Genomic DNA, 136,705 nt, shown 5'->3' with positions numbered 1-136,705 from the left:
AGGGTCATATCTTTTTAGTGTTCACAGGCCCCATTACCCACTCCTCTGTAATTAATGAATAGTCCCTTATCAGTTTTTAAAAAAAAGTGATGAAATACGATTTTTATCTGACAATATAAATCAATTTTAAAGTGAAAAAAACTCTTTATACCAGAATGAATTTCATTGAAATTAGGACTTTTACAATAAAGATGATCATTTGTAAAGCACAAAATATGATTTTTTTATCAAAATATAATGGGAAGTTCATGGAAATGTAATTTTTGCCAGGTCACATTGATGACATAAACATAATACAACATAACAATGATATCCTCTCCTACAAAAGCAGGGAATCATGTAATATAACTGTTATGATCAGTCGTGAGAAGAAAGATCAGATTTGAAAAATAACTGCCGGAGATAGAACAGTTTTGGAACCAAAGCTTACCACCTCAACACAACATGACATTGCACATGGACCAAGCAATTCCTTTGTGTGTAGGGTGGAGTCATTCTTGATTTCGAAACTTCAGTGAAAGGTCGTCAAATCTCTCGGAGCCATTAGTACTGTTGATGCTATTGTGGAGGGAAAGATGGAGGGAGGTAGGTAGGGTGGTAGGTAGGGAGGGAGGGAGCACATTCAACGTGTATTGAATGTGAGATCATTCACAGGTACCCAACTCTCCCATGTTACTCATGTACCGTAAATAACATGTAAAATCATAATACATTACAAAAACAAGTAATAAGAGTAAATAGTTAAACACATAGATGGTGCTCAAGGTAGTTGAGGTCAGGTAGCTAGGACAGTTCACCAGGTGAGAAAATCGCATTTCCAATCACTCATCTGTGGAGAATCATTCAACAGACTTTATCAATAATTACAGGGTACTACTGATATTCTAAATGTTCCTTCCTGCTTCAGCTGTTTTCTCAGCTCTGACTTCACCCACTGTGGGGTCCAGTGTCAACTGTCTCCAGGCAGGTGACAGAGATAGGGGGCTTATACATAGGACCAGGACAGGGGCCAGAGACAGGGGACAGAGGCAGGGGTCAGAGACAGGGGCCAGAGGCAGGGGACAGAGACAGAGGCAGGGGACAGAGACAGGGGACAGAGACAGGGGACAGAGACAGGGAACAGAGGCAGGGGACAGAGACAGGGGATAGAGGCAGTGGACAGAGACAGGGGACATAGACAGGAGACAGAGACAGGGGACATAGACAGGGGACAGAGACAGTGAACAGAGACAGAGACAGGGGACAGGGACAGAGACAGGGGACAGAGACAGGGGATAGAGGCAGTGGACAGAGACAGGGGACAGAGACAGGGGACAGAGACAGGGGACATAGACAGGGGACAGAGACAGTGAACAGAGACAGAGACAGGGGACAGGGACAGAGACAGGGGACAGAGACAGGGGATAGAGGCAGTGGACAGAGACAGGGGACAGAGACAGGGGACAGAGACGGGGGACAGAGACAGGGGACAGAGACAGGGGATAGAGGCAGTGGACAGAGACAGGGGATAGAGGCAGTGGACAGAGACAGGGGACATAGACAGGGGACATAGACAGGGGACAGAGACAGGGGACAGAGACAGTGAACAGAGACAGAGACAGGGGACAGGGGACAGGGACAGAGACAGGGGACAGGGGACAGGGACAGAGACAGGGGACAGGGGACAGGGACAGAGACAGGGGACAGAGACAGGGGATAGAGGCAGTGGACAGAGACAGGGGACATAGACAGGGGACAGAGACAGGGGACAGAGACAGGGGACAGAGACAGGGGATAGAGGCAGTGGACAGAGACAGGGGACATAGACAGGGGACAGAGACAGGGGACAGAGACGGGGGACAGAGACAGAGACAGGGGACAGGGACAGGGACAGAGACAGGGGACAGAGACAGGGGATAGAGGCAGTGGACAGAGACAGGGGACATAGACAGGGGACAGAGACAGGGGACAGAGACAGGGGACAGAGACGGGGGACAGAGACAGTGAACAGAGACAGAGACAGGGGACAGGGACAGAGGCAGGGGACAGAGGCAGGGGACAGAGACAGGGGACAGAGGCAGGTGGCAGAGACAGAAACAGGGGACAGAGACAGGGGACAGCGACAGAAACAGGTGACAGAGGCAGGGTACAGAGGCAGAGACAGAGAGGACAGAGACTGGGGTCAGATGCACATATGGGACAAGGAAAGAAACTTCAAAGAGATCTGAGGGCAGAACAGCAGAAGGGGACACAGGACTATATCACTGTGATAATGTGGCTACTTGCTGAGGCTATAATTTTGAGGGCTCCACTTCACACCTGACACACATGACACAATACGATACTTGTGTCTTCCATTTATAGTGCAATCTGCCTCATTATTGCTGAAGATCCCCTGTCAGGGTTACCATAAGAAATGGCCAATTGTCTCACCCGAGTCAGGAAATGGCTATACCCATGAGTTGTTTTGATGGGATGTAGTTAGTGCACTCTAATCCCTTAAGTAGGCCTCCCTGTCACTCTTATTTTGCATCATGTGGTTTGAAGGGTAATTGAGGAAACTTATGTATTGTATGTCAGTTAATTAAAAGATCAAAGCATTGTGGGTGCAAAATGTTAAATGTGTTCTGCATCCACTGGATTAACGGGTAACATGTAACAAAAATGACTATATTGTCAGGTTTAATTTTGAGTTCTACTGGATTAACAGGTGAAAAAAACAATAAATATTAAAAACTTATTTTTTTCTTCTTGTATTAGCTTAACTATACAAGCAATAAAACACAGCACTTAATATTTTGGTCTTTTGCAAACTTTAGGGTCATAAAATATACTGCTCAAGGGCAACAAGAAAAAACAATGTATAACATGATGTGTCAGGATAGGGTAAGGCTGAGTTTGAGCAGGCTTGGGGTGGAATGTAAATGTAAATACAGAGTTACCTACCTTAGTTGTACCAGAGTCCTAGGATTGTGGTTAAAATTAAACTCAGATCTGCCCTGATTATGAGTATTGGTTTGTAATCAGATAGGTAATCATCTAAGAGCTGCATCACTTTAACTTGGGCATTATTCCAACATTGTTTGTTTGATAGGCATTTCTTAGAAGTTCATGGATGACAACTTAGTACTGTTTGATTGGCATTCTAGAAGTTGGTGAGTGAGTGAGAAAATGTACAACTTTGTGGATAACAACTTCTGTTTTTTTGCATATAGCGATGTTTCGATGTAGATTCAAATCAAGCAATAGACTATTTTAATTAGGATCCAAACAGCTTGTCACAACTGTTTAACCCTTTTTATCCTTATCCTTACTGTATATCTGGCTTCATTACCTGTGTGCTTCATTACCTGTCTGCCATTTGTTATCCTTACTGTAAATCTGGCTTCATTACCCGTGTGCTGTTTGTTTTCCTTACTGTATATCTGGCTTCATTACCTGTGTGCCATTTGTTATCCTTACTGTACATCTGGCTTCATTACCTGTGTGCCATTTGTTATCCTTACTGTATATCTGGCTTCATTACCTGTGTGCCATTTGTTATCCTTACTGTAAATCTGGCTTCATTACCCGTGTGCTGTTTGTTATCCTTACTGTATATCTGGCTTCATTACCTGTGTGCCATTTGTTATCCTTACTGTACATCTGGCTTCATTACCTGTGTGCCATTTGTTATCCTTACTGTATATCTGGCTTCATTACCTGTGTGCTTCATTACCTGTGTGCCATTTGTTGTCCTTACTGTATATCTGGCTTCATTACCTGTGTGCTTCATTACCTGTCTGCCATGTTTGTTATTCTTACTGGGTACTGTACATTTGGCTTCATCTAATTATCTGTATGTCAGGCCCGTGAAGATCCGGGGTAGAATAGGTCTTCAGCAACCCATGCTTGTTGTAAAAGGTGACTACGCTGTTGTAAAAGGCGACTAACGGGATCAGGTGGTCAGGCTCGCTGACTTGGTTGATGCATGTCATCGATCCCAACTGCGTGGATCAATGCTCATGTTGTCAATCACTGGATTGTCTGGTCCAGACTCGATTATTTACAGACCGCTGTCATATAGCTGGAATATTGCTGAGTGCGGCGTTAAACAACAAACCAAACCAAACCAAAATATGTGTGTCAATCTGCTGCTTACCACATCATGTCATACTGTTAACCCTTTACCTTCCATATATATTCTGTACCATTAGTCAGACTTGCTTGACAATGGTATAAGGATCTATACCAAGACGTTGCTATTACAGTATAATAAAGAAATTGTTTAACACCACACTCAGCAATATTCCAGCTATATGACGGTCTGTAATAATTGAATCTGGACCAGACAATCCAGTGACCGATACTGCGGGCGACGGTCCATGCCGACGAGCACGATGACACACAATCAATCAAGTCCCCGAGCATGAACACCCAATCCATTAAGGTGTCTCTTACAACCAGCATAGGTTGCTGGGGAGCAATTCTAATCCTTAGTCCCAACAGGTCTCCAACATTAAGCTGGCACAATGATGTATCTAAAACACTGTAAAACAGCTGGTCATAAACACAACTCACTCACTTACTCACTGTATCAGTAATCAATGAACATTACAATACACGGGAAGCGATTCAGCTAAAAAGTATTGCATGTTGTATTATTCTTATATTCCATACCAAATATCAACTATTGCTGTCACTAAATAATATATGTCCCGTATAAATATTACTCCCATGTAATAATTTATAAATGAAAAAATCGATTAGTTGGCCTTTTATGTAGGAACTTCTCTCTTTATTTCATGTTATATCACGTTTTTGAATTCAAATTTATTAAAAAAAACATGTGTGGAGGTTAGTCATTTCCTGTGCCCTGGATTTGGGTTGTCATTCATAATCAGACAGTTTCAGCTGGCACCCGGCACCCAAGTGGAGTCACTCGAAAACTTGTACAACTTACAACTATCATGTCAGTAACATTGTTTGGTAGTCATTTAAAGGTGAAATTTTAGGGCTGCTTTTTCCGTACATATTTATTTATTTTTTTAAATGCCTAAATAAGACACACATTATCTTGTTCTGTGAAAAGGGGCACTCCCAACACAGATTTCAGCTAAGAATGCATTAGATGTATCAGAGTGTGAGTGAGGTAATGCTTTACGTCACATCGGCAAAATCGTGACGAGGTACATGTATCAGAGACCATATACCGATATATGGTCTCTGCATGTATCATTAAACAGGAATAGACTACTTAAAGAGCCCAAACTTAACATAAAAGGAAAACCACAGAGTGCAAAGAGAGACATCACTATATATTTTTTAAATTTCATATAAATAAAAAGCTTGCATTACATTATCACTACTCTTGACAGTGTATTGAAGGAGGTGTCCATGTGAGGAGCTTTGGGAAATGGCACATGAAATACAACTTCCCACCTGGCTTAGCAGTATATCATTTCCAGTCTGATTTTGTACCTTTAACAGATGAAACACATCTTCCTGAGGCAAGGGAGTTAACTGACTATTAAAGTCCAGTTTCCACCCTTGCCAAACTTGGCTGGGATTTTGGAGTTAGGTTTTGGCTGGACTAATAAGTCTATGCATATTCAAATCAAAATCGTGTAATGAAATCGCCATCGGGTTGGTAAACTGGCCTATAGATTCTGTTAATTGCAGGATTGGCAAGGCATGTGTACGTCCGACTTGGCGTCAGGATATATTTTCTCAGGGAATTTGTTCAATGTACAATTTTTATCTGTAAAATAAACGACAAATATATACAGAACTTTCTTATTGTTCCTTATAAATGGATTTATGTGTGATGTCTGATGCAATGTTCAATTTAAAGCCCATGTAAGTTCTAGTTAAGTCCCATGTAAGTTCAATGTTTGTTCTATGTAATTCCTGTGGCATTTCTATTTAAGTACTTGATAATTCAGTGTATGTTCTATGTAAGCCATGTAAGCTCTGATGAAGTACAGTGTTTGTTCAATATTGGAATAGGCCTTCAGCAACCCATGCTTGCCGTAAGAGGCGACTAACGGGATCGGATGGTCAGACTCGCTGACTTGTTTGATGCATGTCATTGTATCCAACTGCGTAGATCCATGACCATGATGTCAATCACTGGATTGTCTGGTGCAGACTCGATTGTTTACAGACCGCCGTCATACAGCTGGAATATTGCTGAGTGCGGCGTTAAACAACAAACAAACAAACAGAGAGAGAATTAATTAATGGATATCAACTTCCATCATAATGAGATACACAATGTTTTGGAGTTTATGCTCCAAAATGTTGTGTTCCTTTTAATAAAGTTGACATCCATAAATTCTCTCTCCCATGTGTATCTCTTCTAAATGCCATTCAAAGACTTGTCAGTTCTGTTTAAGTACTTTTTAATTCTGGTTCAGTTCTACATAAATTCTGTATTATATCTATATATGACATGAATAATACGCTATTTCATTTCTACAAACATACACGATACAAACATCTGCAGTGGAGTCTTGGGATGAGGTCAAGATGAAAAGGGTTGTACCTGTGCTTGCAGTCTGTCTGCACATGCAGTGGTTCTATATGGGCCTGTGTCTACCTGTATTCTCAATAAGACACAGGTAATTTATACCACCTTGGCAGAGATGACTCACCTGTATATCTAAGTAGGTAAAACACTGATGCTGTGATCAGATCAGGTAATATTTACCTTTGCCAGGTACGACTGATTCATGCCGCCTATGAGAAGGGTTTTAAGTGATCGTCTTAATCATTTTCTGTACAGCTGATCATATGATATTTAAAGGGATTTTTTATGTTGTGATTTATAGAAATAATGAATATGGATAGCTTTGATAAAAGTGTTTTGTGTGTTTTGTTGGTGTGTCATTGTCACTGCTGAGTTATGGTGGCCAGACACCAAGTCTTCCTCAGAAGTGTTTAACAAGGGAAGTTTTTATTAGTATTTACTGTGGAATAGTAAGGTGAATCATGACATGACATCAATAGGTGTCTGGGGGTGGTGTTGGGGAGGGGTGTGTGGGATGGGGTGGGTTGGGGGAGGGGTATGTGGGTGTGGGTTGGGGAGGTGGTATGAAGGGTGAGTTAGGGGACGTGTATTTGGGGTGGAGGAGGGGTATGTGGTTTGGTGAGGGGGTATGTTAGTTGGGAGGGGGTATGTCTGGTGGGTTGGTGGAGGAGGTATGTGGGGGGAGGTGGGGGAGGGTTATGTGGGTTGGGAAAGGGGGTATGTGGGGGGAGGTGGGGGAGGGTTATGTGGGTTGGGGAAGGGGGTATGTGGGGTGAGGTGGGGGAGGGTTATGTGGGTTGGGGAAGGGGTGAGGTGGGGGAGGGTTATGTGGGTTGGGGAAGGGGGGAGGTGGGGGAGGGTTATGTGGGTTGGGGAAGGGGTGAGGTGGGGGAGGGTTATGTGGGTTGGGGAAGGGGTGAGGTGGGGGAGGGTTATGTGGGTTGGGGAAGGGGGTATTTGGGGTGAGGTGGGGGAGGGTTATGTGGGTTGGGGAAGGGGGGAGGTGGGGGAGGGTTATGTGGGTTGGGGAAGGGGTGAGGTGGGGGAGGGTTATGTGGGTTGGGGAAGGGGGGAGGTGGGGGAGGGTTATGTGGGTTGGGGAAGGGGGTATTTGGGGTGAGGTGGGGGAGGGTTATGTGGGTTGGGGGAGGATTCTGTGAATTGGGGGAGTGGATATGTTGGGTGAGTTGGGGAGGGTTATGGGGATTGGGGAGAGAGTATGTGGTGGGGTAGGGGGTATGTCGGATGGGTTTTTGTAAATAGTTCAGTTGTAGTAGATATTGGTTTAAAGTGTTATATTTATTGTGAATAGTATTGCAACTTTAAATGTAACAATATTTGTCAAATGAGATATAAAACATATGCAATTTGATCATAAAGGATAATATACTCATATGTTCATGTCATGTATAAATGTCACCACATTTCACATTAAAATATATTGTCTGGGTTAAATATAATTTATATCGATCATTATCTCCTTATTGAGCCAATAAATACAGGTACTTTATATTATGGGTGCACCATTCAGAAACAGTAAACAGAAACAGATTGGTCCTAGGACTTATCATAATTTGCTGTAATTGAAAAAATAGTTCTGTGTCATTTGCTCAAGCAACCCCGAAACCCCCAACCAGAAATAAGAATTGTGTAGTTTAATATGAGATTGGTCTTCGGACAGTATTCTAATTTGCTGTATTTGAAAAAATATGTCTGTGTCATTTGCTCAAGCAACACCCCAACCCCCACCCCTGAACCCCCACCACCATCCCCTATCCCCCATACTTATCATAATCACTCCTGTCAACATTGATATCTTTTCTTATTAATTAATCCCAACTTGAAATTGGAAAGTATGATACTTTCAGTTGACTAAAGAGGGACATTGCTATACACATGATACCCTGCCCTGGCCTTGGGAAATGTTATATCAGACATGAACACATTTCTGAAGACATGGGGAAAATTAAGTTGCAACTTCCTATGGCATTTGTGGGTGTTGCAGTCAGCTCTAACAATAGACGAATGCATGGAGATGTAGATGTGTGAATATTTCCACGATGTTGTCACTGTCATGGGTTTATTGGGGTTTTCCTCGTTTGGCCCCACACAATGGTTTACAGGAAATGTAGTCATCTCCGGCAGGGTCAGGACAGTTTGTTGGGTGGTTCCATGAGATCTTATCTCAGGTGACAACTCATATCAAGTGCTCTTGAGGAGACCCTGTGACGAGGATGTGAGTGGTATTTGCATCAGGATGCAACTTTAATTTGATGTGTGTAAAACAGTTATATATGAGCTCTAGAAACTGATAGGATTAAAAGTAATTTATGTGAAAGCAGTGCCATGTGTCATTGTCACTGTTGTAGCTTCCTTGCCATAGTGAAATCAAGTTGATTGTCATGATATTTCAACTCTCGAATCTGTTTAAAACAGACTGATCTGTTGTTGAGATTCTGTCTCGTTTCAGTTTCAGGTTTTAAGTTAAATGTTTTTAATCTACCAAATCAAAATCACAATAACAAACAAACAAACATCCACCATACCCAGCTCCCTTAGTTCTCCTCCCCAACTCCATCGGCATCTATTCCAAATCTAAAAATTCCCAAATTCTATATAAGCAACCCCTAAAGCCCCCTCTTGGGCTGCACACACCACTTTCGCCCCTTTCGGAAACACATTATATGGCCTGGCCGGGCCCGTGTGCGAAATACGCATCAGTCGGAAAGCGCACGTTAAATCTCCAAATTAAGTAAGTAAGTAATTAGTTAAATGTTTATCATCCTATGGAGGCAGTGGTGTTGCCTAGCCTAGTGGTTAAAGTGTCTACTTGTCATTCTCTCTATATTCTAATACAAGGGAGTTTGGGAAAATAAAACTGTTTTACATGTACGCTGTGACACATGAATAATATCTCTCTCTCTCTCGCTCTATCTCTCTCTCTGCTTCAAGACATACGATTCACTGCTTCAAGACATACAATTTAATGCTTAAAGCCAAACAATTCAATGCTTCAAAACATACAATTCATTGCTTCAAGACATACAATTTAATACTTCAATACATACAAGTTAATTCATCAAGACATACAATTTAATACTTCAATACATACAACTTAATTCACCGAGACATACAATTCAATGCTTCAAGACATACAATTTCTTTTTCTGTAAAGAGAAGCCTAACAACACATCCGCTCACTCTTCCTTGAACACTTGATAGCATCACTATTTGTTAGTGATTCATGAACACATTCATATGATATAGTCAGAACTGTATAATGAACTCTGCTTTTAGCAGACATTTTTTATGATTATGGAAATCTTTGATGAAAATCCAGCATGTCCATTGAACCTTTTTGTGTATAAAACTTGATGACAAATTATTTTTTTCCGGAATATTCTGGACCAATTAATTTTCAAACACATCTCAGGCCCTTCCCTGATATCCAATAGTCAGTCACTAAAGCATTTTTATTATCCTACATGTATTTGTGAAAGGAAAACTGGCTCATACAAGGAAAAGGTTGTACTTGTTTGATAAACCTTTCAATAAAAAGTATTGACACAAGAAAATAGGTCGGTCATGTACTCGTAAGTACTTTGTTTTTGTGTGTTTAACAGTTTAAGCTTGAATTATTTTATTTGCATGATAATCAAATAAGATTTGACTGCACCAAAGTTTAATCATACTTTCCTGACAGGAACACAAATGAGATCAGGACGTATGATAAACATGTGTTTGTCTACAGTTCAGTTATACATTTGACTTACGGGCAACTGTTTTATTTTTGTGATTTATCTAATCCTCATCTAATCCTTATCACTGCATCAGAGTATGTGTCAGCTATAGAGAAAAGGGAATACAACAATTATACTTCCTCTCGTGTGTTTCACCAAAGTGGAAAACTTCTGAGACCCACATCACTTTGGCTTGTCTCCAACAGTAAGCTGACTAGACACTGACACAAATATATCAAATACAGCCCATGCAAGTCTATAATGTTTGGCAAGTCTAGATTCCTGCAGTATCTGAAAATGAAGAGTCTGGGCTCCTTTTTATTAAATTTTTATTAAGATAATTTAACAACTGTTGGTTTTTTCTGTACGATATGTTCATTTCAGAGACTAGATGTTAGTCTATAAGACATGCCGTGATAAAACTGGAATACTGTTAAAAGTGGTGTTAAACCCAACTCACTCACTGATGAGTGTCATCAGTGCATTGCTTCAAACTACTGAACTATTGATGTCACAGACAGATTCATGTTATGTTATTAGAAAATATGTTAGCTTTTGGCTATGTATACATTTGGCCAACAAACTTACAGTTTTCTGCATTTTCTTTCAAAAAATGTTTTAATTATAATACAGAATAACATACTTAGAATCATAAACTACTGGCCTGTCATGAAATCTTGTTGGCAGATCCTAAATATACTGCTCAAAAGAAGTTGAAAAACACCTGTCATGACAGATAAACTATAGTAATATGTAAGAATGGGATGCTCCTTAACCTCTTTTGAGTAGTATATATTCCTTCAGAACATATAATCTATATTCACTACGTATTTGAGTTATTCAGTACGTATTTGATCCAGTTACCAAGTGGTTTGCAGATTATGTCCACATTCAAAACAAAGGCACAGGTAGCTGAAGCTGCAGATGAAGTTTTTTCAAAGGGCAGTACCATTAATCTTTTTTTTAAATTTGGATTCTTTTGAGTTTAAATCATCTGGAATAAAGAACATATTGTCAACAATACAGATACAAGTCTTTGAATGGCATTTAGGTGAAACACATAAGGAAGAGAATTTATGAGTGAGTGAGTGAATATGGTTTTACGCCGCTTTTAGCAATATTCCAGCAATATCACGGTGTGGGACACCAGAAATAGGCTTCACACATTGTAGCCATGTCGGGAATCGAACCCGGGTCTTCAGCGTGACGAGCGAACGCTTTAACCTCTAGGCTACCCGACCGCCCCCAGAATCTATGGGTGTCAACGTTTTTATTATAAGAAACACAACATTTTGGACATAAACTCCAAAACATTGTATATCTCATTATAATAGGTTGATATCCATAAATAAATTCTCTCTCCGTTTGTTTGTGTGTTGTTTAACACCACACTCAGCAATATTCCAGCTATTATGAGGAAAACAATGGTTCAGAGAATGTACTTACTCCTTCATCAGGTGACTTAATGCTATGAAGCACAGAACATATATGTACCTGCAAGAACAACAAAAGTAATAAGATAACGAAGATGGAAACTTAATAAGGGAAGCCAACTGGAGCGAATCACCCATCAGTTGTGTTCCTCATAATAAAGAAGTTGACATCCATAAATTCTCTTCAGTTAAGATAGTTGATCAGAAATACAGTTATGACACTGTGCAAAACAGTGTAAAAGAAGATTTCTTCTTTTTTAGGGGTGGTTGGGTAGCCTAGTGGTTATGGAGTTCGCTTGTCTCTCCGAAAGCTCCGGTTCGATTCCCCAAGGGTACAATGTTTAAAGCCCGGGTTTTTGTGTTTCCGCTGTCGTATTGCTGGATTGCTAAAAGCGGCATAAAATCAAATTCTCTCACTCTTCTTTTTTACAGCAATCTATTCTTTTATGCCACTGAAGCATGGCAACGTCAAGGATTTCAACAACTACGTGAGTTCAAGGTTTTCCTGACAATTTCTGTATCACCTTGCCGGTGGCAGTTTGTGTTGATCCAGCCACTAAAACCTCTGATTTGATTGTACGTCTTAATTACACTGGTTTAATAATGATCGGCTTGACCGGGCTAGAGTTCACATATTGTGTTTCCACCTATTGAGTTGTATGACAAGTTTGCACCTATTGTGCTCCTGTGATTGTGTGGTCAGACTAAGTGAAAGTCTACCTGACAGTCGGAGAAATGTGAATGGGGTGGTTCGGGTTGAGGATAAAGGGATTTAGGTGATTAGTAGATAATTCGCTATCAGATATTGATAGGTAAATCAATAGATATTATCTTTTATGAGAATACTGATACATAAATATGTAGTGATTTTGATTACTGAGTGATAGGATTATACTGGTGTGTTGTGTGATATAGAAAGGTGTAGCTTTTAGCCATTACTTGTCTGTAGACTTCAAATCTGGCTTTTGTAATTTTGGTAAAAGGTATTTTCTTTTTATATTTCTGTTTGTGAATAGTGCAGAAATGTCTTGTGTAACTTTAAACAGGATCCACTCACTCACTCCTCATTTGTAGCAAACTTGAAACTTTGAGTACTGGTTCTGAATTTTAGCCCTCAAAAGCTACTTGTCAATGAGGGCTACCATCATTGGACTTCACTTGTCCTGAGAACAACTTAGCAGTCTCGGTCTAGATTAGCATGAATTACAAAGGCTGCTCACAAAAGGGATTTCGAAGGCTGGCCAATAAGCACTCTACTGGTCACCAACTCACTAAACTGGCCACTCACTCAACCAGTCAACCATTTATTGAACAGGTCAACCACTCACTCCACCGGTCAACCACTCATTCAACCAGTCAACCACTCACTCAACTGGCCAACCACTCACTCAATCAGTCAACCATTTACTGAATCAGTCAACGACTCACTCAATCAGTCAACCATTTACTGAATCAGTCAACGACTCACTCAATTAGTCAACCATTTACTGAACTGGTCAACCACTCACTCAACTGGTCAACCACTCATTCAACTAGTTGAAAAGCACTTAACAAGTCAACCACTCACTCACCTCTACCTTATGAAACCCCAAATACTAACAGAATTAGACAAGGAAGTATAACTGTAAAATCCAAAATTATTTTCCAATATACCAAAGCCTATTTACTATCATGTTTAATGCACAGATTGAGAGAGGAGCACTTAAACCATTTAGAAAGTACTTCCTTAATACTTCTATGGTTTCTCTTGGTTAGACACAATGACTCACTGCGGACAAAAAGCTCAACAGCTAGCATGGGTTTGTGTCACCAACTGTCGTGACGATCACAAAACATCACAGTGACACAGGTTCATATTGTAGTTAGTCAGTTTAACTGTATGGGACCCTTGAAGAGCTGTGGTAGAATAGCTGTAATAGGCGACTATGCTTGTCGTAAGAGGCCACTAACGGGATGGGTGTTCAGGCTCGCTGACTTGGTTGATGCATGTCATCGTATCCCAATTGCTAGAATCGATGCTCATTGTGTCAATCACTGGACTGTCTGGTCCAGACTCATTTATTTACAGACCGCCATCATATAGCTGAAATATTGCTGAGTTCAGTGTTTAACAACAAACAAACAAGCAAACTTTAACTGTATGGCTACAACATTGTCTGTCAGTGACTGCTATGTTGCAACACCAGTGTATGAACTACAGTACTTTAAGCATGGCAGCATAGGAGGACCAGAGCTTCCTACTCCTGTTGCTAACACCTAAAAAGCCTATAGAGTTAAGCCTTGTTAGTCCAGAGCCCTTGAACTTCACCACAGATGATTGCTTTTCAGAACATCAACATGCAGGAATTTGTGAGTTTGGAAATTCATAAATATGGATGTCCAGAACAAGAGGCACCCTGTGTTGGCCTGAGATTACTAATCCACCCTGATTAGTTTGTATCTACCCTGATACATTCATTGATTTCTTATTAAATGTAGGGAAAAGGGCGGTCGGGTAGCCCCGTGGTTAAAGCGTTCGCTCGTCACACCGAAGACCACACACAATCCCATGCCATCAGGTCATGACGACACACACAATCCCATGCAATCAGGTCATGATGACACACACAATCCCACAGCATCATGTCACAATGACACACACAATCCCACAGCATCATGTCACAATGACATACACAATCCCATGCCATCAGGTCATATTAACGACATGATCCTCACTTGTTGGCTGTTTTGATGAGCAACAGGGATGTTAGTGTTCAAGGGATGTTAGTGTACAAGCAATGTTAGTGTTCAAGGGATGTTAGTGTACAAGCAATGTTAGTGTATAAGGGATGTTAGTGTTCAAGCAATGTTAGTGTTCAAGGGGTGTTAGTGTACAAGCAATGTTAGTGTATAAGGGATGTTAGTGTACAAGCAATGTTAGTGTATAAGGGGTGTTAGTGTTCAAGCAATGTTAGTGTTCAAGGGATGCTAGTGTTCAAGGGATGTTAGTGTACAAGCAATGTTAGTGTATAAGGGATGTTAGTGTACAAGCAATGTTAGTGTATAAGGGATGTTAGTGTTCAAGCAATGTTAGTGTTCAAGGGATGTTAGTGTACAAGCAATGTTAGTGTATAAGGGATGTTAGTGTACAAGCAATGTTAGTGTATAAGGGGTGTTAGTGTTCAAGCAATGTTAGTGTTCAAGGGATGCTAGTGTTCAAGGGATGTTAGTGTACAAGCAATGTTAGTGTATAAGGGATGTTAGTGTACAAGCAATGTTAGTGTATAAGGGGTGTTAGTGTTCAAGCAATGTTAGTGTTCAAGGGATGTTAATGTACAAGCAATGTTAGTGTTCAAGGGATGTTAATGTACAAGCAATGTTAGTGTATAAGGGATGCTAGTGTACAAGCAATGTTAGTGTATAAGGGATTTTAGTGTTCAAGGGATGCTAGTGTACAAGCAATGTTAGTGTTCAAGGGATGTTAATGTACAAGCAATGTTTGTGTATAAGGGATGTTAATGTACAAGCAATGTTAGTGTTCAAGGGATGTTAGTGTATAAGGGGTGTTAGTGTTCAAGCAATGTTAGTGTTCAAGGGATGCTAGTGTACAAGCAATGTTAGTGTTCAAGGGATGTTAATGTACAAGCAATGTTAGTGTATAAGGGGTGTTAGTGTTCAAGCAATGTTAGTGTTCAAGGGATGCTAGTGTACAAGGGGTGTTAGTGTACAAGGGGTGTTAGTGTACAGGGGGTGTTAGTGTTCAAGCAATGTTAGTGTACAAGCAATGTTAGTGTACAAGCAATGTGAGTGTTTAAGATATGTCAGTGTAAGGCTTCCTTTATGACCAGCGGCGATAGTTAGACCCACAATGCCTCTGTTCTTGGTGGAAAGCAGAATATGGTGTAATCATTCAAGTCATATTTTAATATTTTTCATTACTCTTAGGCCTGAATTACGTATTTCAGGTGTGTATTACCAAGAAAAACCATATCAGGTTTTCAAAGTCACAAGGCCTGATTCCTGTGTGTGGCGTATTCCCATTGTTTACAACACAAAACATAATATTTAGAGAGCCGTACACCTGCTTTCCTTTTCATGCAAGTGCAAACAGGGAATAAGAAGGTTTTGTAAGATCTAGTCATGTTTAGGTGATTGCTTCAGATTTAAAGATATGTTGTGTCTGGCAAAACAACTGCTTCACACACATAATGTGCAGTCTTAAACGTAGTTGTCAGTGATATGGCACTCTTCATATCACTGTACCTGGTACCTACCTTCACCCTCACCCACACCCTCACCCTTACCCTGGCCCACACCCACACCCTCACCCTCACCCTTACCCTGGCCCACACCCACACCCACACCCACACCCACACCCTTACCCTGGCCAACACCCACACCCACACCCACACCCACACCCACACCCTTACCCTGGCCCACACCCACACCCACACCCACACCCACACCCACACCCTTACCCTGGCCAACACCCACACCCACACCCTTACCCTGGCCCACACCCACACCCACACCCACACCCACACCCACACCCTCACCCTCACCCTTACCCTGGCCAACACCCACACCCTTACCCTTACCCTGGCCAACACCCACACCCACACCCACACCCACACCCACACCCACACCCACACCCACACCCACACCCACACCCTGGCCCACACCCACACCCACACCCTTACCCTGGCCCACACCCACACCCACACCCTTACCCTGGCCCACACCCACACCCACACCCTTACCCTGGCCCACACCCACACCCACACCCTTACCCTGGCCCACACCCACACCTACACCCACACCCACACCCACACCCACACCCTCACCCTTACTCTTACCCTTACCCTGGCCTTACCCACACTCACACCCTTACCCTGGCCCACACCCACACCCACACCCACACCCTGGCCCACACCCACACCCACACCCTTACCCTGGCCAACACCCACACCCACACCCACACCCACACCCTCACCCTTACTCTTACCCTTACCCTGGCCTTACCCACACTCACACCCTTACCCTGGCCCACACCCACACCCACACCCTGGCCCACACCCACACCCACACCCTTACCCTGGCCAACACCCACACCCACACCCACACCCACACCCACACCCACACCCTGGCCCACACCCACACCCACACCCACACCAACACCCTTACCCTGGCCCACACCCATACCCACACCCACACCCTTACCCTGGCCCACACCCACACCCTCACCCTTACCCTGGCCAACACCCACACCCACACCCACACCCACACCCACTCCCACACCCACACCCACACCCACACCCACACCCACACCCACACCCTCAACCACACCCACACCCACATCCACACCCACAGACCACCTCATCAGTCTAGTGGTAGAGCGTCTGCCTGTAGAGCAGAAGGTCGTGGGTTCGAACCCATCTTAACAAGAAATGTTAACATATTGTACTTGTTGTTACCCTGCCTTTCAAAAGCGACATACAACCATACTCACTCACTATATACTGCAACAAACTGAGTATCAAACTCCTAATGCTGTTTATCCACAATCAATGTTTTTTTAGTTGTGATAATTTCTTATGTTAAACAGGTTATTATTTTTAACAAATATAATTACCAACCTTACACATGATTACCAAAACTTTATGGCAACAAATAAACTCCCAGCAAAAGGAATAAATACCCATGATCTCTTTTGGTCACATTAATATTTTTGAAAATATCAACTATAAATATCTTATTCTTAATATTCAGTTGATGCAATATTAGGACACAGCCATGAAAAAATATATATTAAAGTTTGTTAATTTTCATTTTTGTCATTAGCAAAAATATGAAATATTCTCAATCATGTCCATATTCTATATTTCGTAAGTATATCATAAGGAATTTTGTTTGTTAATCTTCTAAAAGTATTATTCAGTTATTTAAAAAAAATAATAGAAATAAGGATCCACCATTCATGTCCATATCCTTTTTGTGTAAATAAATCAGAAGGAAAACAATTACTTTGGTGCAGCCTCAGTAAAGTATGAGGTCTTCCCAAGTATTCATTGTTTCATTGAGAGCGAGGGGCCCCCTCAGTGCTAAAATGTTTGAATTGTTTTGTGATCAAATGGTTTACATCCAAATACCATATACTTGCGTTATTGTGATATGAGTTCGTATTGAGCTGTAACAAGGTGGGCGTATTTGACTGGTGGACTAACGAGGTTTACACATGTGATAGAATAAACCCAGGATATTGGCACATGAAAGCCTGCACAATGGATGAGACTTGGTTTGTGAATCAGCTCCATGCGGGGGGCTCCTGAGTCTATACACTCGTAGCCACCAGATATGAAATCTATAAACTGCCAACACGTAAGCTACCCCCAAGGTGTGTAGTCACTACAAGTAGGCTTAAATGTCTGACAGTGGAGTGGTAAAGTGGTTGAGATAAGGATTTTTGTAAAGTCATTCATTCATTCATTCATTCATTCATTCATTCATTCATTCATTCACTCTGCAATGTACACCTTCAAAGTACACCTGCAAAGTACACCTTCAAAGTACACCTGTAATGTACACCTTCAAAGTACACCTGTAATGTACACCTTCAAAGTACACCTGTAATGTACACCTTCAAAGTACACCTTCAATGTACAACTATGATGCACAACTACAATATACAATGTAGTCCCAGTCATCATCTCAGGGGCGGTCGGGTAGCCTAGTGGTTAAAGCGTTCACTCGTCACGCCGAAGACCCAGGTTCGATTCCCGACATGGGTACAATGTGTGAAGCCTATTTCTGGTGTCCCCCGCCGTGATATTGCTGGAATATTGCTAAAAGCGGCGTAAAACCATACTCACTCACTCACCCAGTCATCATCTCATGTCATCAGTCCCCGTCATCAGTTTGCATCAGTTCTTCATATTTGACCATTCAGGTGCCTTTGTATTCTAAGAGTGTCAGTTCCCTGTGCCACAGCCTGTATGTCTGTATCTCTATGTCTGTACATTTCTGTCTGTAAATCTGGGTCCGTATGTTCATCGGTCATATGACAACCTGGACTCACTTATGGCAATCATTTCCTGTGATTTTCCAAGACCAGTACTGACTATAATACAAGACTATAAATCATGGCCATTGACTGTTCAATTCCAGAGTACTGACAGCAGAAGGGTTATAGCTACTCACAGAGAGTGTCACCTTTTCCTAACACACAATCTCATTAACATGAAGGGGTCGTCAACCCCAAGACCTCCCAACACTTTTCAAACCATCACAAAAAGCAACCATTTAAGTCCAGAATTATGCTGAACGGCCCCCTAATATGTTTGCCTGGCTGTTTTTACTGCCCTATTCCCACCCAATCACATCAATGACTGGGCGATAAAACTGTCGTAATCTCTTCAACTGTCACCATCAATGACCGACCAACATGATTAGCATTTGCATACCTCAATAGCACCATACGTATCAAATCATAGGATTTGTTCTCAATTACTGTCACTTATTAGTGAGTGAGTGAGTGAGTTGGGTTTAATGCTGCTTTTAACATTATTCAAGTTATATCACGGCGTGTCAGCTCAATGTGGGAGGAAAGCCCAAAGTGATACAGGTCTCAGACGTTTACCATTTCGGTGAAACCCATGAGCATGGGTATGGTGCTTGACAAACCTAGAAACATAATCGGGGAGAACCGGGATTCAAACCCACAATCACAGGTTTCTGGCATGCCCAAGGGACACAACTCTGCGAATTGCGGCGCCTTAGATGCCACCCGTGCCCCCCTATCAATTATTAAAGATGTAAGATGAAATGGTTGATATATGCTATGATACAGAACTCATTTAAGATTTCAAATTTTTATTATTCTGCAACATTGTTACTGGTCCCGTTTTGTATTTTGTGATTCTCATTATATTTATAGTGCAGACTGATAATGCAAATATAATTCTTTCATTCCCAACATCTACAATCTAAATAAGTAGCCATTTATGACCCCAAAAAATAATAACAGTTGCCTCCACAAGACAAACAAATTATATGTGTCATGTGATGGCTGTAAATTTATAGAAAATGAACACATATTTTTAACTAATAAATAAATTGATAAAATGACAACTTGAATTTTTAATCTCGGGGGTACAAAAGTAAAGAAATGTTGCCTTTTTAAATGGGATGTTTTACAGTATTATCAGTATTTTACTCACAGTGACTTCTAAAGGTGCATGGATCATATATAACCTTCCTGACATCCCCATGGAGGCCCTGCCTATAGTAAGTTATATCACACACCCAGCTAATGTCACAACCAGCTAAGCAACCAAACATTCTGTCTCCAGGGGCTGGGATGTTCATAAAACATATAATGTGATCATTCTTCCAACACACTTTTTGAATTTTGCATGTCTTGAGGAACAGAAATTGTTTATTTATCCACAATCAAACCTTTTTTTCACATTTTTTTTTTTGTAACATGTTTTAGATAATTTCTCACTGTTTTTCAAAACCAATCAAAATAATTTTCAAATGCATATCCCCTGGCCCTATGAAAATTAAATGGTTGTTTCCTATCATGTACACTTCTTTTAAATGTCACTTTTATTTTTATTCAAGCCACAAACCACACATTGATTAATTTCTTTTTGTTTGCCCTTTTTCTTTGTTTTTGATTGTTTTAAGACATTACACCAAACAACAGTGGTTGCTAGTTTTAATTACTAATTGACCAGATTGAATACCGAGTAATTGTTTTATTTGGATGCAAACACTGACCACTGCACTACTAAATCTATCATATATTGTGTAATATGTATCAGAGAAGATGTAATGAAATAAAATAATCTATTATTAGAGATTTTAATGTATACTCATGTCTTTTAGGCCATTAATACATACTTTATTAATTAACAAAATTATTTCTTTGTATGTAAGGTATGACAGTCTTACAAAACTTCTTATTCTTTTTCTTTCTTTCTTCTTTATTATCTTTCTTCCTCATCTTCATTATCTTTCTTCAACTTCATTATCTTTCTTCTCCTTCTTCATTATCTTTCTGGGGGCTTGGGTGGCCCAGTCGTCTAAGGCGCCGCGATTCTCTGTGCAGAGTTGCACCCCTTGGGCATGCCAGAAACCTATGATAATGGGTTCGAATCGCGGTTCACCCCGATTATGTTTCTAGGTTTGTCAGCACCATACCCGTGCTCGTGGGTTTCACCGAAGTGGTAAACATCTGAGACCTGTATCACTTCGGGCTTTCCTCCCACATTAAGTTGACATGCCGTGACATTTCTGGAATAATGTTAAAAGCGGCGTTAAACCCAACTCACTCACTCACTATCTTTCTTGATCTTCATTATCTTTCTTTACCTTCAGTAATTTTCTTCTCCTTCTTCATTATCTTTCTCCATCTTCAGTAATTTTCTTCTCCTTCTTCATTATCTTTCTTCTTCTTCATTATCTTTCTCCATCTTCATTATCTTTCTTCATCTTTAGTATTTTTCTTCATCTTCATTATCTTTCTTCATCTTCATTATCTTTCTTCATCTTCAGTAATTTTCTTCTCCTTCTTCATTATCTTTCTCCATCTTCATTATTTTTCTTCATCTTCAGTAATTTTCTTCTCCTTCTTCATTATCTTTCTCCATCTTCATTATATTTCTTCATCTTCATTATCTTTCTCCATCTTCATAATCTTTCTTCATCTTCAGTAATTTTCTTTTCCATCTTTATTATCTTTCTTCATTTTCATTATCTTTCTTCTTCTTCATTATATTTCTTCATCTTCAGTAATTTTCTTCTCCTTCTTCATTATCTTTCTCCATCTTCATTATCTTTCTTCATCTTCAGTAATTTTCTTCTTCTTCTTCATTATCTTTCTTCATCTTCATTATCTTTCTCCATCTTCATAATCTTTCTTCATCTTCAGTAATTTTCTTCTCCATCTTTATTATCTTTCTTCATCTTCATTATCTTTCTTTATCTTCATTATCTTTCTCCATCTTCATTATCTTTCTTCATCTTCATTATCTTTCTCCATCTTTATTATCTTTCTTCATCTTTATTATCTTTCTTCATCTTCATTATCTTTCTCCATCTTCATAATCTTTCTTCATCTTCAGTAATTTTCTTCTCCATCTTTATTATCTTTCTTCATCTTCATTATATTTCTTCATTTTCATTATCTTTCTTCATCTTCAATATCTTTCTTCTCCTTCATTATCTTTCTTCATCTTCTTTATCTTTCTACTTCTTCTTCATTATCTTTCTTCTCCTTTTTCATTATCTTTCTTCATCTTCAATATCTTTCTTCTCCTTCTTCATTATCTTTCTTCATCTTCTTTATCTTTCTACTTCTTCTTCATTATCTTTCTTCATCTTCAATATCTGTCTTCTTCTTCATTATCTGTCTTCTTCATTATCTTTCTTCTTCATTATCTTTAAAAAAAATATATTATAAAGAAACACTTTGTCAATTTTGCATTTACCATACATCACTGCATATAAAACAAGTTTTTGAAACCTGCACCTGTCATATGAACATTAAAAGCAAAGTGTAGGCTAACCAACCAGAGAAAACTGGAATGGCAATTAGTATCAGAAATAGCATCAACTATGTGAGGAAAAATAATATTCAGCCATGTGTTGAAGATTCTCTGATCACCCGAAACCTGACATTCTTCCTTGAGACAGATCCATATTTGAGCAATGCATACTCAATCACAATAATAAAAGTGTGGCCCAGATTTGCCTGTTCCACAGCAGATGGTGACTCACCGTCACAAAGACACACATAAATCACGAGAAATATGTCAAATGTTTTATAATAAACTTTTTTTTCTGAAGTCACCACGCCCGCCAGTTGACCCCAAGATCTGCAGGGTAGGCGACTTCCTCACGACGGTCACAGACTGTTGATATAAACGAGACATTGATTTCATAAACATGCCACAAAGTAACAAATCCTTTTAATTAATTTCCCCACTGGTAAGTGTATGGACTGAGGGGCAAGTATTACATAAGTACATTGTTAGGTTGTAAGTACATGGCTAAGACAAATGAGACTATATTCACGGGGAGTCAATGAAACTTACAGTGAAGTCAATTACTTGGCTGATAAAGAAAGTAGAAAAGTAACGATTTATTGACAATGCCGTCATTATATTTTGATAGATTTCAATTCATGTTTACTTCTTGTTTTTTAAATAATTTAATCAAGATCACTATCATGAGTGACTGACTCTTTGTCCTTTTGTAAAACATTTTTTTGGCCGTCTTTGGGAACAGTTGATAGGAAGGTAGTTTGGGAGGAAGTTGCAAAAGCTGATACTATTTGCAGTGACTATTGCCAGCATTCAACTAATGTAAAAGTATTGTGAAAGAAAAATAACATGGTGATGGTATTCTAAATGTTTATACTTTCCAACAATGCTGAGCTTTTATCAGTTTAAACAGATCACTCGGGAACAAGTTGGAGATTAATGGGACATAGCTTTTTTTATGATATGGTGTCAATAAAATCTTCTGAAAATGTTCTGACTAAGTGCAATGGTATTACAAGGGATTGTGGTTATATACTACTCAATAAAGGTAAGGATCACCAGATTCTTTCATATTACCATAATTAATCTATCATGAGATTAACCATAGTAATATGAAAGATTTGGTGATCCTTAATGTTGTTTTGAGTAGTATATATATATAGGTGTTCTGGTCATTGTTTTTTTGGTTTATTAAAACTATCAATAGTAAAGCATGGTATGAGTGTCAATAATCGCTATTTGAACATGTCTTTATGTAATTGCCCCCACCCATAGTTTGATCAATAGACCAACAGTTTGATCAATTATTAACACCCCTAGCTAGTATCAGTTCATGTTGTAATTGACAGAACCATACTTTCAAAACCAGATTAATCATTTTCTTCTTGTCTCAATCAAAACCTTTCTAATGATTATTGTGAAATCATATGTTATATATACCATTTTTGCAATATTAAGCGCCCTCTCAGCTCCAATAAGTACCCCCAACCAAACTCTAGACCAATCTGAAAGTAATCTTTATAAGCTCCCCTTTTAGACCAAGACTTTACATGATGGAAAGCAGTTCTTGTATATATTACAAAAAACAACAGTATGGAATTGGAATATAATTGCATTTTGACTATTATCAAAAATATTTTAGTTTCGCTGACTTTTTTTCAGTTTCTTCACCACCACTCATCTTCCCGAGGCAAGGGTGTTAACTTGATATAAAAGTCCAGTTTCCACCCTTGCTGAACTAGGCTGTGACTATTACAAGTTATGCCCCTTCTATGTACCTCCTATTGACCAATCAGATTCTTTCTCTCATATCACTTGCATTTGCTTCAAACAAAATGGTGGCGCCCAGTCATGACAATCTGCTCAATAGTCAAGATCTGTATTGTAATAAAACTGGTCTTACGAGGCGAGGCGCATCATTTGATTAAAAGCATGAAAGAATTTGCAAAATTTCTGTCGACCCCCAGTTGGCGGTACACATACTTTGCAAATCCTGCAGTTGACTGAAATCTGCACATTGAAATCCGTGTTGTTTGCTAACCGGATGTCTAGTTTGGTACACAATTTGATTGGACCATGCTATAGACTCGGTAGTCCCGCCTAGTCCATAATTTCAGCCTAGTTTGGCAAGGGAGGAAACTGGACTTTTATAGTCAGTGAACTCCCTTGCCTCGGGAAGATGCCACCACACGATGTCGGGCAAAAAAATATATCTTGTTGTGTATGGTTTAATAATCGCCCCACCTATGATATATATCATTTAGGAACAGTTGATCTAATGGAGGTGGGAGGGGTTGAGAGAGAGTATTAGGGGATGTTTCACCAAAACATACTTGGTTCAAGTGGAGGTTCTTAACAGTTCACTGTCATAATATTGATCACATTCATGTTATTTTTCTTGAATGGTGACACAGATTGACTTTAGCTTGAACACATGTTAATTTAGGTAGACTATTTATAGGAAATTAAACTCTGGGTAATTAACCTTCGTTATAACTTGACTTGTTTATATGGGACTAATTCAGTTTAGAAAGGACATGGACACCAAATCAAAGGCTGAAATTTATTAATTAATTGGACATGAAGTAATAAACAAACAAAAACAATATTCGTATGGACAGTGTTTCCCACTCTGTGTACACTGTATGTTACAGTTGTGATTGAAGCATGAGGACTGTTATATGATAAGCAAATACAAAAAGAGACCAATTCAGATTATTAATCATATTTTAAACTGATCCACCGACCAAAGTAATAGAAGGTGTTTTCCCCAGTCACCCTCTGAGAATGACCTCAACCTTCATTTAAAGGAGGACTATGCTCCACTACTTTGGTTGCTGGGATCTATAGCCAGTTTTATCGTGTGTTGTTAAATGATAGAGTCCCATACTATTTGTTAAAATATGAATGTGATATATTGCTAGTTATTGTACTGTTAATTGTTGACAAGTTTAAACATATTAATTATTAATGTATGACATTTTCGATGTGACTATATATGTTTACTCACTCACTATGATCGATTTCCAACATGGGTAAAATGTGTAAAGCCAATTTCTGGTGTCCCCCACCGTGATATTGCTGGAATATTGCTAAAAGTGGCTCACTCAGTCACTCACTCACTCACTCACTCACTCAATTACTCACTCACTCACTCACTCACTCACTCACTCACTCAATTACTCACTCAATTACTCACTCACTCAATTACTCACTCACTCGTCATGGTTAAGACATTTCAGTGACTTGTTTCAATCGGAGACATCGTCTGTGTGTTTAGGTACATTTCTCATCACCCACTGGATTGACATGTACCATAAGGGAATTGGGTGGTCAGATGAACTGACTTGGTTGATGCTTCATATCCCATTGTGTAGATTGATGCTCATGGTATCAATCACTGGTATTGTCTGGTCCAGACCTGATTACTGACAGACAGCCGTAATATGGTTGGGATAGTGCTGAGTGCAGCGTTAAACAACAAACAAACAAACACCAAACAATATGAGTTTTAGACCACATATGACTTTAATGACTAAATAAAATTTGCAAGGATTGCCAATTGACCTGAGCCTCTTCTCCCTTTAATGAAAAAATTAAATCAGTATCATCCTTTGATAAATAGGTTTGGCTTTACTCAATTAGAGTAAAAAGTAAAAAGATGCCCCAAGGTTTTGGATGAAAATGTAAACATCTGGGAAGGGGAATAGCCAAATGGATATTCCTGACTCCAAGTGTTTACATTTTCAACCCAAATCAAGGCGAAGTATTTTATTCAACTTTTAAACCATCTAAATGAAAGAAATACGGGAAAGAAAAAAAACATTGGGATACCTTATTGTGGAGCAATACAGTAGTTGCGGAAAAAAACAAATTCGATGACAGCGGACGAGAGAAGACCATGTGCAGCATGCAGACAACTGAAATGAGTCACACATAACATTGAATACCCTTTCATTACCTACCACAGTGGTTCAGTGGGAAACAGTGGTTTACAATACTAAATTTATGTGAGGTTGCAGGTTCAAGTCATGTCATGGAATGTTCATATCAGAAAAATTGTGTTTTAACCAGTCAAAAGTCATCATTAGATTCATATTAAAGGGCTGTTCATACAAATCAACTGTCAGAAATAGGTCTTGCAATTCAAATGTAAAATCTCTCAGCAGGTCTCACTTGAAAGTAGCATGGGCAGAGCCAGCATTGTTAAAAGGGAGGGGTCCAAAATTTCAAAATCCTCTTTCAGATAATTTTACTGCCTACAACAAACTACATTTGGTTATCAAAGGGGGGGGGGGGGGGGGACCTTCTGGATCTGCCCATGAAGTAGTACCTCTCACAAGGTTACTATGAGTGGCAAAATACCTACAATACGTTAGACCAAAAGCAGTAGGTTTATAACTGAGCTTTGTAGTCGTCGAAATGAGTTGCACGTGACAAAATACATACAATACGATAGGCAAAAGCAGTAGGTTTTTAACCGAGCTTTGTAGCCATACAGTCGTCGAAATGTGTTGCATGTTGTGTGCGTCGTCTGTGACATCACGATCAGGAGATAGCAGCATTACATTGTGTGCCATGCGTTGCCCAGCGCAGTTGACCAGGACAGTGCACACTTTACATGATAGATATGGCGGATAGACATACACAGTGCCGTCAGCATGTCAGGCTGTCTGAATGTCTGTGGATTGGAGCAACCGTTCAAGCTCCAAACATGAGCAATGTGATACATTGTGTGGTCTTCTCAAGATGAAACACAGGTTGCTGTCATGGTTGTGTTTTCAAGCCTGTTGACACTTCTTACACTGGCAATTTGAACAAAGCCTGCCCTTGTCTGGAGACGCATGTTCACTGCAGGTTTTATAAACTGACCGTTTATTCTATGGGGTGTGATTAGAAGTAAATGCTAGGGTTTAAAGGAGGGTAGTGCTGCTTACATGTTTGTTCAGGAGAAAAGTTATTTTGGTACCTTGCTCGTTCTTTGACAAAAAAGCCACTTCAGTTCACAAACTATATTTCCCATTGAATGGAGCAAACTTGATGCCCCATTTTCCCTAAGTTAGTTTATTTGAACTTTGAATGATTACTGCTCAGTCTGTCAGTCTAATCAAGAAAATATAAACATTTTGAAAACAGTTTTAGTTTCCATGTGAATTGAATTTCTATGGGCTACAGATAATTTAAGAGATGCTTGTTACAAGAACTCGCTCATGAGGATCAGGTGGTTATAATGTGTGACCAGGTTAACTGTGACTGATTTGTTTCGTTCATACTATCAACCACTGGTATACTTGGATCCCCTGGCTCTAACTTTACAGATAGATGTGATATAGCTGGGATATTGCTGATGCAGCATTCTCTTACACAGATGCTGATTAAAGAATCTGACGGAAAATGATTTACGTAATCCCCCCCCCCCCCCCCCCCCACCATCTCTCTCTCTCTCTCTCTCTTGCTTCGATTCCCGACATGGGTACAGTGTGTGAAGCCCATTTCTGGTGTCCCCGCCATGATATTGCTGGAATATTGCTAAAAGTGGCGTAAAACCACACTCACTCACTCACCCTCTCTTATACCTCTCATAGTACAATGTGTGAAGCCCATTTCTGGTGTCCCCCGCCGTGATATTGCTGGAATATTGCTAAAAGTGGCGTAAAACCATACTCACTCACTCACTATACCTCTCATATACATATACCCTCTTTCGCTCCCTCTGTCCCTAGCTCTCTCTCTTTAGCTCTCTTTTTCTCGCTCTCTCTCTCTCCCTCCCTCTTCTCTCTCTCTCTATAGCTCTCTCTCCCGTCTCTCTCCTGCTCTCTCTCTATCCTTCCCGCTTCTCTCTGTCTCTCTGTCTGTCTCTCTCTCTGTCTGTCTCTCTCTCTCTCTCTCTCTCTCTCTCTCTCTCTCTCATGGCATCAGGCTTAACTCATCATTTCTCAGTTTAAACAGATAACTGAGGAACAAGTTAGAGTTTAGAGACATGCACAGAGGCAGGGGTCAGAGACAGAGGACACATATATACTCTCTTATGACTGGATCTAATACTGCAAAAGAAGAAATCTAGGAATCTACCATTCAATAATTAAACCTTCCTTTCTCTAACTGATACAATAGTCAATGGCAACATGTTATAAGGATATTTTTTTTTGGAGATGAAGAAGCACTTCTCCCTATTTATTGAAAACACCTCTTTAATCCCAGAAGTTGTAAATATTTTTATAAATGGTTAGGTTATCCGACACTGATAACCTGCGGCAGTATGTACGTCCTGTAAATGTTTGTGCTGCAGCGATGTTGCTATTGACAGTGAGGGAGTTGCGGAAGTGGAGGCCGATACAGCAGGAAGCTGACCTGACAAATCTGTCCAGACTGTCTGTGTGACTAGACTTTGAAAAATGGTCATCTAGGGTTGCAGTGTCCGTGTGGTTAGACACAGAAATCTGCTGTTTTGGGGTGCACTGTGTCTGGCTAGACACAGAAATCTGCTGTTTTGGGGTGCACTGTGTCTGGCTAGACACAGAAATCTGCTGTTTTGGGGTGCACTGTGTCTGGCTAGACACAGAAATCTGCTGTTTTGGGGTGCACTGTGTGTGGCAAGATGCGAAAGCCTGGTGTTTTGGGGTGCACTGTGTCTGGCTAGACACAGAAATCTGCTGTTTTGGGGTGCACTGTGTGTGGCAAGATGCAAAAGCCTGGTGTTTTGGGGTGCACTGTGTCTGGCTAGACACAGAAATCTGCTGTTTTGGGGTGCACTGTGTGTGGCAAGATGCGAAAGCCTGGTGTTTTGGGGCGCACTGTGTCTGGCTAGACACAGAAATCTGCTGTTTTGGGGTGCACTGTGTGTGGCAAGATGCGAAAGCCTGGTGTTTTGGGGTGCACTGTGTCTGGCTAGACACAGAAATCTGCTGTTTTGGGGTGCACTGTGTGTGGCAAGATGCGAAAGCCTGGTGTTTTGGGGTGCACTGTGTCTGGCTGGACAAAGTCACCTGATTTTCTGGGGTGCACTGTGTGTGGCAAGATGCGAAAGCCTGGTGTTTGGGGGTGCACTGTGTGTGGCTTACAATGAGACATGGAAACCTGGTGTTTTTGGGTGCACTGTGTCTGGCTAGACACGGAAACATGGTACTCTGGGAGTGCACTGGCTAGACACAGAAACCACACCCAACTTTGTCTTTAGGTGACCTGTTACAGATTTTGTTATTGATAATATTGGCCATCATGAAACACTGAAAAGTACAATTGTACAATCATTCCAAGTTAACATTATGTGTCAAAACATCACAAGAAGTGTATTGAAATGTTATCCAAAACATAAAATGAAACACAATATTATTCCTAAAAACTCCAAAGATATTTTGCTGCTCGTATTCAGCCACTGTTGGTTTTCAACAAGGATTAAAATATATTTGTTTTTATTCCAACTTCAATCCAAGAGCTCAACAATTTTGTACTTTTCATGAAATTAAAAAAAATGACATCAAAAGAACATTTTAAACCTTGGACTGACTGAATTTCACCATAGTGTGAAACATCACTCAACTCGTATTGACTGTCAACCCTCTAACTTTACACTGCCCAGCAATCTCTCTTCACTAATACACAATGCCCATGTTAACAGCTTCTGCATATATTTCAGACAAAAACATCCCTTTTCAATCCAACCAGATTTCCAAACTTGGCTAGTTTGCTTGGACAATAAAATGGGCCATGGAGTTTTTGTTTTGTTCAGGGACGCAGGCACTTGCTTGTGAAGCCCTGCATACTGACATCAATGTTTAGACATGGGGTTCTACAAGATGGCTCTTGTTGATCTGCTTTCATTTACTTCAAATATTCATTCGCCAAGCAGTGGCGTGATATAGAAGTGAGATTTTCAGAGACCGATTTGTAATACCAAAGTCAGAACTTTATCATGAATTACAGGTAGTTTTCACATTGTGGGAAATGGTTCTTTTCTGCAGTGTTTTACAAGCTGATTGAGCCCCATATTTTGTTTGTTAGCTCAAGATTTTGCAACTTTGTTGAAACCATGCAAACAAGATTTTACCAATGCTAAACTTGCGTCTATGTCACAGTGACCTGAGACAGAACTGTGATGTCAACCCTACGACAGAGCTGTTTGACGACTGCAGGTGCTTGTTGCAATGTCGTTGACTGCAACCTGCACACTGGCTGATATTCCTCTGAACAATACAGACATACCTTCCCGACAACTCTAAACAATCAATGCGGGGTTTTTTCTGGCAGACATATTATTTTTATGATAGATTGTTTATTCTAGGGTAAATTATGTTATTGTCCATGCATATGAAGGATGTTGGGATGTGGTCTCTTAAGGAGGAAGTTGACTATTATGGATTTCAAAATGTTATTTAAATGCAGCTTTGAAATTTGCTTTGCTGCATATTTCTTTTGTTTATAAAAAACAAACATATTGATCATTTCATATTTCTACCTTCCAACATTAGTCAGTATTCAATTCTTTGAACGGCATTTAGAAGTGATACATATAAGGATGAGAATTTATGGATGTCAACTTCTTTATTATGAGGAACGCAACATTTCAGAGTATATACAATTTTATTTTTAGCCCATAAAAATGTTATATAAGAGTACATTTATGTGGCCATTCCTTCAGCATTGATAGTATGTGACCTGTCAGAAGGGACACCTGTTTTCAGCCATAACACTAGAAAGGGTTCACATAGTATTTCGCCTGACATATCTTCTTTGGTAAAGTATTTTCAGGAATGGTAAAGTGCTAAATGGAGCTGTTGATTATCATTTATTATCATTATTTTATCATTTTGTAACATCAGTAGGAACTATATTGCCAGGCAAAAAAATGTATACACCCATGTTGGTAAAATGAAATAAACAACAAATAGTTATTTGATGGTGATAAATTTGATAAGGGTATCATAGTTGTGTTTTCTGCCTTAAGTTTTCAGTGTTACAATGACTGTTTTTGCCTATTAACATTATGTTAACGGTTGTAATTTTTTTGTCAAATGTAATTTTCAGATGTATACTTTTTTTGCCCGGCAGTTTACATATCATTAGTCTAGTGTTGTTGCGATGTCAACATTTCAAATTTTAACTGATGGCTTGTCATCGGACCGTGGACAATTCAAGCACAACATTAGCCTGATCAATCATTTCACTTAAATATCCATGCACCTACAAATCATATTTAGAGGTGTCAAATAAAAATAATATGTCTCAAAATTTAAAAGAAAAGACGGTTTATACCCTGTATCATAAGACATAACTGTATTCTGTGTCATATTGTGTCAGCTGTAATCTGAGCTGTTCAAGTCATATCCTTGTAACACCTCATACTGAGATAGTGTCGTCTCCCTATAAAGAGCATAATCCACACATAATGGACTATTTGTCTGTGTTTACACTTGTCAGTATTGTGTGGTTGACTTCCACTGACTGCTAGGGAGTCATCATAGATTCACTTTGATGTTATTATTATGATGAAGATAGGATACAAGAGGTTAATCTGTGTTTGGGGAGTGATTATGTCACCAGAGGTGCCATTCCCATCATAGCGGAGATCTTGTTTGATAATCGTCTCCCCGGGAGCTTTAATTATTTCCTTTGAAGTCAAAGTTCAGTGTTAAGTTCGAAAACTAAGCCTTGATTATGATTTGTGTGAAATTTGTGGACTGTGATAGTGTTGCCAGCATGTGAAAATAGTTTAAGTAATGTAAAGATTTGGAGCAGGCATGACGAGCTGAATAAAGTAAAACCCTTTTAAACCAGACTGCGCCTAGTAATATTGTCCAGATACGTCATAGCCAATCAGTGTTATTATTCAGCTGAGAACTGTCATTTTCGCTTTCCAACACATGTATATTTTGGACCTATGACAACACTGAATGTATAGGAAAGGCTAAAATGTGTCAAACATTGATCATTGAGGTTTTGGGAAGCATTATTGTTCAACCAAAGCAGATTTTCAGAGGAAAAGTTGAGTAGTACAAGCTTATTGTTGAAAGGTTTGCTTGGGTCACAGACATGCTCAAAGTGAGAACCTCAGACTTTTCACTCATTATATAGCTTGCTCAAGTCCAAGTGTAGTTTTATGTAGTTTTACGTAGTTTTACATTGAAGTGTTGACATGACAGTTGATACTGCATTAGTTTGGTACATTATAGTGTTGACATGACTGATCACACTGCATCTGTGTTACACATTATCGTTGACATGACAGTTGACACTGCATCAGTTTGGTACATTGTAGTGTTGACATGACAGTTGACACTGCATCAGTTTGGTACATTATTGTGTTGACATGACTGTTCACACTGCATCTGTGTTACACATTATCGTTGACATGACAGTTGATACTGCATAAGTTTGGTACATTGTAGTGTTTGCATGACAGTTGACACTGCATCAGTTTGGTACATTGTAGTGTTTGCATGACAGTTGACACTGCATCTGTTTGGTACATTATTGTGTTGACATGACAGTTGACATTGCATCAGTTTGGTACATTGTAGTGTTTGCATGACAGTTGACACTGCATCTGTTTGGTACATTATTGTGTTGACATGACAGCTGACACTGCATCAGTTTGGTACATTGTAGTGTTGACATGACAGTTGACACTGCATCAGTTTGGTACATTATTGTGTTGACATGACAGTTGACATTGCATCAGTTTGGTACATTGTAGTGTTGACATGACAGTTGACACTGCATCATTTTGGTACATTATTGTGTTGACATGACAGTTGACACTGCATCAGTTTGGTACATTATTGTGTTGACATGACAGTTGACACTGCATCAGTTTGGTACATTGTAGTGTTTGCATGACAGTTGACACTGCATCTGTTTGGTACATTATTGTGTTGACATGACAGTTGACACTGCATCAGTTTGGTACATTGTAGTGTTGACATGACAGTTGACACTGCATCAGTTTGGTACATTATTGTGTTGACATGACAGTTGACATTGCATCAGTTTGGTACATTGTAGTGTTGACATGACAGTTGACACTGCATCATTTTGGTACATTATTGTGTTGACATGACAGTTGACACTGCATCAGTTTGGTACATTATTGTGTTGACATGACAGTTGACACTGCATCAGTTTGGTACATTATTGTGTTGACATGACAGTTGACATTGCATCAGTTTGGTACATTGTAGTGTTGACATGACAGTTGATATTGCATCAGTTTGGTACAATATTGTGTTGACGTGACAGTTGACACTGCATCAGTTTGGTACATTATTGTGTTGACATGACTGTTCACACTGCATCTGTGTTACACATTATCGTTGACATGACAGTTGATACTGCATAAGTTTGGTACATTGTAGTGTTTGCATGACAGTTGACACTGCATCAGTTTGGTACATTGTAGTGTTTGCATGACAGTTGACACTGCATCTGTTTGGTACATTATTGTGTTGACATGACAGTTGACATTGCATCAGTTTGGTACATTGTAGTGTTTGCATGACAGTTGACACTGCATCTGTTTGGTACATTATTGTGTTGACATGACAGCTGACACTGCATCAGTTTGGTACATTGTAGTGTTGACATGACAGTTGACACTGCATCAGTTTGGTACATTATTGTGTTGACATGACAGTTGACATTGCATCAGTTTGGTACATTGTAGTGTTGACATGACAGTTGACACTGCATCATTTTGGTACATTATTGTGTTGACATGACAGTTGACACTGCATCAGTTTGGTACATTATTGTGTTGACATGACAGTTGACACTGCATCAGTTTGGTACATTGTAGTGTTTGCATGACAGTTGACACTGCATCTGTTTGGTACATTATTGTGTTGACATGACAGCTGACACTGCATCAGTTTGGTACATTGTAGTGTTGACATGACAGTTGACACTGCATCAGTTTGGTACATTATTGTGTTGACATGACAGTTGACATTGCATCAGTTTGGTACATTGTAGTGTTGACATGACAGTTGATATTGCATCAGTTTGGTACAATATTGTGTTGACGTGACAGTTGACACTGCATCAGTTTGGTACATTATTGTGTTGACATGACAGTTGACACTGCATCAGTTTGGTACATTGTAGTGTTGACATGACATTTGACACTGCATCAGTTTGGTACATTGTAGTGTTGACATGACAGTTGACACTGCATCAGTTTGGTACATTGTAGAGTTGACATGATAGTTGACACTGCATCAGTTTGGTACATTGTAGTGTTGACATGACAGTTGACACTACATCAGTTTGGTACATTGTAGTGTTGACATGACAGTTGACACTGCATCAGTTTGGTGCATTGTAGTGTTGACATGACAGTTGTCACTGCATCAGTTTGGTACATTGTAGTGTTGACATGACAGTTGACACTGCATCAGTTTGGTACATTATTGTGTTGACATGACAGTTGACATTGCATCAGTTTGGTACATTGTAGTGTTGACATGACAGTTGACACTGCATCATTTTGGTACATTATTGTGTTGACATGACAGTTGACACTGCATCAGTTTGGTACATTATTGTGTTGACATGACAGTTGACACTGCATCAGTTTGGTACATTGTAGTGTTTGCATGACAGTTGACACTGCATCTGTTTGGTACATTATTGTGTTGACATGACAGCTGACACTGCATCAGTTTGGTACATTGTAGTGTTGACATGACAGTTGACACTGCATCAGTTTGGTACATTATTGTGTTGACATGACAGTTGACATTGCATCAGTTTGGTACATTGTAGTGTTGACATGACAGTTGATATTGCATCAGTTTGGTACAATATTGTGTTGACGTGACAGTTGACACTGCATCAGTTTGGTACATTATTGTGTTGACATGACAGTTGACACTGCATCAGTTTGGTACATTGTAGTGTTGACATGACATTTGACACTGCATCAGTTTGGTACATTGTAGTGTTGACATGACAGTTGACACTGCATCAGTTTGGTACATTGTAGAGTTGACATGATAGTTGACACTGCATCAGTTTGGTACATTGTAGTGTTGACATGACAGTTGACACTACATCAGTTTGGTACATTGTAGTGTTGACATGACAGTTGACACTGCATCAGTTTGGTGCATTGTAGTGTTGACATGACAGTTGTCACTGCATCAGTTTGGTACATTGTAGTGTTGACATGACAGTTGTCACTGCATCAGTTTGGTACATTGTAGTGTTGACATGACAGTTGTCACTGCATCAGTTTGGTACATTGTAGTGTTGACATGACAGTTGACATTGCATCAGTTTGGTACATTGTAGTGTTGACATGACAGTTGACACTGCATCAGTTTGGTGCATTGTAGTGTTGACATGACAGTTGTCACTGCATCAGTTTGGTACATTGTAGTGTTGACATGACAGTTGTCACTGCATCAGTTTGGTACATTGTAGTGTTGACATGACAGTTGTCACTGCATCAGTTTGGTACATTGTAGTGTTGACATGACAGTTGACATTGCATCAGTTTGGTACATTGTAGTGTTGACATGACAGTTTTCACTGCATCAGTTTGGTACATTGTAGTGTTGACATGACAGTTGACATTGCATCAGTTTGGTACATTGTAGTGTTGACATGACAGTTTTCATTGTCAATGTGTTTAGTTGTTGTGTCAACATGATCGTTGTCAAAGCATCAGTGCTGAAAATGAATGTATCTGCTTGAGAAGCACATGGTGTTGACCTGTGTTGTCATTAAAGAAGAAGGCAGCAAGCATGAGAAAACTACCTGAGTCAACACAAGGCGGGACTGGATGAAACAAAGAAGTGTCTGTCAGCTCTCACCTTCATGATTCAATACTGCAACATTGCGACTTGGCCTTGGTGCAATTCATAGAGACCTCAACTCAACTCACACACTCCTTGTCATGATTCCATCTTAATGCCGAAAAAAACTCTCAATAGCAAAGAAGTGTTGACTACAGAAACAATGTTTCTGTTTACATCAGGCCTATGACAATACTGATGCTGGGGCAAGGTATTCTGGGATTAGTGTCTTGTGTCATCACTGATATTCCGTGATCTATTCATATACGTTTCACCACTGTTTTGCATTTTATGCCCAAAGGAATCTATTCATCAGATAATCATCAGTTATTTTCTGGTGTTGATGTGTTATATTTGCTGTACCTAATTACAGTTACAGTTACAGGTATAAGAACTGTATTGTGCTGTCAAGATGTCAAGAGATGTTTGTTTTCTATGGCCTAAGTGTTATTGACTCCCAAATAATTCTTATAATCTTTTTGACACACACAATTGTTTGTAGATCATTAGCTCTTGTTGCTTGAAGGTTATATACAGAAATATAATATGAAAGCATATTCAAATTTATGTAATATTTGGTAAAATGGCCCCCAAATCAAATTAAGTTGTTCCTTGTATTTAGGCATGAGATAATCAAATGCAACAATGTTGTTGTACAGGTTCGAATCTCATTCTATGTGTTTCAAGATAGGTGAGGTGAAATTGAGTTTAACGTCACGTCCAAGATTATTGCACTTATATAGCGACGCCCATGCATGTGTGTCTGTAGGTATGTGGCTGCTTGTACCAGTCCGGACTGATGTCGATTTATATTGCTAGCTCACTGACCTACCATATGCTGCAGTTTAACATGAATACCTCATTCAGATACAGTATGCTGACTCCAAGCCGCCTAGTCCTTGTTTTAGCGCCATACAGGGTAACAACAAGTACCATCTTTTAACGTTTATTTGGTATGACGAGGCCGGGGATCGAACCTCGGACCTTCCGCTCTCTGGGAACACGCTCTACCACTAGACCACGGATGCGGTCAGTTTCAAGATGGACATGACTGCAAAAACACATCATGTTTGATGCATGAAAACAAGATCATGCGTTTTCATTGTGTGTCAGTGTATGACAAGTAAATTTTGTAATTTCAATCTTTTCACCGAAATCATGATGGTTATATATTAAAACCTGCATAACCTGACCGATGTTGCATTTAATGTTATAAAAATCATGGCAGTTGAAAGAATATTTTGGTTTCCTGGGCACTTATTTTGAAATTGGATCTTATGGCCATTGCTAGGATTGGTGTATAGGTCTTCGTGATAATATGCAAAATATTTGGTTTTATCATATAATGGGTAGGTTTCTCGGCAGGATAAAGCCAACGGATAAAAAAAATATCCGTTGGGGTCATATGCGGATAGAGATGCAAATATCAAAGGTCAAGTAGGACTACTTTTACTGTTTATAAACAAACATGGCGTCACCCTCGTCATTCGGCGATCGAGTCAGAACTAACCATCGGGAATCTGGATAAACTACAGGGATAATTGCTATCATTATCAAAAGAACAGTCTAATATACCGAGAATCAGTGTCTAACTGTGACGTAGCTAAGGCATTTTATAAGTTTTGGCAACTTTGGAGATATAAATTTTGAAACAATTTTGCGAGGGCACGAGGCCAAGCCAAGCGGGATCAGTAGCCATATCTGTGCTTGTAGACCTCTGTGGCTTAAAACCTTCTCCACATATCAAAATAGTTGGATTGGGCCAAACTATGTTTGAATTGTTACCTTGTTTCGTTTTGTCGCTGTGTGTACATCTGACTACACTTCTTAACGTTAGGACAGGACAGACCGACTGTCAACAACGTCTGACCGTGAACGTGACGTCTCATAGACTAGGGTTAGAGTAGCTTCCCTTTGACAAAGGGCAGTTACTCTAGCAGACAGACTGATGGATTGCCGCGAAAGGCAATTAAAAACTGTTGTTTTGCGTTTATGTTGCTTCGCCACTGTATAAGAAACAGATTTCAGTTGGAACTATATTGGCTACTGTCACTGTCCGACTGACACATCACTTACCCTGTGACGTAATAAATATTATTGCGCGCATTCCAGGAAAACTCGCAATGTTTCGGTAATGTTTGTGAGAGAGGGAAAGCGATTTTGAAGCACAGAATTAAAGAATGACATTATATGATAAAGAGGTTATCACGCTTGTGTGTTTGGGGATGGTAAATATCCTGTATTAGGAATAAACACTATGTATTTAGCTCGCCAAGGCTCGCTAAATACAATGTTTATTCCTAATGCAGGATATTTACCATCCCCAAACACACTCACGTGATAACCTCTATTTATGCAAATTTCTCTAACCTTTGACAAATGGTGTTTTTTTTCATGAAAAAGGTGATTGAAAGAACATAACAAATTCTATACCGTCCTTCTTCTTTGACACACTAACAGGAGTTCTGACACAGATAGATGGTACTTTGAACAAAAATCCACGTTCAGCAAATTTAATAAAAATCCTGTATTAGGAATAAACACTATGTATTTAACTTGCCAAGGCTCGCTAAATACAATGTTTATTCCTAATGCAGGCTATTTACCATCCCCAAACACACTCTCGTGATAACCTCTATTTATGCAAATTTCTCTAACCATTGGACAAATGGTGTGTTTTTTTCATGAAAAAGGTGATTGAAAGAACATAACAAATTCTGTACTGTCCTTCTTCTTTGACACACTAACAGGAGTTCTGACACAGATAGATGGTACTTTGAACAAAAATTCACGTTCAGCAAATTTAATAAAAATAGTAAGTTTTTTGGGTTTTTTTTCAGTTTTTCCAAACTTTAAGATTTGCAGATCTGTAAACAAACAAATTGAAAACCTTTCTTAAAAGAGTCAATACAGCTGTATTTGTAGTATTTAGGAATTCAGTTTCAGGATCATTCCAAGAGATTGCCATGCTGATACGATACATGTGTAATGTGCCTTCTGTTTTAATTCAGATAAACACTGATATACAAGCTGGTAAAAAATGGACAACTAATGTACATGGAAATAAAGGCTTTATTGTTCTTGTAGGTGATACATGTATCAATCTCTATGTTATTCTTGGCTCTGACAGAGGATTAATGCCGTTGAAAGTTTGTTCAAACATGCCGACTTCATTGCTGTGATACCCTGGCACTTGACATTCAAACATTTTTACAGAGGTGGTGTGATCCTGTGATGAATAATATTTCTCGTCTGTAGAATCCATACATTTTGTTTGGAGCAGATTACTTAGAAACATAGTTGTCTACATCAAGAAGAGGCTGTTGTGTGGGCAATTAAAGCACACGGAAGATGAAGGATGTTTCCGTCCTCGTCAGCGACATCTGGGTTTATCAAGGTGACCATGCAGTGTTATCAGGAACTCTGCACTACCTGTGGCTCATCGTTCAGCCAATAGTATCGTTCATGTGGACAAGGACATTTTAAGGACAAAGATTGGGGTTTGTCTCCCCAGGTATTAACATATCCAAATTGTCCATACAAAATGGCCATCAAATACATTGTGAAGATCTGGGTTAGGTCTTCAACAACCCATGCTTGTCGTAAGAAGCGACTAACGTGATCAGGTGGTCAGGTTCGCTGACTTGGTTGATGCATCCATCTTATCCCAATTGTGTAGATCGATGCTAGTTATGTCAATTGCAGGATTGTCTGGTCCAGACTTGATTATTTACAGACCACTGTCTAACGGATTGAATATTGCTGGGTTTGGAGTTAAACAACAAACAGATGACATATAATAAAAAAAATTGGTTGATTTGGGGTTGATTTCATAGAGAAGTATTGAAACAAAGTTTTGAAAAGCAAGTATAGTATGTTGTAGGCAGTAGGATTTTTCTAGGCAGAGAGGATTTTGATGTTTTGGACCCCTCCCTTTTAAAAATGCTGGATCCGCCCTTGTTTATGCTTAGGAAACTTAGAATGAACTTACTATGCACAATTGGTCTTCGGCTATTATGGACCTACACATTCAGCTATCACTGGGAAAACATAATCTAAATCTTTTATGAGTCAGCTTGAAAAAACAATGCAATATTTGTTCATGGATGCAGACACAGAAGTGGTGACTGTACCTCTACACAAACAGTGACTTAAACATTTTTTTGCAGTTTTTCTGAAATGATCTTTCTTACATTGAAGATTCTGTTGCATATCAAACAAAGCAGAGACAGGACTATTTGTACAACTTTCACTTAAAACAAACAATTCAGGTACAAAGTTAACCACACCCTAACTTGAATCTGGTAGGACAGTGTACAGTTCATTATGTATTCATTACTGTGTCGCCATATGGATATAGCCTCTATGAGTATGTGCTTGAGTATTCAGGCCTATAATAACTTTAGATAAAGACTGTATATACTTACTCCTTCACCAGGTGAACTTATCAGGGACATGATATATATTGAACCATGTGAGAATACTTTTTAACCAATCCTTGACAAGAGATAATCACTCTCACCTGGTAGATATAGCCTGTATCATGGACATGATATATATTGAACCATGTGAGAATACTTTTCCACCAATCCTTGACAAGGGATATAATCACTGTGGTCTGGTAGATAGAACCTATATCAATGACATGGTATATATTGAGCCATGTGAGAATACTTTCCCACCAATCCTTGACAAGAGATAATCACTGTTGTCTGGTAGATAGAACCTATATCAATGACATGATATATATTGAACCATGTGAGAATACTTTCCCACCAACCCTTGACAAGGGATAATCACTGTTGTCTGGTAGATATAACCTATATCAATGACATGATATATATTGAACCATGTGAGAATACTTTCCCACCAACCCTTGACAAGGGATAATCACTGTTGTCTGGTAGATATAACCTATATCAATGAAATGATATATGTAAAATGTTTGTGAGAATACTTTATACCAATTCTTGACAAGAGATAATCAGTGCATGCATATTGATAGATTTGACCTGTATCACTGACATTATCTGTTGATGCATTGAGTGAATACCTTTTCACAACTTCCTGACAATATATGATCATATAGATAAAACATGTATCATTAGTACCGTTATTATGTTTCTGCAGTTGGATTCTTCAGACTTTCCTGCAAATTATTCCACAATGTGCATGTTTGTTTATCACAAACACTTTTCAGTTGAGGATGTCACTGAAAACAACAAAGCTTTCTTCATTGTTGTGTAATTATTTTGTTTGAGTTCACAATTTACTTTTCAATTACATGTCTAATCTGGACTCTCTTAAGTAGAGAGTTTGTCTTTTGGTCACTCAGTAGAAAATAACCTGTCTAAACTGGCCTCTCCAGTATAGAGTTTGTCCTATGGTCACTCTGTAGAAAAGAACCTGTCTAAACTGGCCTCTCTCCAGTAGAAGGTTTGTGCTAGTGTCACTCTGTAGACAAGAACCTATCTAAAGTGGCCTTTCTTTAGTAGAGAGTTTGTCCTATATGGTCAGTCCGTAGAGAAGGACTTGTCTAAACTGGCCTCTCTTCAGTATGGAGTTTGTTCTCTGTAAACAAGAACCTGTCAAACATGACTGAAGTTTTTGCTGTTGTGCAAGTCCCAGATTCTTCCTGAAGATTTTATCAGATATCCATTTAACCAAAAGCAGATTACACAATGAAAGACAAATTGATAATTAAAGTAATGTTAAGTAAGGGGCACTTCAGCAATTGTCTCCAGGACGACGAAGTTGTACTTCAGGAACTTAGACCATGTTGGATAAGCTATAGCTAGCACAGGCACATTACGAGCGAGCGTGTCGTGGAGAGTAAACCACACACATAAATACTTATTAAACCAACCACTCACACTATACATACAACACATTTACTAGCTTGGCATGCCAGTCAAACAATACTAAAGTTGACTGTATTTCTCACAGTGTTGTGAAACAAGTTGAATAACATATTTAAAACACTTGGTGCTTAAACACGAAGTTGAGAGAAAATGCCAGTGTGACACTTACATTATGAAATGTTGACAGCTTGTGACACATAACATGTGCTCCATTTCGGATATTCTGTAAACACATTCCTGATGGGACCTGCAGTGGTGGCACTTGGCTGCTAGATAGGTGTTCCATGCGCACATGCCATGAACATACAATTAGCACTCCTAGATTACCCTCATTACTTTACTGTGTGAATAAGGTATTAGAATAAACTGTGTCTTTATGTGTCATTGCCCTGGAATATATAGATTCTGATAACTGTTAGAGTGAATTAAACCTGTTGCTGTGATAATTGCCGTTTTGTCTTCTCCAAGACCCGTCTATGTTTGACACAGTAGTCTTGGTAAGGTCAAGTCCCTGTCAATTCTTGACTTATATCAGTCAAGGATAGATCTAAACTGGTCTCTCTTCAGAAGAGAGTTTGTGCTATGGTCATTCTGTAGAGAAGAACCTGTCTAAACTGGCCTTTCTTCAGTAGAGAGTTTGTGCTTTGGTCACTCTGTAGAGAAGAACCTGTCTAAACTGGTCTCTCTTCAGTAGAGAGTTTGTGCTATGGTCACTCTGTAGAGAAGAACCTGTCTAAACTGGTCTCTCTTCAGTAGAGAGTTTGTGCTATGGTCGCTCTGTAGAGAAGTACCTGTCTTAACTGGCCTTTCTTCAGTAGAGAGTTTGTGCGAGGGTCACTCTGTAGACAGTAACCTGTTATGTTTGGGAAAACACTAAGTACCCCCAAAATGACTCGAATATGCTCTTTACAACGAAAGTGTTATTCCAAATAAAGCATTTGATACATTTGATGACTTTCTAAATGGTACTGTGTATTCTATTCATTCTATTCACTGTTTAAAACAGTTTATATTACATTGGGAACTAATTATGTTGTAGTTTCTTGCTGTAGCATTGTGATTTGATAAAACAAACATCACTTTGTCTGCAAACATAACCATGTGTCCTTTTGTTGAGAGATATTTATATTTTTCACAATGATACTTTTCATGGTGGTGTCTGAGGTTGTGTTGATGGTCGTTCGTCTCCATGTTCCCTCCCCTCGTCCCACCTGTCACACTTAACGACCACACAATAGGTAACATGTCAGCGTCTACCCTTGCACACTGTGACATTCCAGTGTTTCTGCACGTCCATAACAGTTTCATCATCTGTGCAGCTAACATGGTGTGGACGCGCTTGGCGTTGGCGGGCAGAGTCTGGTATTACCAGGGCAGTGTTCTGTCACAACATAACATGTCCTAACTTGACAACTGATTAACACTTGCCTACAGATTCTCAAAATCAAACAAAGCAGGTAAAGACACCGGAGTCATAGGTGTGAAAAAAACCACTTTTTTCCCTGATTGTTTGTTGAGTAAAGGGGGAAGTATTTCAACTTAAGGCTATGAAGCCCTGGATTTTCCTTCCAAGCAAACAGTTGGAATGTGTTGGAGAGGGTTGTGCTGACACCTGTATCTGTATATATAGTGTTTGGATTTGGCCATAATCGACAGTTTTAGTAGAGTGAGTATGGTTTAAGCTGCTTTTAGCAATATTCCAGCAATATCATGGTGGAACACCAGAAATTGGCTTCACACATTGTACCCATGTCGGGAATCAAACCCAGGTCTTCGGCGTGACGAGCGAACACTTTAACCACTAGGCTACCCGACCGCCACTTGTTTTAGTAGAAGATAGGACACTTTTTATAGATAACGACATCCATATTGTTTGTAGTGATGTTTCATAACTACCTCTTGCCCACATATCAGGTGGGGGCGGTGGGGTAGCCTTGTGGTTAAAGCAATTGCTCCTCACGCCGAAGGCCCGGGTTCGATTCCCAACATGGGTACAATGTGTGAAGATTTCTGGTGACTCCCACCATGATATTGCTGAAATATTGCTAAAAGGGCATAAAACCATACTCACTCACTCACCCTTATCAGGTGATTACAGAGCAAGAGAGTCAAGATATATACATGCTGATATATGTTTGCACAAGGTAGGATTAATGTACAGATATATCCACATCAGCATGTATAACTATTAACACAATACGTGGTCCTGTGCAGAGTGCACGGGTCACAAATAGAGTGAGGTTGAGTAACATTGCTTGCGGAGAGTAGTTGGATGGGTGACCGTGGTTGCCACTTGACTCCTGAGAGTTTCTACTAGGCTTCTGTCCTGCCCTACACTGAAGCACACGAAGCACATGTGGTGTCTCCTCAGGCAAATGACTTTGTTCGCAATGTCTGCCCTTTAGGATGATATGATAATGTGACCGTTAACCTTCTAGTGCCTTGAAGGCAGTTTGGGTTGTATACTCCCCAGGGAGCTGAGAATGAAAAGCGCACACTGATCTATTGACTGGGGTAATGGGGAATGGAATTTGACTCATTATGAATGAACATATTATTATCATTAATATGTTTACTCAGTATTCACTTGGTAAGGGGGCAAAAAGCAGCCGTAAAACATTACAAACAACAAAGAAGCTGCTATATAAAGTTTCATGTCTTCATATTTAAATAAATTTCTGAGTGTCATTTGGTAGGGAAAAAAACAAGAGGGATAACCTAACTTACTTTTTGGGGCCAAATTTGATGATATTTATTTAATTACTCAACATATTGTCAACAAACTTGATTGGCAGGGGAAAGATCTTGCTCACAAAATATTAACTTTTTTCTCATTTGTAAAAAAAAAACTATTTCTAAACAAGTTATTAAAAAAAGACGAAAGATACAAACATGTTTGGCCTCCTGGACAGTTAATACTGCATGCGTTGATGAAATTATGAAACATATTTTTGTGAACGAAATTCTCAAATGGCTCTTTGCTACCTCTCCAGTATGGCATGACAGGTCCCTCGGAGCAATCGAGTACTTGAACTTAAATTGATACAGGAATTCAGATGTTGGTAGTGTGGGTTGTAACATTTAGATGTTCTCTCCTTGACATTTGGGTTTAATCAGCAGAAGTCATTTGAGTTAGGGCTTGACACTGTGACACAAGGGACTAGTACCAAGGTGTCACCTGACTTGCCGTTTCTTATCACAAAGTTGTGTTTAAACTTTGAAAAAAATACCAACTTGAAAGATAATAATGTGCATATTCATAATGCATCAAATCCACTCTTTGAAGCATGCTCAAAGCACTGCATTATTATCCGGGTCAATAGATCAGTGTGCACTCAATTTTCATTCTCAGCTCCCTGGGGATCATACAATAAAGATAACATCCATTACTTAGTTTAACTGTTATTGCTTACATTTATCTACAAAACTGTACACAAATATTACGATCAGTGATATATTTTGATGCTGAAATTTGTTCACAGGGTCATGGTGTGTAAAAAAGACTTTTCTTAAAATTATATTCTAAATGAAAATTTGGGCAAACAGATACAATAAAATAATAAATTAAATCAAATCTGCCTAACTGCATAGCATTTAGATGATAGTGAATTCACGGGTCAAGTTGAGGCTTGGTTCATTATCAGTATTCCACTCGTCTCAAGACTGTGACATGTTCGTAAAAAATTGATATGTCAAGGATATTCAGTTAACAAGATCTATATTTCTTGAAAGGTGACCCAAGTCTTAATTTATATGGTATTCAATTCAGTTTCACTTGGAAAGCCCAGTATGTACTTTCAATTAAACATATAAGGGTAACATAATATTTTTTTTATTTCACGAGGCAACAATGGTGACCATTCATTCATAGGTTGTTTTATCACTGTATCTAAAATGTTTTACTTTCGGCAATAAATCTTTCAAAAAGAAAAGAACTGTTTTTCATGGTGTCAGCGAGGTAATACAGACAGTTTTGCTGACATGAAGTGGCGTTTCTGTTAGACTTGACTAGAGAAGCACTCGCAGGTTGCGGGGCAGATTGCAGTGGTGCTAATCTGCGGCCATTGACAAACCCACGATGCTTCACACAGATGAACAATCGGCACTGTCCCCCTGACACGTCCCTCTGACATGTCACTGATTTATTCCTGTAATCACCATCACAGAAAACTCAGGAGAGGAGTTTTTTATGTCCACACCTGTAAGGTGTAAAAGTTTACAACTGGTCCTGTCAATTCTCTCAGGCAAACAGTCTTGATAGGCTCTTGTAGGGGGCTGGGAGCATTTTATGAATGGAAAGGTTTTTATTCAGATTCTGTCTCATCATGTTTTGACCTTGGGTGTGTGTAAATGTTTAAGGTTAAAGTTTGTACACAGAATGGTCCTTGTTTCAATATCACTTCCAGTTATAAGCTTTGATCACTGTTGCCGTCTTTGTTATCATTACACTTGGCCCGTATGCTTCAAAATTAGTATAACACAGACCGGTGTGTGTAATATAGTTCAACAATATGGTCATATGAATCAGCTGTTTAGCAGCATGGCTGGGACGAGTCCAAAGTTACTACCCGGGTACCCACATCCCTATTACCCGACCCTACCCGGGTACATGTTGTAGGTCTCAAGAGATGGGTACAAAATGTCCGATTAGGAACAGTTTGACCATGGCCCTGGCAAAATGTATTTAGATACATGTTAAAACGATCTTGTGATGCATACACTGAAGTTGACTGAAGTTTTAACTTTATTCAATCAAAGAAATGTGAACATTAGCGACTTGTAGTGTAACCATGGCATTATAGTGATGTTTTGTCTTTAAACAATATATCACGTGACTAACCATTGGTCTGGGGTTAATCCCGGAGAGCGGAAGGTCCAGGGTTCGATCACCAGCCGCGTCATACCAAAAGACGTTAAAAGATGGTACTTGTTGTTACCCTGTCTGGCGCTCGGCATTAAGGGGCTAAAACAAGGACTGGTCGGCTCGGAGTCAGTATACTGTGTCTGAGTGGGGTATTCATGTTAAACTGCGGCATGGTATCTCAGTGTGCTAGCACTATAAATCGGCATCAGTCCGGACTAGTACAAGCAGCCACACACACACACATACACGTGCATGCACGTCGCTATATCAGCCGATAATCTTGGAGGCGGCATTAAACCCCATTTCACCTCTGGGGTTAGTTAATACTGTGGGTGCCCGGTTCCTAATCAGGACCCACCTGACGTGAGTACCTGAGTTACCTGTCCTAGCCTTGTACATGGCAGGGTTATTATACTACAGTAAGAACCACAAACCAGTTTCCATGATCTAGCCTGACCACATCTTCTTAAAGGGAGTTAAATTACTTTAAAAGTCCACTCCCTCCCAAACTAGGCTGGAATTTCTAGGCTCGATTTTAGCATCACCTGTGGCTCTTACAAGTTATGTCCCTTCTATGTCCCCCCTACTGACCAATCAGATTCCATCTCTCATATCAGATGTATTGCGTCAAACAAAATGGTCGATCTCATCGATAATTAAGATCTTTATTGTAATAAAACAGGTTTTAACCCTCAAAGTGCATCAAGTCACATGAGCACCTTTATTGAAAACATGAAAAATTGGGAAAGTATCTGTCGACGCCCAGCAGACGATATACATGCCCTACAAATCCTGCAATAGAACGAATTCAGCATGGCAGTTGTCATGTTGTTTAGGGACCAGGTGCTGATTTTGTTATGGGATTATGGTTGGACTATGAATATTCTCATTAGTCTAGCTAAAATATAACTCCATTATTCCAGCATAGTTCGGCCAGGCTGTTAACTCCCTTGCCTCGGGAAGATGGTCTGACAATAGAGCGGAAGGTCCATCGTTCGATCCCAAGCCGCATCTTACCGAAAAGATGGTATTTGTTGCTACCCAGACAGGGTGACAGCATTCAATGCCTAGTAAATAAACCTTTTAAAAGTTTTTTTTGGAAGAAATTTACAAATTTCCTGTTTTTTGTTTTTTTTCAGGTGAACTAATGACTTGCCTTTGCATGTGTTTGTGATGGGTGGTGCAGAATACCATTCACCTTTTCACAAACACCTGGTATCACTACTTTGATACTGATTCATAAACATATACATATGATGTAGTCGGAGTCATACAATGGACTTTTTGTATAGACTCCTGGAAGAGATTTCTTATGATTTCACTAGACCACGGAGGCGGTCGACAAAATCAAGACAGACTGTGGTGATCAAATTGAGTCTTACATGATGACCACGGTGTGACAATCTTCAAAAAAACATTCATACAAAGCATCAAACTCGTGAAGATCTGGGTTAGAATACGTCTTCAGCAACCCATGCTTGCCAAAAAAAGCCTTATGCTTGTCGTAAGAGGTGACTGACAGGATTGGGTGGTAAGGCTCGCTGACTTGGTTGATGATGACATCATATTCCAATTACGTGGATCGATGCTCATGATGTCAATCACTGGATTGTCTGGTCCAGACTTGATTATTTACAGACCGCTGTCATACAGCTGGAATATTGCTGAGTGCGGTGTTACACAACAACAAAAAAACAAAAATGAAAACAAGGGTGTGCTTCAGACCTCATTTATGCAGTCATCTAACCTGTTAAATAATAGGCAAGTCACCAAGCAGATAAAATATACACATATTCAAAATCTTACTTTGAATTCATGATCAAAAGTGATTTCTGACGCTGACATATCTCATGATTATGGAAAGGGTTTTGTCGCTTTTATATTCTTATATCTATATATATATGTCAAATATGTTAACATTCCTATCATATATAGCCAGCAATTTCTCCTAGTCACATATTCCTCTCAACCTGTCTACATTATCTGGTGCACTGGGATCCAAATACGATTACTGGAGAAAAAACAAGTGGTCCTGGTGTGGAAGCTGACAGGATGAGGTCTATTTTAGCTGATTGTGGACCGCCTTGGAGCTTAATGATTCCCAGTTGGATTTAGATCTCCTAGAAAATGACACATCTTTCCAGACATACATTTCTTTTGCAAACTTGTTAAGTAGTTTTACCTTGTTGAAGCAGATATTTCTGAACCTTTAATGGAAGATATTTTGCCTTACCTTGTTGACTTGACTTAATTGATACAGTAGTACTTTGGAAAAAGATTTTCTGGGGCAGAAAAAGTGTTTATCACTGCATTGATTTTACAAGTTCCGAAAAAATGTCAGTTTTGTTTGATGATCGAAAATGTTTTGTTCAACAGAGAAATTAAAAAACAAATACATTATCTTTGTATTACTGTGTGAACAATCCTTCGACATACGAAAAAATCAAAAGACTTTCAGTGTTAGTTTCATTTAGAGGTACGGACTAAGATAGAGATAGAGGCATGTCAGCAGATCCTGGCAGTGCTAAGGGATACAAGTCTGCACATCACCTTAGACTACCTTCGACCACTTCAAGGTCTCAGATTCTACACCGGGCCACCTGCAGTGGGTCCCAGGGACTTTTTCTAATCCCAGATCACTTGATCCCCAGCTTACCTATTATGATAAGCAGTAGGTCCTGGAGACTTATTCTAACCCCTTGGTCCTCAACTTACCTCTTATGACAAGCAGTGGGTCCTGGGGACTTATCCTAACCCTGGACCCCTTGGTCCTCATCATACCTCTTATGACAAGCAGTGGGTCCTGGGGACTTATTCTAACCCCGGACCCCTTGGTCCTCATCATACCTCTTATGACAAGCAGTGGGTCCTGGGGACTAATTCTAATTCCGGACCCCTTGGACAAAGGTCTGACAACAGAAGAAGCCAGGTCAAAGGTGAGTGAAAAATGTAGAGGATTTATGGTATCTAAACAAAACAAATCAACCAATTTACATAGCACACTTTTTATTTTGGGTTTATGGGTTTTATAAACCAAAAAGCTTGTGAATGAGTGAGTTTGTTGAACAGTATTCTAGGTGTATCAATGAGTGTTACTTTAATGTGGAAGGAAAGCCTGCAGGTCTTAGATGTTTACCACTTTGGTGAAACCCAGGAGCACAGATGTGGAGGTGACAAACCTAGACACATAATTATGGCGAACTGGGATTCAAACCCACAATCATAGTTCTAACACAACTCTGCACAGCACATTTTGGCACCTTAGACTACTGGGCCACCTGTTCCCCAAAATTAACTTGTGTATATCATATGAATCATGAATTGTGTGTCTCATTTTATAAGATAGCTACTCGATAATTTGCAAAGGACAATGAAGAACGAAGTGTTGTTTATGTCATGATAAAACATTGTTCTATCATAAAGTCATTTCTTGAGATTTGAACATGTGTAGCGGCCATAAAATTTCCGAGTTCCGTGAAGGGATTCGAACCACGGACCTTCTGATCAGAGGTCGGACGCCTTGTCCACATGACCAAAGAGGTTAACCCCGTCAGCAAGCTGACATGGTAAGGATGTCATCTGTGGGATGACTCCACGCCCTGCTACATACTCCCCCGTCAACAGAAGGCACGTCCCGGGCCGCATAGTAGGGTACTGAGGCTTATTTTGCTCAAATTTGATATGAACGTGCTCAGCCCCACGTTGGGCGCCAATGTAGCGGCCATAAAATTTCCGAGTCCCGTGAAGGGATTCGAACCACGGACCTTCTGATCAGAGGTCGGACGCCTTGTCCACATGACCAAAGAGGTTAACCCCGTCAGCAAGCTGACATGGTAAGGATGTCATCTGTGGGATGACTCCACGCCCTGCTACACATGAGCTCGCAAATTGATGACGTCGTATATTGGACAAGGTTATTTTTGAGAGGGGAGTGTCTGGTAAGTTGTTCCCAATATATGTACCTGGGCAATGCAGATAAACGCGATGTCCGAATGATCGCATCCAAAACCGGGAGAGATGTGACAATCGGTATTTGGAGAAAAGGTACAGGTAATTGACATGAACATTGTGAGAATAATCGGAAAATACCCACCTGTGCATAAAATGGGTTTGTCCGACATTGCAGAGGTCTGATTCTATTGAGGGAGTCATCATTATTAAAACATGTGTAAATATTTTTAAAGCTTGTACATTTTATTATCATCCTTAGAAAAGCAGTACATAATGTTGATATCTCATATAAGAAATAAATGACTCATGGTCATTGTTTATTCTCCCTGCACTGTTTTATTCTACAATAAATAACTCTCACAGGTTGTTTATTTCATAATTAAACCATTATGATGACGTCACACCATTGTTGTTGCATTGATTCTGAGCCAGATCTTCACTGGCCATTGAACATGCATGGTAACAAGTAAAACTGGTGCAATGATAGGGATTGTTCTCTGTTTTAGGTGTCCCTGAATCCAGAGACTATATATATTCTGCATTTGATTGCTTATAGATTAAACAAATTAGCAGTTGCTTTTCTTTTCACTTTGTAATTAGAGTCGGATAATTTTTAAAGTTGACAAACAAACATTCCCTCTGTAGGATGAGCTCAATGATCAGAATGGGAAAAGTATTTTTATTTAAAATTGCAAATATAACAGTATATCAATATCAACACACTAAATTATGTTTCAAATGAACACGCTTGTAACAACCTGACTGATATAACAAACTTATTTTTTAGTCACGGACATTTGTTGTATATATGCTTTTAACAAACTACGGTTATTATGAACTAAAATTAATGGTCCCTTTGAGTTCATTTTAACCGTAGTTTACTGTTTATCAAACAGTTGCACAAAACATCAAAATAAGACATTTATGAAGAAATATCAACAGGAATATTCTACCAGAATGAAGATGTTTTGAGTGCTGATGATATGAGAGTTCATGAGACGTATTTAAACAGTTCCCTGGAATTCAGATCAACTAGGAACTAGCCTGTGCAACCGTAATCAAATCTCATATCGTCTGATGTTGGTTCAAAGTAGCTTAATCTCGAACCTCTGATATCCCTTGGGACTTTGGCAGCCATTTGCATCCAATGGCCAAGTCATAGAACACAATACAAGGCCAGTTAGGAATGCCGCAGCAGAACGTGGGTAAACACTATTTAGTATGGAGTATTTATCCATTAGGTTCAACAGCTTCTTACTGTAATTAGAGCGATATGGAGAGCCATATGAGGGCTCTAATCGGTGCGCTGTCACACTTTGATAGCCCTTGGATGGTTTCGCTATTATTTCCTTCGGTCATCCTCTATAGTGTCAATCAGGGGTGAAGTCTGCAATTTGATAGTGATAATCCCCAGAATGGGAGTCTTGTTTGGAAGCTGGGGCTATTATAAACACTTATTCCTATATCTCATAACCCCATTAATCTCTATTGATCACAAATTGATGAATATTTGTCACCATTCAGAACTAAGTGTCTCTAATATTAATGAGTGATATTTGATATTTATTTTTAAATCCAGTTTTAAATTTTATTTAACTTTTTTAAATTAACAAATTGTAGGCCGGTACGAGATGGTATCGAAGTAGTACTACTATCCTGTTGGATGAAGATCAGATTGTCTTCATTGCTTGAAATATGTGTTTATATTATTGAAGGGAATGTGTTGCAACGTATTCATACTGTATCTATAGGGTTTCAAAAAGTAAAATTTTTATGCTGTGATTTTAAAAATACTGATTGATAGAAGAGTTCACATATTATAGGAAGATTTTGTTTGGCTAAACAGTTGCATGTTGCTGCACAGGCTTGGCAATAAAGTATCCAACTACCGGTAAATACAATCTCTGAGGTATTGTGCTAGATAGACCAATATTTGCAAGAAACTAACAATTTTAATGATTTTTTTACAAACGCTATAACCTCAAAATTGTAAAATCAGGTAAATGTTGTCAATATAATTCTAACTTGTAAAATTCAGATAAATTATGCTTGTGTGTACAGAAGCATTTCATAATTCAAATAAAAATATTAATTACATGAATCGTAAAGGAGATAACTTTATGTTAATGAACAGTTGTACCTCACTTTATGATGCTGGTGGTAAGAGCAGGGTTGCTTAGTAGTTAATGCAGGGTAGCCTGGTGTTAGATCAGGGTGGCCTGGTGGTTAGAGCAGGGTAGCTTTGTGGTTAGAGGGGGGTAGCTTAGTGGTTAGAGCAGGGTAGCCTGGTGGTTAGAGCAGGGTAGCTTAGTGGTTAGAGCAGGGTAGCCTGGTGGCTAGAGCAGGGTAGCTTGGTGTTAGAGCAGGGTAGCCTGGTGGCTAGAGCAGGGTAGCTTAGTGGTTAGAGCAGGGTAGCCTGGTGGTTAGAGCAGGGTAGCTTAGTGGTTAGAGCAGGGTAGCTTAGTTTTTAGAGGGGGGTAGTTTAGTGGTTAGAGCAGGGTAGCTTAGTGGTTAGAGCAGGATAGCCTAGTGGTTAGGGCAGGGTAGCTTAGTGGTTAGAACAGGGTATCCTGGTGGTTAGAGCAGGGTAGCTTTGTGGTTAGAGCAGGGTAGCCTGGTTGTTAGAGCAGGGTAGCTTAGTGGTTAGAGCAGGGTAGCCTGGTGGTTAGAGCACGGTAGCCTGGTGGTTAGAGCAGGGTAGCTTAGTGGTTAGAGCAGGGTAGCTTAGTGGTTAGAGCATGGTAGCCTGGTGGATCGAGCAGGGTAGCTTAGTGGTTAGAGCAGGGTAGCTTAGTGGTTAGAGCAGGTAGCTTAGTGGTTAGAGCAGGGTAGCTTGGTGTTAGAGCAGGGTAGCTTAGTGGTTAGAGCAGGGTAGCTTAGTGGTTAGAGCAGGGTAGCTTTGTGTTAGAGCAGGGTAACCTGGTGGTTAGAGCAGGGTATCTTAGTAGTTAGAGCAGGGTAGCCTGGTGGTTAAATCATCCCCTCATCACTTCTGACACACAATTCCTGACATGGATAGAATGTGTGATGCCCAGTTTTGGTGTCCCCTGTACTTACCCGTTGTCCTGAAAAATGACAACCAACTGCTTTTAAATTGAAACAGAAGCCTAGTGAGATGGGCGTTGTGGAAAATCTAGACTTGCTTTATTTAGAGCTTTAGCATTACAGCAAGGGCTGGAAAAATAGGTAAAATAGTGCCTCCTGATGATGAATCTTCAACCTCTCTGGGGCTCCTTTTCAATTTATAAGTAGATGCTTGTTTCTGTTAAAATTAAATATTTCCAGAGATTAAGCATTAGTTTAGTGACTCCTCTGTGTTGCTAAGAGCAACATTGAAAACAACAACTCCGCTTCAGTGCATTTCTTTATTTTTTTACCATCAGTATGTATCTGAAATATTGAATCTAGGATTGAAGTTATTCAACACAAATAATGGTTGCCATGGTGACTGACGATAAAGATCCAGTTACTTTCATTGTTATGTTGAGAACTGAAAATGAGACAATGGAGTGGCATAAATTAAATAAAGAATTTTTAAATTTTCCAAAGATGAAAGGATAGGTGGAATCTGATATGTGATAAGATGTCTGCAGAATTGATGATATATTGTTGCAAAGCCATGCTATGTCAGTTCTGATTGGAAAGTTCAAACAATTTTATGGGGCATTGACAAAATAAACACAATTGCTGTAAGTTCTTAGCAGATTCTTCCATTTAAGTGATGGAATTTCCTGAATGACATTCTCGGTTGGCACCATGGGACCAATCTTAAATGCGTCTGTTTTTATTGAGCTTGTGAGATCTGGTTAAAAGAAATCAAATTAGCCAAGTGACCCTCCTGGGACTAAACTACAACGCTGTTTGTCATCACTGCTGCTGCTGCTGCTGCTTCCCCTGTTGCATCCTCCTCACGCATTATGATATGCACATGAAATGTTATCATGGTGTATAATCAGGCTTAACGATTTTCAAGTAATTAGTGGCAAACGAGGGAGGATTGTGTGTCTGTTAGTGAGTTCGGACAGTATTGACCGTCAAGGCATGTGTTTAGATGACTGTACTGCCCTAAGTGAACCAGTTCCAAGGGACCTGCACAAGGGCCGGGATTCAGGGTCTATTACTAGGGATAGGATGTAAGAGAGCACTGTGCTATCAGGGCCTAGATCATTCATTCTACAGTCACATTATTCTAGTTCAGGATAATAGAAGCTGGTGGCTTTCTTCAGCTTAACAGGAGGATTTGTTCTTAAGCTCTCTCAGCCCTTTATCAGAAGTCCATAATAATATATAGGAATGAATATTAATATTTGAGAGAAATATTAGCGTGTTCTTTTTTATTTTTATTGGATATTGGTACATTTATTGGTCAAGAATTTCATGAAGGCTACAAGTGCTGTTGGATTTGCAGATGAGGATTTATTAAGATTAAGAAATGCATAAAAATTAATATTTTGTTCCTCTAATAAATCAGCAAAAGGAGAGGGAGAGTAGCAATATAATTTAGTGTCAGATATTGGAGACAGACTGACTGCTTTGTCTCAACACGACTGATGGATTAGTCATAAACAAAATATGAAGAATCTGACATAAGGGATTAACTCCCAAGGTTACAAGGCAGTACACATGTACGAGGGGACTATTTTTGTCACTGGTCATGTATTGATGTGTCCATGTTGCCATGTGATGTAACAGTCCTGCCATTTATGGGTGCCCTTTAGTCATAGGGCATCACATGGCCACACTGACCATTACAGGGACCATCTCAAGAAATGAAAATCTTGTTTTTATACCTTCCTGAGCAGTCGAATAATTATTAATTATAAATAATTCAAGCAGTGAGTTCACTGAAAGAAATCAGCATTCTTGAAACAGCAAATTGTATAGGAATTCTGACTGTAGAGGAAAGGAAGTTCTCAGAATCGGATGTTGGCTATAATGAGACACATGCCATAAGTTAGTTGAGATACTTGTCAGAATGAGACTTTTGAGGCACTTGTCATAACAAGACAAGAGTTGAGACAAAGCGAAACAGCTATCATTAGGAACTTAAAGAAAGAATACCCCTCCATATTCATAAGAGTTGAAATCAGCGTCCATTGTACGATTCTGACTATATCATGAACATGTGTTTAAGAATCACTATCAAACAGTGATGATATCAGGTGTTCATGAAAAGGTGAGCGTATCCTGCCCCACTGGTGACTTGTCATAGTGAGACATTTGAGTGAGATATTTGTCACGATGTTTGTCACAGCAGGATGTTTGTCTTATTGAGACATTTGTCACAATGAGGTAGTTGTCACAATGTGATATATTGTCATAATATGACATTGAGATATCTAGTATGATGAAATATGTCACAGTGTGACATCTATTACAATGAGACATCTGTCACAGTGAGACATCTATTACAATGAGACATCTGTCACAGTGAGACATCTATAACAGTGAGACATCTATTACAATGAGACATGACATAGTGAGACAACTATTTCAATGAGACATGACATAGTGAGACATCTATAACAGTGAGACATCAATTACAATGAGACATTTGTATTAGTGAGACATCTATTATAATGAGACATTTGTCATAATGGGACATCTATAAGAATGAGACATTTCATAGTGAGACATCTATTACAATGAGACATGACATAGTGAGACATCTATAACAGTGAGACAACTGTCATAGTGAGACATCAATTACAATGAGACATTTGTCATAATGGGACATCTATTACAATGAGACATTTCATAGTGAGACAACTGTCATAGTGAGACATCAATTACAATGAGACATTTGTCATAATGGGACATCTATTACAATGAGACATTTCATAGTGAGACATCTATTACAATGAAACATTTGTCATAATGGGACATCTATTACAATGAGACCTTTCATAGTGAGACATCTATTGCAATGGGACATGTCATCGTGAGACATCTATAACAGTGAGACAACTGTCATAGTGAGACATCAATTACAATGAGACATTTGTCATAATGGGACATCTCTTACAATGAGACATTTCATAGTGAGACATCTATTACAATGAAACATTTGTCATAATGGGACATCTATTACAATGAGACCTTTGTCATAGTGAAACATCTATTGCAATGGGACATGTCATCGTGAGACATTTGTCATAATGAGACATCTATTAAAGAGAAACATCTGACATAGAGAGACATCTACTAATGTAAAATGTGTCATAGTGAGATATATGCCAAAGTGAGACATTTGTCAAAGTGAGACATTTGTCAAAGTGGGTGTCATTGTCTAAAATATAGATGGCATATTGCTAAAAGCAGTGTAAAACCACTTACTCACTGTAAAAAAATACATATTTTGAAATGGTCAGTTTTTTGTGTACATGCACTCAATAATGAAAATTCTCAGTCCAATTTCCTATAGTAGATAGCAGGTTTCTAAGTATAAATTGTGTGTGTGAAATATGTTGAATAATTGACAGACTGACATAGACAGGAAGTAAATGAAGACGGATAAGAATCAATGTCATGAATGATTCAGTATCATTGATCATTCAGTGTCATGGCTGATTCAATGTATGTGCATTTTATAAACCTCAGTAGGGCTTCAAAAGAAGAATAAGTTGTCATGCAGGACCAATGTCATAACGTTATGTTTCATGTATGGTTGAATACTGTTTTCTGTTGTCAACAATCATTACCCAAACTGCTAAATACTACTTTGAATGATCTAGATTCAAACAACACACTAGGATATAGATTGTATGTTGCTGACTTCAATGAACTATTTCATCATTGCTTAACTGCAAAAAAATCCTTTTTCTAAAAATGTCCTTTAAGATGTTGAGATGCCCCCTGTAATGTCCAGTAGCCTCGGCCAAGGCTGTAGGTAGCGGTGACTTCATAGTGGTAGGTGATCAAAGCCCATTGCCCTTTGACCAGTAGTGGACACCCAGTCCCACCCACCTATCTGATTGGTTGATCGCTGACCACAGAAGATTTATGTATAGCTTCAGGTATTGTTGGTAAGTAGTGTGTATACAGCCAAGTGACCGTCAGACTGGACATGTGTCCGTATCAGATAAAGACTGGACACTGTCGGGAACTTGAACAGTTTTATATCTTAACTATAACTGAACGACATTTCTTTGATGAGACACAAGTAATACCATATGAGTCAGATGAACTTTACTGACATTAGCGGGAATAAAATTCCGATGTTACCGTTTGTATCGTTCATGGGAATATCCTTGTTAGCTTCGCATGAGTTGATGGATGATTGTTCTAATTGTCCAAAATATATTGGTCTTCATCAACACTTCAGTTGTACTCTCACAGACTCCTTGAGCCTGTTGGTAAATGACCTCTCTCTCAAATTCTAGTATGAATCTGATGAAATGAATGTGTACCCCTGTAGAAAATACCTACTGTTAGTGATGTCCATGTAGTACATAAGGCTGCGCCAGCACATCTCAATCCAGCACAATCCAGCACAATCCAGCACAAATAAATAAGTAAACAGAGGTGGTTGATGTAGATTTCATGTGATGTCATATATTTCCTCATTTACGTGTGTGAGGGAAAATTTTGTGGGTGCTACCATTAGAGCAGGATATGTTTACGGTCTTCATTAATCTCTCTCTCTCTCAGACCCTAGAGAATAAAATTGAAAAAGAAGTCCAACTCAAGTTGAGAAGTCTAGATTGCCTCAGATGAAACTAAAGATTGTTCCAGGCTGTATTTGGATTTTATTTATTTTATTTTGTAGTTATATATTTGTAAATTAGATAACTGTATTTCTTGGATTAAATATCAGTCTACCTTTGTGCAAACACCTTGTGTCATCATTAATGTTCAGTGATCCATTCATATACTTTTCTCTGCTATTTTGCCCTTTATCCCAATGGAATCTGTTGAGACTGACCATTCCATATTGGTGTTTTATATTTACATGTCAGTTATTCCATTATCAATTTATAGTAATGTTGTTTTTAAGCAAATCAAATTTTTTTAAATGTCATTCATATCGCTCATTCATCCATTGAAGTCCTATCCATCTGTCTAACAACATGTCATCCATCCATCCATCCATCCATCCATCCACCTGGTAAGTCACCTACTCACATCTCAGCCCTCCCTCCAGCCAGGTAATACTTGCCATAATAGCCAGAGCTAAGATGAGGATTGGATGCTTACAATGTGTGTTCTGCCTGACTGTATCATAATGCCCTTGTGTATTGTTGCTCATACTATCAACCACTCTGTTTGCCATCCCAATTCCATCATTTACCCAGGAATAATGTTGATGCAGCTGAAACAACACACCTTCATTCATCCACCCCTTGACCCCATCCATCACTATTACCAAGGCCAATATGAGATCAGTGATCCAAAACGACAACAGCATAAACCTCTCAAATTTATAAATATAATCAAAATTTGTACAATGACACTTGAAACATATTGCTGATATCCCCCCAGAATGAACCCTACTTCATTTACCCCAACCCCCTGTAATAACCCCAAGGGGAGTCTGCAACCTTCCCCCTTGTTCAAGTGATACCTCTCCTTCGTGAGACTTTTAGCACCTTTTAAGTCATTTTGTAGTGACAGAGATTAGGCTTCCATTTACAATTCACAGGTCAGTTTCTCATCTTACTGAACAAGAGGTGCTCAAGGTAGGGTCATGAGTTTACGAGGGACTGGGGATGTTGGTATTAGGGTGTAGAGACCATGTTGAAGGAGTTGCCAGGTCCCAAAGAGGGGTTAACCCCAGGTGGCGCTTTAATGTCGTAGGGTCATGTGACATATGATTAAGGGATCACTTGACGATAGGAAAGAGATACAGTAGACAGGGATGAAAACAGCATCTTTTCAGTGTTTGCATCTGTCTGTTGAGGATGTTAGTTGAGGACGCTGGAGCTGAAGGCCATGATCATCCAGGCCACATGGTTATGAATATGACTTAAAGATAAACTGTCCTACCCTTTCAGGGTGGTGTTTTGGGCATATCTGTTTGCAGGCTGTCCAACAATCAAGATATCAGGGATTTAATGGCATATAGAGACGGAGATTTCCTTAGCAATGTCTTTATGTATCATTAACATGATATTCTATTTCCCTGGTAATCCATGCACAGATGAAGCTGGAGAACATTTTTTTGGTTCCTCCTTTTAGCTTTTAGACCAATGAACTTATTTTTTGAGAATGACACTTTCTACTTACATGAGACAAATTTGATTTTTGTTTAAGAAATTCCTTAGTCAGTTTGCCAAGTGGTAGGAGACAACATAAGACCATGAAGATCCGGTCTGGAATTGGTCTTCAGCACCCTATGCTTGTCCCCTCCCTGAAGATCCGGGTTAGAATTAGTCTTCAGCAACCCATGCTTGTCGTATGAGGCGACTAACAGGATCGGGTGGTCAGACTGGCTGCTTTGGTTGATGAATGTCATTGTATCCCAATTGTGTAGATCAATGCTCATGATGTCACTGGATTGTCTGGTCCAGACTTGATTATTTACAGACCACTGTCATATGGCTGGAATATTGCTGAGTGTGGCATTAAACAACAAACAAACAGATACAATATCATATTTTTGTTGTTGATTTGGGGCTGATGTCATAGAAAAGTCTCAAAATAAAGGTTTCAAATTCAACATACTGGTGGGTTCTATAGCTACTTGAACAATTGAACATTTTGGTTCAAGTTGTACATGATGATTGTATAGTATAAGTCAGGCTCCTTGTCCCTAATATCTGGATGTGATTTATTATGCAATTAGAATAATATGTCTTTCCCATGAAGGTGTTGAAAGATATGTTATTTTCTTTTTATTAAAAATGTGCAATTAATTCATACAGAGAGATTTTGTCAGCATTTATTAACTGAAAATCCTCAAATGACAGTATTATGTGATGATTAACCTGATCTATGATTGATGGGTTACGTTATAAAATACAATGATTGATCATAAGTACCCTCCTAAATGTTGAGGATAATATATTTTGATGTGGAGTATTTTTCCAAATATGCAATTAAGTCTATGAAGGATCAAAATTAAATTACACATGCTAAACAGTTAGTTATAATAGATAAGTTTCAGTCTTTAAAAAGTGTTTATAACATGCATTTTTACAATGGGATGTGAGGTGAAATGGGGTTTAATGTCGGGTCCAAGATTATTGCACTTACATAGTGACATACATGCACGTGTGAGTGTGGGGCTGCTTGTACTAGTCTGGACTGATGCCGATTTATAGTGCTAGCACACTGAGATACCATGCTGCAGTTTATCATGAATACCCCACCCAGACACAGTATACTGACTCTGAGCTGACCAGTCCTTGTTTTAGCCTCTTAATGCCGAGCACCAGACAGGGTAACAACAAGTACCATCTTTTAACGTCTTTTGACGGGGCCGGGGATGGAACCCCGGACCTTCCGCTCTCCGGGCGGACGCTCTCCCTCTTCGAGGCGGTCCCTTTTTACAATGGATCCAGCACAAATCCACATCATCATTTTAAGGATATTACATTTTTTAACAATGTAAAAAAAAAACTGACAAAGATATAGTCACTTAAATCCTGTGAACTAACATTTTTATATGACAGTCACATAAGAACATTACATTGATAACATTTTACAAGTGTTGATGTTCCATGCAGGTTGGGTAATCAGCTGTGTGTACTGTTATATAAACCACCCAAATACTTTGGTACTGAGCACCGCTGACCTGCACAGCCGACTTATGTTCTTACATCAACATGCTCATTGAGGGAGGTAAAGAAAGGTTGTTGTGGGAGCGAGCCATCTCGGACCCCTACGATTGTGTTTGTGTATCTAGGTGGGTTGGCTTGAAGCAGTAATACGCTGAAGAAACAACAGCCACTCCAGGAGAGTTCAACTATAATTGTGTTAATATTTTGATGAATTCCTTGCTTGTTGTTGTTGGGCAGTTGTAGGGTCAAATGTCAGTGCTTGACTAAATGAAACGTCAGATCTTGACTATGTCATTAAACTGTCTGCATCCATGTCCACCTTAATGAATGGCAAGGCCAATAAACACTAATGATTATAATTTGTAAGAATAAATACTTTAACATGTCAGTTAAATTTGTCATTTTGTAACATTCCAAGTATATATGTAACCATCTTGTCCAGTACAACCAACAAGTGTATGTGTAACCATCTTGTCTAGTACAACCAACATGTGTATGTGTAACCATCTTGTCCAGTACAACCAACAAGTGTATGTGTAACCATCTTGTGTAGTACAACCAACAAGTGTATGTGTAACCATCTTGTCCAGTACAACCAACATGTGTATGTGTAACCATCTTGTCCAGTACAACCAACAAGTGTATGTGTAACCATCTTGTGTAGTACAACCAACAAGTGTATGTGTAACCATCTTGTGTAGTACAACCAACATGTGTATGTGTAACCATCTTGTGTAGTACAACCAACAAGTGTATGTGTAACCATCTTGTCCAGTACAACCAACAGGTGTATGTGTAACCATCTTGTGTAGTACAACCAACATGTGTATGTGTAACCATCTTGTCCAGTACAACCAACATGTGTATGTGTAACCATCTTGTGTAGTACAACCAACAAGTGTATGTGTAACCATCTTGTCCAGTACAACCAACATGTGTATGTGTAACCATCTTGTTGGTACAACCAACATGTGTATGTGTAACCATCTTGTCCAGTACAACCAACATGTGTATGTGTAACCATCTTGTCCAGTACAACCAACATGTGTATGTGCAACCATCTTGTCCAGTACAACCAACAAGTGTATGTGTAACCATCTTGTCCAGTACAACCAACAAGTGTATGTGTAACCATCTTGTCCAGTACAACCAACAAGTGTATGTGTAACCATCTTGTCCAGAACAACCAACAAGTGTATGTGTAACCATCTTGTCCAGTACAACCAACATGTGTATGTGTAACCATCTTGTCCAGTACAACCAACATGTGTATGTGTAACCATCTTGTGTAGTACAACCAACAAGTGTATGTGTAACCATCTTGTCCAGTACAACCAACATGTGTATGTGTAACCATCTTGTCCAGTACAACCAACATGTGTATGTGTAACCATCTTGTCCAGTACAACCAACATGTGTATGTGTAACCATCTTGTGTAGTACAACCAACAAGTGTATGTGTAACCATCTTGTCCAGTACAACCAACATGTGTATGTGTAACCATCTTGTCCAGTACAACCAACAAGTGTATGTGTAACCATCTTGTCCAGTACAACCAACAAGTGTATGTGTTACCATCTTGTGTAGTACAACCAACAAGTGTATGTGTAACCATCTTGTCCAGTACAACCAACATGTGTATGTGTAACCATCTTGTCCAGTACAACCAACAAGTGTATGTGTAACCATCTTGTTGGTACAACCAACAAGTGTATGTGTAACCATCTTGTGTAGTACAACCAACAAGTGTATGTGTAACCATCTTGTCCAGAACAACCAACAAGTGTATGTGTAACCATCTTGTCCAGTACAACCAACATGTGTATGTGTAACCATCTTGTCCAGTACAACCAACATGTGTATGTGTAACCATCTTGTCCAGTACAACCAACAAGTGTATGTGTAACCATCTTGTCCAGTACAACCAACAAGTGTATGTGTAACCATCTTGTCCAGTACAACCAACAAGTGTATGTGTAACCATCTTGTGTAGTACAACCAACATGTGTATGTGTAACCATCTTGTCCAGTACAACCAACAAGTGTATGTGTAACCATCTTGTACAGTACAACCAACAAGTGTATGTGTTACCATCTTGTTGGTACAACCAACATGTGTATGTGTTACCATCTTGTCCAGTACAACCAACAAGTGTATGTGTAACCATCTTGTTGGTACAACCAACATGTGTATGTGTAACCATCTTGTCCAGTACAACCAACAAGTGTATGTGTAACCATCTTGTCCAGTACAACCAACAAGTGTATGTGTAACCATCTTGTCCAGTACAACCAACATGTGTATGTGTAACCATCTTGTCCAGTACAACCAACAGACATCTGGTACAGTACTACAATGAGTGACTACACATGATTTGATTCATTAATACTGCCTTACATTTATTTAGAAAGATCCCAAACAAAATTAGTGTGTAAATGTCATTTGAAGTTATGGATAAAATGATTAATTTTGATCGTTATGGGAAATTCAATCAATCTGTTTAATCCTTCCTTATCAACATTGAGGAAATATTTAGAGAATAAGATCGGCTACTATATCTTTAGTACTACTAAATCTGTCATGTTTTCCCTGATTTGTGTCTACAGCACAGGTTAAGTGGTGTACAAAATAGTATAAATAGATTGCAAGTAATTACATGGCATTTCATTGGTTAACCAAGCAATTCTTTTCTTGTTTATGCTTCTATAAACTGAAAAAAATTAGTCCATACCCACTTATAAGCAGACTTACTGTTTCCTTATGAGCTGTTATAGAGTGAGTGGGGCTTTATTGTGCTATTGTACTGATTTCGTAGTGGTGTCTACGATTTTATTTGTGATCATGAATAATAAAGCATTCTGTGAAGTTATTATTGTTGACTAATTTATTTTTAAGAATTGACTGCAAAATATGTTTTGCATTTACAGATGTATAAACGTATAAATTGGTGTGGACAGTTTGGGCAGATCCATTTACACAGTGTGCAAAAATATATTATGTTAATGTTTTGAAAAATGCAATAAATATTGAAGCCAATTCTTAAAGGGACAATGTGTCGGGTGTTAGGAGTTTTCTTAAGAAAGTTTTTGCCTCACCTGAATTAGCCAATCATTGAATGCTAGTCTGTACTGGTTGAATGCTTGAGCTGTATCATGAAACTTGTAAATACTTTTTACATAATTTGTTTTCTTGTTTCAAGGATGAGCCTCTCAAAATTTGAAATATGGGGCTCTTATTAGAATAAAATTTTGGTGAGAAAAAAACGGAGTGGAAAGATCGTAAATTTCGTGGCAGATGACAGATATATTTTCCAGAATTTAATTGCCCATTATTAAGGGTGCATATAACACACGAGTGTGTATTATACACGAATAAATAAGTCTTGTGTACAGTGATCAATCGGAAGGGGTGCTAATTGGCATCGTTCACTAGCCATATATTAGCAAATATTACCGTGGGCGCTTATTACGCCGAATACGATAAGTGTGGTCTTACTTAAAATAAGCCAGAAATTTTTGGAGAATATATTGTCATTACCTATTTCTTGACTCAATGTTCTTGGCTAATATGTATTTTCAAATTATGTTTCTTAATTAGTTCAAAATGTCCTTTAAATTTCTTCAAAGAAAAACAAAATGCATGCAATATTCAGTGTCTTTGGAAGACTTTTGACCTTCTGGATAATTCAACTTCAAAGATATATTTTAAGGATATGAATTAGAAGCAGAGAGCATCAAGAAGCGCTGAATTATTCATCATGACTCTGGATTTAAGAGACTCTCTATAATTATAGAATAAAGGTTACATGAAAAGCACTGGAAATAGTTTCCAGAAAAGGAATTAGTCCCCAGAGGGAGCAATGTGAAAGTGTTTAAATAAAACGACTGGATGTTGGGAGTTTCGTCTAATGGAGCAGATAAGGAGACAGATGATAGTGCTGGGCACGTGTGTTGGCTTGGAATACTATCAGCGCCAGGCCACAAGTTGCCAGGCCGGCTGAGGATGGTGAAATATTGATGAGATTTGGCACCTATGACCATTACATAACTGCTGCCATTAATATTTGATCGCCTAAAATGTTCCTGGTGTAATGACTCAATCACATTTAATTTTTTTCCGTAAAAGTAGAATAGCTGCATTGAGATTTAAATGTCATTATCATGGAGATGTTTCAGAGAATTCTTGATCTGGGAATTGAGATTGATTTTGGCCTTTCCTGCACACCTGCATCTGGTTTATGATGATAAAATTATGTTCCCCAAATGGTCCAACTATATGTTAGAAAACAGTTATTATTTTCATGATTTTGTTTTTCAGCCGTTACAACAAAATCTGAGAAATTATTATTATTATGTTTGTCGACAGATTGGGAGGTACCAAACCTAAGGCACTGAGAACAATGGGGAGTCAAACAACTTGGTACTTTGGATGCAAGCCTGACATTTCAAAAGCGAGGTCTGCATATTTGCCATGTTTTTCCTCAATCTTACATATTAGTGTCAAAAGGGACAGAAAATTCAATGATATATATGATTTCATTGGATTTATCATTAAAATATTAGAATTTATTATTAGAATAGAATAAGGTTCTCTTTTATGTTTTAACATGCAATACAATCCCTGCCAGACTAGGCACCAGACTACAGCCATGAGCATACTGCCCAATGGTCAGTGGCAATATGAATAATATTACCACAGACAAATGGTGCAATACATTGTCATCGTGCTTCACACATTTTGCTTGTCTTCATATGATATGATCTCTTCCTACACTTGAAGGTGTGATGGACCACAAATAGCCATAAGGTGATATTGATGAGAGTTACATGGTCAGAGCTATAAATATGCTACTTTGTAAGGCCTGGTCTTAGGTAATAGGTTCAAGGCCAATCAGCCAACATGCAGATTTGACCAAACCTGTTTCTCTTTATGATTTATTATTTTTTACTAACCAATTAATTTGGTTTGGTTGAAATAAAGGTTAATGTTTGCAGATCAGCAAGTAGATCAGAGATTTGATATGACATTGTTGTTTGTGATAGTGGGGAAAATAAAGACTAATATGACATAGAGCTATTTGGTTGATGATTAGTAGGGGAAACTAAATGCTGGTATGGCATAGAGCTATTTGGTTGATGTTTTAGTGGAGAAAATAAAGACTAATATGACATAGAGCTATTTGGTTGATGTTTTAATGGGGGAAATAAAGACTAATATGACATAGAGCTATTTGGTTGATGTTTTAGTGGAGAAAATAAAGACTAATATGACATAGAGCTATTTGGTTGATGTTTTAGTGGGGAAAATAAAGGCTAATATGACATAGAGCTATTTGGCTGATGTTTAAGTGGAGAAAATAAAGACTAATATGACATAGAGCTATTTGGTTGATGTTTTAATGGGGGAAATAAAGACTAATATGACATAGAGCTATTTGGTTGATGTTTTAGTGGAGAAAATAAAGACTAATATGACATAGAGCTATTTGGTTGATGTTTTAGTGGGGAAAATAAAGGCTAATATGACATAGAGCTATTTGGCTGATGTTTAAGTGGGGAAATAAAGAATAATATGACATAGAGCTTTTTGGTTGATGTTTTAATGGGGGAAATAAAGACTAATATGACATAAAGCTATTTGGTTGATGTTTTAATGGGGGAAATAAAGACTAATATGACATAGAGCTATTTGGTTGATGTTTTAATGGGGGAAATAAAGACTAATATGACATAGAGCTATTTGGCTGATGTTTAAGTGGGGAAATAAAGAATAATATGACATAGAGCTTTTTGGTTGATGTTTTAATGGGGGAAATAAAGACTAATATGACATAAAGCTATTTGGTTGATGTTTTAATGGGGGAAATAAAGACTAATATGACATAGAGCTATTTGGTTGATGTTTTAATGGGGGAAATAAAGACTAATATGACATAGAGCTATTTGGCTGATGTTTAAGTGGGGAAATAAAGACTAATATGACAGAGAGCTTTTTGGTTGATGTTTTAATGGGGGAAATAAAGACTAATATGACATAAAGCTATTTGGTTGATGTTTTAATGGGGGAAATAAAGACTAATATGACATAGAGCTATTTGGCTGATGTTTAAGTGGGGAAATAAAGACTAATATGACAGAGAGCTTTTTGGTTGATGTTTTAATAGGGGAAATAAAGACTAATATGACATAAAGCTATTTGGTTGATGTTTTAATGGGGGAAATAAAGACTAATATGACATAGAGCTATTTGGTTGATGATTAGTAGGGGAAACTAAATGCTGGTATGGCATGAAGCTCTTTGGTTGATTGGTTTAGCAGGAAAGCTACTTGCTGACACTGGTTAAAGTACAGGATGTTTAGTATTTATACAGTGACATCTTTATGTATTTAAAGTCTTGGATAGGCATTTTTTTAAGTTGGAAGAACATAAGTACAAGACATTTTCTATGGATAGCAACTTCTTTTATTCTTTGTACGACATTTCCGAGCTACTTCTTGCTCCTTCATCAGGTGAATGGTAAGTTGATATCCATTAAAAAAGTGTCATGTATTTGAGTTTAATAAAAGTTTTGTGAATGTCAAGAGAAAGTTTGTTTGTTGTTTAATCCCTTGCTGAGCAATATTTGTTTGGTTGTTTGCCACAATCAGCAATATTCCAGCTGTATGACTGCGGTCTGTGAATAATTGAGTCAATCCAGTGATTGATATCATGAACATCGATCAATGCAATTTGGATATGATGACATGCATCCATCCAAGTCAGCAAGCCTGAACACCTGATCCTGTCAGTTGCCTCTTATGACAAACATAGTTAGACTTATAGGGCAAGCATGGGTTGCTGAAGACCTATTCTAACCCAGATCTTCACGAGTTTGATGCTTTGTATGAATGTTTTCTTGAAGATTGTCACACCATGGTCATCATGTCAGATTCAGTTTGATCACCACAGTCTGTCTGGATTTTGTCGACCGCCTCCGTGGTCTAGTGGTAGAGCGTCTGCCCGGAGAGTGGAAGGTTCGATCCCCGGCCGTGTCATACCAAAAGACATTAAAAGATGGTACTTGTTGTTACCCTGTCTGGCACTTGGCATTAAGGGACAAAAACAAGTAGGTATACTGTGTCTGAGTGGGGTGTTCATTTTAAACTGTTGCATGGTATCTCAGTGGGCTAGCACTATAAATCAGCATCAGTCCGGACTAGTAGAAGCAGCCACACACATAGACACACACGTGCATGCACGTTGCTACAGAACTGGAATAATCTTGAATGCGACGTTCATCTCCATTTCACCTCACCTTACCTCACCTCGCCTAGATTTTGTCTGTCTAATTTGCATGAAATTATGGATGCTAAATATGGAGTATTATGAAAGTGTCAATGAAGAAATATGCATGTTTTATTTCACTTTCTTTAACATGTATAAAATGAATCGTACATATTGAAGTTGAACTTGAAAATGGTTGCACTCTGTAACCTGGTTGCTACCAGTGACATATAGATGTGTATCTGACAAGTGTATAGTGGGTATTGTGTCATTGATAAATCCTTGTATATACTACATCTGAGGTCAGTGAGCTGGTGATCAGATGATTGGGTCCTCAGGCCAAATGTACTGGTCAGTGCACAGGTCAGTGGGTGTCTGTTGTGAATTCCTATGTAATGGGATTAAATGGGTTTATGTAGCTTAATGAAACCTGTGAAAACTAACACCATTGGCAACCACAGCCATATATCCTACTCAAGAGTAGTTAATGACAGATTAAATATAGTCATATGTAAAAAGGGGTCTTCTTTAACTTTCTTTGGGTAGTATATTAGTTTTTATTGATTATTAGATTTCGGAAGATAAATATATAATGTTTAATTGTGATTCCATTATTTCAGAATTCTCAGTTACTTGTTCAGGGGTGTGGTGAATTCCTTGGGTATGAATGTATGTCTGTCTGGTGATATAGATTTTGCTTTCTAGTCGGACTGGGACGAGTCCAAATTTACTACCCGTGTATCCGCCGCCCTATTACCCAACCCTACCCGGGTACCCACTGTAGGTCTCAAGAGTAGGGAACAAAATGTCTGATTGGTAATTGTTTTACCGCAGACCTGGTTAAAACTATTTAGATACATGTATCACAACAATCAGATCATGCATTCACTGAAGTTGACTGAAGCTTATCTTTACTCAAACATATACAAGTATATGCTGGGGAACAAATTCTAACCCAGAATCCCCACAGGAAAGTTTCGAATTCAGGCCATAGTAAAGCTGTAACATTGCTGACTGAAAAATGTAAACATAGGCACTCATTCTTTTATTTGCTAAAGATTTTCATATAGAATGTATTATTATTTTTCGTAATTTATTTTTTTAATTTTTTTAATATTTTATTTATTCCAGCAATATTTTATATATACAGATATGGGTGGCATGTTATACTGTACATAGAAATAGAAATAGAAATATTTTGGTTAAGATGACAGTGAAGTGGAATATAACAGGGACAGTCCATGCCCAGGTGTAGGCACACCTTGACTGAGAACAGACAGATGGGTAGAGATAAACAATAGCCCTCAAACCAACACTCACTAGTGGTGATTATCACCACATCATGAGGTCAAATACCGTTTTACTTACTGTAACATCAGTGCAAACAACATGAACGAATCATTAGTCTGCTGACTGTAACATCAGTGCAAACACCATGAACGAATCATTAGTCTGCTGACTGTAACATCAGTGCAAACACCATGAACGAATCACCTGACTACTGACTGTAACATCAGTGCAAACACCATGAACAAATCATTAGACTACTGACTGTAACATCAGTGCCAACACCATGAACGAATCATTAGTCTGCTGACTATAACATCAGTGCAAACACCATGAACGAATCACCTGACTACTGACTGTAACACCTAATGAACAAGTAATCAGTTTTATGACTGTATTAGCCCCACACAAATTCCCAACTGTCAGATTAAACCTGTGGAAGTCTCCATGTCAGAAGGGGAGGTTATCAGCTCATCTTTGTAGCCTTCAGGTTCGAGGCAGGTTTTTATTCTTGTCAGAACATCACTGAGTGCAAACTTTATATGAACATAAAATTCTAAATTTGTGAACAGGATATAAAATTAGAATTTCTGACTTTGTCTTATTTATGAGCAGATGTTTTAAGAAAACCGTAGTGTTAAGAGTTGTTATTCTGTTGTTTACACCTGCACATCTCGCTCATTGACCGCTTCCGTGGTCAAGTTGATGAAGTGTCTGTCCACAGAACCGGAAGGTGGTGGTGGTGGAGGGGGTGGTCAGTCCCAGCCATGTCATACCACTCTATGCCTGGTGCACAGCATGGGCGGTTGGGTAGCCTAGTGGTTAAAGCGTTCGCTTGTCACGCCAAAGACCCTGGGTTCAATTCCCTACATGGGTACAATGTGTGAAGCCCATTTCTGGTGTCCCTTGCTGTAATATTGCTGGGATATTTCTAAAAGTAGCGTAAAACCATACTCACTGGTGCACAGCATTAGGGGATAAAACAAGGAATGGGGCTGAGTGGGGTTAAAACTGCTGCATGATATCTCAATAATAAATCAATAAAACCGGCCAGTTTTCCCCGGCACCCCATGCCAGTATGAGGGCAGACGAAACAGAGGATCAGGCCTATCAGTGTGTCATTGTGATTGGATCTGTGCGCCAGCTATCAGTCACTGGTTTACTAGGCCAATATTCAAACATTACAGGTAACTGGGATATAAACTTGAAAGGTGCTGACTTGCGTTTTAAACTCAATTCACAACTACACCAATGATTTGCCACTTCATCGAGGACACTACATTGTTTTGGTTAAGCAAAGATGACCAGTTGCCCCACCATGGTAGGTAATTAAGTTAAATTTCCAGTGTCAAATTAATCTGAATTCAAAGCATGAGGAATAAAAAAAAAGTGTGTTTTGTTTTTTTCCAATTAAATAATCAAATTATATTCTTCGGCAGTGTGAAGCACTTAAAAAAATGATGGTTTAACTCAACAGTTGCACTCTGCAAGGGGCGATGAGGTATATTCGTCAAAGGTCCAGGTTCAATTCCCAATATAGGTACTATATGTGAAGACCATTCCTGGTGTCCCCCAGCCAAGATATTGCTGGAATAATGCTAAAAGCGGCTAAAACTGAACTCGCACATTCACTCACTGCACTCTGCAAAACGTAGGTTTTCTTGTGTGTCTGTGGAGAGGAGTGATGATCTGTCAACTTTGAACACTGAAACAGCTCCACCTGTCCCCCAAGACAGGTGGAGACAGGTGTGTTAACGACTTTGACAGGTAAACACCTACATTGGTGCGTATTTCCGTGTTCAGAAGTACAGACATTGACAGCCCGAGATATGTCTAAATATGATTTGATGTATGAAGATTGGGTTAGAATAGATCTTCAGCAACCCATGCTTGCCATAAGAGGTGACTAACTGAATCAGGTGGTCAGGCTAACTGACTTGGTTGATGCATGTATTTGTATCCCATTTGCATAGATTGATGCTCATAATATGAATCACTGGATTTTCTGTTCTGCGATTATTTATGGACCGCCATTATATAGCTAGAATATTGCTGAGTGCATCATTAAACAACAAACAAACAAACAAACAAACAAACAAACAAACATAATGAAGCACATGTACAGATGATAATATACAATTGCTTGAGATCATATGTAATTGCTCACAGTTTGGTTTCATACAGCTTTAAGGTTGTTAGACCAAATTTGCATTTTTTAGTCTATGGCATCCGAGTTGCATAATGTAGAAAGAGACAGAATTCATCTCGTGAATTGGGCGGTCGGGTAGCCTAGTGGTTAAAGCGTTCGCTCGTCACGCCGAAGACCTGGGTTCGATTCCCGACATGGGTACAATGTGTGAAGCCCATTTCTGGTGTCTCCAGCCGTGATATTGCTGGAATATTGCTAAAGGCAGTGTAACACCATACTCACTCACTCACTCATCTAGTGAATTGTTTAGAAGGTATGTTGAGCTCAACACAACACAATAAAACTTCATTCATTTATGCTCACCACCAGTTGCGACTTATCATTTTATGTGCACCAAAGTTACCTGTACTCTAAACTCCACACAGCATCTTCAGGAACCCCTAACAGAGCATATTGAATGCAGCATGAACATGCCACTGAAATATTGATCTCTCTGTGCCATATGGCTTCTCTGGAGAAGAGATCCACAATTAAACAAAAACACCCAAATCTTTCTTTTTTATGAAATTTAAAACATGAATGCCAGGGAACAACTTGTCTTGACCATCTGCAGAAACCGATTCCATTGAACACAAAAGGCAAAACAGCGATGAAAATCTTAATGTGATGTGTGTGGTGTTTGACATCGATAAGTTTCAGCTTCATTGCTTATTGTTTCAGAGAAGCCATAAAATCTTCTCTAACAAACAGATGAACAACCAATAGACAATTGGGGCGGTTGGGTAGCCCAGTGGTTAAAGCGTTCGCTCGTCACGCCGAACACCCGGGTTCGATTCCCGACATGGGTACAATGTGTGAAGCTCATTTCTGGTGTCCCCCACCGTGATATTCCTGGAATATTGCTAAAAGCGGCGTAAAATCAAACTCACTCACTCACTCACTCATCAACAGACAATGGACAACACAGTTACGAAATAAGATCCAATTAAGATGAAAGTGAAAGCATTTGAAAAACTTTAAAAAACATAGAAATCAAATAATCAATTTATTAAGGCTTTAGATTACTGACTCAAGTTTATAGTGACAATTAATCTTACTTTTATATTATGATTTTAAAGTTTATTAATCATGTCATGATGTGAAGTGAGACTCCTTTGTTAGGTAGTTAATGTCACTGGTAATGGATAGCATCAGCCACCCCGCCCTAGCCTTCAACCAGTCGTCAATAACCTCCTGAAGTCTCCCTCAACTCATGCCTTTGATATTATACATCTGGAGCTTCACTTTTGTTTTGTTATTTTCATGTCACGATTTTGAGTTAAAATAATTTTGATCACTGTCATATTTTTACGTCGTCTATGACACCCATCATGATTAATGACAAGAGTGCTTTGCTTGAAAGCTGGATTAATGAAAATGGATAAATTCATCATGCGTAATTGTGTCTTAGGCGGAATTTTAAAAATGTTAATATAGAATTCCTTTTGTTCGACACCATGTGCTAATTTTGTAATATCAGTACAATCAAATCTTTTTTCACATTTTTATGATTTCATCTTTTAGATATAACAAATTGATTGTGTTTTCTTCTTTTCACCAAAAGTGGGAACTAAAATTTATTTTACAAGATAATACAAAAAAAACACTTTTCTTTGATGTTCTCATTAATATTAACCATACTGCCTTGATGTGATTTAAGGTTCATGCAGTTTATCATTCTTTCTGTTTTTAGAAGTTTGGTAAAGAGGCATGTGGAGATAGTTAAATATGATCATCTGTGTCTTAATTAACTTCAAATTACCAAAAAAAGAATATGGTTTTCAGGAGAAGAAAAATAGAATGATGTATTTAGAGGTCTTAATTATGCTGTCATTACAGCATGGAAATCACCACAGCTTGAAGTAATTTGTTTATTTTCTTGTCAGATCCCTTATGAGTATTTAACACAAATCATGAAACCAACATCTAAGGAATTATAATTAGGTATGCAAGATGAGTCAGGTCAAACACTGGAACCACCCAATCCCAGCCTTGGGTACTTGAGGGTGTTTGTCCCTGTAATAACCAAAAGTACAAAAGTGAGTGAGTGAGTTGGGTCTAACGCAGCTTTGAACAGTATTCCACTTATAGCACGGCGTGTCAGCTTAATGTGGGTGGAAAGCCTGAAGTGATGCAGGTCTCAGACGTTTACCACTTCGGTGAAACCCACAAACCTAGAAACACTGTCGGGGTGAACCGGGATTTGAACCCACATTCATAGGTTCCTGGCCTGCCCAAGGGATGCAACTCACAACAAATTGCGGCACCTTAGACGACTGTGTTACCCATGCCCCCACAAGAAGACAAACATTCAGTCCCAGAAATAAAGTTATCTTATTTACAAATATATATCTACAAAATATAAATAATACAATCCAAATGGAACCCAGGACAATTCTTCATTTCCTTGAGCTGATGTAATCTAGACTTGCCAAATCATTCTAGACTTGAATTGGACTCCTTTTTTAATTTACTCTCTAAGGTCTGGGAGACAGACTACCACAAGTACAAGAAGATTATTTGCAATGAATCAAGTCTATTACTTGTATGTGTAGGCCATTGGCCCTGGTGCAGATATGTGAATTGTGTACATATTAATTCCTTGGGCAATAATGTCACCTGATTAGAGTTCATGGGAGTATAAATATATACACATAACTATATATACGATAGAATGATTAGGTATATTCTAACAGTTCTTAGGTATAAAGCCTGTTTAGCACAATTTGTAAGAACAAGCTTATCATTGCTGTAAAGTAGCTTATTTTATTTGGTTATTGTGAATATACCATCATATTTTGGTAAGTATCTATCTCTGTATATAATATAATATATGCAGTCCAGTCAAAGAGAATATGCAATTCAACTTCAGCACTGTTGCTGTTACACATTGCACATACCCTATGTATACTTTCACCATCTTCACATCTGGGGCGGTTGGGTAGCCTAGTGGTTAAAGCGTTCGCTCGCCATGCCAAAGACCCAGGTTCAATTCCCGACATGGGTACTATGTGTGAAGCCCATTACTGGTGTCCCCAGCCGTGATATTGCTGGAAAATTGCTTAAAGTGGCGTAAACCCATATTCACTCACTCACTCACTCACTCACTCACTCACTATCATCACATCTAATATTACATCAAAGATGGAGGCTGTCCGTGCAACCTCAACAGTCATAAATATAAATATATATATATATATATATATATATATATATATATATATATATATATATGATAGAATATTTTACTTTCATATTACTATAGTTCATGTGTCATGCTGTCTACTACTAAAAAGAAGTTAAAAAACACTTGATTCTTTCATATTGCTAAGTTAATCTGTTTATGTGCCATGACAGATTAACTATTGAAATAGGAAAGAATCGAGTGTTCTTTAACTTCTTTTGAGTGGTATATATCATTACATGACAATTTAGGAAGATAAGGAAAGAACCAACCGCCGTCATATAGCTGGTATATTGCTGATGTACGGCTATAAACAACAAACAAACAAACAAAAAAAGAAAGAATTGGGTGTTCCTTAACTCCTTTTGAGTAGTATATGACAGCATGGAAGACATAGCTTTGTATGGCAGTCGAAGGTAGAAGAATATGGCACAACAGATTGTGGCAGTTGTAAACAATACTTTTGAAACAAATGAAAGCAGTCCATTAACCCCTGTTTGTGCTGATGTCATAATGATTGGTGGCAAAGGTGTCACAAATCTATAGTGGTGTTGACAACATCAGCTGTGGCCATATTTAAAATACATGTTCAGGGATGAGATGTAGTGATTTGGGCCTGGTAACATGCGTATCCATCCTAACCAGGCAGACAATCAATGCAGTGATGCTGTGAAGACAACAACAGCCTGAAGAGTGGCCTCCCTCGAAGCTAATGGATTCATCATGATTGATCTCACCGCTGATGTTTACTGTTCTGAGTTTTAGGCCAGTGTCTCCAACTTGTTGCTTTGTCAATCAGTAAGAATCAAGAAATTTGGGTGCAGTGAGTGAGATTAGTTTTACGTCAATTTTAGCAATATTCTAGCAATATCACGGCAGGGGACACCAGAAATGGGCTTCACACTTTAATAGTACCCATGTCGGGAATCGAACTCGGGTCTTTGGCGTGATGAGCGAACGCTTTAACCACTAGGCTACCCGACCACCCCGGCTGGAATGACATCGACAAATACACTGGTAGTAACAGTACGTAACCTGCTGATGTAGTCAAGATGTTCTATAATGAAACAGTCTTGTTGACCGTTTTTTGGATAAACTAGATTATGGTGAAGTGGCGTTTTTTCACAATTGTTGATAATCTCTTCACTCATTGGATGAGATAGCAAAGACGGTGTGATACTGTGTAATAACAGGACACCAGACTTGTCAAGTCTGCAATATCAGTATGTAAGCATTGTAAGCAAATAGAGCTAACAGTTCAGTCTGCACTGACATTTAAAGGGGCACTATTTGCACAGGCAATCTGCAGTCCTAGCAAGTTTCAAGTCATTCAAACTCAACATTGTTTGACTGCTAACTAAAATCTTATGACGGTTATGAAATAATGATACTGATGATGATGATGATGACGACGACGATGATGATTATGGCGTGATGATGATGATGATGATGATGACAGCGAGATGATGATGATGACGATGACGACGATGATGATGATGATGACGACGAGATGATGATGATGATGACAGCGAGATGATGATGATGATGATGATGATGATGACAGCGAGATGATGATGATGACGATGACGACGATGATGATGATGATGACGACGAGATGATGATGATGATGACAGCGAGATGATGATGATGATGATGATGATGATGATGATGATGACAGCGAGATAATGATGATGATGATGATGACAGCGAGATGATGATGATGATGATGATGATGATGATGATGATGATGACGATGACAGGGAGATGATGATGATGATGATGATGATGATGATGATGATGATGATGATGATGACAGTGAGATGAGGAGGATGAGGATGAGGATGATTTACATTGCACCAAATCCACACCCTAAAGCATGCTCAAAGCGCTACAAAAGTAACTTCATTTCTCACAGAGCTTTACAACAGGAAGACTCTAAGCAAGCACCAGCCTGCAGTGCATAGTCTTTCTGAAAGCCCACAACAGAGTACCTGGCGATGTATACTATACTGAATACTTTATCACTGTCAATATGGATTATACGATGTAAATTATGAAAGTGATAAATGTCAATTATTTAAATGTATATCAATAACTTGAAATCAGTGACATATTGACATTACTAAACTGAATGATTTTGATAGCACCAATTGATATATTGCTTTATGCTGATAAAAAACAAATTAATCTTTTATTCATATCAATTCTTACCATATGTAATATTGTTCCAGAATAGAATTCCAGAGATGACATCCTAAAACACATGCTTGGAGCAGGGGGCTGAGAGCAGGGGGCTGGAAGCAGGAGGCCGGGAACAGGGGCCTGGCAGCACGGGGCTGGCAGCACGGGGCTGGGAGCAGGGGGCTGGAAGCAGGGGGCTGGAAGCAGGGGGCTGGGAACAAGGGGCTGGGAACAGGAGGCCGGGAGCAAGGGGCTAGGAGCAGGAGGCTGGGAGCAGGGGTCCGGGAACAGGGGGCTGGGAGCAGGGGGATGTGAACAGGGGGCTGTGAACAGGGAGCTGGGAGCAGGGAGCTGGGAGCATGGGGCTGGGAACAAGGGGCTGGGAGCAGGGGGATGGGAGCAGGGGGATGGGAGCAGAGGGCTGGGAGCAGGGGGTTGTGAACAGGGGGCTGGGAGCAGGGGGCTGGGAACAAGGGGCTGGGAACAAGGGGCTGGGAGCAGGGGGCTGGGAGCAGGGGGCTGTGAACAGGGGGATGGGAGCAGGGGGCAGTGAACAGGGGGATGGGAGCAGGGGGATGGGAGCAGAGGGCTGGGAGCAGGGGGATGGGAGCAGGGGGATGGGAGCAGAGGGCAGTGAACAGGGGGATGGGAGCAGGGGGCTGGGAGCAGAGGGCTGGGAGCAGGGGGATGGGAGCAGGGGGATGGGAGCAGGGTGCTGTGAACAGGGGGCTGTGAACAGGGGGATGGGAGCAGGGTGCTGTGAACAGGGGGCTGGGAGCAGAGGGCTGGGAGCAGGGGGATGGGAGCAGGGTGCTGGGAGCAGGGGGCTGGTAGCAAGGGGCTTGGAGCAGGGGTGGCTTGGAGCAGGGGGCTAGGAACAGGGGGATGGGAACAGGCAGCCTGGAATTTTGTATGGACTAGATATATTTTAGTGCTACATCTGCAAAACCAGATATTAATTTTTTTAAGTTAAAACTATGAGCCTAAATTCAAAAATATAATTAAGAAGCTCCTTGCAACAATCTATTTTTTGTGGCAGAAAATTTCAATTATGTTTTTTCAACAGTCTGAAGCATAATTTCTTTTTCAGCTTTATCTAGGACATTTATTTTTTGGAACATCAAATGGTTGGTCCTAACCTCTTCTTAACTTGGATTTACAATCATATACTAAGGTAGCATGTGTCATGCAGCAATAAACAGAAATAGACATTTGCAATGTTTGAAACAACCATGGGGAATGTATGTAATTGTAGGTGCTCGTGCAAATATGTATCTATGTATATCCACTATTGAGAAGATTGTATAAGTGTTGTATAGAGACGTGAGTCATCTGACTGTGTTCAGTTCTGCATTGAGCCAAGTCGTCCTCCAGCAAATACTGCAGTAATTATTTCCCTATTATGTAGATATTTACATTATGCAATACATTTCAGTAGTGTGATTAATGAGGACATCGACTGACATTCATATAATGAGGTCAGATGTGACATATTCAGGTGTGATTGTGTACACAAAGAATCTGTATCGGTATAGAGACTGACAAACTTCTCCTTCAGTGTCCTATGGATTAATTTCTCTCTAAAGTCTGACCTCCATATATTTATGTGCATAAATTTTTGTAAAGAGCCTCTACACAAGTGAATTTAAGAAGGCCGAATTGGTGAAAAACCAAGTCTGACTTTGTATAAGAGCTGTGTGTTGTGCCTGAAATAGATGTGACTTTCTGTCTACGTCATATGTTTATTATAGCTGTGATGTTACTGACGACATCTTTAGTCTAGGTCCTTGTATGGAAGTTATGAGGGAACAACGTTTGTATTTTCTGGATTCAAAGGTCAAAATCAGAAAAATATTTAAAATTTACTTGTGTTTCCATTCCCAATCTTTTTAGATAATGATTGATCAAATGCTGTGGTACATGTATAGTCTCTTGCAGTTGTTGATAAGAGGAAGAACAAAATGACACTTCATGTCGTACAAGTAAATACTTGTACATGGTACTGTAAAAATGTTATTCTGCTCTTAAAACAGAATGAGCACTCACTGACAGCTTCCCCCAATACACCCTTGCACACCCTTGCACACCCTTGCACACCCTTACACACACACACACACACACTCTCTCTCTCTCTCTCTCTCTCTCTCACTTACACACACACACACACACTCACTCACTCACTCACAGACACACTCACAGACAGACAGACACACTCACAGAAAGACACACTCACAGACAGACAGACACACTCACAGAAAGACACACTCACAGACAGACAGACAGACACACACACACACACTCACAGACAGACACTCACAGACAGACACACACACTCACAGACAGACACACACACAGAGAGACACACATACAGAGAGACACACACACACACACGCACGCACGCACGCACGCACGCACGCACGCACAGACACACACACACACACACACACACACGCTATTGACCCCTCTACCACCAACCCTTACCGTACACTGTCACTCACACACACACTCTCCTGCCATCACCGTACACCGTCACACATTCTCCTGCCATCACCGTACACCGTCACACACACACATTCTCCTGCCATCACCGTACACCGTCACACACACGCTCTCCTGCCATCACCGTACACCGTCACACACACACATTCTCCTGCCATCACCGTACACCGTCACACACACGCTCTCCTGCCATCACTGTACACCGCCACACACACATTCTCCTGCCATCACCGTACACCGTCACACACACATTCTCCTGCCATCACTGTACACCGTCACACACACATTCTCTTGCTATCACCTTACACCGTCACACACACATTCTCCTGCCATCACTGTACACCGTCACACACGCACTCTCTCCTGCCATCACCGTACACCGTCACACACACACTCTTTCCTGCCCTCAACGTACACCGTCACACACACATTCTCCTGCCATCACCGTACACCGTCACACACACACTCTCCTGCCATCACCAGCAGTAGAAACTAACATTTTCAGTCGACTACTCCTTATAATGATAACATATAACAAAACCTTAAAATTAGCATATTTCTAGTCCTTATGATGCCTTAAATATTGGGCAGTTTGGTAAGGACAACAGGACTAGAGCCAATTTCTAACGCTGCTCACATTTGCTGTTATACCACACCAATCCCCCCCCCTCCCCTTATACACCCTCTCACCAAGCTCTACCCCACCCATTATATCACCCTTTGCTGCTATTGACCACACACACACCCTCCCGCCTAGATCCACCCTACCCATTATGCCACCCTCCCCACATAATTGTTGTCAGTCCCCCCCCAATCACCCTCACACCTTGTTCTACCCCACCTTTTATTTCTCCCTCCCTTCATATTTGTTGCCAGTGCCTGCACTTTTACCCAGACACAAACACCCTCCCGCCTTGATCCACCTCACCGATTATCTCACCCTACCGACATATTTGCTGCCAAGGTCCCACAATACACCCTCCTCCTCAAACACCAATCATGTGAATCACCATATCTTTCACACAATATAATCCCAGATAAGCCGTGAACATCTTGTACATTGACTTCAAAAGCTGAATAATGTTTAACTTTTCCTAATGTGTAGTCCATTCATTAAATCCTAGCTTGTATTGACAGAGTGTTTGTGTACCATTCTCCAGACAGCCAATTTGCGTCTGTTTATCCCAAAGGCCTTCATTCAAGCATCACAATGAGGCCGACATGCTTCACCATGGACCAAAAGAACCTCCCACAAGGGTAACTTTCAAAATATGGAATTCGTGAATAAAAAAACCAGCCATACTCTTTTAAGCATATTAGCCTTTTATGTGTGTGGGAGATAGGAGACTTGCCTGAAACGAGGACAAGACAACACAGGGCCATGCTTCAGTGGACCTGCTCTCATTCACAAACACAGATCGTACAGAACCCATTCATTCAGGAAAACTGGTGGGCATATCGAAGAAGACATGAATGAGCACAGGGGTAACTGTTTGGGAGATAGGGGTGGAGGGGGTCGGTGTGTAGAGGGTATATGTGAACCTGAAATATGTTAGACTAGTAGTGTTGGTCATGTGAGTAGTAGTAGTGTTAACATGATTACCCCTCTCGGCCCCGTTCCTTGTTTTATCCCCTAATGCTGTACACCAGTGAGTGAGTGAGTTTGGTTTTACTGCTTTTAGCAATATTCCTGCAATATCATAGCAGAGGACAACAGAAATGGGCTTCACACATTGTACCCATGTGGGGAATCGAACCCAGGTCTTCGGTGTGATGAGCGAACGCTTTAACCACTAGGCTACCCCACCATCCCCTGTTGGTCATGTGGGTTGGTTAGGCCTGTGTGTGGGTCAGTTAGGCCTGCGTGTGGGTTGGTTAGGCCTGTGTGTGGGTTGGTTAGGCCTGTGTGTGGGTTGGTTAGGCCTGTGTGTTGGTTGGTTAGGCCTGTGTGTGGGTTGGTTAGGCCTGTGTGTTGGTTGGTTAGGCCTGTGTGTGGGTCGGTTAGGTCTGTGTGTTGGTTGGTTAGGCCTGTGTGTGTTTTGGTTAGGCCTCTCTGTTGGTTGGTTAGGCCTGTATGTGGGTTGGTTAGGCCTGTATGTGGGTTGGTTAGGCCTGTGTGTGGGTTGGTTAGGTCTGTGTGTGGGTTGGTTAGGCCTGTATGTGGGTTGGTTAGGCCTGTGTGTGGGTTGGTTAGGCTTGTATGTGGGTTGGTTAGGCCTGTGTGTGGGTTGGTTAGGTATGTGTGTGGGTTGGTTAGGCCTAGGCCTGTGTGTGGGTTGGTTAGGCCTGTGTGTGGGTTGGTTAGGCCTGTATGTGGGTTGGTTAGGCCTGTGTGTGAGTCAGTTAGGCCTGTGTGTGGGTTGGTTAGGCCTGTATGTGAGTCAGTTAGGCCAGTGTGTGGGTTGGTTAGGCCTGTGTGTGGATTGGTTAGGCCTGTGTGTGGGTTGGTTAGGCCTGTGTATGGGTTGGTTAGGCCTGTGTGTGGGTTGGATAGGCCTGTGTGTGGGTTGGTTAGGCCTGTGTGTGGGTTGGTTAGGCCTGTGTGTGGGTTGGTTAGGCCTGTGTGTGGGTTGGTTAGGCCTGTGTATGGGTCGAGGTTGGGGAAGGGGTGGTGAATGGGTGCTTCTTGATGGGCTACAGTGTTATCTCAGAATCTTCTGAACTGAGACTGCCTTAGGTGTGTGTTTTCTGTAGTAAAACCTTTGTAAGCTTATCATTGATACGTGTGAGTAAATGCTGCTTTCATTGCCCCCGGGTGTTCTACCTCGGTGTTTCTATATTCCAAGTGAGCCTATAGAGGTATTATCTGTCCTGAACATCAAGCTCGATGTCTATGGGACCGTGTCTGACATGCGTTACTTGTCCTGCTAATCCTTCCTTCCAGGATCTTGCTTGGCTAGAGGTGATTGGCTGCTGTTTTCCTCATCCAACTCATCACCAACAGTTGTCAGACATATTGCAGCACCCAGCTCATCACCAACAGTTGTCAGACACATTGCAGCACCCAGCTCATCACCAACAGTTGTCAGACACATTGCAGCACCCAGCTCATCACCAACAGTTGTCAGACACATTGCAGCATCCAGCTCATCACCAACACTTGTCAGACATATTGCAGCACCCAGCTCATCACCAACAGTTGTCAGACATATTGCAGCATCCAGCTCATCACCAACAGTTGTCAGACACATTGCAGCATCCAGCTCATCACCAACAGTTGTCAGACACATTGCAGCATCCAGCTCATCACCAACACTTGTCAGACACATTGCAGCATTCAGCTCATCACCAACAGTTGTCAGACATATTGCAGCACCCAGCTCATCACCAACAGTTGTCAGACACATTGCAGCACCCAGCTCATCACCAACAGTTGTCAGACATATTGCAGCACCCAGTTCATCACCAACAGTTGTCAGACATATTGCAGAATTCAGCTCATCACCAACAGTTGTCAGACATATTGCAGCACCCAGCTCGTTACCAACAGTTGTCAGACATATTGCAGCACCCAGCTCGTTACCAACAGTTGTGAGACATATTGCAGCACCCAGCTCGTTACCAGCAGTTGTCAGACATATTGCAGCACCCAGCTCGTTACCAGCAGTTGTCAGACATATTGCAGCACCCAGCTCGTTACCAGCAGTTGTCAGACATATTGCAGCTTTCAGCTCATCACCAACAGTTGTCAGACATATTGCAGCACACAGTTCGTTACCAACAGTTGTCAGACATATTGCAGCACCCAGCTCGTTACCAACAGTTGTCAGACATATTGCAGCACCAGCTCGTTACCAACAGTTGTCAGACATATTGCAGCACCCAGCTCGTTACCAGCAGTTGTCAGACATATTGCAGCACCCAGCTCGTTACCAGCAGTTGTCAGACATATTGCAGCATCCAGCTCGTTACCAGCAGTTGTCAGACATATTGCAGCACCAGCTCGTTACCAACAGTTGTCAGACATATTGCAGCACCCAGCTCGTTACCAGCAGTTGTGAGACATATTGCAGCACCCAGCTCGTTACCAGCAGTTATCAGACATATTGCAGCATCTAGTTCAGTTACCAACAGGAGAACAGTTCCCATTCCTGTACTACTGACCACCCGCCATTCTCAGAAGTATCAGTATCTGCATGCTGTACAACATTCTGTACAAGAATCATTAATCCCACAATCACCAGCTATGAGGTGTATTCCCCAGAAGCTCCGAAAGAGCGGCTCTAATAATGTGAGGTGTTGTGACAGCCATCATTCAAGCTAGAGCTAAACTGACTGATGAGGACTGTGGTCAAGTGGGCATTCCATCAATGACCAGTCATTACTGACCAGTTGTCACAGATCAGCTGTAGATTAGGCATTACTGGTCTGCCATTAGCATGCGACCAGTCATAGAGTAACAAATAAGCAACTTTAGAGTAGGCCTCACGGACCATCATAGAGTGAGTAGGCATCACTGAGAAGTCATACAGTAGGCCTGACAAGTCATACAGTAGGCCTCACGGACCATCATAGAGTGAGTAGGCATCACTGAGAAGTCATTAAGTAGGCCTGACAAGTCATAGAATAGGCCTCACTGACAGTCATAGAGTAGGCCTCACGGACCATCATAGAGTGAGTAGGCATCACTGAGAAGTCATAGAGTAGGCCTGACAAGTCATAGAGAAGGCCTCACTGACCATTAAAGAGTGAGTAGCCATCACTGAGAAGTCTAGAGTAGGCCTGACAAGTCATAGAAAAGGCCTCACTGACCATTAAAGAGTGAGTAGCCATCACTGAGAAGTCTAGAGTAGGCCTGACAAGTCATAGAGAAGGCCTCACTGACCATTAAAGAGTGAGTAGCTATCACTGAGAAGTCATAGAGTAGGCCTGACAAGTCATAGAGAAGGCCTCACTGACCATCATGGAGTGAGTAGGCATCACTGAGAAGTCGTAGAGTAGGCCTCACTGACCATCATAGAGTGAGTAGCTATCACTGAGAAGTCATAGAGTAGGCCTGACAAGTCATAGAGAAGGCCTCACTGACCATCATGGAGTGAGTAGGCATCACTGAGAAGTCGTAGAGTAGGCCTCACTGACCATCATAGAGTGAGTAGCCATCACTGAGAAGTCTAGAGTAGGCCTGACAAGTCATAGAAAAGGCCTCACTGACCATTAAAGAGTGAGTAGCCATCACTGAGAAGTCTAGAGTAGGCCTGACAAGTCATAGAGAAGGCCTCACTGACCATCATGGAGTGAGTAGCCATCACTGAGAAGTCATAGAGTAGGTCTGACAAGTCGTAGAGGAGGCCTCACTGACCATCATAGAGTGATTTAACGCCGCTTTTAACAGTATTCCAGTTATATTGCGGCTTGACAGCTTAATGTGGGAGGAAAGCCCTATGTGATGCAGGTCTCAAACATTTACCACTTCGGTGAAACCCATGAGCACGGGTATGGTGCTGAAAAACCAGGAAGCATAATCGAGGCGAACAAGGATTCGAACCCACAATCATAGGTTTCTGGCATGCCCAAGGGATGCAACTCTGCACAGCGCATCGCGGCGCCTTAGACGACTGGGCCACCGGTGCCCCCTCTGACCATCATAACATAGACCTGTCATGGAGGCAATACACAGCAATGATATCAGCCTTGGAGCAATTTATTTCAATAGATAAAAAGAGTATTTATGTCGATTTGAATGTTTGTTGATTCATCAGTTTGTTTGTTCATCAGTTGTTCTTGTTGATTTAAAATTGGCATCAGAAGCGGAGCCTTGAATGAACTTCATTATGTTTCATAGTAAGCGATGGTCAATCATGGATCTGAGGTGAATCACCACCAAGCTCCACATCTGATCTGAATTGACATGGTCAAGCAAAAGTTGAAGGGAAATCAATGGACAACTGAATCCTAGATGATTCATCTAACTGCCCATCTCTGGTCTGCCATCTGTACATCAGTGGCTTCATTTACATCTAAACACCTGTCATAACTCATCACACTGCTATTAATAAGAAGCTGCCCTGGTCCTCCGCAACCTCTCACAGACTCCCAGAGGCCATAGACTCAGTGTTGTGTCTCTTCCAACATTCAGTCGGGGGGCATTTTATGAGCTACATTCCAAAACTATGTTGATGTGATGATATACTATGAGATAAATATTCATATTATTTTTATGAGGATTTCATTGGAGAGATATGAACCAATCAAGGACACCTTTTTTGAGTGGCATTTTCTTTGAGTGGCATTTAGAAGTTGGGATGGTAACTAAGACAAAATTGTTATGGATGAGCAACTTCTTTATTACAATTGGGCAACGTTTCGGTGTAGATTCTAACACCGTTATCAAGCAAATGATGTACAAACTAGGTATGAGCATAATATATATACATAACAATAGATACACCTGCTTCATGATACGTGTATACTGATTTATCAAGAGTTGTGGGCTGCACACGAGCAGATGTTTCCCGTACACTTCTATACTGACATTTTGATTTCATTAACTAGACATATAAATAATTTGAAACTCATTCCATGGCATTGGTTTGCTGACCAAGCAAGTTTTTTTCATTTATGTTTCCTTAAAACACAAAAAAGGCCACACCTTCTAATGGACTACTGTTTCCAAGAAACCCTTCTTGTCCAAACACTTCCTCCCCAATGTGTCCCCAGCAAAACCTTTAACACCAGAACATCTCCTTCCCAATGTGTCCCTAGTAAACCAGCTAAGTCCTACACTTCCACTTCCAAAATATATTTATATCCCAAACTTTTCAAGCATCAAGCGTTTTTCCCAAAATATGCTGTAGCAAACCAGTTTGGGGAATTAGTTAAACTTTTAAGATTGATCAGTGGATTGAAGAAGCAATAGGTGATCAGTTAATGGTATCTCCACCTTACCCTTCTTGTCCCAAACACCCCCTCCCCAATATATCCCCAGGTAACCCTTCTTGTCCCAAACACCTTCCCTCCAAAGTGTCACCAGGTAACCCTGCTTGTCCAAAACACCTTCCACCCAAAGTGTCCCCAGGTAACCCTTCTTGTCCCAAACACCTTCCCCCCAATATGTCCCCAGGTAACCCTTCTTGTCCCAAACACCTTCCCCCCCCCAAAAGTGTCCCCAGGTAACCCTTCTTGTCCCAAACACCTTCCCCCAAAAGTGTCCCCAGGTATTCCTTCTTGTCCCAAACACCTTACCCCAATATGTCCCCAGGTAACCCTTCTTGTCCCAAACACATCAGCCCAATATGTCCCCAGGTAACCCTTCTTGTCCCAAACACCTTCCCCCCCCCAAAAGTGTCCCCAGGTAACCCTTCTTGTCCCAAACACCTTCCCCCAAAAGTGTCCCCAGGTAACCCTTCTTGTCCCAAACACCGCACCCCAATATGTCCCCAGGTAACCCTTCTTATCCCAAACACCTCACCCCAATATGTCCCCAGGTAACCCTTCTTATCCCAAACACCTTACCCCAATATGTCCCCAGGTAACCCTTCTTGTCCCAAACACCGCACCCCAATATGTCCCCAGGTAACCCTTCTTATCCCAAACACCTCACCCCAATATGTCCCCAGGTAACCCTCCTTGTCCCAAACACCTCCTCCCCAATATGTCCCCAGGTAACCCTCCTTGTCCCAAACACCCCCTCCCCAGTATGTCCCCAGGTAACTCTTCTTGTCCCAAACACCTCCCCAATATGTCCCCAGGTAACCCTCCTTGTCCCAAACACCTCCTCCCCAATATGTCCCCAGGTAACTCTTCTTGTCCTAAACACCTCCCCAATATGTCCCCAGGTAACCCTCCTTGTCCCAAACACCTCCTCCCCAATATATCCCAAGGTAACCCTTCTTATCCCAAACACCTCACCCCAGTATGTCCCCAGGTAACCCTTCTTGTCCCAAACACCTCACCCCAGTATGTCCCCAGGTAACCCTTCTTGTCCCAAACAAATCAACCCAATATGTCCCCAGGTAACCCTCCTTATCCCAAACACCTTCCCCCCAATATGTCCCCAGGTAACCCTCCTTGTCCCAAACACCTCCTCCCCAATATGTCCCCAGGTAACCCACCTTGTCCCAAACACCCCCTCCCCAGTATGTCCCCAGGTAACTCTTCTTGTCCCAAACACCTCCCCAATATGTCCCCGGTAACCCTCCTTGTCCCAAACACCTCCTCCCCAATATGTCCCCAGGTAACTCTTCTTGTCCTAAACACCTCCCCAATATGTCCCCAGGTAACCCTCCTTGTCCCAAACACCTCCTCCCCAATATATCCCAAGGTAACCCTCCTTCTCCCAAACAACCCCTCTGTATGTTGAATGTTAAAACCAATATTCTTAACCCAAACTTATTCATTAGCATTAAAAACTATAAACGAAAAATAATCCATTCCCTTTCATGATTCCTTGGTTGGACAATGAGGCCAACCTGTCCACAATGGAAACAATTAATCAGAACTACAGCTAAACCTTTACATCCAAACACCCAGCACCTCTTCCACCATGAAAGATGTATCTTTGTTCCCTCAGCAAGCCTCCACATCAACTACCCCACCTGTTGAGATCCCCCTCCCTGCCTTCAACCCCCACCCTGTGATTAGCCAGTGAAACATCCCAGCTCCTGTCTCCGCAACATGCATTACATGGATGAATCACAGGACAAATTACAGACCTGATGATTTAATTGCTTCCCATTAAGCTCAAACATTTTGACACAGTCTGCAATCGCAGGCTCAAGTGCTGATCCCAACTGCTAACATTGCCCTGTGATGATTCCATCGAATCTCTGGGAGCGCCATCTGCTGGAGCTATGATGGTGGATATCTGAAGGCAACAGTTTCCCCAGGATGTGTGCCCGTTTCCCCAGCTGTGGGTTTACACAAGAGACACTTGGTTTACTAGGTAGGAGAGAGGGGGGCAAAGATACCTTTCTTTGTACCTATCGGTGTATAAAACATAATTAGAAAAACATATGCAGGTTATTTTTGTTGTGTGTAACAGGTTTCAAGATGCAAGGGGGAATGTCAACAACTTCTGCAGTTATGTGTGTATAACCAGAGACCATATAAAAGATATATGGTCTCTGGTATAACATATCTATGAGGGGCAGGTTTTTACCTGTGTTTTAAAGAGATTTTCTTTCTCAAAAATTGCTGTACTGGGTGAGTGAGTTTGGTTTAATGATGCTTTGAACAGTATTCCCCTTATATCACACCATCTTAATCTCATTAAAATCAGATCTTAGATTTCGCTACCTCTAAACAGAGATCTGAGGAAATACCATTGCGGATCACGTCAGAACGACCTTTCATCTGACCAATCAGATCATCAATTAGCAGATCATGAAAGTGACAGTTGCAATGTGATTTTTTATTGTGCAAACTTGAAGAAAAAACCACACACAGGGTATTCGGTACAACTGTTATGGGCTTTATGTCTGTATTTATACTATCTAGACCATCCAGGATGTTCTTTTGTTCAGTTTTTAATTTTTTAATGGAATATATGTCAAAACATGTTTCGAAGCATAGTCGCTAGTTTGAAACTCGTGCCGTAAAGCTCAATTAAGCTGCCTTCTGACTGGCTTTTGCCGACTTCTTGTTAGTTATTTCATTGGTCTCATTCTTCATGGGAAAGTTTGGTCTGACATGACCCGTAATGGGATGTCCTCAGATCTTTGTTTAGCTGTAGGTCTTTTTAATGAGATTGCACACCATCTCTGCTTAATGTGGGAGGAAAATCGGAAGTGAAGTTGGTCTGACATTTACCATTTTGGTGAAACCCACGAGCACATGTATGATGTGAGTTGGGGTTGATTGTTTACATGTAGCTGAATGTGGCTGGGATGTTACAAAAGCAGCAACAAAATGGATTGAGCGGTCAGGCTTGGTGACTTCATTGACATATTCCTGAGACAAGGGAGTTAACTGACTTTAAAAGTTCAGTTTATACCCTTGCCGAACTGGAATTTCTAGTGGCTATTATGAGTTATGTCCCTTCTATGATTCCCTACTGACCAATCAAATTCTATCTCTCATATCACTCGCATTGCTTCAAACAAAATGGTGGCGCCCACTTAAGATGATCTCATCTGTAATTAAGATCTTTATTGTAATAAAACGGATCTTACCTCATGAAGTGCATCAAATCACTTGAGCACCTTTCTTAAAACATGAAAAGACTGGGAAATTATCTGTCGATGCCTAGCCGACAGTTTACATCCTCTACAAATCCTGCAATCGAATGAATTCGGCACGGCAGTTGCCATGCTATTTATGAACAGGATGTCGATTTTGTTACAGAAGTTTGATTGGACAATGCATAGACCAGGCAATGTTAGTCCAGGCAAAAAATAACTCCTGCTATAGTCTATAATTCCTGCATAGTTAGGCAAACGTGGAAAATGGACTTTTAAAGTTTTAAAGGACTTTTAACTCCTTTACCCCATGAAGATGCTTCTTTGATTGCATATCATTATACTCTATCAATGCAAGCAGATGCTCATAATATCAATCACTGGTTTGTCTGGTCCAGACTTGATTGTTTACAGGATGTAGCTGGAATATAGCTGCCTGGTGTTGAATAACAAACAAAGCTAACGATCACTGGAACATTTCTCTAGTATTTCATTTCAACCCGGAACATTTCCTCATCTGACTAGTCATCTGACTAGTCGTTTAGCATGACTAGTAAAGGAGGATGTGTGAGTCAGGGTTCAGGGCAGGATGGAGACAACTAGTGCACCTCATCTGGACGAGGTCTCGATGGAGAAAACATATGGTGAAGGCATCATCAACTGAGTTCCTGTGTTTGTGTAGTGTGGTACGTATGTTGGTACATCTCTACACGTGCACTCTCCCCGTATACCGGACACCTGTGTTGATTTTGTATATCCAACTAAACATGTCTGTATCCCCAGCACCAGGGCCTGCCCCACAAAGCATTCTTAGTGCTATGGCTGTCAGAACTCCCATACTCTAACATACACTTATGATAACTGTAGTCCCATGATAGTTTTGTGGATTGATTTTTTTTTTTTTTTGTGCATGACACAACATGCACCTCTACACCTGTGTAAATTGGTATGACCAAAGTGCACATCTTATTTGTGCGTTATGTTTGCGGCGTATCTGCTTTGGAGGATGGGCAACTCTCTACTGTAAGCTGGCTGTATTGTTGTAGTTTTGTATTCATTAATGATGATGATAATGATGATTTATGTGGATTAAAGCCATGACATGATCCAAACAGTAATACCTATGTATTATTGAAAAACAGATGAATTGAAAATTATTTCCTGCCATCCATGTCTGAAAGCTCACACACACACTGACGCAGACACAGACACACACATACACATATTGACACACCGAGGTTAAACATGTAAACTAACAACATTTTACTCCCTCCACACTTTAAAAAATCTTGGATCTTCTATATTCAACCCCCTGCAGTCTATATAACATGTCTGTATGACTGCTTTAACCATGATATTCTCCCCACCCTACCCCACCCACACAACCCCACCCCCTACTTCTAGATCTATAACCCCTAGCCAGGCATCAGCTAGCAGTTCATATCAACATATCATTAATACCTTCAGCATTTCAACCATAAAAATCTTTATGATCATGAATAGCACCATGCTGAGAAATTCAATTACACTCTGGTAGCACTTCATAAAGTAGTAGCTGTCAAAAAAGAACTAGGCTGGTAGATACAATGTTGTACTTTGACGTCCCCTGCAGTATTGGCTGGTGTATATCAATGTTATATCTTCCTCTCACTAAGGGCTGTAGCAGTGTTTATTCATGTTAAGGTGTATATCGTTTGTATATTATTCCCAGACTGTGGGCTATAGCAGTGTTTATACATGTGCTGATATACTCAGAGATAACTCAAGATGTACAGGTCGCATTGGTTATTTTTATCAGAGGAGCTGAGAGATATGTGTGATTTGCTCACATCCCGAAATAGAGATGATGGTCCAGGATGCATTACCTCCGTGGAGTGTTTGGTGTTACTAGGTGGGACTCCAAGACAAACAGTTTCTGTGAAGTGCTGGAAATAATGTCTTGAATCCCTGGAAGGTCTGCTGCATGGGGGATGAAGTTGTTGAGGGGAGGAGCTAGTGTCGTTACTCATGGATGGTCTTCTGAAGATACTGATGGTTGCTGTCTGTATCCCGTGCAGCGATAGCAACTAACAGTTTTAGTCCACTAGTCCTTAAAATGATAACATATTAAAAACCCTTAAAAATGGCAAAATTCTACTAGTCCTTATGATGCCTTTACTATTGGGCAGTTTGTCAAGGACTACAGGACTAGTGCCAATTTCTTACACTGCCATGTGGGCTATCAATCTTATATGTTCTCAACTTGTGGGTTTCCAAATCTTATGAGAAATTCTAAGTTTGCTACAGGTGATGTTGATGGGTTTTACCATCCTCTATCAGAGTTTGTGTCCTCTTTTGGGTTTTCTCCATCTCTAACTTTGTATTGATGACCTTATTTTAGCCTCTCCAATATCTCTGTTCCTACTGATGACCACATTTTAGCCCCTCCCCAATATCTCTGTATACTAATGACCCCATTTGGGCCTCTCCACTATCTCTCTGTTTACTGATGACCTCATTGATGACCTCAATATCTCTGTTCTTACTGATGACCTCATTTTAATATCTCAACTATCTCTCTGTTAATACTGATGACCTCCTGTGGTTCTATCCAATATCTCTGTTAATATTAATGACCTCATTTGGGCCTGTCCAATATTTCAGTTCTTACTGATGACCTCATTTTGTTCTCTGTCGATACAAATGACCTCAGTTGCGCCTTTGCAATGTCTCTGTTCTTAAATAATTAATTACCTCATTTTAGCCTCTCCAATATCTCTGTTCTTACTGATTACCTTATTTAAGCCTCTTCACTCGCTCTGTGTACTGATGACTTCATTTAGGCCTTTCCAATGTTTCTGTTCTTACTGATGACCTTCCTGGGCCTTTCCAATGTCTCTGTTCTTACTGATGACCTTCGTTGGTCTTTCCAATGTCTCTGTTCTTACTGATGACCTTCGTGGGCCTTTCCAATGTCTCTGTTCTTACTGATGACCTTCCTGGGCCTTTCCAATGTCTCTGTTCTTACTGATGACCTTCGTGGGCCTTTCCAATGTCTCTGTTCTTACTGATGACCTTCGTTGGCCTTTCCAATGTCTCTGTTCTTACTGATGACCTTCCTGGGCCTTTCCAATGTCACTGTTCTTACTGATGACCTTCGTGGGCCTTTCCAATGTCACTGTTCTTACTGATGACCTTCCTGGGCCTTTCCAATGCCTCTGTTAATATTAATGACCTCATTTAGGCCTCTCCAATGTCTCTGTTCTTACTGTTGACCTCATATGGGTTTTTCCATCTCTGTTACTCATAGATGACCTCATATCAGCCTCTTCATATGGCTGGAGCAGAACAAGTCCCTGGTACTCCATTGCTTGTCATGAGAGCTGGCTAATAACAATCAGGGGGTTATGCAGGGTGTAGCTAGGGGAAAATAGAATGTATGAGTAAACATGTTAGAGTACAGTTTTTTTCTGAAGCTCTTATCATGCTTATCTAACACAACTGGCCAGGCTTATGCAACAAATCTATAACAGAGATATGACAAAGATACCACAACCACATACTGGACAGAACATGTTATAACCGTGGAATAGTTTGTTCATTGTGATCAAACCAGATCATCCTCAAAACATTATTGCAACAAGAACACAACAATACCAAACCAACCCATTCATGACAGTTTTCTCACTAGTAGATGGATCGACCTGAAAATTTACAAAAGATCATGTAATTTTAACAAATGACATAAAGAACACTCTACTGTATATTTGTTTTAGAATATATTTTATTTTATGTTTTAAATAATTTAAAGTATAAGCTGTCACTTTATGTGCAATGTACCATATATCGCCGTGTATAAGGCGAGTTTTTCGTACCTAAAATGAGGGGGTCGTCTTATACACGGAGTCGAAGATCTCACATTTTTTTCCACTGGCGATGTCAACCGGCGTCCGATAGCCAGCCCAGCATTTGACATTAAAACTTCGCATTTCGTCCTAAATAACTGTTCCAATAACTATTTCCATATATAAACATGATTTGTATCTCTTTTCCTTGAATAAAGTTTAATAATTTCTGCAAATAAAGTTGAAATTACCCTCGCCTCGATGCAGATTGTCAAACCACCTGACACGGTAAAACAATCAACATCCGTGAGTAGAGAGTCGGAAGTACCGGTAATCATTTGCATATTGCACATGTGACCTAACATGTGATAACCGGTGAAGCTGAAATCAATTCCCACTGTTTTTACAGTTGTATTAACAACTGTTGGAGACGGTGTGTACAAGTGATTGTGGAATAAACACGCTGAATGTGAAGCAAACATAAGCCTAGTTAGTTACAACATAGTTAATTGGTGATTAAATTACTCACCATTGTCTGTTATATGTTATTACTTCATAAATGAATTTTATTTTACGGGCACCAATTTGGTGTCGTACCGTGTAAGCACAAAATGTCGACGTGTGCTGGAGTTACACACGCGACCTATTATTGTTGAAAAAACCACACAAGATAAACATATTTTTATTGCATATATAAGGTGTGTGTGCGCACTCGTGATGTGCTTCATTCCAGGTCGCCTTATACACGGAGTATAGGATTTTGGGTTGATTGTGAAGGCGTGTACAGGGGGGTCGTCTTATACGTGGGGTCGCCTTATACACAGCGATATATGGTAGTAGCTGCACCGCAGCTATGATGTGTGGTCAAGGTGTTCATGCTATCAACCACTGGTTCACCTGCCCAGAATCCAAGTTCTTGTGAAACAACAGAAGTGAGTATACTTTTAGGCTGCTTTAAGCAATATTCCAGCAATATCACACGGACACCATAAATGGGCCTCACACTTTTTTTCTTTTTTTTGTTTAACACCGCACTCAGCAATATTCCAGCTATATGACGGCGGTCTGTAAATAATCGAGTCTGGACCAGATCATCCATTGATTGACCTCATGAGCATCGATCCAGACAATTGGGATTGATGACATGCATCAGGCTTTAACCATTGGGCTACCCCATCGCCCCGTGATATAGCAGGAATGTTACAGACTATGCCATTATAAAAACAACCTTCAGTCATTCTGTTAATGCTGATGACTTAAGTAGGCCTCCAATCTCTGGTTAACACTGATGACATCAGTAAGCCCCTGTACCTCTGCTGATGTAGGTATTCCCATCCCGGAGTGGGGGCTGCTGGAAGCTGCATGGGGCCTGACTCTTCACCTCATCCACACGTGTAGGGGGACAGGCATGCAGCCCCACTGAGGACCTGCTGTTTAGACTCATGTCCTTGCCGGTAGTTAATAGCTTGTTAGATGGGACTGTAATTGGTTCATAGTGCCTGTACCTTACCACGTTGAATGGGTATGTTACATATGTGTGCCATGGTTGAAGGAGGTAATAAATGGAGTATTAGATTAACTTTACTCTCCTCCTTGGTTCTCTATGGTAGGTATGTGGTTGAGATTCAAGTACTGGAGGCTCCATGGAAGGGGCCAGGAATTCAAGGTCCGGCTTCACCTTATGCAGTGCATCTATTGTATGTGTGTAGTATTCAAAAACAAATTTCTTTTAGGGATTTGCACATGCATTGTATGTGGATTTCATAAGCAATATTTAATAGCAATAAATATTTCCTTGTTGTCACATTTGAGTGTGTTATCAGTGGAAATTAGTGACTTATGGAATCCCATTAGGACCATACCACTTTTTTATTATTTTGAAAATTCTATCATGAAACTTCAAGAAACTATGTTGAAAATTAAAATTGCTATGTTGAAAGTTCAAGCTCTTATCCAGAAAATTCAAGTTCTTATCTTGAAAATTCATGTTATTAAGTTGAAAATTATCTTGAAAACTGTCTTATTCTACCTTTAAAATTCAAATTATTAGTTAAGAATTCAAGATACTGTGTTGAAAATTCAAAATGAACTGTAATCAGCAAATGAACTTCACATTCCACTTTGATCTGACACTGTTGCCAGATGAAACATATTCAGGATAATACTTGAATTTTCAAAATAAAAAATATATTTTGTGGCCGTAATGGGTTTCCATAGAATATAGTTTCATGACTTGTATAGCGATATTCCAGAAACACTATTATGCAGGATACAAAGAATGGTCTTCTTGTATAAAGTCAAGCCTTTGTCATGCTTAACCAGTGCTTTCAGAAAAAGTCTAACACACCCACAGCGTATATCTCTAGATTAAATGTGGGACTTTCGGAAATAATCAGTTTAGTGCTATAAGCTACAGACAGTTGTCACACATAGATAGGATTATCATTGAGTCCACTGGTACCGTGACCTTTCCTCTGATACAATATATGTTGACATGTTTTGTTAACATGTACCTATTTAATTCAATATCACTTGGCACATGTACGTTTAGTTAGACTGATGTGACTATATAAAATATTAACATTATACTAAATTAACACTGCTTGTGATTCTATGGGTGTAAGGATACACTCATCTTTACACAAACACCTGGTGTCACTATTCCATAGTTACTAATGAAGACATGCTCATGCAGTAGTTGGAATGGTACAATGAACTCAACTTTTAGAAGGGATTTCTTAAGATTATGGGCCGGTCGGGTAGCCTAGTGGTTAAAGCGTTCGCTCGTCACGCCGAAGACCCGGGTTCAATTCCCAACATGGGTACAATGTGTAAAGCCCATTTCTGGTATCCCCCGCCGTGATATTGCTGGAATATTGCTAAAAGCGGCGTAAAACCATACTCACTCACTCACTCACTTATGATTATGGAAAGGGTTTTGGTGCTTTTATTGACACTGATTATGGAAAGGATTTTGTTGATTTAGTGTAAATTGATTATGGAAAGGATTTTGTTGATTTAGTGTAAATTGATTATGGAAAGGATTTTGTTGATTTAGTGTAAATTGATTATGGAAAGGATTTTGTTGATTTAGTGTAAATTGATTATGGAAAGGATTTTGTTGATTTAGTGTAAATTGATTATGGAAAGGATTTTGGCATTTTCATTTACACTGATAATGGAAAGAGTTTTGTCAATTCTAATTAAATTGATTATAGAAAGGATTTTGTCGCTTTTATTTCCTGCGTTATAATCTGACAATGACTGTATGTGCTGCAGGTTTCTGTAGAGTGTTTTAGTAGTGTGGATGGTGTTTGGAAGCAGCTAGCAGAATGATGACATCTGGCATGGATTAACCACTCAACACATTTACATTAGAAGCTGTTCTACTGCTGATGTCATCAATACAGATGTGGGTGTCACTAGCTGTTACGGCTTGTCACCTATCCCACAATACCTCATTACCAATGGCTACCTTCCAGAGCACACACTTCACCATGGTTGCGTGAAACCACGGACCTATATAACCAGGTCTATGTATAATATTATACAAGTCCGTGGTGAAACCATTGAGTGGTACTGGAACGTATAAACAGGTAGCCCTGGCTCTCCAAAATACCCTGGTTATTGCTGACTTAGATAACAGGAGTGTGGCAGTTTGGGGAGGTGTCCGGTTGGTGTCTTTCCTAATGCTATGCATCTGTAGTGGACTTCATGCAGGACTGACAACAGTGAGTGTGATTGTATGCTGCTGTGAGCAATTTTCCAGATATATCACACCAAGGTGCCAAGATGGGTACCATAGTACCAATTTTGGATGTCGAACCTGAGCCTTCACTGTGCCAACATTTAAACCACAGGGGGCACAGGGGGCACAGTTGTCTAAGGCGCTGCGATTCGCTGTGCAGAGTTGCGTCCCTTGGGCACACCAGAAACCTATGACTGTGGGTTCGAATCCCGGTATGCCTCAATTAAATTTCTAGGTTTGTCAGCACCATACCCGTGCTCATGGGTTTCACCGAAGTGGTAAACGTCCGAGACCTGCATCACTTCAGGCTTTCCTCCCACATTAAGCTGACATGCCATGATATAACTGGAATACTGTTGAAAGAGGCGTTAAACCCAACTCACTCACTCACTCACTTAAACCACATGGCTACCTCGTTGCCCAAATACTGACACAGACTACTCAATGTAATGATATGGACTTCACACATTGTTCCCATGTAGGGTCTAACCCTAATCTAACCCAAATCTTAGGCATGACGAGCGTTTGCTTTAACCACTAGGCTACCATACTGTCACTATTGGCTAGAAGATTACTTATTTGGTCAAAATGTCAATGTAGATTTCTGATAGTAAACTTGACATGATCATTTACAATTTTAATTGTATTTCCCATTATGCATTATTTATGAGTAGCAATCAGTATTAATGTGTGTGATTTTCTCAGATTTTCTACGGTACACATATATTGTAACATTTTCTTGTGAGAGACCCTGTCTTCAGCAGTTGATGAACTGCAACCAGTGCACATTAATTAACAGCATCAGTTCACAAGGGACAGGTGTATAGTCCTCTCCAAAACCTAGTGACAAGTTTGTCATTTCTAATGTCATGGTTCCTATCTTGCTGTTACATCTACAAAGCTCAAGGAACAGGTAGTTGGCGGCAGTTTTTCAGCAATGCACATCACATCAGAGTTGTAGATCTGGCTTCAGTGATATATGAAGGACAAGCAAAGAGAAGGTGTCAGCACCTTTTGGTTCAGTAATTACACCATCTTTGTTTTGAGTTATCTCCTGCATCAGTCAGCTGTGCACCAGCATCACCTCTGTTGGTGCTACAAATCTCACCACTGACATCTTTGGCGTACAGCTTGTGGCATATGTTCTTTAATACTAGTGTTGTTTGTTTGTTTGTTTAACAATACAGTCAGTAATATTCCAGTTATAGGACCATGGACTGTAAATAATTGAGTCTGGACTAGACAATCTTGTGATTGATATCTAGAGCAGTTGGGATACGATGACATGTATTGACCAAGTCAATGAAGCTGACCACCAAATCCCTGAATACCTATTCCAACCAGGATCTTCCTAGGGGAATGACTTCTGTGAGTGTTGAGGAGATTTATAGATATGATGCAACTTCTATCCATTCCTGACTTACTGCCTCTGTGGTCTCATGGAAGAGTGTCTGCCCAGAGAGTGGAAGGTCGGTTGTTCAATCCTTGGCCATGTCATACCAAAGGTTGTTATGAGATGGTACTTGCCCGTGGCATTAAGGGGCTAAAACAAGCACTGGTCGGCTCGGAGTTATTATACTGTGTCTGTGTGGGGTTTTCATGTTAAACTGTGGCATGGTATCTCAGAGGGCTAGCACTATATAATCGGCACTATTCCGTGCAGTAGTAGTACAGTACTAGTACAGTACTAGTACTCAAGCAGCCACACACACACACACATGTGCATGCACATCTCTAAATAAGTGCAATAATGTTGAATGTGACACTAAACCCCATTTCACCTCACCTCACCATTCATTATTCATGTGGCATATGGACACTGCACTGGAATACTGCATAGGGATTAACACCATATATATTTACACCAATATTTCATCTATGATGGCGCCATGTACAAGTAAACCATGAGGTTGACAATATTGGCTCTTCAGGAGCTTGTTTGTGTCTTGTGCTTCTGATCCATCATTTTCACCCTGACAATAACCAGTCTCGATTATCTACCTGAACAGATTCCATTGGGTGTGAAAGGCAAAATAGTGACGACAATTATATGAACTGATAACTGAAAATCAATTATGGCACCAGGTGTTCACAAAAAGGGTTAGCATGTGCTGCTCTACCAGTAGCACTACAACACGCCACATATTGAAAAAAAAGGCTTTTTGAGACCATCGATAGAAATTTATCTAATTTGCCAAAAGTTGTCAAATTTGTTGTCCATATTTAAAGTCATTCAGGGGTTATAATCACTATATCAGGGGCATTCTACATTTGTTTTTGTAATGATATCTTTACTTCTGGAGGCCTCTTGCAATTAGGCAAGGCCCATTTAAGTTGTTGTTATGGATTTGCTTGTTCTCTTTGTCATGAGAGAATAGGTCAATGTTTATGATATCAACCACTGGATCGTCAGGTCCAGAATCGAATATTTACAGAGCGCCATCATATAGCTGGAATATTGCTGTGTGTGGCATTAAACAACAAACAAATAAACACACAAACATCAGTGTCAATATCCTGAAGAAGTTTAAAAAGAAATAAAAAATTTAAAAGTGCAACTTTGCAATCAAACAACCATTTGTTTAATTTTCTTTGATACAGCAAATTTAGGGTAGTTACAATAAATCAACATGTGTTTGATTAACAAGTTTTTGAAATATTTAGTCTTTTTTCAGCCGTGTTCCACAACAAATATTAAATTTTGAAACAGAATATTATGTTTTGTAAACTTTTACCCAACATTTGCAGTTTCATTAATAATTTTACCTGTATGTTTGTTCTCTCCCACTCATTTAAACACTTAACCGGAAGTTAAAAGATAATTTAGCTATTTAAATAAGCATTTTAAAAGTTGTATTTTTTAATTTTTACCCACACATATATGTAAAACATATAAATGAATTGATCTGGCCTAATGTTGAAAAATACTTAAGGGTTCCCGAAAAAATGTTTTGTCACTTGCAGCAGCATTTATCCATGGTGTCATATCTAATGCATGAGCATCAAGTTAACAGAAAACCCTGTTGCCTGTTTTATCGCGATGAGTCAAAAGGCTTCACTTAACAATTACTGCTAATTAGTATCTGCAGGGAGCTGATTGCGTTGGCTGTTGAATGAGTCAGGCTTCCCCTAGAGATGAGGATGTGGGCCAGTGGGATGCCTGACTACCCCTTAACATCAGTGATACCATATTTCATCTAAATACTGAACACCATAAATAAAATACCATTTGGATTTAATTCATTTCTGAATTAACATTGATCAAATGAATTTCAAATTTATTGTACAGTTCTCAATATCATCTTTATGAGTAAGTTCCAAATGAAAATATGTCATGAATATGAATATTAATATTATTTTGAACAGACAAAACATGTTTATGTTTTTAAATTATGGAGAAAAAAAATGTTACAAAATGATCATGTATGCATACTTCCTCATACATTTTAAAATAGTAACAGACAAAAAACACAAACTGTTTCTAAGGTCATGTTATTTACATAATTACGGTAGGTTCCCTAATGTCCAGAGTTCACACTTTGGTGATCGATGTTCCATGGGGATGGGATGCACTGGCTGCAACAATGGAAATTCCATTATTGGGCATTAAAAATTCCAACAGAGGATTTGGTGTCACAACCACTTGTTCAGAAAGTGGGAAAAAAGGAGGCTGCCGTGGCAAAACATGTACTCTTCACAGATGGGATGAAGATGAGTTGACACTTTCCTGATGGCTTCCTCGTAACCTTCAGCATCTGCTCCACTGCCATGGTATAAGCCAATACACATTGAATGAAAAAGCAATGTTTGCATCTTAGCAACTCTTCACGGTTCACAGCCAAGTTACTGTAATGAAACAGAGGATGGTTTAAAGATTTCTTAAACTTTAAAGTGAATTTGGGTATAACAAAGTGAATGATTACTCTTGACGAGGAAAATATTTGAAAACAAGGACCCTCAGACCCAACCCCTGAGGTGGTCTGACTGGACCGAGGCGGCATCAAGAGGGACTATTTGTATAATGTCAGTCAGGCCAAGGATGTAATCAGGTCTGGACCAGTCAAACCAGTGGTCAATAGTAGGAGCACCCCACACATGAATGTCACCCATAAACCATCAGCCTTCAGTGTTGCTGTTTAAGTATTTAAGAGTGGTGGCGTAGCCTAGTGGTTAAAGCGTTCACTCTTCACACCGAAGACCCGGGTTCGTTTCCCCAAATGGGTACAATGTGTGTAGCCCATTTCTGGTGTCCCCCGCCATGATTTTGCTTAAATATTGCTAAAAGCGGCATAAATACCATACTCACTGAAGCAATTAAATGGGGATTGGCAAAGGGCGTGGTGTCATTTTTCGTTATCGGTCTAGGTACTGTTATTAATGCCAAAAAATGCCAATCAAACAGTTCATAAAGTGTTAGATTAATATATACAATCTACTATTCAAAAGAAGTTAAAGAACTTCTGATGTTTTCATTTGACAATAGTTAATCTGTCATGGCTGGTTGGTGTTCTTAACTTGCTTGGAGTAGTATTCATATCAGAATGTGAGTCAGCAGGCAGACAAAGTGTTATTTGAACAGCTTGAATCAAACTTCTGCTGGTACTTCCACTAAGTCAGGTCCCCTTTAAATTTATTATATTGACACTGATAAAAATTGTTTTCATTTGCTAGAGATACTAGAGATTTAACAATTTAACACTAAGGGCAGTATTCTTATCTGAAATCCACATTAATATTACCACACACGTCTAGTTGAAAGACTTCCTTTTTGTGCAAGCCTTATGGCTGAGTGGGTAAGGTGATTTAGAGTGTTTTCTTGTTTGTTTTCTGTTTAACACCGCACTCAGCAATATTCCAGTTATATGGTGGTGGACTGTAAATAATTGAGTCTGGGTCAGAAAATTCAGTGATTGATGTCATGAGCATTGATCAATGCAATTGGGATACGATGACATGCATCAACCAAGTCAGCGAGCCTGACCACCCGATCCCATTAGTCACCTCTTACGACAAGCATAGTTGCCTCTTCAAACAAGCATGGGTTGCTGAAGACCAATTCTAACCCTGATCTTCGCAGGTCTGACTTTGTGTGCTGGAGATTAGGTGCCTTAATCTAAGAAGGGTTTGAATCATGGATGGGACTCCACCCAGTACTAGAATTTCTACTTTATTTAGAAAGTGTAATCTAGAATATAACATATGTTACATGTGACCACTTCTAAAAGGCATTGTCTGCTCACATGACAATCGACTTCATTGTGTATGTTCAATATATCTAATTCTTGTTATGTAAGGATTGATCTGTTGTTAATAGTGTAATTGAAAATGAGTTAGGAAGATCAACAAAGTCACAACCAGGTATTTGGAACAAAAGGCTATCTGTAATGTAAACATGAAATCTGGCTAATGTGTCTGGCAATGTCTTGACATGGTATTTCTGATTATTTCAACCTGTTGTTGTTGCTGTTGTGAAATGTAATGTGTTTCCAGTCATCACCATCACCCTTTTGTTCTTTTGTCATGTCCCAGCACTTACAGATCAAATGGCCATTAGGATGACCTTCACTGAGGTCAATTGGTAATAAAACACAAGGGGGGTAATAATGTCTTTTGTGAAGGTGGAAGACCACGAATAAAAGTACAGTATGGTAGTAGAAATGATGTGAACTGTTGTTAAGACAAGGATACTGTTACACAATGTCAGATGATACTATTCAACACACACATTGCTATACTATTTGACAGAGTAATTGCTTTAGTTACAGCATAACTGGAAACAATGCCAAGCTTAACTGGGAGATTTAAATTGCTTCATAACACCACCCCAGCAATGGACACTTGCACTTCAAAGAATTTGAAATTTATTTAGAACTTTTGGTTTCTATTGATGTCATTTTGAATTGTTGGAAAAGTCCATTATTGTACAAGTGGCTTCCTCCGCGGTGTGGGTTTGATCTATTTCCCTTTGGTGTGTGAATATAATATGTTGTGATGTTATAATTTCACAGGATGGTAATCTCTGGGTTTATAAGTTAACTATTAAAGACAATCCATCAGAAATTTCTTATTCCCATTGTTTAAATAACTCATAATATATTACTGAACTTTTGATAGGGATAATCAAATGTGTCACTCTTTATAAGTATACACTAGTCATATTAGGAGAATCAGTTTTTCACATCATTGAAAGATAAAAAATAACCCTATGAAAGTGGAAGAGTGTAGTATGACTGACAGAAATCCTGAGTGTGCGAATTTATGCCAATTTTAGGAATTTTTCAGAAGTATGAGACACTAAGTATATTCATCTTATAATGTAACCCATGTGGATATGAAACACTTTAATCACTTGGTTACACTGGTGCCAAAAAGTCTGGTAATCTGTTTGGGAATATCTTTTGGGGAATTCATCATAGCAGAGATGAGTATTTTCTTTGTCCATCAGTGTAATTCATTTTTCTGCTGACTTTAAATATATAGTTATTCATGTATATTGTTAAATATATAGTTATTCATGTATATTGTCTTACTCACCATCCACTATACTATGGTAAACTAGTTTCCAAAATCTGTGCCAATGGTCAAAGGCTGTGCAGAGTTGTGTCCCTTAGCCATGCCAGGACCAAATGATCATGGTTTGAATCCCAGATTTATCTCAATAATGATCTTGTTCTTCCACAAGACAAGGCTGATCGATTCCATGACATGAACTGTGTCCAGCATTCATCTGACATGCTGGGGTATAACTGTTCATGGCAGTGTTAAAACCAACTCACTGACTTCCCATCAAGGCAGTGTTAAACCCAACTCACTGACTTCCCATCAAGGCAGTGTTAAACCCAACTCACTGACTTCCCATCAAGGCAGTGTTAAACCCAACTCACTGACTTCCCATCAAGGCAGTGTTAAACCCAACTCTCTGACTTCCCCATCAAGGCAGTGTTAAACCCAACTCACTGACTTCCCATCAAGGCAGTGTTAAACCCAACTCTCTGACTTCCCCATCAAGGCAGTGTTAAACCCAACTCACTGACTTCCCTTCAAGGCAGTGTTAAACCCAACTCTCTGACTTCCCCATCAAGGCAGTGTTAAACCCAACTCTCTGACTTCCCCATCAAGGCAGTGTTAAACCCAACTCACTGACTTCCCTTCAAGGCAATGTTAAACCCAACACACTGACTTCCCCATCAAGGCAATGTTAAACCCAACTCACTGACTTCCCCATCAAGGCAGTGTTAAACCCAACTCACTGACTTCCCCATCAAGGCAATGTTAAACCCAACACACTGACTTCCCCATCAAGGCAATGTTAAACCCAACTCACTGACTTCCCCATCAAGGCAGTGTTAAACCCAACACACTGACTTCCCCATCAAGGCAATGTTAAACCCAACTCACTGACTTCCCCATCAAGGCAATGTTAAACCCAACTCACTGACTTCCCATCAAGGCATGAACTGTTGATAAACAGCAGACCTAGGAGAACATATTTCCCCAATCTTACATCAAGAGAAGTTATCCTGAAAGATAAGACAACTACAAGACCCAAGCATGAAATGTGAGCCACGTATTCACCTTAACCAATTAATGCCAAACTCGACCAATCATTCAAAGAAAAAACAGAAAGGCCTCCTACCCCCAAGTTCAAGGCCATCACCAGGGTGCACCCTATTCCTATCCCTGTAGACCTGACTTACACTGCTGTGTGTTTAATTGATACTCTTTTATCAAATCAAGGCTTCTTCATCCATACAGTCTATAGCTGCTTCCCATTTATTATCAAATAAACTGACATCCCTGTCGGGGAATAAAGGATTCTATCTGGCCTTCAGAAGTCACCTTTCATTTTGTAAGACCTAACTATGATAGGACCATGACTCACAGAGTGATAAGGAACCTATTTATTTTTCCAGGAGACTGGAATCAGCCTTCCTGATGCCACCTTGCCCCAGCTTCCCAACATCTCCCTCCGATAACAGACAGCAAGTATTTTCACTACAAAGAAATTGTTTTTGTATGCAGGAAACACAAATGAAGCACCTTCAGCCATTATACAAAGTATTTGATGTGTATAAGATGCTGTGTGAGATGTCGACATACATAACCACTGATGAACATCAGCAAAGGAACAGTGGTTATTTTGGCTGGGTATACTCAGTTCCATTATTGAGGGTCATGCAGTGAATAGGAGATAAAAGAATTCAGATAACATTGCATCTTTGACTCCCAAGATAACCATTATATATCCGCATCGACTTGTCATGCATTGCAGATGTATTGGCTAACCACCAAGTTGGGTTCAGGTGTGTTTTGGGTAGATTTTCCATCACCTTCAATCTTTGAATACACAATGCCATTTAGAAAGTGGTCAAATGTAACAAATGTTATATCTGGGATAACACTTTCTTAGTTAAGTACAGATTCGTGTACTTTTTTGGGGTGAGTCCCATCCAGGATTCGAACCCACACTTGCCAGAGTGAGGCACCTAATCGCCAGCACACAAAGTCAGTGATCTAACCCACTCAGCCACCGAGGCTTCCACAAAAATGAAAGTCCGACAACTGGTAGGCTAGATTATGTACTTTGAGTACCCCTCTGACAAGTGTAAATTGGAACTTTCTAAATGGTATGGTGTATTCATAGCTTTCGGCCATTGGAGCCGCGCCAATTTACACTTTTCAGACAGAGGGGTACTCAAAGTACGTAATCTAAGTACGAGAATCTGTACTTTACTAAGAAAGTGTTATAAATATAAGATTTGTTACCTTCAATCTTACACTTACACTGTATTTAAGAGTCATCTATTTTTCCAGTTTTATAAAAACATCCAGTCAGTGTGACATAGGCCTAAACAACATGCTGTTCAACTGTTAACCACATTGTCAACAAACTCAGACCTACCTACACTTTTAGGCATATGCTGTTTGACACCCTTCCTCCTCAGGTGCAGGGCTTCAACAGTCCTAATTTTTGGACTTGAGCACCCAGGCATGAAACTTGACTCGTGTGCGAGTACCCGATAATAAGAACCTTTTGATAACGTAATTATCTTTATGAATAAATGAATATTAATAGCTTATAGGCTTATCTAGCTTCCTTTTTCTAGCAAATAAAAGGAAATAATACATAACTTAACATATATATGTATAATAATATACATATGATATAATGTAAATAAACCCACCTATGAGTTAGATTTTCATTACTGTAACTATCTGGGACATGGTGACCTGTAGACGTTGTCGTACTAGGCAATGACACTGACGTACATTAAAATGTGTCGGACAGTCGGTTGAAATTCGTTAGTAATATTAATCTATTCAAACCTATTTAAAGCAGTCTTACGAAAATGTGCCTGTTAACAAAAGCTCATATGTGATTGGATAGCTGACAGAACAATCATCCAAAGAAATTACAGAAGAGAAGAACTACTATCAATGCTATTCTATATATACACACCAGCTCTTCACTATTCAGGGTAGAATAGGTCTTCAGCAACCCATGCTTGCCGTAAAAGGCAACTATGCTTGTCGTAAGAGGCGACTAATGGGATCAGGTGGTCAAGCTCACTGACTTGGTTGATGCATGTCATTGATCCCAATTGCGTGGATCGATGCTCATGATGTCAATCACTGGATTGTCTGGTCCAGACTTGATTATTTACCCACTGCCATCATATAGCCGGAATATTGCTGAGTGCAGCGCTAAACAACAAACAAACAAACACTTGTAGGGTAGCTTATTTGACAAAATTAATGAGACTTCTTTCTTTAATTATATAAGACAAGTGTATTGTAATTAACAACATATGTGAATTAGAGTTGCCTCCCATCAGCGAGTACTCAAGTCGTCAATAATGGACTCGAGTTTTGCTGAAATTGACCCCGCCTCTGGTACTGGAGTACTCGTTAGAGCCCTACCAAGTGGACCCTTCTATAGTGACATGGAGTATATGTACTGGACACATGGGTGGTTAGTCGGTTTTATATTTATATTTTATAAATTATTTATCATATTTAACCTCAGGATAAGAGTGGGTATGGTTTTATGTCACTTTTAGCAACATTCCAGCAATCATTGGAGGAACACTAGAATGGGCTTCACACATTGTACCCATGTGGGAATCGAAACTGGGTCTTCAGCGCTTATAAGCAAATGCCTTAACCACTAGGCTACCCACCTGTTTCCTCAGGGTAGAAATATAGCATGTGTTTATGTTTATTGCAATAACGACACCAAAATGTGCAACTTGGTTTTATCTTTATTGGCGATTCATTCACATAAATGATGTCTATATCATGCTGTATGTAAAATGATATAATTTTGAATAAAACAAAAATCAAAGCAGATATAAAAAGTAGATCCATTTACATGTTTAAACTACGCATATGAATATTGCAAATTGATATTACCTGAAAACCCAACATAGGATTACATTAAAGGGACCACTGGCCAACAACTGGCGAGTTCTGAATCTAACAGATCCAGAGAGCTGATCTCTGTGAAGGTGTACAGATGAGTCACACCTTTACATTCTACATTCTCAACATGACCATCAACATCTACCATCAACCAGACACAACACATTAGCAAGCCTGGCATTGAACACATTCCACCTGTAGCTCACCTGATTATAGGTAAAGTGTACATTGGGTCATTGGTCTGTTTGATTGGCAGGTTTAAAAATTGGTAAGTAACAGTAAAGACAAGATATTTTATCAAGTCTCTGAATGGCATTTAGAAGTGATACACATAAGGAAGAGAGTTTATGGATTTCAACTTGTTTATTAGAAGGAACACAACATTTCGGAGTATATGTTTACTCCTTCATCGGGTGAATGAATCCTAGGAAGCAGAGAGCAAAAATATATACCTGTAAGAACAACAAAAGTAATAAAATAAAAGGTGGAAACTTCACAAGGGATATCAGATCATTTTATTGATTACTTCCACAAAAAATACAATTTGTGATGTGTATATTTTTTTACTAGATCACCAGTGGCCTAGTGGTCTATGCATGGTTCTAAAGTTAGCATGAAAGTCCAGAGGTGCATGTCATAGCCCTAATGTTATAACTTACAGAATTGTCAGTCCCTATTTCATATACCATAGAGCCAGGGGCCCGGCAGTGACCCACTTACTTCACCTTGTGGTGCAAGCAGGGTTCTAAAGTTTCCATAGCACTGAATGGACTTTAGCAGCACTAATGTCCAAATGATAGCATTAGAGGATGTAGATTGAAAACAACCAATTGTCACACTATTCAAGGACCCTAGAACCTCTAATCTGTTGAGTAAAGAAAAAGAAGAGCTGACATCTGTAGTTGTATGTATTGGATGGGTTGAAGGATATTATCCATGCATTACTAGTTCTGCATTCATGCCTTGAATAAATCAAAACCTATTCTTTCTAAATGCCATGTCATTGTGTTTTACATGGGCATCATGTCAGTCTCTGTAGAAACCTCCTCAGCATCTGTTTCATGTAATACCCTGTAGGACATATTGTCTCTAAGCCCAGTGATGAGCCAGATATCCATCACATAATGTAAAACAAATGTGAAACTCTCTCCCCTCTCCTCTCTAGGTGAGCTGTATAGCACAGCTACCAGCCAGCTATCTACCAACATACAGAAAGCTATTAAATACAGCTATTTTTATCACAGGATCACTGTTTAACTACCTGACACTTCTCCCCATTTCTGAAGCTACCAAGAGGATCTAGGAACCCCCCCCCCCCCCCCCCCCCCCCCCCACACACACACACACACACCACCACCACCCCATGCCTCCCCCTCCCCACCTCCCCACCTCACATTAACTTAGTGTGTAAAAAAAGTGAAACAGGATTTTAAGAATCAACTGTTAGATATGAGAATTAGCGTTATGTACATGTGCTTTGCATGGATGCATAATGTTTATACTGTTCACATGGTTCATTCTGTACAAAAATCGTTTATACGTTCATACTGTACAGATTGTTTATACTATACTTATATTTATACTGTACACATGGTATTGTTCATCAACATGGTTGATACTGTATATATGGTTTATACAAGACACATGGTTTATACTGTATATATGGTTTATACAAGACACATGGTTTATACTGTATATATGGTTTATAAAAGACACATGGTTTATACTGTATATATGGTTTATAGAAGACACATGGTTTATACTGTATATATGGTTTATACAAGACACATGGTTTATACTGTATATATGGTTTATAAAAGACACATGGTTTATACTGTATATATGGTTTATAAAAGACACATGGTTTATACTGTAAAAATGGTTTATACAAGACACATGGTTTATACAGTATATATGGTTTATAAAAGACACATGGTTTATACTGTATATATGGTTTATAGAAGACACATGGTTTATACTGTTCATATGGTTTATACACTACACATGGTTTACGCTGTACATATGGTTCATAGGTTCACTCTGCAATAATGGTTCACATTTTATATACATTGATGTCGTGCAATAACTGAAATTCTGTTGAAGTGGCATTTAACCAACTCACGCTCACTGAGCATGGGTTGACTGTTATGTGTCACATACATGTTGCCAAACATCCTGGTTCACATGGTACAAGTCATGACGAGCCAGCAGATCGGAAGTATTTCTCGGTGGTGGCCATTGGAAGACTTGAGGTCTGATGCACTTTAAAAATATATATCACAATTACGATAGACATCGACGGAACATAAAGGATGTTATTCAGTCCAACACCAAACTATCAGTGCCCGTGGTTGTAACAGTTTTTCCTGGTTGCTTCTCAGAAATTTCTGCTCCAGACGAGATTAGTTCTGCTATCAGCCAACAGGTGTCATTTGAAACTCAGATAAAACCTTTTTTTAAACTTTATCTAACTGCATAACCTCAGGCAGTTTAAAAAAACTCTAAGTCAGTTGATGGGAATATACATTTTGTTACATGTCTATAACTTCAAATGTTAACAAATATTTAACCGTCAAACACTAAATAACCCTCCTTAGTTGTGATTGCTGGGAATCCATTAGCCTTGCTCCAAGGCTGTACTAAAAGAAAAGTTCCTGCATGTGTAGTAATTCTATCCTATTAATAGGCAAGTCTAGATATGTGGACAGTATAAGGACTCCCATCTCTTATAGGGACAACTTGTTCTTATTATTTACATAATCTAGAATGCATGATTTAAACTAATAATTATTGCCTTAGAGACTTGTGCAAGTCTGGGAATCCATGTAAATAATTACCTACCATCAGATGAAGGATGTGAGGCATATCAGGAATACCGAACAATCAGATCCTTTTTTTAATTTCAAAATTTCATTTCTGCTTCACTCTTTCATATTCAGTAATGAGTCAGTGAATGGGTTGGGTTTTAAAATCATGAGCAATATTTCAAGTGAGTGAGGGGTTAATGTTGCTTTGAACTATATTTCCGTTATATCACAGTATAAAACCTCAAGATCACAAGTTACTGATTATGACCTCTTTGATGAAAGCCACCAACACAAGTATGGTGCAGACAAACCATTGATCACAGTTGGGAGTGTGTATCGGAATTGACCCCAGTTGATCTGCACAGTAACTTATGTATGCAATGCCTTAGCAGACATTTCGTATGACAATGGAACACTTAATTAGACAGTGTTGAACACTTAGTGGGTCTCTGGACCTCTAATCTGTCATACCGACCCTGAGACAAATATATCCGATACAGCCTATCCAAGTCTATAATATTTAGCAAGTCTAGATTACCGCAGTATGAAGAGCGTCTCTTGGCTCCTTTTTGTTATATTTCATAACTATAATTTAACATATGTGATTATATAAGTAAAATATGTTCATGTCAGAAACTAGATTTTAGTCTACTGGACCTCTGGTCTAATAGAATATGAATCTGTAACTTTTACATTACGGTTATAACAGGACCCTGACTTTCATGCTAACTTTAGAACCCTGCTTAGACCACTGGGCCTTTGGTGGTCCATTAAAGAAATATATACACATCATGGTTTGTGATTGTTGAGGAAGTAATCAATAAAATATGAGTATTAAAGATCTGATATGATGATGACATGATATCCACCAGCGGGCGCTGTCAGTCATCACAATCCCTTGGGAGGAAGCCTGACAACAGAATGTCTACATTAACAGTGTTGACAAATACTTCACTCACATTCATTGGCAGATAAGATCTCCAGAGATTGTCCGCCATGATGGGTTTGCATGATGGTATTAATTATCCGTGGTGGTAGTGGTTGGGGACTGTGATGTAGTGGCGCGGTGTCCACGTTGTGACAAGGAAACAGTTCCCACAGGAACACTGTGCAGGATGCACAGATGATTTGAGTCATTGAGTTGGAACTATGATGTTGGCCATTGCTTAGATGAACATATTTCTTTAATAGTGTGGTTAAATGCTAACTGTTTTAGAATGTTTGTTTTACAGAGTATAGGAAAATATATGATGTCAACACCTGAGAATAATCAGTCCATTCAAAATGGGTGAAAACAGTTCTATTTGAATATGATCTTATTATGAATGGTAGAATGAAGAACAATCTACCCTACCCTACCACCCTACCCTACCCTACCCTACCCTACCCTACCCTACCCTACCCTACCCTACCCTACCCTACCCTACCCTACCCTACCCTACCCTACCCTACCCTACCCTACCCTACCCTACCCTACCAGTCCTTGTTTTAGCCCCCAAATGCTGAGCACCAAGCAGTATAACAACAAATACGTCTTTTGGTATGATGCGTTCGGGGATTAAACTCCAAACCTTCCACTCTCTTGGCAGATGCTTTACCCACTAGATCACGGAGGCAGTCTGTATATATACAGGACATTAGTATCAGAATGGTGTAATAAACTACTACAAGTAGTGAAAAGGAAAATAGTATCAGCAATATATAGGAAAATAGTATCAGAAGTGTAACAGAAAATATTACCAGCAGTGTATTATAAAAGAGTGAGTGAGTGAGTGAGTGAGTGAGTGAGTGAGTGAGTGAGTGGGATATGTAGTATTAGAAGTGTGCAGGAAGCTAGCACTCACAGTGCAAGAACAACAAGTCCAACGCACTGACAGGGTATCTGTCAACCGATTTAAGATAGTAAGAGAAGTGACACAAGCGATAACATGAAGAATCTATATCAATATTCTGTCAGATATATACCTCACAAGTGATTTCCTTTCCGACTGAGTGTAGATTTCCATCCAATGTGGCAGAAACTATTTGTAGAGAGTGAGTCATGAGATCCTTGTTTCTGAGACCCGAGATTGGTTGCTGATAACCCGTGTATGATAACCACTGATATCACCCCAATACCACTGGGGCAGTCAGTGTACAAGACAATATGAAATTTTATGAAGGAACAAAATGTTTCTTCCTGAAGCAAACTTAGGGATGTAAAAAAATTAAACTTTGCATGCTTGCATAGATTCTGGATTAACTTGTTATGACTGGTATAGGTTCATTTAAGAAGTAGCTAGTCTTATGGAAACCTGAATTTGATGAAAATAACCGAGGGTTTCTACATATATTGAGTCAGTATTAGTGCCACATCTAAAAAAAAGTATTTCATCTACGTAGATGACTGTGTCACTAATACGCTTCCATAAATCAGTGTATCAGTGCATCTAGGAAATGTTTCTGATACACTGTGTTATTATAGAATGGTTTATATCTACTATATTTTTTATTATCTACTTAAGTGTGAAAGACTATAAAAACTGGTTTAAAGATCTGCCGACCTTGAAATAATACAAAGTGGAAAAAAATCTGGAATGCACTTTTTATTACACTGCCTCACGTGTAAATATCTCCTTTCCCCGTCACGCGATGAGAGAAACAAATTTCAATGGACACATGAAATATCCTCTATGTATACACATTTCATATTTGCAGTGTTCATATGTATGTATTTCATTGATATATATTTTATATTACAATATAATGTTCCATATACAGTGTTTCATATATTCTGTACCATATACACAATCTTTCACAAAGGGGATATTTTGTATACGAGGTCAGACTACATGTATAAAAAAAATGGTTTAAAGATCTGCCAACCTTGAAATAATGCAAAGTGGAAAAAAATCTGGAAAGCGCTTTTTTTATACGGCCAACTTCAAAGTTACATATTTAGCACCAAAGAGTTTTTCTTACAATATTTTAAACATTAAGATGAACAAGACTGCTTCATAAATACTGCCCGCATGGCAACATAGTCAAATAACTTACTAAAGAGCAAAAATTAAATCTGAACTGTCTTCTGTTTTGCCCCTTCTAGAACATGAATCTTTGCAAAATATGTATATAAAAATATGAATAAAAAAGTCTGTTCCTTATATACATGTATCCACATAAAAGTAACGTAATATATTATGTGATAAGGGTTATAATAACACACACTATGCATTTTAAGAGTTACAAATATTGATAACATTTCTCTACATTCATTTATATATTATTAATTTCATATGCACTATGCTATTTACAAACACATTAACAGTTTATACACAAGTGTAGTTTCTGAGACGAGCAAACTTGATCTGTAACATGATCTGTGTTGCATGATGGGTAATTATTGAAGCGTAGTGTTTGATTACCACTGATTACATGTCACGAGTAATTAGCCGGAGTTTTCAGGGTCACAAAGTGCTGGCCCCAGGGCTCTGATGATTTTCAAGTTCAGCTCAATCAACAATCATCCTCCTTAATCCTCAAACTGTACACAGCTGATGATTTAATATCCTGCAGTGTCCAAAAGACTTGGAAATTAATTCAAATTAACTTCATGATTTTTTGTTAATTTGAGTTTTGAAAATATAAATTTTATAATCAAACATGTGTTGGTAGGGGGAATTCATTGTGAACCCTCACAAAAATAGTAATTACCTCAAGAAACTATTAATTTAAATTAATTCATGTTATTAATGGGTTGCTAAGGAGTTGTGTTTGGAACATTATATGATTCTGTTTTTTTGTGATTTCTTGATTAGTTTAATCTAATTTCATACCCACATACTGAAGAGTTAACATCCAAACAGGGTCACAGGTGGCCCAGTCGTCAAAGGCCCCACAATTCGCTGTGCAGAGTTGTGTCCGTTGGGTACATCAGAAACCTATAATTGTGGGTTTGAATCCCAGTTTGCCCTGATTATGTTTCTAGGCTTATCAGCACATGTGGATTTCACCAAAGTGGTAAACCTCTGAAACCAGAATCCCTTAAGGCTTTCCTCCAACATTAAGCCTACCATTGTGATATAAATGGAATACTGTTCTAAGCAGCACTAACCCCCAACTCACTCACTCACTAACATCCAAACATTAAGGTGCATATACTACTCTCCTGAAACTCATTACACAACTATTGTAATAGACGAACATATAGTCTATGAAATCCTTTATTACAGAATATATTTCCGTCCTCTAAATAGATTTTCAAATTCTAATTTTTCTGGACCTGCCAATTTTTATAATCCAGATTGGTCTTGATTAAATTAAATGTTGATATTCCGCAGTCATGTTGCAGGAGTACCATTGTTACAAACGGACAATTAAGAGCAGTATTGGCATGGAAACTATTAACTCTATCCAACTATTGTGACACATTGGAATGTACATATATATCAAGATAGTCATCAGTTAAGAAAGTCCTCCACATAACAGGCATATGTGTCGCATGATATAATGAATAGGTCCCAACCCGGCTATTAATGAAAGACCACGAAAATATGTGAGTGAAATCATCAAAGTTTCTGGGCTATGTCGTACCTGGTGGCCCCATCGTGTGAAACATGGATCAATTAGCGATGTCTGCTCACATTGTAAAATGGAGCCACGGGTCACGCCTCATTGGTCAGGGGTTAAAAAAACTATGACTTCGACTCATGTCTTTCTGTCATAGTCGCCATCGTGGCTGTATATCGATATATATTCACTTTCAAGGTGTCTGGTGCGAGGTACCTGGCTGACACCGCTTCTGGGGATGCTGATTGCTGATGATGGTGGGATGTAGGTTAAGTGGAAGATGTGGTGACTCTCAACAGCATCCTTTCACACGCTTTGTGTGATTTAATGTCTCATGAAGTTAATGCTCTCCCCATGGTCATTATAAGATTTAACATTAATGTTGAGGATATAATGTTTATTTTCTTACTTGTGAGTCATGTGGTGTGAATGGAGTCTTGTGACAGGAGTAAAGATATTGCTTTTTCATTCATTTATTGCTGACTGGGTAACTTAGATTTGGGTCCCTGTCTCAGGAAGCAGGATTTTAGTTTTTCATAATTACATCTATGATAAATGATACTTTCATCTATGATAAATGATACTTTCATCTATGATAAATGATACTTTCATCTATGATAAATGATACTTTCATCTATGCAAATGATGCTACCACATCCACGTAGAAGACACTTTCATCCACAAATGTGATATTTAAATCTTTGTAGAAGAAATTATCGCCTATCAAATTATTAACTTTTGTAACAATATTTTCTCAAATAATCGACAATAGTTCAGTTAGATATGACCTCCGGGTTAATTAATAATGAGCGATTTGTTTGACCTTCTACCGTGACATGTCTGTATTGAGTAACTAGCTAAACATTAGGTAAGTAAATCTTCATTTCAATGTGTCAAAGTACTGACGAATGACACACGCCACACTCTCTTACAATTTGTAGTTAGAGTGAGTGAGTGAGTTAACCATGTGGGGAATCGAACCCAGGCCTTTGGCATGACGAGCGAATGCTTTAACCACTAGGTTACCCCATCGCCCCATCTGTAGTTAGAACAGAGTACAAAATGTTCTCCAAACTACAAGCAAACAAACAACTACACGTCATTATTCAAAATTTTAGCAAAATTATATACTAAGCATAACATAGTTGAAGTCGGTGAAATCACTTAAATATGTTTATTCTCATGATTTCTTCATTAAGGAAATTAGGTTTAAGGGGTAAAATGTGAATATGAAAGGTTGGTTGGTTGGTTGGTTCGTTGGTGTGTAACGCCGCACTCAACAATATTTCAGCTATATGACGGCGGTCTGTAAATAATCGAGTCTGGACCAGACAATTCAGTGAATAATATCATGAGCATTGATCCACGCAATAGAGATCGATGACATGCATCAACCAAGTCAGCGAGCCTGACCACCAAATCCTGTTAGTCGCCTTTTACGACAAGCATTGTCACCTTTTACGGCAAGAATGGGTTGCTGAGACCTATTCTACCCCGGAATGAAAGGATGAGAATCACTCAAACTATAAAAACTATATCAAAGCAATACTTGTTATCATCCTATGAAGCACCAAAGATACATTCCATTTGTCATGGTTCAGGGATAAAACCTGTCTGAGATATATACTGAAATATATATGTTTGAATCTGAGTTCACCGTGAACACCCTTCATCCTTGAAATCCATTCTTGCATAGGTTAATCCTTGAAGGATTTGAAGCAGGGTGCTTTGAGATAAAGTGTTGATTAGGTTAACTAACAATTATTTTCTAATCCTAGTTGAAGTGAGTGAGTGAGTGGGTGAATGTTGTTTTAAGCCGAAATGAGCAATCTTCCAGGTATGTCATGCTGGAATATTGCTAAAAGTGGCATAAGGCTACTCACTCACTCACTCCAGCTATGCCACACTAGCCTGTAATTAATTGAGTCTAGTTCAGGCAAACAAGTGGTCAACAGCATGAGCAACCCAACCCATCAGGGTGTGATGACACACAGTCAGCTAGGTCACATGTTGTAGTCACCAAACCTCACTGGAAGTCATTACAAGCATGAGGTCTCTTCTGCCCCAGAATATCCACAGTGTGGCTCACAAGAGTGAACTTGTGTTTTGTTGAGTGCCACCTTTAACAGTTTTTCATGTATATTTACCACTTTGCTGAAACATTGGAGCACGGGTATGGGCCTGACAAAGCAAGAAACATAATTAGAGCAAATTTGGGATTATGGAGTTAGGATTCTTGAACACCCAAGGGACACAACTCTACACATAGAATTGTGGCATCTTAGACAACTTAGCTATCCATTCCCCCGGGCGTCTTCTACAAAGCGATCTTAGCAATACAGCTATCGTAAGCCAACATGAAAGTATAAGAGTTACGATCACCTTAGCCACCCATTCACCCTATGCCCTGTTCTACAAAGCGATCTTAGCGATATAACTATTGTAAGCCAATATTAAAGTATAAGAGTTACGATCACCTTAGCTATCCATTCCCCCTGGTCCCTGTTCTACAAAGCGATCTTAGCAATACAACTATCGTAAGCCAATATTAAAGTATAAGAGTTACGATCACCTTAGCTATCCATTCCCCCTGGTCTCTGTTCTACAAAGCGATCTTAGCAATACAACTATCGTAAGCCAATATGAAAGTATAAGAGTTACGATCACCTTAGCCACCCATTCACCCTGGTCTCTGTTCTACAAAGCGATCTTAGCGATATAACTATTGTAAGCCAATATTAAAGTATAAGAGTTACGATCACCTTAGCTATCCATTCCCCCTGGTCCCTGTTCTACAAAGCGATCTTAGCAATACAACTATCGTAAGCCAATATTAAAGTATAAGAGTTACGATCACCTTAGCTATCCATTCCCCATGGTCCCTGTTCTACAAAGCGATCTTAGCAATACAACAATCGTAAGCCAATATGAAAGTATAAGACTTACGATCACCTTAGCTATCCATTCCCCATGGTCCCTGTTCTACAAAGCGATCTTAGCAATACAACAATCGTAAGCCAATATGAAAGTATAAGACTTACGATCACCTTAGCTATCCATTCCCCATGGTCCCTGTTCTACAAAGCGATCTTAGCAATACAACAATCGTAAGCCAATATTAAAGTATAAGAGTTACGATCACCTTAGCTATCCATTCCCCATGGTCCCTGTTCTACAAAGCGATCTTAGCAATACAACAATCGTAAGCCAATATGAAAGTATAAGAGTTACGATCACCTTAGCTATCCATTCCCCATGGTCCCTGTTCTACAAAGCGATCTTAGCAATACAACAGTCGTAAGCCAATATTAAAGTATAAGAGTTACGATCACCTTAGCTATCCATTCCCCATGGTCCCTGTTCTACAAAGCGATCTTAGCAATACAACAGTCGTAAGCCAATATTAAAGTATAAGAGTTACGATCACCTTAGCTATCCATTCCCCATGGTCCCTGTTCTACAAAGCGATCTTAGCAATACAACAATCGTAAGCCAATATTAAAGTATAAGAGTTACGATCACCTTAGCTATCCATTCCCCATGGTCCCTGTTCTACAAAGCGATCTTAGCAATACAACAATCGTAAGCCAATATGAAAGTATAAGACTTACGATCACCTTAGCTATCCATTCCCCATGGTCCCTGTTCTACAAAGCGATCTTAGCAATACAACAATCGTAAGCCAACATGAAAGTATAAGAGTTACGATCACCTTAGCTATCCATTCCCCATGGTCCCTGTTCTACAAAGCGATCTTAGCAATACAACAGTCGTAAGCCAATATTAAAGTATAAGAGTTACGATCACCTTAGCTATCCATTCCCCATGGTCCCTGTTCTACAAAGCGATCTTAGCAATACAACAATCGTAAGCCAATATTAAAGTATAAGAGTTACGATCACCTTAGCTATCCATTCCCCATGGTCCCTGTTCTACAAAGCGATCTTAGCAATACAACAATCGTAAGCCAATATGAAAGTATAAGACTTACGATCACCTTAGCTATCCATTCCCCATGGTCCCTGTTCTACAAAGCGATCTTAGCAATACAACAATCGTAAGCCAATATGAAAGTATAAGACTTACGATCACCTTAGCTATCCATTCCCCATGGTCCCTGTTCTACAAAGCGATCTTAGCAATACAACAATCGTAAGCCAACATGAAAGTATAAGAGTTACGATCACCTTAGCTACCCATTCCCCCTAGGCCCTGTTTCACAGAAGTGATCTATCTTAGCGATACAACTATCATAAGCAAATAGTAAAGTTAAAGAGTAATGATCACGTCAGTACTAAGATCGCTTTGTGGAACGGGGCTCCACTTAAAGGGAAGGTAAGATGACTAGTACACATCAATCAACATTTAATGTCACTGCTTGCTACTGTAATGTCCTGTCACTCCCCCTCGCTCCCCTTGCCTTGCCCCAATCATGCTGACTTATCAATTATTTCAGTGTCAGTGTCTGTACCATTCTGTTTTGTTCATAAGAAACCAACACAACTTTTAAAAGTATTTGACTATTGTGTTCTTCAAACTGGCCCTATATTTAAACCTGCAGGTAGAGAAAGCCATTCGTAGGGTCAGATTTAGTTTAAAGATAAGAAACTGAGGGTTTTCTGTGGTAGGACTGTGAGAACCAGAGGGACACGCCCACTGGACAAAGTCCTGTTGTTTCAAGTAGGGAAGTGTTGTGTCCTTATGATGGAATGTGGTCAAGGAGGTAACACTTGACCCGCTCCTTCTACATGGTCACAGTGACCTTCCCAGGCCCTGACTCCATCCTCTCACTGGTGACCGCCACCAGGGTCGAATGAAGTGAGTGTCTGCCAAGGTCGGTGGTCACGGTGTGTCTTGTGTATATGACAATGGTATGACACATGGTCACATTGTGCCTGGTGTATATGACAATGGTATGACACATGGACACATTGTGCCTGGCCTATATGACAATGGTATGACACATGGTCACATTGTGCCTGGCATATATGACAATGGTATGACACATGGACGCATTGTGCCTGGCGTATATGACAATGGTATGACACATGGTCACATTGTGCCTGGCGTATATGACAATAGTATGAAACATGGACGCATTGTGCCTAGCGTATATATGACAATGGTATGACACATGGTCACATTGAGTCTTGTGTATATGACAATAGTATAACACATGGACACATTGTGCCTGGCGTATATGACAATAGTATGACACATGGATGCATTGTGCCTGGCGTATATGACAATGGTATGACACATGGTCACATTGAGTCTTGTGTATATGACAATAGTATGACACATGGATGCATTGTGCCTGGCGTATATGACAATGGTATGACACATGGTCACATTGTGCCTGGTGTATATGACAATGGTATGACACATGGTCACATTGTGCCTGGCATATATGACAATGGTATGACACATGGACACATTGTGCCTGGCGTATATGACAATGGTATGACACATGGACGCATTGTGCCAGGCGTATATGACAATGGTATGACACATGGACATATTGTATTGTGTATATGACAATAGTATGACACATGAACACATTATGTCTTGTGTATACGACAAAGCACATTAACAACCATGAGAAACAGACACAGATGTATAAAACAATCACACACTGACAGTTCCGTGAGAATGTCAACTCATCAATAGACCCACACAGATGCCCAGCAGCCAAGATGACAAGATGTCACAAGTCCAGTAATGTATTCCTAACCACACACTCCATTAGCAACTGTCCCAGAAGCTACTACTACTGAACTGAGGTCAATGAATGCGCTGATTACTCAAATCTCCATATGATAGGGTTATGCACTGACTGTGAGACCTACAGACATTCATAGGAACATGACCCACAATAGAAGCATTGTGTTCACTTGTTGTGAATATGTTAGCACAATTGATGTGTCCACAATACTGACCATACCCTGTATAATACCTTCTTGTCTTCCTTCACATTGTGCCACAGAGCAAATATACCTCTATATACCTCCTGTCTCTACACAGGAGATGAAGATGGCTGTCAAGATGTTCCCATCTGTTCGTGTGTCATCTAGGATCAGTATCCACTGAATACATTTACAGGTAACGCATTTGTCTGAAGCTATGATGTGAGATTCTTTAGAACATTTTAACCATTGCAATAAAATCGTGATACATAAAACCAAAAACTGTTTCTTATTTCTTGTTTTAACATGTGGGGATTCTGGGTTAGAATTAGATCCACTTGATCAGGTGGTCAGGCTCGGTGACTTTGTTGATGGCGTGTCCTCATACCCAGACAGATTGGGTCGTTGCTCACAATATCAATCACTGGATCATCTGGGTCCACATGCACAAAGCGATCTTAGCGCTACGACTATTGTAAGCCTAAAGTATGGGAGTTAAGATCATCTTAGCGCTAAGATCGCTTTGTACAAGTGTGCCCTGGTAAGACTCCATTACATGTATTTACAGGCTGCCGCCATAAAGCTGGAATATTGCTGTGTTCAGTGTCAAACAACAAACAAACAAACAAATATTTCTTGGTTTAAAGATGGTTTTCTGAAATCTTTTTGTCAAAATAAATAAAAAGTGTTTAACACAAAACACATGATTCAAATATTTAAAAAACTTATTAATAACTTCATAAAAAAGATATTTCAATGAACCAAAAAAGCAAAAATTCTGCTTTGAAAGTCTGAGATCCCATTTCAGCAATATATGAATGATAAGGCAATGTGTCTGCTTCTGTCACAAGATTCCATCAGCCTACATGACTTGAAGGTATAGAAATAAACCTTATTTCCTCAATAAACATAATGACTGGAGGGTGAGCATTAACTTATAAGAGCACATTAAATCACACAGAGTGTGTGAAAGAAGAATTTAAGAGCCTATATACACATGTATACTGATTCATAAAAATATTATAATAAACATAAATGTTAAAATGTACATTTGTTAAATCCACATGAGGAATATGTGAGAACAGAAACATATTGTGTGTCACTATATCTCACTTAATTGAGATTGTCTTCATATTACATGTATATGATCTTGTTGATAATGATGTGCTGTAGTTCCGCGACTGGTAGATTGTTCAACCACTGAATTGTTTGATCCACACTTGATAATTTACATGTTACCATTGTACTGGCTGTATTTCTACAGTATTTTTATTTCATTTTCAGGTTTTTCTATCCATAAAACCCGAAAAGAGAAAGTGTTGCCTTTCATGCACCCTTATGCTCAATTTCCTTCTTAACATTGTAGTCTAATTTTGTTCTCTAAGCAAAACTTGTACACAAAAGTTAAAAACTCATATCATAACTTTATAGCAAAGTTACTTTTAACTTAATGTTAACAATTGTAATGTCAGACCAATATTATTTCTTGTTTAAAAATTATCTTCATCAAATGCAGGAGGCAGTATGAAAAACGTTAATTTGAGGTTAAGTTTTTGAAAAAATGATCTTGAAATAAATTTACAAAAATTTGAAGAAAAAAAAATCATTTTCAAATAAACATCATTTATCCTTTTTTTTAAAATAATTCTAACTGTTGGAAAAGTTAAAGAAGCTCGTTAAAAAATAATATGTATTGATCTGGCCTAATAGTATAATTAAATCTCCAGACTCTAGAACAGCAGAAAAAGGGTCAGAGAATGAAAATTGTACTCCCCAGTGAGAACACTGTTAGGTTATTGTCTAAGAACCAATTGTTTCCACTTTCTGTCATTAAAGCACCCTTCACTCAAAGAAATGTGCTTGGTCCTCAGTGCGAGACTGAAACCCTCCCCGGAAGCTGGTAAAGACCCCGTCTGGCTGTATAAGAATGGTATTTATTCAATTTACTCTATCTGATTCATGGAAAATTAATGAATTTTAAATTTTGTTGTGGTGTAATGTTTTCCATTGGTTGTGCAGGAAAACATTCATCATAAATACAAAATGAAAGCACCAGTCTTTTAGTGAGAAAGGTGGAGTTTGGGTCTCACTTTGAGTATACGCCTTCATAGAGGTTTCTGGTTTTGAAGGAAATGTCAGAACAATTTCACAAATTTTCAGCTCATCAAATGTTCATGAAGTGTCTCGGCTTGAGAAATGAGACTGTTCCCAGAGGAAGTCATGCCAAGTTTGTCTTGATTGACTGCAAGGATTTAAAATTAATGTTTAATTCATTTATTTGTATCAAGTTGCTGTGAGCTTGTTCAAAATTTATCAGCCTTTTGATAGGACAGCATGCATAACAGTAAATTCAACAAGTCCCAAAGCTGTGTTACATGAAATCAGATGTACTAAATCACAAAGTACAAAGTCTCATGTTCTTTGGCTGAAGACACTTGATGAAATCTTGAACTGTGAGTGAGTGAGTGAGTGAGTGTGTGTGAGTGAGTGAGTGAGTGAGTGAGTGAGTGAGTGAGTGAGTGAGTGAGTGAGTGAGTGAGTGAGTGAGTGAGAGAGAGAGAGAGAGAGAGAGAGAGAGAGAGAGAGAGAGAGAGAGAGAGAGAGAGAGAGAGTGATGTTTTGGCTGATCTAGCAATCTTCCAAGTCCATTTTATCTAGTAACACACCTACAAACACTTCCTAATCAGTACACATTCCAAGATTAAGGCATACTTCACATGTTAGAGTGACAGCATTTGACCAGATATCTTAATCACTGTTGTATAGCTATCTGAGTTGTAGGACAGTGCTAGGAGGAGTGACACATGCTACAGTTGTTGCTACAGATTGTTGTGGGCTAAGATAAGTAATGATAAGGGCACTTGTTGGCCCACTGGAAATGAAACAAGAACCATCTGGAACTGGAACTTTCAAATTCAGCATATTTATGGATGTTTATTTTATGACCGACAACTAGCCTTTCTTCTTCTTAGCATTTGCAAGTTTTTGATTTATTATATGGTCAAGTACAAGGAGGTGACATAAACATATATGAAAAAAACATTATTTTTCTGGAGTCTGAAGTCTTGAGTCTGGACCGAAGATTTTTAAATCATGTATGATATAAAATGCCAGGCAAAAGAAAGTAAACACTTACTGGATTTGACTAAAAATTTACAAATATTATAAAAACATTATTAAGATGAAAACAGTCGCAGAAACCCTGCAAACTTAAGGTCCAAGGGCAACTTTGCATGTAATATACTTGTATCAAATACATTACCATTGAATAACATATTTCTTGTTTGTTTCATTTTCAGTCACCATCAAACATGGGTGTATATTTTCTTTGGCCCGTCAGTTAATGTGTAGTCGTTACCTTTGTTTCCTATGATTGGGTTAGTTACTCATCTTCTGACATATACTAGAAAAACATATAGTGGACAAAAAGGTTTCCATGTCACATCCTGCCCTTTGCCAAATTGTGATCCTACATGCAAGTATCTGAATGCTGGATAAAATAGCACACTGTTCCACACAGACTCCCAGCAAAGGATGGTCTTTTTTGATGATGTCTGTAAGGGGCACTGGTGGCCAAGCCATAGATCTGAGCCATGACAGTGGAGTTTATATATATACACATATTTATTTTTTAATAAAAGCCTAGGCATGTCTAGATTAAACTAAACCAAGACTAGTTTCCTTGATTCCACATGTGAAAACAGCAGAGGTGGAAAGGTTCTTTAGGAAACAAATTACAATTATTTTAATGAAATCTTTTTACAGAGTTATAGAGTTAGTCTAGCCGAGTTGGCTAAGGTGCCACAATGTTGTGTACAGAGTTGCACCTCTTGGGCACCCTAGAAATCGTGGGTTTGAATCCTGGTTTGCACAAATATCTAGGTTTGTCGACACCATACCCATGCTTATGGGTTTCATCAAAGTAGTAAATGTTTGAGACCTGCATCACTTCAGGCTTTCCTCCTACGTTAAGCTGACATGCCGTGATGTAACTGGAATACTGTTAAAAGCGGCATTAAAACCAACTCACTCACTCTAAGTTCTGTAACCTCTGTCATTTTGACCACCTAATCCTCATTTAAGTTTTATGACCGAATTAAACAGTCCAAAAGTATCAACCACAGATGTCGGATGTCTTTGAGACTATAAAGCCCTGCTATTGAATATCAATGTATTAAGCTGAATAAATCATAATGCAAAATAAATTCAGACGTAAACTTAAGATAATGTTCTTGGGACAACATATCCCTCAAAATATCCATAATGTTTATTCATGTTATTCACCACAAATATGTAACATTTTTATTGAATTTCACACTAAGTCACATCACTATTGAAAATTAGGTTAAAGGTGTTCTGGACAATGGACAGACATTGACCTAGAGTGTTTCATTACTGTTACAGACCTCTTTAAGTCCACACCAGGTCATGACTCAGTCGTTGATGGGCTTTGAAGATACAATAAATTTCACAGTCAGATGGGGTTGTAAATACCCCTGAGTTAGTAGGATGTTGTCCGAATGATATGTAACAATGACAATAGTCAGTTGGTCAGTGTATGTGATATCATTGTTCTACACTGGTCAGAGGGTCAGTGGGTCAGCTTGCTATACAACTCAGATGGGAGATAATACTGTTTACTGCTTGAGGATATGAAACTTTCACACCTCATCATGTAAGATGTAAGATTACAATGTAACAAACAGGATTATTACTACCCCGCAGTTAAAAGTTCACATCTTGGAATTATATCCAAGACCACTTTTATGGTTAAAGAACTTAGCTTACATATACTACTAAACAAAATAGACAATGCCATGACTGATTAACTATAGTAATATGAAAGAATCGTGAGGTCCAGAACTTTTTTTGAAAAAAATAAATAATTTTTTTTATTTTCTTTGAAGAAGTATATGCGTAAGGTGGGATGGAGGTGGAGTCAACAGTTTAGGAGTTCATGGGTCTTCTCACACTATCACAGAGAGGCATATGTTCTTCATAAGAGGGGTGGTCAGAATCCCTGGACACAACCCACCCCAGATCTGCCAGTGCAGAGGGGGTGGGGAGGTTCTGTCAGTTAATGGGGGAAATGTAGGGTGTTTATTGGTAACATTCTAAATTTTCACAGAAGATTAATTTTTCTGTATTAAATTTTCACAGAGATCACTTTTACATCATGACTTTGATTTCAAAAGATTTGAAACATATAACTTTATCAAGTATATTTTTGCATGTAATTCCAGCTGTTTAATTCGTATTCATTTCTATAATTCCATTCGAAATATAGCATCCTGCAAATCGTTGGGTTTTGGATGCAGGCTTTACAAGAACAGAAATTTAAAAAGGGAAGGTTTTTTTTCTGTAATCCATCTTGTTCATCATAGCAGTGAACCATTGAATCTCCCACTTGTCTGCCAGAGATAAGAATGAAATTTTGTCTCTCATATAAATATTTCTGTGGTCACAGCTGCATGTCGAAAACATAACGTATTTACTTTTGTACTGAGTTAACCAGAATCCTAGCCGGAGAGGTTGTTGAAAATCTATAAATATACAACCCCGATCGGCATCATCAGGTTTTGTGTATGCTTGCTGATGAGGGTAAAATTGTTCATAACGATGATTATTTCTTGTTATGGTGAGATATTTGTTTATACTTCTAATGAATTGACATATTGACATATCCAGTTTGTTCATTTTTGGGTTCATGTAGTATTACCTCCTGTATTATCCAGTGTATTTTATGTCTCTTTTGATAAAACACCAAACACTGATTTACCACAAGACTAGAATAGTCTATGAAATCTTTCATTATATTATACATTTCTCTCCTCGAATTTTTTTTTCTGATGCTGATTTCATTGTGGAAAAGACCCTTGAGGATCCGGGGTAGAATAGGTCTTCAGTAACCCATGCTTGCCATAAAAGGCAGATCAGGTGGTCAGGCTCGCTGATCTGGTTGATGCATGTCATGGTATCCCAATTTGTGTGGATCGATGCTCATGATGTCAATCACTGGATTGTCTGGTCGAGACTCAATGATTTACAGACAGACATCATGTAGCTGGAATATTGATGAGTGCGCCGTTTAACAACAAACAAACAAATCATTGTGGAATAGAGCTGACTATAGGCTTGTTTTTTTATAATCTAGACTGGATTTGGCTTCAAATTATATATATATTCCACAGACCCTGCGAATATATTAAAAGTCAAGTCTAGATTGCCTCAACCCTGAAATTAGGGATTATTCTGGGCTCCATTTGGATATTATGTTTTTTTATTTTGTGGATATATATTTTTAAATAAGATTATTTCTTGGACAAAATGTCAGTCAAGTGCGGGACAAAATTCGCCGTAAGGCAATGTTTTGGGTCAGCTTCAAATGACACAATGCTAAAAACAGCTCTCTTATCAAATGTCACGATTAAAACAAGTGGTCATGTAACTAAGTTCTCAACTCGTCTTGTTGCATAATATCTCAAATATCAGTAAGAACATCAGGTAGCATTAGGACACACACACCCTCCCACCCCTGCTTTGGAATCCGCAATGGGACATTAGAGGGACTTCACTTGGTTAAGATTACATGGAATAGAAGCAAATTTGGGAAATCATTGCATTAATCTGACAGACAAAAAATAATTTTTGTTCTTAACATCTTAATCCTGTTATAATCAGGCAGGTCATAATCTTTGTGTAAATGTTTTCGAAAGATGTTTTTAAGGAGAAAATTGATCACTAACTTTCATTACCAGTATATCAACCATTCTTCTTATTGATTTGAAGCCCTCCAGTTTATACATTGTTTAAGTACATTTTTAGTTTTTAGTAATGTTTCCTATTAGAGACTCAAGGGAGGTGAGGAGGAAATTAGTGCTATTTTCTTTTGTCATAAAATTACATATATGTCACTTGACTTGTTACCCTTCTTTAGCCAGGTTCCCCTTGAAGATCTTGGTTAGAATTGGTATTCAACAACCCATGCTTGTTGTAAGAGGCTACTAATGGGTTTGAGTGGTCAGGCTCAGTGACTTGGTTGATGCATGTCATCATATTACAATTGTGTAGATTGATGCTCATGATGTCAATCACTGGATTGTCTGATCCAGACTTGATTATTTACAGAGAGCTGTCATTTAGCTGGAATATTGCCTAATGTGGAGTGAAATGTTAAATGTTAAACAACAAACAAACAAACTAGAGCCAGGTTGACACACATACGCAACAGTTGTTGTTATGTCTAAAAAATGTTATCTCTCTCTTATACATGTAGTTATATATATATGCTTATATCACAGAAGTCTGCATTTCAGATAATAATAATAATGATGATGATGATAATGATGATAATAATAATAATAATTAATTAATAAAAAGTTTAAAAAGCTAAAACACCTACACAAAAGGACTTCTAGTCTCTTGAAACTCGAAATCAAATATTCATAAAAGGAAAGTACATATTTCTTCAGTTGGATAACTGAAATATATTTCATATTGATTGACATCCAGCTGTTCCTCATATCCAACCATGTTCAATAGCTGTCAATCACACGTCCACATTGTTCCACATAGTTCATGACCTTAACCTATTTACACTACAAGTACTGTTATGTATATTTATCACCACACAGCCTGTTGTCCATCTTGGTAGGCGGAACTTGACCTTGAAAGATTGGGATATCCACTGACCCCACTGGATTGCAAATGTAATCAGTGACCTGGGTCACTGAAACTGGACACAAGGTAACAGCAGGAAGCTGGCTTGTGGTCACTGACACACCTGTAATTAACAACCACCATGCTAATTACTGTCCATTTAAAAGTAGCCATCAGCTGAGCCCATCTGGATTTAGGCATTGACCAAGGTGAACATTTCACATCCAATCTGGGTTGTTATCTGCTTCGGATCTGGTTCCAATAATGGGTATAATTTGATGAATTTTATGTGATAAATCTTCTTGATGGATGGGCGTTAAGAATAGGCGCAGCAAACAAGGTAAAACAAGGTTTGAAACTGGTACTAGTCCTATAGTATAATACCAACATTCTTTATTTTAAGGTGGGGCGGTGGGGTAGCCTATTAGTAAAAGCGTTCGCTCTTTACAACTAAGGCCAGGTTTGATTCCCCACATGGGTATAATGTGTAAAGCTCATTTCTGGTGTTCCCGCTGTGTTATTGCTGGAATATTGCTAAAGCGGCATAAAACCATACTCTCTCACTCATATGAAGTTTAAGATAGACCAAGGACTTGCAGAAACTGCCACAGTTGGTCTTTTTGATATACATCATCACAAGGACGAGAGAATGAGATGAGTTAGGTTTACCTCTGTATCAGGAGATACATCTGTTTGGTAATTCCTTCTGAAAGAACAAGTCCATAATTATTTCATTTAAGTCAGGTTGATTCAAGGATATGCTTTCTAAAAGGAAAAAAGATGCTGCTGTCATAATAAAACTGGCTATATATGTTAAAAATGCAATATCTCTCGGAAACAAATTGTTAAACATTAGTATATATCCAAATATGTAAAACTACTTTACGCCTTTGTAAAATGGTCCAGAAGCCTTACATGCCATAAATATCTCTCACATGCTTGTTGATTATAAAATTATTTGTGAAACAAGTATATGTATTAGAATTGGACTGGCCAAATTTGAAGTTATTTTTTTCTTTATCTGTTTTTGGATTCCATCAACCCTATAAAGAAAAGTAAAAATATAGATTGTAAAATGCACTATTCTTTCATTTCACTGGATGCAAACTTGCGTTTATCACAGCAACAACTGTGCATAAAATTAGTGAATGTGTTGAGTGTGACCAGCATTCCATTTATATCACAGTGAGTCAGCTTGATGTGCAGGGTAGGAGGGAACTGATGCAGGTCTCAGACGGTTACCCGGTACCACTTTGGTGAAACTCACCTGCACAGGTATGGTGATGACCTGGAATGATAATCGGGCAAACCGAGATTCAAACCTACAATCATATGTTTGTGGCATACATAATGAGGACACAGCAAGAAAATAAATTGCAATGGGCCTATTTATGAGATAAGCTAGCATCAGTAACGCTGCAGACAAGGCATTATATTTATATTACCAAAATTATATTTACAAAAAAAAAAAAAAAAAAATTTCCACAACAGACCAAAAAATGTAAAAAAGGCTTAACTCAGGATTGAATATGATTTTACACAGCTTTCATTAATATTCCAGTGATGACAACATGGGACAGAGTGGATGGACTGACACATCTTGCTCATGTGAGAAACAAACCCATTTGTTTGGCATGACCAGACCCGCTAGGCTACCTAACCAACCCTTGGTACGTCCCAGCCTACATACACAAGACACAGTGTTATGATTCAAGGATGAGGCTACAACTAGGATGCCTTGTCCTCCCATGACTGCGATGCCTGGCAACCTGCAGCTGTATCAACTCACACTGAGTAACTTTCCTTATGAAATATGTTTTTATCTGTTTTAGATATACAACATTAAATATAGATCTCAACATGTGGAAAGTTTAATCCTTATCTGTCCCTCACTACTCCCCCGCACTGTCAGCGAAGTCAGGAGTGGGCGGCCGTGTTTAGAATGAACCTACATGGTAAATAAATGTGTTTGAGTTGTATCTTTGTACAACATTGCTAAAATGAGGTGAAAAATCGGCGAGTCAGTTAATTAACTGATAAGGTTATCTTTTTCAAATTTGTTACTAAATTTACCAGAACATATGACAACTGATATGATTATTTCCTGTTTTGGTTGAATAAAATATTTTTTACATTAAACTTCAAGTTTATTACCTTTTATATCTGATGGAAATTAAAGAGTCAGTATTCATTGTTAAATATTGAACTCTATACTTTCCCTTTGAACCCTATTTTAAGATTTGAAGAAACTCAAAATAAAATTTTGTTCTTCTATGTGCTAGAGGATATAGAGAGTTAAGATATCTAGTTATTTAGAATTGTTATCAATGAGGATGTTAAACTTAGCTGACTTGTGTTATTGTTCTGAAAAGTGGGTTCACTCTTAAATCCTACCTGGTACCCATGCAACTACTGGGTTGACGGGAAAATGTATAGTTATAGGGTTATACCTTTAATCAAAACAGCAATTTGTTTATTTCCATCCTTGTTTTTCTTCACATTTCGAGGAGGCTTAGCATTAATTAACCAACACGATACATTAACATTGCCTGATTAGATGACATGATAATGGATTAGTGAAGGTATGAATCATAAATACAACCTTGACAGACAGTTCATCAGAGTCGCAGAAATGTACCTGTGGAGGTATATCAGCATGTCTTGTGTCCTCCAGACTTGGTCCCCTCGACAGATCTATCATCACAGATCTATAGATCTATCCCATGGACTTGACTGTCCCCAAGTCAGATGTGCCAGAACACACTTGGAGCAGTTATGTCACTCTTTGACAGGATCTGTCAATCTGTCACAGAGGCATGTCAACATTGTCAATGAATAATCTTGTCCAGTACCACACATTCATGAGTATCTATCAATATACAGTTGGGGCACCGTGTGCTTGGGGTATCACTTATGTTACATGTCTTCTCAATATGTCTTTATGAATGGTAAAAAACCTGACATGTCCCTTGAGTTGAAATTGAATGGCATTTTTTGGTTGTTGACCAATTTAATATAAAAAAATCAGATTTTCTCAAAATCATTAAAATAACATCACAATGTTTGCTACTGCCACACGATAACAAGCACTGGCTTCTGATTTTAATGAGATTGAGATTTTCTTGGTCAAAAGGCAAAATATAAAAAATATAAAATGTTGTCAGGATAATTACCCTAAAATACCCCTTGAAAAGAAGTTGAAACCAAAAGTGTTAAAACATATTTTAAAACAGCATACTCTTATGAAATAATTAGAGCAGTCTAATCCTTAAAACATGAAAATGACTTCACCCTGCTCGATAAAAGTACTTGTGTCTCCACTGTAAGTTTCAAACAGTGAAAATACATGTGTGATCCTTACAATTTACACGCTTCTTATTACAAGCTTTTTCTTGTATGCAAACCAAAAAATTAAATTAGTCTTGCCTTAATTTTATTTTAAATTAGTCATCTTATGTTGATGACTGCACACTGACAGCTCTGACATGCTTAAAGCAATGTACAGGTGTGTGAGGTGAATTCTACGACAACATTGCGACATACTCCATGCATTGATCTCCCCGGGAGCAGGTTCACCCACTTTCAAGCACATTCACAGTAATGGCGGCCCCTATACATCATACTGTCAATATTTCTGAGATTGAAATGCATACTGTTATTTATTAAGTGCCTTGCAAGTCATCTATAAAGGTGGGTGATATTTTAAGGTAATTCAATACTTGAAAGTTTGAAAGATATAAAACGGTTGATATCACTAAGACTAAATAAGATGAAAGTTAAAAATGTATGTTTGCTATTTCAATATAAAAAAATAATTTCAATACAGTTGTCTCTTTCAAGTGGAATGAAAAATGTTAATATTATACTAGTGAGGACTGAACTTATATTTGCATATATATATATATATATATATATATATTATGAATAGCTATATGCACCATGTGGGCTTGGTTGGGCATATGTAGAAACTTGTTGCAATAAAAATGTGATGAGGTGTCAGTTTTTATATTTTGGGCAGACCTGATTTCATGCCACCATCAGAAATACATTTAAAATTAAAACAGTTATATTTATTTTCATTTGTTCGACCCCTCTATCTTTCATGGAAAATTGAGTGAAATTGAAAAATATAAAGATAATAAACAACAAAAATCAAACCAAAAAAGTAACTATGAACTTTTAACTAATGGATTGGGTAGTCAGCCTCACCGACTTGGTTGATGCGTGTCATCGTATCCTAATGCTCATGATGTCTATCACTGAATTGTCTCATCATAAATTGTTTTGGAAACAGTGAGTGAGTGAGTGTGTATGGTTTTACGCACGCTTTAGCAATATGTCAGCATATATCATGGCGGGGGGACACCAGAAATGTGCTCCACACATTGTACCCATGTGCCAGTGTGTGTGTGTGTGTGTGTGTGTGTGTGTGTGTGTTTGTGTGTGTGTTTTAGACACAGTTCTAATCATTAAAATAAAAAAGTTATTAATTTGATAATTAGTTATTGGCTAGTCATTGATTATGGGGGAGGGGGGAGGGGGGTGGGGGGGTGGGGTGTTAACAATGAAATATATAACATGTAGTGGGATGGTGGGGGGGGGGGGGGGGGGGGGGGTTCAGCAGAATTTGATTGTACCCTACCCAAAACAATCAAACACACACACACACACACACACACACACCACCCCACAACTCAACCCCCCATAACATATGGCCAGGCCCTAACAATTGTCAGTATGAACACTCTAATACAGGCCTATTGCCAGTTGTTGTATGTGTAAGAGAATGTCTTGAAATATCAACGTAATCATTCACAGTTACCAAAATTGGCTTCATTATATTTAAATTTGACAAACAAGGTGGTACCATGGACAATAACCATCAAATTGTATGACTACCGATGCACCTGTCTTGTCACCCTAAAGTACACTGTTGATAAGATATGAGAATACATGGACATTATCCAAATTGATACGTTTTGACATGATAGACTGTAACGTGATAAGGAATTCCATGTCATTTGGGTGTAAAATGCAGAATATTCACCTTGTATTGTTCCATCAAATACAAGGTACACACTGGCATTAGAAGGGGATATAAAGCACAAACTATCTGCCTTTGAACTGATATCATATTTTTGCTTACTATGCTTATATTTGTGTTATTGATGGAAAATAAATCTGCTTTAATACATGTCTGTTTGCTTATTCATATGCTTATGTTGTGTACACCATGAATAAATGATTTATTTCCCTATTTAAAAAATCAGTTCAAGTTTTGAACTTCAAGGCAAAATCCCCGATCAAGTAAACTGATAAGAAACAGGACTAGCGTATTTATACAGCTGATATTAGGGCAGACGCTATTGATTCTAAAGCAATCATGACACTCCAGGTCGCTGTGACCTGGTCAAAGGAGAACAGAACACACCTGTGCGAGCAGGTTAACGATTCAGACAGGTAACTTCAAATGACTGGAAACAGTTTACCTCATGGAAACCACTAGGCAGACACACCTGTAATCAAACCTTATTGTGGGTAAGACTGACCAATCACCTGTTCACCAATGGATGTCCCTTGCTACAAGCTCGTCAATGAGGGGCAAGGGAGCCTGCAATTATTTTCCAATGAGATGTTACACTACCTATTTGGTCAATGAGGGTTGTGATAGCCTAGATAGGCTGGGTTTCTCAGTGCAGACTTGATATATGGTGTAACTAAACAATTAAATGATCTGCCCGGGGCAAATGCAATTGTGCATAAACCTGGCTTGGTCACATTAATGGGGGCTTTGGACCGGGGTTGGAAGGAAGTGGGGCTGATGTGAAGATAGACATCCGTTGTGGTGATGATATTATGGGATGTTATGATAACTGGACTTACAGGTTGACTTTGATGCACAATCAAACTTTAACACTGCATTTAACAGTATTTGGGTTATGTCAGCTTAATGTGAGAAGAAGCCCATGGCGAATGGGGTTAAGTCTTGTTCAGGATTGTTGTACTGGAAGCTACAAACAACACAGTTCGGCAGCACAATTTACATTTCCAAATTTCTCTTAGTAGAATACTAGCCATATTCTACAATAAGGAAATGATTCTTTGTGAGTGAGTGAGTATGGTTTTATGCTGCTTTTAGCAATATTTCAGCAGTTTCATGGTGGGGGACACCAGAAATGGGCTTCAGACATTGTACCCATGTTGGGAATCGAACCCAGGCCTTTAATGTGAAGAGCAAACGCTTTAACCACTAGGCTACCCCACCACCCCTGATTACCTTTTGAGAAATGTAGAACTGAAATAAAGATAACCACCTCCCGACCTAAATAAAGAAACAAAACAAATTAAAGAGTGAGGATTGAGTGATGAGTATCAGTAATGCAGACTAGTGATGCTTGGAGTGAGTGAGTGAGTGAGTTTGGTTTTACGCCGCTTTTAGCAATATTCCAGCAATATCACGGCGGGGGACACCAGAAATGGGCTTCACACATAGTGATGCTTGGAACAGTATTCAGTTGTATGTGCAGGCACACTTGGAGGAAATCCTGAAGTTATGCCGGTTCTGGATGTAACAGCTTTGATGCAACTCATGAGCAGGGTACGGTGCTGACAATAGCAGGGTACAGTGCTGAGAATAGCAGTGTGGGGTGCTGACAATAGTCGGGTACGGTGCTGACAATAGCAGGGTAGGGTGCTGACAATAGCAGGGTAGGGTGCTGACAATAGCAGGGTACGGTGCTGACAATAGTCGGGTAGGGTGCTGACAATAGCGGGGTACAGTGCTGACAATAGTCGGGTAGGGTACTGACAATAGCAGGGTACAGTGCTGACAATAGCGGGGTACGGTGCTGACAATAGCAGGGTACCGTGCTGACAATAGCAGGGTATGGTGCTGACAATAGAAGGGTACGGTGCTGACAATAGTCACGTACGGTGCTAACAATAGTCGGGTACGGTGCTGACAATAGTCGGGTACGGAGCTGACAATAGCAGGGTACGATGCTGACAATAGTCGGGTACGGGTGCTAACAATAGCAGGGTACGGTGCTGGCAATAGTCGGGTACGGTGCTGACAATAGCAGGGTACGGTGCTGACAATAGCAGGGTATGGTGCTGACAATAGCAGGAATCATAATGAAGGCAGTTATAATGAGGGATCATCAGATGCTGGATGCAATTATGCACAACAACAAACTGTTGTGCCATATATGGCTTGATCATCCATGACTGCATGACCAGTACCATCCCCCCCAAAACAACAAAAAAACACACACAAAACATACAAAACAAACGAAATAAGCAAACAAACACAAGCCAACACAATACACACCCCAAAAACAAATAAACATATAAAAGAAGTGAGTGAGTGAGTATTGTTTTACGCCACTTTTATCACTATTCCAACAATATCATGGCTGAGGACAACAGAAATGGGATTCACACATTGTACCCATGTGGGGAATGGAACCCTTTAACCACTGCTGCTAATAAAAAAGACACAATAATGTGATCAAATGTGTGATTTTACATACTGTAGGTAAAAGTGTAGTATATCACCTGATGGATGCAGGTCAACTTAAAGGAGCTCTCCCACTTATAAAACAAATACACACAAAATGGTATTTCAATTTCTTGTCAGCAAGACATCTTGCAAGAGTTTACATGAACCTGTAGATAGATGACTTTTGGTAAA

At 39.4% G+C, this 136,705-nt stretch overlaps 4 protein-coding genes across 4 annotated transcripts in view; 3 read left to right on the top strand and 1 right to left on the bottom strand.

The window, feature by feature from the left end:
• The window catches only part of LOC139443627 (octapeptide-repeat protein T2-like), a 2,931-nt gene extending 724 nt beyond the window's left edge, over positions 1-2,207 (top strand). Inside the window, exons 2-3 of the mRNA XM_071224582.1 lie at positions 908-1,125; positions 1,806-2,207. Coding sequence (XP_071080683.1) covers positions 908-1,125; positions 1,806-2,207 — 620 coding nt within the window. The remainder of the gene's footprint in view (positions 1-907; positions 1,126-1,805) is intronic.
• Positions 2,208-15,881: 13,674 nt separating this feature from the next.
• LOC139443626 (uncharacterized protein SPEM3-like) lies at positions 15,882-77,799 on the top strand. Its single transcript, XM_071224581.1, has 2 exons — positions 15,882-16,567; positions 77,580-77,799. The coding sequence occupies exons 1-2, from the start codon at positions 15,882-15,884 to the stop codon at positions 77,797-77,799; spliced, it is 906 nt and encodes a 301-aa protein (XP_071080682.1).
• A 44-nt stretch (positions 77,800-77,843) lies between these two features.
• On the top strand, positions 77,844-78,359 carry LOC139443624 (uncharacterized). The gene has a single exon (XM_071224580.1). It carries the CDS (start codon positions 77,844-77,846, stop codon positions 78,357-78,359), a length of 516 nt encoding a protein of 171 aa, XP_071080681.1.
• Positions 78,360-82,850: 4,491 nt separating this feature from the next.
• LOC139443623 (multifunctional-autoprocessing repeats-in-toxin-like) lies at positions 82,851-101,440 on the bottom strand. Its single transcript, XM_071224579.1, has 3 exons — positions 101,362-101,440; positions 95,234-95,401; positions 82,851-83,770 (listed from the first exon to the last, which is right to left on the bottom strand). The coding sequence occupies exons 1-3, from the start codon at positions 101,438-101,440 to the stop codon at positions 82,851-82,853; spliced, it is 1,167 nt and encodes a 388-aa protein (XP_071080680.1).
• Positions 101,441-136,705: the final 35,265 nt, after the last annotated feature.

This window comes from Haliotis cracherodii, unplaced genomic scaffold, assembly GCF_022045235.1.
Source record: "Haliotis cracherodii isolate W230 unplaced genomic scaffold, xgHalCrac1.p SCAF_5, whole genome shotgun sequence".
Taxonomy (NCBI): domain Eukaryota; kingdom Metazoa; phylum Mollusca; class Gastropoda; order Lepetellida; family Haliotidae; genus Haliotis; species Haliotis cracherodii.
The sequence above is the reverse complement of the archived record's forward strand: the minus strand, read 5'-3'. Positions and strand labels throughout refer to the sequence as shown.

Coding starts and splice junctions, on each gene's coding strand:
- LOC139443626 (XM_071224581.1), top strand. CDS start 15,882: ATGGCACTCTTCATATCACTGTACCTGGTACCTACCTTCACCCTCACC. Junction 16,568..77,579: donor ACACCCACACCCACACCCTG/GCCCACACCCAC, acceptor TGCTTGGAGCAG/GGGGCTGAGAGCAGGGGGCT.
- LOC139443624 (XM_071224580.1), top strand. CDS start 77,844: ATGGGGCTGGGAACAAGGGGCTGGGAGCAGGGGGATGGGAGCAGGGGG.
- LOC139443623 (XM_071224579.1), bottom strand. CDS start 101,440: ATGGCAGTGGAGCAGATGCTGAAGGTTACGAGGAAGCCATCAGGAAAG. Junction 95,402..101,361: donor CTTCATCCCATCTGTGAAGA/GTACATGTTTTG, acceptor AACCAATTACAG/TCCCATCTAACAAGCTATTA. Junction 83,771..95,233: donor GAATACCTACATCAGCAGAG/GTACAGGGGCTT, acceptor GTTGGTAACGAG/CTGGTGCTGCAATATGTCTG.